A 141808-nucleotide genomic window follows, 5' to 3' on the forward strand; every position below is an offset into this window, starting at 1 on the left:
CGCTGTTGGTTTTATTTTAGTGCTGCACATCAAAAAAGAAAAAAAGAAAACCACATATAGCCACATCACATAAAAGCGCTGAATGTGATCCAGGCTGGATGTAACTCCAGCTGAGGTCATAACAAGGTCACGAGGCGTGTGTGTAGCTTTTGTTTTAACAGACATGTACATGTGGAAGTGTGCAAACCTGACTGTGCACACGTGGATGCAGTGGCACGTCTTTGAAGTTTGAAGTTTAGGTACTAAATATATTCATGTGTCTTTCACCAGCTCACCACCACCACCATCGCTTTGTGCTTTAAACTCTGCTCCTTTGAAATGCCCGACAGACAGCAAAGCTCCGTCCTGCCACAGACAATAAAGCAGCTGGATTTCTGCACATGTGCCTTTGTGTTGCTCTGAGGCCTTGTCATAACTCCATCGGAGGGGTCTAGACATTTATCACACGCGCACACACGCACACAGACACACACAGGGGCGCAAGAATGCATGCACTTCCACAGAAAGCTACTCGCTCAGGGAGATGGATGGCAGCACTGGCACAAAAGAATATTTGATTTGGTTATAAGTACCGCGACATGAAAGAGAAGCACGGCGGGGGGGCGGTGAGGGCAGAGGGCACAACCAGCAGAGGTGGCTAGATCTTCATCACCATCATATATGTGTGAAAATGGGGGCAGCGTTATTGAACTACTCTGCACGTCTGCCCTTTTGCCCTGTTTGAACTGATATTTACTTCTATAATAGTAGGTGTTACATATTGGCTGCACATTTAGAGGTCTTTGAAGTGGGCCAGGGCAGGGTTGAACTACAATATAAATCAGAGCACTGAAAAGCTTTTAGTAGACAAATATACTTAATTATAACTTTGAATAAACATGTTCTGTGTTTGCTTAAATCTTACAACCATGGCTTCACCACAAAGTGGGATTTTTCTTTCTTTTTTTTTGCACAAAACCAAGCTTTTCAACTCGTTCACAAAGTAGTCGTTATTTCTATGTTTCTTTTAGCCAAGTTTTTATCCCGCCTCGTTTAAATATTTGACCTTAACGTCAGTGCTGTGCCAAGTAAAAACAGGGCCAGTATACCGATACTTCTAATCTATAAATCATCATTAATTTTCAAATTCAAACACATTTTAATGACCCCTGTGATTTTTTTAAATTTACAATAATTAGTTAACACAACAAAACACACCTTTCAGCTTTCCGTGCAGTTTGAAACTGGGTTTTGTGTAAATACGCATGTCGCTAAAGATTTGGGGTCACTTCTTCTTCTGCTGTTTAAATGTGCTATAAGCTATAAATAAAATAGGCACTGCAGTCAACACAAAAGGTTAATGGTGCATGTTTGAGGTATAGTTTTTCTTTTCCAAAAAAGAAAATTTAACACAAAACCAGCTTTGGTATGATCGATATTTGTATCCATCCGCCGACTTTTACTTCGCATGAGTTGTGTCTGTTCTTCGGCCGAGAAATAAAACTGCAGAGCTTTCTTTAAAAGTAAGAGCATTGTTCTGAGCTACACATACACTAAAAACTTACTTTATTCATATGTATATATATATATTTAGAATATTAAATATTAAATGAAGTACAAGCAGAAGTGACGATGTAGGATGAAGTGAAACTAATGGAGGTCATAAAACTTCTCAGTCGTGTGTGGAGGAGGAGGGGTGGGGTGTTTTTAAACTGCAGTACTTTCTGTACACTCACTCCTCACTCAGGCCAGTTCGTTTGTATCTTGTATGCAGACACAATAGTGAATTGTTACTCGGTTCCATCCTTGCATACAGTTACTCACTCTCAGGGTCAGACCTCCCTCCCTGCCCCCTCTGCTGGGCGAGTGGTTTAAAGTTTCTGTCGCTGCATTCTGATTGGTCCGTGAAGTTTTCCTGAGGGGGGATAAGTTCAGAGCTCCGCACCTCCACGCTCACATCGGCCCCGGAGAGTGCAGAAGCTGTATTCTCTTATCATACGCATCAGGATAAGAGGGTACAAAGTTATGGAGGTTATCAGAGGTAGATTATTATTTGTTTTATAGACTTTTTTTTACTCACTGAGATTTAGGACATCGGCAGTTTGGAATAATCCTTTTTTCCCCCTCCACCTTACTTTGCATCATCCATCCAACATGCCCGGCTTTGGGGTTTGGATTTACGCAGTGTGGATTTTACTTTTTTGCCTTTTCCACGTGAGCCTTTCAAACTATTCCGAAGACCAATGCAGCTGGAGAGGCAGGCAAGTATTTCACATTTGATCTGTGGTGTGTGTGAGTGTGTGTTCACTGGGCATGATGGAAAAGAGGATTTAAAAATGACCGCTCAGAGACGCTTACAGGTGCCTCCTGTTCGTGTGGTCGGTGTTTGAGTGAATGCGACAAGTCGAGACTTGTCACTGCGGTGCAGTTTAAATGTTTGCGGGGCTCTGCTGCGATTGCGCCTCTGGGGTGTCTGCGGGAGGCACGCAGGGTCAGACGGGCAGGAGACTGAAAGATTAAATCACATGCATGGAGAAAATATACACATGTGCAGCTGTTGGAGGCTGCTCTTTACTACAGACATGTTTTCAGTATTCAATATATATATATAATTTTTTTTACATATATTTATAAATTCTAAACACTACAGTTGAGTGTAGATGCCACTCAGGGTCATCATCTCTGCAGATCTGCCAGTAGGCAGCGCCTTGTCTGAAACTAAAGTTGACTTTTAATGACATTTATTCACCAGACATCAAACTTTTATTGCTGATGTGCAGTGATCACATTTAATCCCCTCTCCCTCCATCCTGCAGCTGTGTGCAGATGTTTCAGGAAAGTTTGGCCTGAACAAACTTCATAAAAAAACTTTATTTAACCTTGTCTCCTCTCCCTTTTCCTCCTGCTCACAGCGGTTTGTCCCAGCAGCAGGGCAGCGTGGAGCAGATCTCTCTCCACTGCTCCGAGGGCACACTGGACTGGCTTTATCCCAAAGGAGCCCTGCGCCTCACCCTGTCTCCGCGCCTGCCCTCCATGGTGGTGGGCCCCAGCGGCAGCAGCTCTGGGCTCATCACTGCCTGCGTCAAGCCCTCTGAGGAGTTCCACGGAGCCCAGCTCTACCTGGAGAGAGATGGGGTCCTCGAGCTCCTGGTAGGAGACCGCCTGGAATCCTCCCCCCCGCCGAGGGTGCGCTGCTTCAGCCGCCTGCCTGGGGAGAGGGTGGCCCTCTTCCTGCAGGCTACACCGCATCAGGACATCAGCAGGAGGATCGCCTCATTTCGCTATGAGCTGAGAGGGGACTGGACAGCTCGCCTGTCCCTGGACTCCCACCCTATTAGCACTGAAGGTGAGTAGGTGAGAGCAGGTTGCACGAGGTCTGCCGTGTTGGTGCTGAAGAGGGTCTTGCTTAAGCTTGAACCTTTCTTCATATTATTTGTGTTTATGAATCAACATTTCCTCCATGAGTGGCTGCGTAACACCTTAAAGTTCACAGGTTTGTCCAAAATAGTACTTTAGCTGCATGCAGTTCTTAAATCTGTAAAAGGTCTTTTGTTTCCTTTCTGTAAAATTGGCAGATGCGAGTTTGTGATTCACCACTGACGATATTATTACCCCATAAAATCCTCTTTGAGGATGATTCATAACTGGGAACAGGCCTCTGTGGTCTGCATGGACTTTCCACGGCCGTGCAGAGAGAAGGAAGTGGCCAAACTTTTCCCCCAAAGGGTTTGAAGTAGGAGAAGGGGAGCGGTGAAGTGGGGAGGAGGGGTACAAAAGCCCAGTATGTGGGGCTTTCTCCAGAGTCCAGAGCCCTTTGAATGGCTGGCGCATGAGTATTCTGGGATTACTGCCGTTGTCTAGGCAACAGGGAGGCCTCTGCCCAGCTGAGATGCTCCCCTCTTTTGTTGAGTTGCCTCTTGTCTGTAGGAGTTTACCCCCCCCCCCCCCCCCCCCCCCCCCCTCCACACACACACTCACACGGGCACACACTGATTAGGTTTGGAAGTGGGGGGTGCTGTGGACTGGAGAGGAAGGAATCTCATTTATCAAGAGGTTTTCCAAAGAACCACAAGGAGAACTTTTAAAAAAATGCCAGAACTTTTTTTTTTTCCACAGTTGAATCAGTGCAAACAGTTTTGGTCTGAAGCTTTTCTGGGCCTGATCAGTAAATCCCGCTATGAATCTTAGTGTCTTAGTAAGGCGCCAAACTATTTTTTAAAGTATTTTTTAGTTCTCAATAAAAGCTGTCAAGCCTCCACAGAAAAGTACAGGATTTTCTAAGAAGTTGGATCGGGCTTCTTTGAAGTCCTCCCCCCTCTCCCTGGCCTCTGTCTAGGCTTTGATGAGATGTGACTGCAGACACCCTGAAAGGCTTTACGGGGGGAAGTTTCATTTGGCCTGGGGTAGGAGAGCCTCACACCTTACAGCTCCTCTGGACCTCCGCTGCCAACTGGAAAAGTAGCAGCTGTTTGTTACAGGTTTTTCTCCCCTTTGTTGCTGGGGGGTTTTTTGGGTTTTTTTTTTGCACAGTTAATGGTTTGGATCACATTCCTCTGCATGTGATCTGCAAATGCACTGCCTGATTTCAAGCACATTAGCCTACAGGTTTCTTTCAGGAGTTGAGAGTCTTGTCTAAGGTCACCAAATGACTCCAGCTTTCTTTTCTTTATTTTGTCCCTCCAGACGCCTGCAGACCCTGCAACAACACTGAGATTCTGATGGCTGTTTGCACCAGTGATTTTGGTAAGTCACTACATATACATCAAACCAGACCTCTGCATCTTAATGACGTGAGATTGGCTCAAAGATGTTGCCTCCAAATGTTCCCTTAAAAAAAGGAAAGGTTAAAGGTGAAATAGCAAATCCCCCCCCCCCACAGGCACCATAGTGGACTAACCCCAGCATCACCCCCCTAGAGAAGGAGTAGTGGACTAATCTGCAGGCCTCTGATTGAGCTGTAAAGGGCTGAGGAGAAGTAGAGCTGACTGAACAAAAGTTCATTGATTAGTACGCAGGTCAGGGACTTCTTAAGGATTTTTATCTGTTGGTAGCTCGCAGACTCTGAACCAAGGCTTAAAACATGCATTGGATAATTATTCTGGAAATGAGCTTTAATGTTAACCTGAATATCCTCCTAATTTGCAGTGGTGCGAGGCAACATCAAGTCAGTGGAGGAGGACGAGAACTTAAGAGCGGCCGTGATCAAGGTCAGCGCCACCCGCGTGTTTCGCCAGAAGTACACACTGTTCACCGGGAACAGCCGCCTGAGCAGCCGGGGCGAGATCAGGACTCTGCTCCAGTGTGGCGTCAAACCCGGACCCGGGAGCTTCCTTTTCACCGGCCGAGTCCACTTCGGCGAGGCCTGGCTGGGCTGCGCTCCGCGCTACAAGGACTTCCAGAGGGCTTACACCATAGCCAAAGCAGCCCAGCAGATACCATGCGAGCTGCCCGTAGACTGAGACAAAAACTCAGCTCGTCTGCTACGCAAAATTGGAAGCTGTGCTGAGCGCCAGGCCAAACTCAGCCCTGTTCCACGTTCGGGAAGAAGCCGAGACGGGCGACTGTCGGCTCGCGTAGCCTTCCCAAAGGCCTGAGGAGTGAAATGGACTTTTCAGACACCATTTCAGTGCAATACGCGGTCACTTGTTGCAAAGAGCCCAGTGGTTTTCGTGACACTGAGGGGGGACACGGCTGAAACGAAGCTTAAGCAGTGATGCCATAAAGATGGTCAAAGTAAAATGATGTAATGATGAAAAAGCTTTCCATTAATTCAGGCCTACTGAGAGTCATCGCATTGAAACTTAGGGAAAAAAAGAAAAGCTCTATAAAAAGCTCAAGGCTATCAGCTGACATCCTGTGGAGCGTACGCCACACAGGTGTTGCTGCGGTCTATTCATAATGTCTTTTATCAGATAATAACAGGACAATGTGATACTTGTCTTCAGTGTTAGTTTTATGAAGGAGATTATATAAGTCCACGCTAAGAGAAACATTAAAAACAACTTGCACTGAATGAAAGGGAATGATCTAGAAAGTGTGATGCTGCAAGCACTGAAAACCAAATAAATGTTTAAAAAAAAAGCAACTATATGTAGCATAGTGAAACAACTGAGAATTTAATATATGTTCAGATAAATGCGAGCACGTACAACAGTAACAAAGCTATGGCTACCCAAGCAGGTTTCACAGCTCGATATAGTGCTGAGAGCACCTTCCTATTGTAGCCTGTCTGAGATTCGTTTCTGCTTCCGTGAGGAGACGCAAACTTTATAAGTCATGTAAGATAAGACGTGTTTAATTTGCATGCAATATTTCTGCAAAACTACAGCTGACTGGACTGCCTTTGATTTTGAAGAGTATTTAAACGTAAAGAGCAAAGCTGCTTGAGTCTTGCCAAAGCAGATGTAAATCTGACTGTTGTCCTATCGCGTTCTGCTTTCTGCTCTCACATACTGATGGAAAGTAAATGCTACTCGACTCTTTATAATCAGCAAACTTCATACACTGATGATAAAAGTAAAAAACCTCATTGGAAGGACATTACTCTGGTTGGACGAGGTTAGCTCAAGAAAACAATAAAATATGCATTTAATGTGTGAAATGAGTTCTGTAAAGAATGATCTGATGTGCACTATATCACCAAGGAGGAGGGGTTTGTACCAAATGACCATAATCTGCTGACACGGTATGCCTTTAATGCGTACACTGCCATTTTTGTGTGTAAATGTGAATATAATGTGATTGTAAATATGTTCATAAGAAAGTCTAGAAACAAAAGCATGAAAAAAGTATTGTCTCAGTATTGTGGATTATTTTTATGTTTGTCTGTGTTATTAAAATATTCTGTTAAAAAAACAGATTTCAGATGTGTGTGTTTGAGTGTTTTTCTTTAACTTTTTAAGGTTTTCTTACTCTACTGAGCTTTTCGTGCTCCCTAATCCTCTTAGAACCAAATCATTAAAACTGGTCAGCCTCCATTAGAGCATGTAAGGCTTCTTCCGTGGCTACCTTTTCTCAGAACATAAGTCACTCCAAGTGCTCATGAATCAGATTCCTGAAAGCGCAGAACAAATGGTGTGGCCGAAGAGAGCGAGAGGGCCTGAAAGGGTGGAGAGATTTAGGGACTGTTTGGGACCCTGAGGGTATTTGGACAGGGAAGGGAAGGGAAGGTCGAAAAACAGCGAGAAGAATTCTGTTGTCTTCGGCCTCCCGTTTTTAGGACAGGAAGCAATAAATTGCCATTAAGGGAGTGGCACGGCAGGCCCGGCTGAGCTGAGGTGCCACACAGTCGCCTGCTTTATCCTGACCGCGTGTGCACGAGGAGACAGTCGAATCAATGTGTTTTCCACTCTGCTCAGAGGTCGAGTTGCTTGGAACATGGATAGATGAGGAATCACTGTGATCACTGCTGCATAAACACCTCCAGAAAACTCTCAGATTTACTGTGAGCCATTTACTGCCTCAGTGCCCCTTTATAACATCCTTTGGCTGGGTGGCCTCGAGCTGCCAGGCTCTTCACACACACACACACATAAAAATACTCAGCCCCCTCCCCTTCAGTCCATCTGAGCTTACTGCTGCAGAGCTGATAAGCCAAAACAAAGAGCACTCAAATTATATTCCCTACCTATACATCATGTGACATTTTGACAAAGCTCAATTTCCTGCATTGTTGTCACTTGTCTGTGACCCCAGGTTGAACCCCTTAAAAGGACACAGTTACACAACACAGTTACACTGCTCAGTTTAAATGCACACAAACAGAAAAAAAATCCCAATAAGACTTTGGGGATTGTCGTCAAATATCCTCTTTTGATGGCAGCGACTCCTTCAATGCTCAGCTTAGCAAAGCAGGAAGCACTCAAGAAAGGAGAATCCAAAGCAGTGGGAGAGTGTTCCAGGGTGCGGACTTTAGAGGGAAGTGGCCGGAGACAAAGCTCCAGAGATGAGAGTGCAGACGGGGGGAAAGGTGCGCCCAAACACGGCACAGCAGAACACCCCACCCACTGCTGAGGCTCAGCACAAGCTCTTCCTGTTATCCAGCTTTAAAAAAAAAATCTGAGGATGAATCAAACTTAATAATAAACCCGGAGGTAGTTTTGCAGTTTTCCTAATGTGAAATGATTCTGGGGATTTTTGACACAATCGCAACATAAGGCCTAAATATATGCAACAGCACTGCTTTCGGCGTTATAACGTAGTTTTTTCTTGTTTCTTTGTTTTGTTTTTGGCTATTTATTAGAGCTGAAACCAGCTTTGCTTCTCTCTCTGTGGTTGTGTAACTGCCAGATCATCAGCTGCGTTTCTTACACAAACTTTCGGTACGCTCGCTGCCAGATCTCTAAGTGCGGCTTCTCACACTAATCCTTCATCTGGATCCTTTTTCCCTCGCTGGAGCTGTCTTTTCACGGGTTCGTCATCTAATCTTTTCCATAACTTGGGTCCACAGCTGCTGGTTGTTGTGCTGTCGTAGATCTAAAACAGTGGTTGCGATGCTCTGACACACACTTGACAGCGATCTCAAACCTCAGTCTCTTTGTGCCAAACGGCGCTGAAGGCTCTTAAATGACCTCTGAAGCTCTTCGGCCTCTATCCCAAAGGCTGTTACATTTTTTATCTGGTGTATAAGCTGAGGTGATGAGTTACACTGTTGCACACGTTAGGTGGTCAAAGAAGTGATGAAGACACAGCCAGGGATTTCAATGTGCTTTATTTTCCCACAGATGCAAATGGTTGTTCCATAGTTCACGGTAACTGAACATTAGCTCGTACAAAACTTGGTCCATCCACCTCTTTGTTTGACTCGGTGGTTGTGATTCCTGCTGCCTCTCCATCAGCTCGGCACCAGCTGAGGATGAGTCCTTGTAGACTTCTATGACCACATTTTGGCTTCCCAGATTCCCAGCTGACAATTTCTTGTTCCCATAACACCCCGTAACAGCTGGAAGAGGTGATTTCCAAAAGGAAACTTCACTTCATGCCATGCTGATATACGCATGGAAAAACCTCTACAGCAACATGCAACAGTGTTTTTTAAATCACGATCTTTCTGCACTGAGCACTTTGGAAAAACTGGTAAGTCCACAGAGCGGAGCGACATTTGGGAGACAAAACGTAGAGTAGGCAGTTTGGGTGGGTTGAGAGGTCAAAGCAAAATAGAGAACAAGTGTATAGCAGTGCAAGAGCATGTTTTTCTGCCCATGTTATCCCTCTGAAGTGCTAAAGGGTGGAGAGCGAGTAGCACCCTTTGTTCCTCGAGAGGCTGCAGATGGCTTTAATCCCTTCCAAAATGTGCACTGAAAATCAATCAAGACAGGGTGGACATGGTGTATGAGGATGGAGGCGGGCCCTGCCGCAAAGAAACACAAGTTGGGTCAAAGAAGCGTCTTTGGTGCTTTCCCGCCAAAAAAGAAAGTATTGTAAGAAAAGACAGAGGGAATGAATTGCAACCCCCTCCAGCGAAGGCTCGCTAGCACCGCGTCGAGCTGAACACAGCTGGGGCTGACATCGCCGGCAGGGGGTACAACCACAAAAACCTCCACACACTGACATCACACCTTAATAATGCCACTTAGGGTCACTCAGTGCTCAAGGAAGACGAGAAACATGGCAGATGGACTGATTAGGATTCATCCTCTGCTGCACTTGAACAAAATTCACATCTGAATTCAAATCACTATAGCGCCGGAGCTAATAGCTGCAGTTCCTCAAATGGCCACTTGAGGCTTATTCTGAGACTGGTGTCCTATGGCACGAAGTCTATACAGGAAGACAGCCTTACAGCTTCAAACCAAGAGCGCGCCAAGCAGCAGATGACATCACAGTGTCCTTTTTTGAAATATTCTCACTATGATGCGATCATGCTTGAGGTGTGACTTGCATTTCTGCACAGTTGTTTCCTGGAATAACCTCACATAGCAGCAGAATTCGGTGTTAGGCGAGGACGACTGATGTCTTTGTCTCGCCTCCTCGTGCAGCTGACGTCAGCCTTCTTCATAACAAACTCCAGACAGAGGGTCGACCCACCAAAGACAAATACACCTGTTTTCAGCCGGGCCTTTAAACGCTCCCAATTAACCAACAGGATTATGGTTTTCTGACAAAAACCTCTCTGATTGTCAACACAAAAGGGAGAAACTTCCCCAGAAGATTAGCTGAATTCTTCTCTCACAAAGTGCCCACCCACTCTATCTTTCTCCCATCTAATCTTGCAGCGCAGCACTGCCTGCCTCTCCTTTTGCTCTTTATTTTGTTTTGGGCTTTTTTCGCCTGTTATCTTGCTCTGTGGAGTAGCTGTCTTGGGTTACCTCCTCAGAGACGTATTGCACTATACCTATTGTTCGAACTGTTTATTAAGGAAAGAGGTAGGCAGGAGCGAAACTGCAGTTTTGTTGTGTTACTAGTATCTCCTTGCAATGTTCTCTTGCCCAACACAGCTTCGAGGCAGGATTTGTCAGCAGATACATTTGGTGCACAGGGCTGTAAAACCTGTCTATTTTCACTGAGGAAAAACAAGTAGCTTGACACAGAAATTTAGTCGATATCAGTCAAAAAATAATGAAAAATTGTCGTTTTGTCTTGCTTCTCGAGGTTCTCTAGCTTTGGTGTAAGGTTTTGATTTCCAACCTCTGTCCTGCATGTCACAGAAAATAGCCAGCTTTTAACATAAGGGCATATTAATACATAATGTTACATCTTCTATGTTTTAGTATTTGGAAAGCTAAAAGTCAGAAGGTCGTCTCTTTAAGTTGAATGGTGTTTATAGTTGTTCAGAACAGCCTTCCTCGAGGGAAGGGTGAAGCCGGCCATCACGTGAGAGGCAGTAGACAAAATAATCCAAAAAATGAGAATAGTGGTGCACACCCTCAGACGCTTTCATGTTAGGGGTCGATTGTGTTCCACAAGCAGAAACAGCTGAGTATTGATTAAAATGAGGGAAAAAAATTAAATCAAAGCTTGACAGAGAAGTTCAAAGCCTCCTTACACTAATACCTTTGCACCATCAGCCAGACACGATGCAAGGTAGGTGTGAATGTAAACGTCATGCTTTAAAAACTAAACCTGCAGAAAGCACAGGTTCTTCAGCAGAAAGGCGTGTGTGTGTGCGTGTGTGGTGGGGGTTCATTATAAAACACTGAGTCTAGTACCAAGTGATCATTTTTTCATACGTACAATCCTTCACTAAAATCTAGTCTTACCATCTTATACTAGTCTTACTATGAGCACTTCTAGCATTTCGCTAGTTGAAAGCTAGCTGAAAAACCCATGATACTTTCTAACAATAGATTTTTAAAGAAGTTAATTACTGTGATATTTTAAAAAAGAAGCAGAGACCTCATTTATTTACTGTAATTAATCTAATGTACAAAAAAAATACTATTCAGCAAAACTAGAACAAATATTTCGATTTATTTAGATTGTTATTTAGTCAGACCACCTGTCAGTTAGTTGCTTTAAGAATGCTCCAACCACAGGTACCAACATCACAAACCCAGTCGGGAGGTCTGGTTATCAGTTTAGCTGAGGTGAGGCATCGCAGACAGACATCGCTTACAGCTGCCTGTATTGGCCTCCACCTGTATAATCATTAGCCTTAATACAGTCAGTCACCCATTATTTTGGTCACTCCACGGTCTCCAACCACTGTTTCTCTTATTGTAACAAAATGAAGACTAATTTGCAAATAAATGTATTTGAAATCTGATATTGAGACATAATCACTTCTCATACCTCTGCTGCTATAGCAATAATTCAATTCAGTTTTAACTATTTTATTTATTTGGCTCAAGGTGCTTTATACTGTATGGTAAAGACCCTACAATAATACAGAGAAAAGCCCAACATTGGGAAGACCCCCTATGAGCAAGCGCTTTAGGGGACAGTAGGAAGGAAAAACTCAATTTTAACAGGAAGAAACCTCCAGCAGAAACAAGGCTCAGAGAGACCAGTTGGGGGTGAGACACACTGTGGAGAAGAACCAGAGATGAGTAATAACTAACGATTAAATGCAGAGTGGTGTATAAACACATGCTGAGAAAAAACGGTTGAATGAAAAAGAAACATTCATCACTGTATCATGGGAAGCAGCCTAGACCTATTGCATTGTCTAGCTCCCGAGTCCAAACTGGAGCTTCAGTGTATTCCTTTCAACAATATCACCAGCAGCCAAACATCCTTAAACTCAGAGACGTAACACAGAAACTTGTCGTGACTAAAAATTGCTCCTGGAATTCAGTGAAACCCAAACATTTGAAAGCGTGAAAGTCTTGAAGTACCAACGCCTGCTTTTAACATTCATAAAATCACAATTTTAACTCTTGGAATGTGGTTAAAGCGATGCTAAGTGGCTGCCGAGAACACTTCTCGCGCTGGACGGAGTGAAAAGGGTGGGGAGGGGGAAAAAAAGTGTAACTTGTGAAAGCATTTATGCATCAGATGTGCTGACAGTCGGGCGGTGTGTTTATATTCCAACAGAGTGCACTGGCACACTGTGCATCAGCTCAGCCGCTGCAGCTTGTCTGATGTGTCAGATGCTCCCTGAGTTTCCCTGCTCATTCCAGGGGAACATGTGCGCTGGAATTCTCCCCCAATTAAGACAGGGATTAGCTGGGTCTACTGTGGGAACCTGCTGAGTGTGGGAACGCAGAGGGTCTGCCCTTCTCTCCTTCCCTCACCGACACTCAGCCTCATTCTCACTCACTCCTGTTCATTGAGCCGCCTCCCTCCCGTCTTTCTCACCAGTACTGTAACCGTTCCTCCTCTCCAGTCTTCCACACTCACTCTATCATCATTTAGCACGGCTGTTTGAAGCACACCCAGCTTAAGCTCAATTTATGAAATCTTGCTTTCCCTCTCATCTTTATAGTTATGCAACCAGGACCCGTTTACAATTTTTTTTAACCCCCTTTTCTTGCAGCCACCCAGACTCTCCAAAGCCTTCAGTCCTAATTCTTCAAGGTTTCTAAAGTGCACGGCTCGTCTCTTCTGTGCACCCCTCTCCTGCCCCCTTCCCTCCTCCCTCTTAATGCCTCTCCAGCCTTCATACTGAAAGCTTGTCTGGAGGGAAGCTGAGGACTCTTGCGTGAATAGTCTCAGACTGTCAGACTGAAAGAGGGGGTGAAAAGACAGCTCATCAGAAACGACAGGTGTCTCAGAGAACGGTTACAGTTGATGTTGGTAGGTCTGCAGTTGTTGTATCGTACACTGCACGAACCCGATTTATGGGAAGCTCGTAAAACAATAAAGTTCCATTAGAACTAAACATCCATGAGAACAGCGAGTCGTCCCCCCCCCCATCGTCACTACATTTCTTTCTCATGATCTCGCGATGCTCTCACTATCACACCAGATTTTTCTCCCACATTCCTCGCACTCATTGTCACTTTTTCTTCCTCATTCCCACTCTTCCTCAACTTTCCTTGCGTTCCCAGAAATCCATTCCCCGTACGCCCCTCGACCACACAAGGCTTGTCCGTTCCAATTACGGCAGGGCCGTGCAGCACCCCCACCACCACCACCAACCCCCTCCACCCCAGGCTCACACACAGCCCACTCTCATTAAGCTTGTATCAATTAGGCATTAACCTCCTAAAACAAAGGGGCTCTTGACGAGCGGCCCATCGCGAGCCATGTGAGGTACTTCCTCCGCATCGCTACACCCCACTTCCCATCCCCAGAACGACACAGTCGTGCAACCTTTTCACCACTTTCCCACCACCAAAACAAATGCGCGCCCAAAGTATCATCGACAAAACAGAAGAGTGTAGGGAACGTAAATAAGCATCATATGTTTCCATGTAGTTGCTAATGTTGATTAGGTCATGGTCCTGCATTGCAATGATTCCATGTAAAGCTCAGTGATAATGGTCCATGCGCTCCTATAGTTGCTGCGTGAATGTGACGCAACCTTCTGTCGACAATATAAATGATATTGTTGCGTGGGTAACTTTAAACAGAACTTTTTTTAAATTATTGAAACACAGCATTTTCTTCATTCACAATTCACCAAGAAACCCAGACACAGAAACAAAATAAATATGTCATGAACATAAAAAAGATAAAAATTTGAAATAAATTTGAAATGATAAATTATTGTGTATATGATTGTGTGTGCCTAAAAAGACAGAAAAGGGGAGATAAAGTGTTAAATGAGCTCGGATGTGTTAATCACAGTTTTAATTTGGTATCAGTAAAGTAGAAATATTAAAGAATGTATCATAATTTAACTGAAATAAATTTCGTCTTTGTGGCGTTTAAACTGTTCACCCTTGATCAGAAATAACAGAGTTCGTTCAGTTTGGATTTTGATGCTGAAATCTAAAATGCTGCAGTCTAACCCATTACACCCATCAACCTTGGTCATGCAGGCCTAGAGACCAGTCAGTGACCTCTAGTTGCTAGGGAAAAATATGCATTTCCCAAACCATTGGCAAGTGTTTGCTGGCAGATGCTAGCAGTCCATCCATCCACTTCTACTTATCCAGTTCAGGGTTGTGAGGGGGCTGGAGCCTATCCCAGCTACCATGAGGCAAGAGGCAGGGCACACGCTGGACAAGTCACCTAACCCCTACACCTTACACCAAACACTTAACCTACTAACCCCACTAACTGCATGTCATTGGACTGTGAGAGGAAGAGAGAACATGCAAACTCCACCCACAGAGAAAGGCCCCGACCAGAGGGTGGATTCAAACCCAAGACCTTCTTGCTGTGAGGCAAAAGTGCCATCTTCCAGTCTGCTAGCAAACAAAGCACCATATAACTCTCTACCAGTTTCACCTTGTGAAACCTTCAGGAACTTTTCACCAACCACTTGTACATTTTTCCTTAGCAACCTGTTGTTTCCAGGGGGTCACAGACTGGTCTCTAGCACAGTGTGACAGAGGCCTTAGCAATCAATTTCACAGCGACTGGCATCAACTTCCATCAGTCACTTGCCAGCCAGTCGAGGAATACATTTTTTCCCTCGCGACCGGTGGTTGCCAGATGGTCACTGACTGCTTTCGTGGGCGACTGGGGCCTTTCATAGCCTCTGCAGGCAGCAGCCTTGGACTGGCACCCACGTCTAAAAAGGAACCCAAAGTACAATTGCCTTCAAACAACATTGTTTCCAATGGCCACCAGGGGGTGACTCCTCGGGTTGCACGCTCGTACACATTTGTGTTATATCAATAAGAAAATGACTCTGTTGCTCACTTCTTTTTAAGGGTCTGAAAATTGCTATAAATAGAAGTTTTTATAATCCTTCTAAGAGAAATATCACTATAACTGAAAAGACAAAAGGCCCATCACACTGATGGTGGATTCATTTGAATGATTGCTTCTCCCCATGAGCTCATATTAACCTCACAAAGAGCTTTCTCATCAACTGAGCACCGGATTCACATAAACTCATTTGTGTTTAGTTTACAGTTTGTCTAACTGCTCGTATTTTTGGAGGTTTTGCAGGAAGCAGGCACTTTGCCTCCACTTCAACTGGAAAAAAGTCATTAACATTTTTTTCTGTATTTTACTGTCAGCCAGACTCTTCACTAAGCCATTAACGGGATTTCTGTGTGGTTTAATGCAGCTGTTACATTAAAATAACTACCAACCAATCCTTCTTGTGACACTCATTTATACTATTTAATCAAAGCCTTTGCCATATTTTACTTGTTAGTTCCCATGAATGAAATTTTCCATTTAGATGTCTACAATCTAAATCTAATCTAATAACGGTTATGGCCAGATTTTACTTCATAATAGCGGTCACATATGTGGCAGCAGATAAATGGCAGCTCACATACTATGGAGTCAAAATTTCCCATCTTAAGGGGGGGGGTCCTGGCACATTGCCTCGGGGACCAGCACTCTGCACTTGCTATGTTACAATCTCCACTGCGTGCTCTTTATTTATTTACTAAGAGCAAATTAATTTTGTGCAAGTTTGCGGAGGTATCCGCGCTTACGCATTACGACCGGTGGCCAAGCGGCAAACCTGGATTTGATTTTCCCACAGACGGCTCTCCCACAGATAGAGAGGAGTGGTCTCCAGCACCCAGCGTTTTGGCACAGTGACTATGTTGGCACAGACCCAAAGCTGAACACCCCCTACCCCTTTTCCCAGGGCCCTGGGAGTGTAATACATTACTAACAAAATCCCACTTCCCATTCCTCTCAAACTTTCACACCCCTGCCCCCCCTCTTTCTCTCCCATGGCTGGCATGCCCCCAGAAATGGGAATTGGGGTGACATGCGTATGACTCCTTCAATCTCTTCTTTTCTCATCATTTCCTCTACAGTACGGTAGCATGAACATTAAAAAAAAAAATTTTTTTCAACGTAAAGTTTGACATTGTTTTTTTTTCTTATTTCAAAAAAACGCTAAAGAGACTTTTATAATTTTAAAGTTCTGCCTGTGAACTGTGGCAGGACACCCAGCCACCAATCTCACAAGAAAAGAAAAGCAGACCCTTTCACTGTTAAAGGGATTTAAAGGGAATAGCTGCCCATTCACACCATCACTGAGGTTATAAATATGAACCCTCATTCTGGAAAAAGCCTGGCTTGTCTGCCTGACAGTTCTCAACGCTGTATTGAGGGGAAAGCATTCACAGGCGTGCATGTGTCTGGGTAACATGTAATGACATTATTCTCACCACGGTGACCCCTCATTGTCACAACGCTTTCTTCTCCCGAGCTCGTGAAATTGACATAAGCTCTACAAACATTCCAGGCATTTTTTTCTCAAGGCCAGATTCTTTGAGAGGACGGGTGCTTTCATAGCGGGGACCATCAGTGCTCGCAGCACCACCTACTGATGGGACAGGTTTAAATGCTTAAAATGAGCTATTTAAATACACTTATACTGAGTATATTGAGATCTGAGAAAAAAAAAGAGAATTTTACAAATTCATAATGTTATATATTTAATTTTATTTTGATGTTTTAATTTTATTACTTGTTTCCTTAGCATTGAGCTGATTTGGCGCTTTGGGAACGCCCCGCCTCCTCTACTGTCCCGTGTAATCCGCGCAGATGTGCGATCTCTTGTTCATACCTGCAATCAGTAGTCAAGACCAATGTAGCATGCGTCTGAGAGCCGACGTTTTATAACCTACACATCAAGCTACTTCCTGACCTGCTCAGGTGCTTTTCAATATAGTCCTGCAACTCCAGCACCTGAGCCTCTGCAACTGTCACTCTGGTCATGAGAAGGGCACGCTCCTTCTCAAAGGACACCTGTTTGAAGGAATGAAATCTTCAAATAACCTTTTATTAGCATTTTGTTTCATATTAAGTATGTAATCAGACAGTATAAAAAGCTGAAAATAGTGATTTGTTTACCGGTGTGGAGTCAGTGGGCTCCTTCAGCTGTTTTCTTATGTCACCACAGGATTCTTCGAATCGCTGCTCCGGTTTGTCCAGCCTGGTAAAGTCACATTTTTCAAACATTTATTTGACAAAATGCACAGCTGACCACATTTGTTATCTGATAAAAATAAGAGCAAGAAAAAAAAACAGTGACACTCACTGCTGACGGTTTATATTTTGCATGGGTATTTTGAACGTAGCCACCTAAAACGGAAAAGTCAGGCTTAAGATCAGGAATGATCCTCTCTGTATGAAAATATATCCCTCACACCATTATACCACCACTACCAGTCTGAACAGCTGATACAAGGCAGAATGGATCCATGCTTTCACCTTGTTTTTATGCAAGGTTCAGAGACAGGCTCAAGACTTCTCAAACCAGGAAATGTTTTTCTGTTGTCCAGTTTTCGGGGATCTTATGTGAATTGCAGCCCCAGTTTCCTGTTCTTTGCTCACTGTGGTCTTCTGCTGGTGCAGCCCATCGTTTTTAAGTTTATCCTGAGTTTAAACTTCTTGTCTTGACTATGACTCTATACTTAAATGCATTAAATTGCTGCCCTATGATTGGCTAATTGATTTTTGTGTTAACAAGTAGTTGAACAATAATAAAGGTGTCAGTAAGTGTAATCTTTCCTTAAACTGGAAACAAGTCTAAACTTCTCATTTTAGAGAAGTCAGTGAGTATTTCTCTGATTTACACTCATGTTCTCAAATAGTTATTTTTTCTGAAAGCGTATTTAAGTAAAATCGGCTCTGCATGGCACCAAGTCAGAAAAAAAACTGATTCAGAGCAGCGACTTTTATATATGAGTGCTGTTACATGATCCGAATCCACCTCTGCAGCAGTGAAACAGCAGTACAAACTTTAAAGTCAATATTTTCAGTATCACCACTCCCAACAAAAGAAAGTCTCTTAATACGGGAAGTATGGAAACAAAGACGACTCCCTACAGACCGAAAATAAGCACTCACGAGACAAAACAAAAGCAAATCATTCCACTTCAAAGCAGACTTTTGCTTTGTGCTACCTGCTCCCAGGCCGCCTGCAGCTGACCTTCCAGCCTTGCTTTGTCCTGGTGCAGTTGTTGGAGCTCCTTCTCCATTGCATCTTTCAGTTCAGTTGGCTCCAAGTTGAAGTGGGCTTCTGGAGGTCCGGGATCAAGACCATTCTCTGGTTTGGCCAAGATCTGCTCCCTCTGAAGCCTAAAGACCATCATGTAGGAACAAACCAGGTATTATTACACCGCTGATGGCAGTGCTTGAGTTCAGCCCCGCCCACAGACTTCAAACAAAGATCGGACATTGCCGGGTTAGAATAACTTTGCAACAAAATAATCCAAAGTAGTCGTGTTATATTATGCTCTATGTGCAAGATTTAGCATGTCCTACATGCTGTCTCTAATTATGGGAACGTTTTCATACACACTACAATAAATTTTAGTAAATGGATCAGACCATTGTTAAACTGCAGCTCATAAACAATCACGTCTAAACAAATAGGAATGAAACAAAGAAAGCATCACCTGTATGCAATCAGGAGGGCATGATGAGTTTGGGTGATCCTCTGTAGTCTCTTCTTATACGAGCGAGCAGCAGTGGCGAGCTGCTCCTCCCTCGCCCTGTAGGATAAACGAACATCCTGCAGCATGCTGTCGATGAATCCTCTCATCTTACTCGGCTCTGACGGCCTTTTACTTTCTTCAAGCCCATCGATGTAGTCCTGGATTACACAGAGCAGAGGTCTTATCAATACTGCCACGTCTTACTATCAAACCTGCTTTGTGTGTGCCGTTACTCACAGCTATGTCCTGTAAGTAGCACACGAGCCTTGTGCGATATTCCTCAATCAGCTCTTTCACCTGCAGCTGCAGCTTGGAGTTCTCCTCCTCTGCCTCCTTTAATTGTCTCTGAGAGCACATCAGGGCCTTCAAAGGAAACAGCACATACAGAACATCATTACCCCCCACCTATAAAGTTTAAAGTTTAAACAGAGCAAGGGATGGATATACAAAGTTATCACAGCATTACAAATCAGCATATAAACAGTGGTAATAACCAGGAATGCTCACCGCACTCTGCTCAGAGACTTTCTGCTGGCTAACGTGCATCGCTCTGTGGATCTGCTGGTGCTCTTTACCCATCGCCACCCTGGTGACCAAACACAGGCCACGACCACAAGAGAGCACAAATCCACAGAGAAGAAGCAAAGAGACCACATCACACATGCACAGAGCAAGTAAAGCCACAGCTTAGCAGAAAAAAATCAAAGAGGCAACCACAAAGCAGATGCATGTGGGGCAAACACTGGGACGCACTACATCCTGACTGGAAATGCAAAGATAATGATCTTTTATTTTCATTGAGCTTTTGCACAAGTAAATGACAAACACTCGCACACTTTCTCCTCCAGTTTCTTCTGCTGCTCCTTGTAGCTGCTCTTCATTTCCTCCAGCTTGTCTTTGATCTCATCTTGGTTTTCAAGCAGCTACGTGAGGAAGATGAATGAAAAAGCTGAGGGAGGCAGTCAGAGACTTATAAACTTCGACGGTTACTATTTTGAAACTTAAGGACTCACAGTTTTCTGCATGCTTTTTTGCTCCTTCTCCATCTCTGCTTGTTCCTCAGGCTGTCAATACAACATACAAGCATTTCAAATGAACAACATAACAAAACATGAGAATCTGTATTCTAATTCTAACAACTTAAAGTTGCTCCTTATGGTGGAGCTCGATATTTACTGCCTCACCTTGACTGTGTCATGTGACATGCGGGTGATCAAAACCCGCACCCTGTCTAGCTCCCCATGAAGACCTTCGGTGCTGGTCTTCACACATTGATGCTGCTCCTCCAGCTGCCTGCGGAGGGCGTCCTGGGCCTGGGCCAGCACCAGCAGCTCTGCTGTGAGCGCTCCACTCTTGGCTAATTCTTTATCGTGGACCTCAGCCAGAATCTGGTAGTTCTTCTTTAGTGTGGCATATTCCTCAGTCAAGTCCTGGCCACTAGTCTCTTTCCCTTTCAGGCATGTCTCAGTGGACTGCAGTTCCCTGAGCAACCTGTCTCGCTCTATTTCCAGCTCTGTTATCACACCTTCTTGGTTAAGTACCTAACCAGAGTGAGAAGGAAAAAAAAGTGTAGAAAAGGTGATTCAGGATGATCCTGCCAGCAGTCTTGTTGTGGAAGGATTTGTAGAAAAACCCTCACCTTGGTTTTCAGCTCAAATGTCTCTTCTTCATACTGTTCTCTTATCTTATTAGCCTTAAGTTTCTCCTCTACAAGCTCCTTATAGATCTAAACAGACATTGGGAGAGAAAATAAAAAGGTTAGTTCTGTAGTATACACTCACAATTAAATTATGACTCATGTTTGTTTAACGCACCTTCAGTCTTTCCTCTTCACTCTGGACCAGCCTGCAGGACAGGTCTGTGTTGGAGCTGGCCAGGTGGCTCAGTCTGGTCTCCAGGTAGCCCACTTTGGTGAGGACACGCTCGTATTTGCCACGCCACTGCAACTATACACGCACACATTTTATACAGAGGGGGAAATAATTCTTTGATCCCCTGAAAAACAGCGCCAAAGTATAATGCCTCCACCTCTCTGTGCTCGACTGTGGGGACGGTGTCCTTTAAGTTATACTCAGCATTTCCCTCCCTCCAAACATGACGGGTCAATTTTGGTTTCATCTGACCACACAACTTTTCTGCCAAGACTTCTCTGAATCAAACAGATAAGTTTGCCTACACATGTGCATAGGGACCCTTACAAGATCCCACAAGCAGTTGTCACCTTCACACCAAGCTTCTTTGCTGATGGTCTTGTAGCTCATTCCAGCCTTGTGCAGGTGTAAAATCCTGTCCCTGACGTTCTTTGGAAAGGTTAGAATTCTGTGGACAGGTGTGCTCTATAAATATAACAGTTACGATCAGGAGTATCATTAATTGATCAATTGGTTGGTTGGCTGTGCACCACATGGGCACACAGCCAGTTGTGGCTGGGTTAAAGGAGATCAGGTATCTCACTCAATAACATGCAAATACATTTAGAACTTTATTTAATCAGTTATTTTTTTCTAGGTTGTTTTTTCTTCTTTGTCCATTAAAATGAACCCATTATAAAACTTCAAAACTGTTAATTTCTTTGGAAGAAAGCAAACATAAAAAGCACTAGTCTCAAGGCCTCCAGTTTTGCTGCTGTGTGATCATTTCACCCTTTTTGGTAAAGCTACCTTGCCAAAAGCGAGAATACTTAGTAAGAAGACAAATGGGAAAGGTCTTACTCACATTTTCTCCTGTCAGAGCTTGAACTCGTTCCTGAAGCTGATTTGAATTTTGGTCCTGGCCGTCCATCTTTTCTTCCCCTCCACTGTCAGCTGTTGCTTGTATCCACCAACAACCTCTCCATGACTCCACAACACAAACAAAACTCATGTGTGGAAACTCTTTCTTCAGATTTCACTTAATACCAATCGTGAATAAATGTGTATTATCACCACCACATGTCACAGTAAATGTATTCTGGTGCATATTTGACCGCTCTTAGCCTGCTAACCTGTTAGTATCTAAAGTTAGCTTGGTAAAACATGAAGTACGGGTAACAGTAACAGTTTTATAAGCGACTCCGCTGTTTCTATTTATCCTTTATACTGTATTAATTCAGTCCCTTATCAAAGAACTATGGTACAATTCTATGGACAACGGCGCCCTCTTGAGCACACAGTTGGAATAGCTGCTCTTCTATAATACTTCAACAATCTAGCTTAACAACCCAAGATAGTACCATACGCTCATTATATTACATCATAACTAATGACAGGGGGTTATGCTAACTCAGCCAAACATAACAATCTTATCTCTCATACACAAAAGGTGATCATGATAATTGAAAAAAATAGAAGCACAGTCGAGGTTTCTGCTACACCTTGATACTTAAAAAAGTCTGAAAAGGTTAGAACTCCAGCAGCACTTGCAACACAAAAAACAGCTTTACACCTCAGTCAGTGTGCAGTGAGCTTTTTTGCATATCTAGCTAAAACAAAAACTATGATTTCCATCTCATTTTATTTGATGTTTTAATGGGAACTTTACAATGTATAAGAACAATGCAATTAATTCACAGTCTATGGTACTGCTAGACGTGGCCTCGTGTTATCAAAAATAGCTCCAAAAGGCTTTACAGAGATGAGTCAAGACACTGAGAAGATATTTACATTTAATACATCAGCTGAATATGAAAATAAATTGTACCAAATGTGTGTAAACCACAGTCAGACATGAGGAATAAATCAATCCCTGTAAAAACAGTCGTTCATAAAGCCACAGAGATAAATCTATAACATCATTCAGAGCCAAGTTTAGCTCAAAGGCGTTCTGCGTTCACAAAAGCTGCTGGAAAAAGGTTAAACCTAGGATTTAAATTTAAGAATAAAACAGCTGCATTACATGATTTCCCTTTGCAGAGGATAGAGGTTCAATGTTCATTATATTCAGCATTTTGGAGAATGTTGCAACCTCGGCCAAGTTTGTCATATACATTAACTCCATATTGCAGTATCTTGTGTAGGTTTTTGATGTTTTGCAGCTCACACACACACAAACGTTTTAGTTTTCGTGTTTTCCACAGTACTCATTCAATATCTGATAGTCGAGTGCCTTTGAATGCAAACAGATGCTGTGCTCAGTCCACATAATGTGACTTTGGCAACCCTCATATCTCCCATGTAAGTTGTTTCGGACAAAACTAACTCCACAGTTATTTCCGGTCTGAAAAAGTGCAGATATATTTGATATAGTTTTACTGGGTTAAAACATGTTTAAATCCTCCTCCACTTCATCTTCCTCCTTTGAGATGTGTATCTTGTCACTGCGATCCATAGGTATACCAAGCTCTTTCTGCAGGGCCACTAGGCTGGCCTGGCTGATGTAGTAGCTAACATTCTGGGATGGCAACAGCTTTTGGAGCTGCTCCAGTTTACGATTGGCCTGGAAAAGAATTACAAAGGACACAAATAGAAAAATTTAGAAAGTAGCACCAAGGATTTGTTTTTTTAAATTGAGTTACATGATGAATCATTACAGCCCTACATTAATGTGATTAGTGTAATCTGACCTATTGAAAAATCTAGAAAAAGAAGACAGTCACCAATTGGAAGTTGCCTTGCTGACAGTGGTGCTCGATAAGGAAACCAAACACATCTCCAATCCTCACAGCAGGGTCCAGCTCTGGCTCCTCCAGCAGGGTTTCACACAGCTGCACCGCCTCGCTGGCATCCTCGATGTACAAACTGTAGACAAATGTGATGAGCTCAAAGCTTCGCAGACAGGTTGACCCGCGCAATAACGAAACATCCATCAAAAACGACCCGTTCTATGATGAAAACTAAAACTTACGGTAAAACTGAAATAATGAAAATGAGTTCATATTCGTACCTGCGTATGTGGACAAACTTCCTGATTAAGGTGATCTTGTGCTGCAGATCAGCCAGTCGCACTTCCTGTTGTCCGCTTGAAGCGTCCTTTGCTTTTGAGAGACACTTTGATGCCTCAGTCAGAGCATCCAGAGCCTTTTCATAGTTCTGGTAATCATCAATCTCCACCTTTTAAATGATAACAAAATAACTTTTTATTGAATCATCAAGATTTATCTATAAATTGTATTTTGCTTGATGTGCTCTGATACTGAGGCAAGCTTTTTTGTTTTTTTTGTTCCAATTATATAATTCAATATAAACATCAAAACAAACCGGCCAAATGAACTGATATTTTGCTCACCTGAGCACAAGCTTCATAGAAGCCAGCAAGCAGGTCCGGTGCCCTGCCTTTAGTGTAGAAACCAATAATTGTTTTTAAGATATCTGGATCTTTACGCCAGTCTAGAGATTGGAGATAGTTGGCGGCCAAGATGAAAAGCTCTTTCTGACGACTAACATTGGCAAAGAAAACAATTTTCTCTGTGTCGCCTGACTTCAGGAGCGCCCTCATTGCCTGTTAAGAAGAAACAAAATAATTTAAGTTTTTAGAGTCACAATTATTTCGTTTCCAGTGTAACAGCATGACGCATACTTTTTTTTTCCCTCAAGGAGACACATTAGGTGTTGCATATGTATCAGGCAAGATACATCCTATGCACAGAATTCCTAATGAGTGTATAGCACATCTGATAATTACCTTGAGTTTGTTGCCAGCCTGTGTGTATTTCTTAGTGGCCAGATGGTAATTGCCCTGCCGCATGCAACAGTCAGCGATCCTCTCCAGCAGCTCCTTGCGGGCCTCTTCGGACATATCCTTCGAATCAGGTACAGTCATTCTCTCGGCCAAATCCTCTGTGATCGTTAGGTTCTGCGTCACGCACAGTTCCAGGGCTTGGTGGTACTGGGTACACAAATGTGGAGACACAAAAGCAGGAGTTAGCACATATGAATGGATTTACGAGCAGACAGGTGATGCTGTGTCGCAGCGGTACCTTCTTGGCTGCTACCAGTAACTCCACTGACTTCTCATACTTGGAATGTGTGCTGAAGAAGTCAGAGCAGCGAGCCAGGAGGGCTGGGTCTGAGCTCTCATTGAGATCCTCTGCGATCATCTCAAGAGCACCAAACTGCTCGGTGGCAAAGGCCAGCTCTAGAGCTCTGGACACATAGCCAGCCTATAAGAAAGAAATGAATAAATATAGCCACAGTTGAAAATCTACTTCACATTGCTTACTTTAAATGTATTTAACAATACCACCACCCCCCCTTGTGGAACGATTTATAATGCATCAATCCATTCACTGGAAAGGAAAAAAAACACACCTTGTGGTAAAGCGCAACAGCACGATCCAAATGGGAGCCTTTCTCCTCGTAGTAACACGCAGCCTCCATCATGTCCTCTGGGTTACTGAGCAGGGCCAGGTTCATCAGCTGGTCATCCAGGCCGTTCTCCTGATCAGAGAAACACAAGAAAACAACGATGGGAAAAAAGAAAGCAAACAAAAAAAAGAAAAAAAGTCTTGCTTTATATATAGATATATATTTCTAACTGAGGCTGCTGAAAAACCCTTACTTTACAAAGTCGTATAGCATTATTGTAGGCCTGGGCTCGTGTGTAGAAGTGAACAGCTTGTTTAATATCATGTCCCTCGTAATGCCTGGCCAGGTGGTAAGAAGCTGCTCTGTCTCCCGTATTGTTGGCTATCTCTGACGCCTAGGAAATTTCAAAAATGTTATCATATAAAAGAAGAATGTAAATTAGTCAGAATAACAATACTGTTTACAGTGGCTTACAGTGGTACAAGCCTATACATGTTTCCTAAGTACACAAGACACTATATATAAATCAGTAAACTCAACTCTTCAAGATCAAATTCTTTAAAATTACAAGTTTAAAAACTGAGTCACCTTCTGAATGTCCCCCCTGTAGCAGAAGATTCGAACGAGGGAAAGATAATCCTGAGCACACTCGTAGAAATGCAGTGCAGAATCCAGGTCTGCCTGGCTCTCCAGGTACTGGGCCCACCACTTATAGATGCTCCTGAGTTATACATATGGAAGGCCTGGTGTTTAAAAGCATTTCAGATGTTTTTAACCATAAAGGGAGAGCCGGGACTTACTTGTCTTTCATTTTGTTAACATAAATCTCTAGAGATGACGTGTCGTCCTGGAGCATTCTGGGCACTTCAACTCTGTGTGTGTCTGATTTCTCATAGCTGTAACAAAAAGGATAACAATCAGTCACACTTTGTTCCTATTGTATAGTTGTTCTGACACACACGACTACATTACTGACCAAATAATAAATAAGCTTTTGTTTTCCTTACTAAGTGAGGGCCAGTGTCTTGTCGCCCATGGATTCCAGGTATTTGGCATAACTGTAGTACGTGGCGCGCAGGTGGATGCGATCATGAACTTCAGCTGTCTCCAAAGCCTGCTGCCATTTACCAGAAGCCTGATAGAAATTGTTCAGCAGGTCGTAGCGCTGACAGCTTTTGTACAAATTTTCTGCATCCTCCTGTTGGAAGACAGGAAAAGATGATGGAAAGATAAATGCTTTTGGCCCGGAAAGTCCCTTAGTCTGTGCGTGGTACAACTTAAAGGAAGGATGTGTTATTTGTAGCCAAAGCATGTGGCATTTCTGTGAGCTGGATCGCAGGTTTTTTTGTTTTAAAAATGACTAAAATTATCTTCTAGAATGATTTTATAAACTCAAGTTCCTTTTTTTAAAGTTATCTTGTCTTTTTAAATGAAATGTAATCTTTTCTCTTATGGAGTTTTCACATTAAGTTGCAACCTGAACCCAAATACAGAGGAATAACCCTTTTTGCAATTCTTTCTTATAGTCTGGGGCGAAAATAAAAAGATTCTTTAATATCTCACCAGCATGCCCAGCTGAATGGCCAACATCGCAACTTGGGTTTCTGGTTCAGGCTCAGCCTCCGCCTCCTTTAGTGCTTTTGCTGCCCTGGCATTTCCCATATTCCCAAGGCACACGCGTGCCACATCCAGCCGGCGGGTTTTCACACACATCCGTGCCATGTTTTCCCACACCGCTTTACTACAAGAGAAAGGAGAAATGGCTTGTTTGCAAGGATGATGTGTGTGTGGCTCACTGCCTTGGCATTTTAGTATTCAACAGTAAGATCAGTTATACACACATACACAAATAAGTAAATATATACATAGAAAAAAATTAAAAGTTGGTAGGTATTTAATATTTTCCACTTATGTCTGGTTCCATTTAAGCTTATATTTGATAGTTAGACTGAATGCATGTGAATATGGGGACAAACCTGACTTAAGGCTTTAAATGCTTTTATGTCACTAGGGTCAGACTTTTAGTGGTGTAGTATCATTCCAATATCAAACAATGATAATGAATGTCCATCAAACAATCCTGTTTACTGATAAAAGCATAACCTAGAAATTATTACATTTTAAGATGGAGAAGAGGATTTTAAACTCAAAACAGAGGTCATTCTTTATCTTTCCTTTTCTTTTTTCCTTTTCTCTGACGTAAATCAAGTCTTTTACACACACCCCATCCCCCAGTTCAGTTTCAATTCCAAATATAAGATTCCACAGCCATCTGGTCTCTATTTCCATCCCCTCCCTCCTCCTTGCTTTAGCTGATACAGATGTGGGCTGTTTATTAAAGTTAGGCAACAGGAAATACCCCAAATCTTTAGGGGCCTTGCTATAAGAAGTGAGACAAAGTGAAAAAAAGCAATAGTAATAGGTGGCAGCCAAAGTCTTACTGTTTATGGTAATAGAAAACAAAACAGAGGGAGGGAAAAATCTGGGTTATTTAAAAATGTTGATTAAAAAATCATGTTCACATTACTCTGAGTGGCCAGATTTAGAGAGCCAGAAAAGGAAAGACAAGAGAAGAAACAGGTCTACATTTGGCCTCTCTTCCCATCCTCTTTTCCTCTCAGGAAACACATCCTGTTGCTGGCCGACTGTGGCAGTCACTATGTTTGTTGTACATGAGAGTGGAGACTTTAGCAAACGCCCCCTGGTCTCCAGACAAAAGAATATACCGAACAGTGACGTCTAAGAGGGGGTCTTTTGGACATTCTGTCACATGAACGCACTGGCACAAACACAGGCTCATATTTAAAGTGATCATGAAGGAGGGAGCTGTTTGTTCAGTGCTTGCTACAGCTGCTAAGTGATTCCTCGGATTATGATGAACTGCAACTCCCCTGCATTTCAACTCTGACCGCAAACATTTGCAGAGAAACCGTGTGTGCGCGAGTGAGCAACAGAGAAAAAGAGAGAGTGAGAGGGGGGAAAGATAGAAGGAGGTAAAAGGGGGTGGGCTAGAGGACTTCTTGTTCCAGGCAGGCAGCAGGGGCTCTTCAAGTTGAGAGACAGTCTTGGGTAGTCAAAGCAAAGCCACCTACGAGTCAGCTCCTAGCAACGCTCTCCGAAGAATCTACTTTTGTCATCTGTACTTTTCTGGAAGAAATGTGGCATTTCTGAGAAGAAGAAAAGGAAAGTCGATCTACTGCACACCTAAATAAACCAACTGCAAACCCAGAAGTCTGAAAAGTGCATTAAACAGAGCACTGGAGGGTGGAAAAGCAGAAGATAAAAGTACAAGCAAGGACTGAGATCCAAGAGTCAAGCTGCAGTCAGCCGGAGCCAGTGGAATGGACCTAGGTGCCAGTTGGATCAATCCCGACGTACCCACACTGCTGTCTGAGGAGGAGGGCTGAGGATCTGCTGCAACGACAACCGACTCCTGAATGAGGATGAATGGAGATGTCCTTTAGCTAAGCCCTAAAACAAAACTCTTGCCGAATTCATCCCTGGGTGAGCTGGGACGACACTAGCTAATAGCTGAAAGAAGAAGGTGGTGGTGGAGGAGGTGGAGAGTAGCCAGGGGGCCCAGAGCACTGCTAGTGCTCCTGGCCCAGAGGAGAGGCGAGGGAGCTGGCAGCCCACTGAGCTCGAACAGGACTCGGAGCAGGGGCACGACGGAGGGGGAGAGGTGGCAGGTGCCGGGCATCACATGGCCTTGCAGAGGCTGGTGGTAGCAGCGGTGGCCGTAGCCCTGCTGTCCCTGGTCCTAAATAATGTGGCAGCCGTCACACCCAGCTGGGTTCTGCAGGCTCTGGAGGACGGCCGAAAGCGCAGTGTGGGACTATGGAAGATGTGCCCCAACGGCGGGGAGAGGGGCCGTGACGACCTCCAGGCTGACAGAAGGGGGCAAGGCACACAGAAGCAATGTGAAAGCATTGGTTGGGGCTCTGAGTATGCAGGCTACCAAGAATCCCGTAGCACTGTCAAATGTAAGTTTTAACTTTACTTTAGATTTTACATTCGACATCACAGCATGCTTATGTCTGCTTTAAAAAAAGTGTCTAACCTTTGTCTTGTTAAACTTGCTGACTGATACATTGGTACATCCTTATAAATAAAAGAAATACACTTAATGCTGCAGATATCGCTGTACTGCAGAGTTTTATATAGTAGTCAGTTTTGTTTGTTTTCATATGAAAACACACCTCTGAAGAATTTCACTGTTGGGGTAAAATTGACATCCATGAATTAAATCCAAGCTCCTAACTTCCAAGTTTATCCAATGTATTCAACCATCCAAAAATCTGTAGCATGTACTCCATAAAACAGCTACATTTTTCAGTCAAAGTCAATGCTACAATGGATTTATATGCTTCTAATAATAAGCTCCAAACTGTCATTCAAGAACAAGTCTGGGAAATGCTGGAAATCCATTGGCCAGCTTTACTGGTCACTGGGCAGCGCTGCCAACTAATGGCAGAAGTGACTTACCATTCATGAAAAAATAGTAATCGTGTCAATGCTCCTGTGCTGGAAGTGTATTTTATAACCCTGTTTCCAAAAAAAACAAAAAAACTGGAATATAGGTCACAAAAGAACAGAACTCCTCCCCCCACAAAACTTCAAAAAACATAACATAACATAGAAACCTCGACAATTTCAGAAAATCTCAGCCAATATAGGAGTTTTATCCTTGCATGATTTCATCATCTGCGGTATAAACTGCCATAAATAAAAGACTCAGATAATCTGGAGAAATCTACATACTTCTAAAATCAAAGTGAACAGTTTTTGCATCCACAAATAAAAGTTCAAGCTCTAACACGCAAACATAAATTGAACATGAACTGGTATTCATGTAGAGGTTTTACACTCTAACTGACCACTTAATGTATCTACTGGACTGTATGAATACATGAATGTCTTCAAGGGAAATCTGTAGATGGATGTTTCAGGGGTTGTTGTGGCTCAGGAGGTAGAGCAGGTCATCTACTAATTGAAAGGATGATGGTTCATAAGTATGGATGCTTTGCTATCCTTGGCGTGATCACAGTGTGCGTGTGTGTGTAAATCTTAGATAGAAAGCAGTTAGATGAAGAAAAAGGTACTGTGTGAATGGGTGAATGAGACATGCTGTACAAAGCACTTTTAGTGCTCAAATAGAGTAGAAAAGCACTATCTAAGAACAGGTTTATTTACCTTCAGATCAGGGAATGATCAGCTGTATCCCCTGAGTCACATCAACCAGTAAAACAAACACACAAAAAATATATTAATATGTATAAACAAGACTGAGAAACACAGCTGCCTTTTCTGGGAATGATCTTATATGAGATAGATAGAGTCATGGACAGTCTGTCCAGCAGGCTATAGACAAGATCCATCCAGCTCAGTTCCAAAGCATCTGTGATGGTATAGGGATGGAGTAGTACACAAGGCACTGGCAAAGTGCAGAATGTCTGGATACTTGCGTATGCTGCCATCAGGGCAGCGTTTGCTTCTGGGAAGGTTTTGTCTTTTTCAGCAAGACAATGCCAAACCACATTCTGCACGTAATTACAATTCTGCAAGTATAACTGCAGTTCTCCAGAGGAAAAGAGTCCTGAGCATTCCTGCCTTCACACACACACACACACACACACACACACACAAAAAAAACTGAAACAAGACAAACCAGCTCTGAACCACTGTGAAGCTGAAATCCTATATTTACTTTCAAAAGTAGATGAGTTATACTCCACAGTTCAAAAATCCTTCAGTGTTTCAGAAGAAGAGGTGGCCTCTATGTTCTGTGTTGTTTTTGCACTAGATTTTTTTTTTTTAGAAACCGTGGGTACATTTTAAATAAATTAGTAAATTGGTTTTATGGTGCCTTCAAAAATTCAGACATATAATAAAGCTATCCTTTAAAAACTATTATTGCCATTTAGTTTTTCATGTGTATATTTGACCCTTTTACATCACAGTGCCAGAAATATGACACAACTTTTTCTTCTTGTCCTTCAAGTGCAGTTTAACATGATGCGAGCATGTAACCTGATAGCGACAGTGGCCCTGACTGCAGGTCAGCTGATCTTCCTTCTAGGCCTGATGAAGTTGCCCTTCATCTCACACGAATCCCAGTGGTGGGAAGAAGCCATCGCTGCACTTTTCCAACTAACCAGTAAGTACCAGCATCCCCTCTTTTTAAGTGTTTTGCCATTTGCAAAGATTTAACCAAATCCAAAATTTAGTGCCATAAAATTGGGCTGTAATCACAGCTGGACCTGCACTGGGCAACTTTCCAATACTGAAGATCGACTTCTAAGCCTCAAATGCTGCAGGAAGTTACTGTGAAAAACTTAAGACACTAGCAAATCTCATCCTTTAGGTCTACCTAAGAAAAAGTAAACCCTAATTTAAAAAAAAATAATGCATCATAGACCATATTTTTACTAAATGTGGATACTCATCCATATTTAAATGAAAAGTGGTCACAATAGCGGAAACAAAATCTGACTTGATAAGACTCTCCATCAATTCAGTCAAAATTTCGAAAACGAGAGGAAGATAGAACCTGTACTATCCTCAGGATTAACTGCAATTGGAATTAACTAGCATCTATCCATTGTCGATCCCTCCATCCATCCATCCATCCTCTACTATCGACATTAAGTGTCCCCTAGTATTGACTTGTCCCGGTGCCCCTGCTGAGGAAGTGTGTTGTGCGCTGCGGTCACTCAGCTGCTTGGTTTCTGAGCAGCATGAAGGGGGTCTGCTGTGGGTTTAAATTTAGTCCTAGTCCAAAATCCATGGACCAAAGCTGCAGTGAGCCAGGGAGCGACTGTCGGGCGCCAGGATATCCCTGCTCAGGACGAGGAAATGTCTGTAACTACCTGTTATGCAAACCCCTGAGCTGAAGAAGGAAAAAGAGGGGAGGGGGGAATTAACGGGAAAGACAGTTTTCGACGGGGACTGTGTGTTTGTGTGTGCACTGACAGGAGGGAATATGTGCATATATGCTTGTGTATGTTAAGAGTGTGTTGTGGCGTGATTGTCTGTTTATAGTGAGCTTCGGTGAAGAAATGTCCTTTGGTACTCATGACAGCAGGGTGGGACTTGCCTCACTCTAGATACACTGGCCTAGCTTTTATGTCTGTTTACAAAGTGTCTAAGAGTAGTTGCAAGTAAAGAATCTCCTCTTTATCTTTAGTCTATTCAGGACAAATTCCAGCAGGGCTGATGGCTTTTATCTAAAGACCTTGGTGAGAGGATTGAGGCCCACCCAGTATTACTGCATTTTCCTATATTAGACAACAACACGAGGAACACCTCAGTGGCCAAGAGCTCATCTCACAAAAGAACGATTACCAAAGGCAGCAGCATAATAGATTTGGCATTCTAAAAAGAAATTTACAGCACACACCTACTTCCCTGACATTAAAAAAAATAACACTCTCTGGAAAAATCTGATCTTCCAATTTTACTCTTCTGACACAAAAAGGTTATTATCAAAATGTAATCTTGACCTTAGAAGTTTATCAGTTCATAGTCGTTCATAGGACACGACACAAGAAAAAAAAATCAGATGACAAGTGTCGCTTGTATATACTGAGCTCCTTTGTTTTCTTAAAGACAGATTGCTCCAGAGAACATCTTTAACACATGGACAGCAGATAAAACTACCAAAACTAAGAAAAAAAACAGACTAAACATTCGAATTTTGACGACTGGAGCTGAAGTTAACTTGCTACTTCCAGCTGATAGAAATCTTCTGTTTATTTTTATGTATGTAATAAACTCAAACTCAACAACTGCTACACTTATATTATTTTCTTCATCATTTCATATTATTCACTTCATATTATTTTCTGATGTTTTTAAAATACACTCCCATATCCACATACACGTAACACGTGTATCAAAGCAACTATCCACTAATATTTGCTACGTGAAAACTCTGTGACATGCAATAAATATGTCTTAAAGGCAGAACAGCATTATTTTAACAGATCAATCCAGACCAAACAGACCTATCTGTTCTAGGCTCGGCAGATGTTTTCACATATTAGAAAATGATATGACTTCCAAATATTATCCTATGAAATATAAATTCAAAATAAAAAAAGGCACATTTCTTTAAGCCTTTTTTTGTATGGATAACAGCAAGATGTTTCTCAAGGTCACAAACAAGGCTTGTTCTTTAGACAAACTAGAAGTCTAAAGCTCCAGTCACACCGGCCTAAAGACTTGTCAGCAACCTCCAAGTACCCACCAGTCACTTGGGAAAAATGTGTATTTCCTGAATACTGCATAGATGTGTCACTAGATGAGAGTAAACTTTGATCTAATGGGTGGGGTAGTTGCACATGTAAGTCAAGAGTCATTAGATATAAGTCAGCAACATTAATCCTACACCATCCTAAGCTTGGCCGTCTCAACCAAATTTCTTGAAAATACATCCAATGTTTATTGTATTAAAGCACTATGAAAAAAAAACTTGGGCCACCTCTTATTTCAAGCCAGGCTTTCTGGTCATTTATTAAAGTGGTCTTCAGCAAAAGTTCTCCATGCTTTCTGAAGCTGAAGTTTTTCTTCAGACATTGTCTGCCTTCCACTCATTTTTACTTCAGTCCTTGCACCAGACCATTTTGTTTGATTGTTTAACGGGCATAAAATAATACTTTTGCACTAATAGGGCTAAAGGTTTAAAACTTGGCGTATTTTAGCATGGTGAGTCTTTAAAGATTTGTGAAAACTGGACAAACAGAAGACAAAAGAAGAAGTGGCCCATCGACAGCAGATGAACAGCATCTGGAAATCATGGTCTGAACAGATAAAAGAAAAACTTTCAGAAAAGACCTGAAACAGGACCATGAGAATTGCATCTGGCCCTTCAGATGATCCATCTACTGTTTACTGAAGCCTCATGAACAGCAGTGACACCTCAATGGTGCCAGTGGAAGGGAAGGAAGGGAAAGGAATAAATTGATGGCTTTTGCCAAAATACACAAGAACTGAGCTGGAAATCAGTAGAAACAGGTCTGATAGAGTGATGTATCCAAAATTTAAATTTTGGGTCGTTAGAATAGGCTCCAGCCCCCCACAACTCTAATAAGGATAAGCAGGAGAGAATGATGATGGATGGATGGATGGATGGATGGGTTTATATTTCCATCTGCTAAACACGGTGGAGGATCTCTCATGGTTTGAAATGCACACAGAAAAGTCCCATTTTGATCCATCATACAATACCATCTGGAAAGCAAATTCTGTTTTTACCTTATATACTGCATTTCCATGTATATTGGTACGTGGTTCAATAAATAACTGCACCTATTTCCATCGGAAAATATAAAGAAATGATGGTGGCTCAACACTTTTGCACAGCACGTTAATCTGGGCCACAGCGGTAGCCCAACTAAACGAACAACAGACTAACAGTGCCATCCCTAAAACCACAAGAGTAACATGAATAATAAAAATGCCATCCAGTTTGGAGCATTTTTGGAGGTTTGGACAGTTGGACAAATAAACAATTAATCAATTCTAAAAATAACCATCAGATTCAATAATAATGAAGTGACTGAGCCATAATTCCTGGAAATAAAGGCTGAAAAATCCCAAAGAAGACCAAATCATCTGAGTGTAGATAGTTATGCAGGCCTCTACCATTCATTCATTCCCCACTCCCATTTCAGCCCTCCCCCACTGAGTCACTGAATGGGGCTCGCTTCTGAATGAATGGAGGTATTTTTGCCCATCGCTCCCTTTCACTGGAATGTTTTCATTTTCGGACGTGCCAAAATGCTTTACAACTGCAAGTAGAGTGTGAGTGTGTGGAATAACAATATTAAGCTGCATAGAGCCATATCTCAGCAACACTGGCTGGTCCAGACTGAAAGCACAATAGTGGTCTTTTCACCCCGTGAGACAACTCTGGAATGTGTTTTCTGAATGGACACGGCTCTAACGTGACAAATGTCAACACTGCAGATCACATCCCACTAAGAAGCAGGTGATTAGTGAATTTGTACGATCCGTTCACTGATTTTAAACCTGGCTCCAAAATAAGTCACATTTGTGTCTTAAAGTCTGTGGCTCAATAGATTCCTGGTGAGAAGCAAGACATCATGACAACTTCAGTAGGTCACTACTAGCTAAAAGGAAAATGCAGGGCCAAAGGAATTTCCAAGAACCAGTCACATAGCAGCAAGACTCATTAAGATTTTCTCTGTGACACATTGTGTCAGATGTCCAGTAAATGTATTAACCTCGGAGCTCAGGGTGTGGCAAGGAGGCGAGGAAGGAAGGATGGAAAGAGGAAGCAGGGGAAGGAAGCTTGAGAGATAAGTCCCTGCCAGAAAAGAGGTTCACACAGCCCACCCTGGCTGGAAGCTGGAGAGGAGATTATTCATTTTCTTGGATAAGGAGCCAGACAGGTTAAACATGAACAGACATGAGCAAACAGTTACATTCTTACATACACAGTGTAGTGGACACATATTGATATACAGACACAATTATCCACATCCTCATTTAAAACAATGACAACCATCTTACAGTGGAGGTAGAGAAAGAAATATAAATGAACTTCCCTCATTGGTGCCACTGACTGCTTCAGGAAACCGAATGATTCATATCCTAATGCACTAACATCCCTATTTCCAGTGATTATTTTTGGTCCCTGTATTTATACCACTGTGGATGAGGCAGGTTTTTTAGACATGTAGCATTGTTGAACTATATAATGGCTCCAGAGCACACTTGAAGGCATTGAATGAGGAAAACCCCAAGAAGTGTTGCTTTAAGACACACTGTACCTAACTGTAAAGAAGTAGGACAACAGCGGCCATGGAGACAGTGAAAAATGTTGATACAACCAAATAAAGATCAAAGGAACAGCATGAAACTAAAGACTAAGGCTTTATAACTTCGCATGCAAGCAGGAATTCCTCTTTGCTTCAGTCAAGCTCCTGTGAATCAAAGACAGCAGGAGATAAAACATCTCAAAGGCTTTTCCAAGCCTGTATTCATGCTCTGATATTTTTCTGCTATTGAGAACTTTAATCTTGAGATTTCTGAAGTTCTTCCTCAGAGGAAACAGATTTCCCAAATCAAAGGCTGCGCACATAGCTCTGGCCTTCCTGAGCAATACAGTGACTACAGTGATGGGGTCTAAGTGTCAGTATGTGGGATTTTAAAAGCCACAGAGAGACTTCAGTTGTACATTAGGCCAAGCAGTCTCTTTCACTTGGGCTTCTAAATATCAAAGGTAAAAAACAAAAATCGTAACTGTTGTTTTTCTTGGGTTGGCCAGTTCCAGTGAAAGGAAATCTTAATGCTTCAACTTACCAATACATTTCCAAATTTGAGAGAATGGGATTCTTCTACCACTGCAGGTTTCATTTTATTAACTGTTGTAACTAAAATGTCTTAAAACGATCCCAGAGACTCTGTCTCAACCTTACAATTAATTGTCAAAAGTCTCATCTGGTACAACACAACATTGCCAGCTCATGGTCATGCTGACCTCGATCACCTGGTTTGAATGTGCACAGGAGTTGCTAGCATTCCTGTAAACGCTTCATTTCACCAACACAGTGTTTGCACTCTGAGTCTCTCAGTAATTATGTCAAGATGAAACATGACCTTGTCTGTTTTTCCAGTGTGAAACAAGATGCAGCTTGAATAGAAGAGCACCTCATAATTTAAAATAAGAAAAAGCACAAATTGTATTTCACTGGATCCTGATATTGGTAAATAACAGCTGACTGATTTTTCTCTCTCTGCTCCGTTGCAGGTTTTGTTCTGGTTATTGGACTTGTGACCTTCTATAAGATCGGGCCCAACACCCACCTTTCCTACTCCTGCTATATGGACATAGCAGCTTGCCTGCTGGCCACTATGGCTGCGGCTATGCTCATCTGGAACATTTTACACCGCCGTGATGACTGCCTTGCACCTCGAGTTATAATCATCAGTCCCTCACTAGCGTCACCTTTTCACCCACGTCTGGACAATGACTATGTGGAGTCGCCTTGTTGAACTCAGGAGATCTCACATGACACGCCAGTGACAGGACCCTTCATGTTTAACTCCAGCTACGTGACAGTAATGGGACTCTCAAAAGAAGACGACGCTCCTGTGCTCCCACAACAGCTGGACTAACATACGCTTGCAATCGTATTCTATTTCTCCCATTCCAACAATAGAGATATGATAAATATTTTGCTATTTAGTGCACAGGTTTCACATTTTTAACTAAAGTTAATGTATAAAGCAGCCCTAACGTTCCAGGGAAATTCAAATCCTGCATGATTCAATCATGTATTCAAGCCAGAGTAATCTGTTAAGTAAAGAATTTGGATTAGGACTGTCTTTCATAAAACATAATTCATATGAAAAGATCAAGCTGGAACTTGACATATTTTATTAATGGTGCATTTATGAAATGGTCTCCTGCACAATCATAAATTTGAGAAAATGAAAGATGTTGAAATTATAATACTAGAATACCTCATATTTGTGTTCACTAGTTTAAAGTTTATTAAAAAATGTTATGCACATAATAATTATATATGTTACATGTAGGGAACATGCCAGGATAAAAGCTGAAGAGTCTTCAGTTAGCTTTTGGGCCGTGCTTTGCCAAATCAGTGACAATATTTAATTTTTTTTTATAGCCAGTGAGAGATGGCATTTTGAACAAATGAAAGAAGAACACGAGGATATATTATAATGTTCCAAGAATACTTTGAAGCAAGAAAATTTAAAAAAGATAAAAGACAAATAACCCACTAAACAATGTGTATGGATAATTGTGGAATAGTTTTTTTTCAATTGTTAGTAGCTATTTTGCCGATGTACTGCAACTTGTTCAGTTAAGTTCATTTTTCATGATGCTTCCTTTATGATTCTCTCCTTGCTTTGGTACATACTCGATACCTAAATTAATATAATATATATAAAAAATAATACCATAGCGCTATCATAAGTAGTAGTAATGACCATATCATATTTCTGCAAAAAAACCCAGGTTATTTGTGGGACTTCCACATTAAAATAATAATATACCATGTATATCATGTAAATTCAATAAATTTATTGGTAAGTATAATCAAGCAGTGGTTGTTGTCTTTGCTGCTTGGTGCCCAACATCATGACAAAGGCTCATTCATTAAAAGTTTATTTTAATGAATTACCATTTTTCTAGTGACTTTAACCATTTATCAACTGGAAATTCTTTATCAGCAGTTGTCTTCTCATAACATTTAACCAGAAATTACATTAAGAGGAGAAGTGGGACAGAAATGTGTTGAAGAAAAACTAAAGATGACAGTTGTCCTGCCCATGCTCCCAAAGAGCTGATTAATTATCTTAATGTGAAACACATTAGCCAATCATGTCACTGTGTTGAGAGAAAAAAAAAACAATTTTGGGGCAAAGTCAACAAACTTTATTTCTTTTTTAAATTGGATTTGCCTGCTGATTCTTTACAGGATTTTTATTTTTATTCCTCTGTATTCCTCAATATTTGATCCAAGATGGCTGCTTCCAAAACAGATTTGATTTAAAGAGGACATGAAACGCTACACATTTAAAGGCTAATTTACATCACTGAGCCCTGCTCTCAAAAACTGACATAGAACACTGTCTGTGAAGCTGGATTTAAGAAATAAGTGTTTAAAGTCAAAGTTTTAAAAACATGTTTAGCGTCATCTTCTGTTAGTAAGGAATGTGGTTGGTTGGTTGCAGCAAATAGCCCTATATTAGTTTATGTTAGCTAACTAGTGACAGAATCGATAACTCGGAGGAAAATAAGGACACTAAAACTAAAAACCAGTTTAAGGGATCACTTTTGTGCTGCTCCTGGCAGAAAAAATGTGTTTTATGTTAAGAAACTGTCTCTTTAGTAGTAAGTGGCTGTTTGCTGTTTGGCTAACTGCACTCAAAAGGGAAAATCCAGCAGTGAGCTGTAATGTTTGATTTTGTAAAGTAGCGGTCCCCAACCTTTTTTGCGCCACGGACCGGTTTATGCCCGACAATATTTTCACGGACCGGCCTTTAAGGTGTCGCGGATAAATACAACAAAATAAAACCAGTACCGGTATCACAAAAAAATAAGATTTATTCATAACACACGTGAAAAGACCCAGGAAAAAAAGTTAACGATAAAAACAATAACAAAATAACGCTGAAAACCGATAAAAACCCTGAAAACCATACATTTCACACCTGAGCCTCAACTCTCGCGGCCCGGTACCAAACGACTCACGGACCAGTACCGGTCCGAGGCCCGGGGGTTGGGGACCGCTGTTGTAAAGCACTTTATGAATAAGGACTGTGTGGAGGAGAGCTTGTTTGAGTCATCAGACCAACATGCTGTGAAAAAGTGTGGGTTTTTATTTTTGCACAGTTGTGACACCTACATGTTTCAGGTCCATCCATCCATCCATTCACTTCCGCTTATCCTTTTCAGGGTCGCGGGGGGCGCTGGAGCCTATCCCAGCTGTCATAGGGCGAGAGGCGGGGTACACCCTGGACAGGTCGCCAGTCTGTCGCAAGGCTAACACATAGGGACAAACAAACAACCATTCGCACTCACATTCATTTGCACATTCACATGTTTCAGGTCATCAAACAAATTTTAAATCTAGAAAAAGATTTCAGTGATGGTTTCATTTATTAAGGTAAAAAAAATATCCAAACCCTCCTGGCTCTGTGTGCCTTCCTTGTTAATCATGAATGAACTATTTCACTACCCACACCCAGACCTGATTACTGCCAGGCCTGCTGGATCAAGAAATCACTTAAACAGAGCATGTCTGACAAAGTCAAATATGTTAATAAATCTAAAAGCAACACATCATGTCACAATCTAAGGAAACAGCTGAGAAACAAAGTACTTGACATCTATCTTTCTGGAACAGGTTACAAAGACATTTTATAAGGCTCTTGCACTCCAGTGAACCACAGTGAGAGCCATTATCCTGTCGTCCTTCTCTCACCCCAACCGGTCGCAGCAGATGGCCGCCCCTCCCTGTGCCTGGTTCTGCCGGAGGTTTCTTCCTGTTAAAAGGGAGTTTTTCCTTCCCACTGTCGCCAAAGTGCTTGCTCATAGGGGGTCATATGATTGTTGGGTTTTTCTCTGTATCTATGAAGCGCCTTGAGGCGACTTTTGTTGTGATTTGGTGCTATATAAATAAAATAAAATTGAATTGAATTATCCACAAATGGAGAAAAGTTGAAACAGAGGTGAACCTTCCCAGTAGCGGCCGGTATGCCAAAATTACGACTCATCCAGGAGGTCACAAAGGAACCCAGAACAACATCTAAAAAACTGCGAGGGTCACTTGCTTTGGTTAAGGTGAGAGTTCATTATTCAACAATAAGAAAGAGACTGCTGACGTAAAACTAACACAAAGAATCTCATACTAATAGTCAAATATGGAGGTGGTAGTGTGACGATAGTACCATGCTCTCGACCAGATAATCCAGAAGGAGAATGTCCGTCATCAGTTCATCACACAAAAATCAAGCTCACTCTGGTAATGCAGCAGGACAATGATCCAAAACACACCAGCAAGTCCTGGTGCGTCACTCCTCTAAACAGCTCACAAAAATCAAAATGAAGGTTTTGGCCTAATCAAACTTAAATCTAATTGAGATGCTTTAGCCTGACCTTAAACAGGCTGTTCATGGTTAAAAAGCCTCCAATATGAATTAAAAATAGTTTTGCAAAGAGTGGGCCAAAATTCCTCCCCAGCGATGTGAAGCACTTTTTGCCAGTTTCTCCAAATGCCCGATTGCAGTTCTTGCTGCCAAGGGTGGCACAGTTATTAGGTTTAGGGGGAAATTACCTCTTCACAGGTCATCGGGTAAGTTTGGAAAGTTTTTGTCCCTTAAAATATTAAACCACCATTTTAAAGCAGCATTTTATATTTACTCAGGTTATCTTTGTCTAATGAATGAACTAAAACATGTAATTGTGACAAATATAGAAAAAACTAAGATAAAGGGGGGGGGGGGCACTTTCTCATAGTACTATACGCGTACAGCTGCATCACAGCTGTTGAACCCCGAAACCATGTCCAGCAGTTATATCTCAGCAAATCCAAAACAACCTAGTCTCAGAGTAACTTCCAGTTGTACTATTATAATAAGGAACTTGACTCTAGCCTGAAGCATCAAAGGATGGTACAAAAAGTACTGAATGACGATATCAGTTCCTTGGAGAATGAAAACCTCACAGGGAAGAACAACTAAAATTAGCTCATTCTTTCCAGTGACAACTGGCTTAAATGGGGGTCATGAGGGTCAAATGTATCACACCAGTCTCAGCCTGAACACCTTCTTGAGTCATTTAATTCCAAGGAAAGTTTGGCTCTAAAGAATAAATTCAAAAGAAAAAGACTGTAACAGACTGCTTGCATAAGTGTGGGAAGATAATCTTGTAGCAGCATGTCACTTAAAAGTCAAGGACAATGTGAATGAGAGGAAGCAGCACAGTGTGCACTGAGTAAGACATCCCAACCTGGATGTGACACACTGCTTTTAACGGCAGGAGGAACTTTGATACTGACAACATCACCTTCAAAGTGTGTTACATGTTTTATATCTCATCCATGGATACTGTGGGTTTCATTATCAGAGGGAGGAAGGGCCTTTTATAGTGCACATTGATGCAGCTGTGACTCAGGTGATCTCACCTTTTAATGCACACATGTCAAACAGGCATATTGCCTCTAGTGTTTCCACCAGATATTTCCTCAAAATAAATCTACTACATCTGAATGAATTCTGGTTCACGAGCTAGAGTCAGATTTAAATATGAGACCCTTTGTTAATTCAGACCTGCATCATAGAGACAAGTCCCTGAAGATACAGGTTAGTACTGCAGGAAATGCATAATTCTGTGGGTGGAGATATGCGGGAATCATACACAATACAAATCTTCAAAAAAAAAATATGCGCAGCAGTAAAAATAGCCTTCAATGAGGAACCAAGTAAACCTGTCATCATGCCTATTAAACAGTTTGGAATATCCGGCCAATGGTGTAAGCTGTTTTCCCATTTGTTTGTTTTTATGCTATTTTCCCATTTGGGTAATGTTTGTACGTGCGAAAGCAACGCTACAGCAGAATTGTTCCCTGGATCACGTACTCCCCTAAAGATAATATCAGATCATCGCTGATATCACATAAATTTCTCAAAGACGCACACACACTTGCAGGAACTAACACACACATCCTTTTAGTGACCTGATTTAATGTTTGTAAGAATGGAAAAGGGGCACTCGCTTTGGACCAAACTGGCAGGGGGACCTCGAACGTGTGTGTGTGTGTGTGTGTGTGTGTGTGTGTGTGTGTGTGTGTGTGTGTGTGTGTGTGTGTGTGTGTGTGTGTGTGAGATTTAATGTTTAGAAAAGTACATCCCCTCAGAACACACCCGCACACTAACAGAAACAGTCACACATATACACACTGAAGAGTTCCTTCCCTCAACAGAGACACACAAAAAACCCTTAATCATGTCCTGTGTTTTTAATCTAATTTATGTACAGTGAGTTATTTTAAAGGATCCATATAGAGATTTCAAATTGAAAGATCATTGGTGTGTCATCACTTTTCGTTGCCAGGTGTTTAATTACAAAGGCTCTCATTGCTTAGGACTAACAGTATTAATGATGGACGTCGTTTCTGGGACTGAAAAATTAAGGCTAATGTACTTTAAACCTCTATTTATTGTAATTGTCAGCAAGGACCAACGATAGAAACCCAATTGAAAAAAACTTTTTTCAAGCCAAATTTCAGGTTAAGTATCTCAAAAGTAACTCAAACTTCTGAATAAATAAAGTAATTTTTAGTTACTGAGTCAGAATTTTCAAATAATTTTGATATGCTCCCGTGGTTTCTGTGGACATCAATAAATACTCTGCTTTTAGCAACTCAGGTCATACTGAATAAAACATTAAGCTCATTTTGTAAATTATACTTATCATTAGAGTCAGAAAGAAAGATTGACCTGTGCATGCTCATTGGCCAATGACTTGACGATCACAAGTTGTTAACGAATGAGAGTGCGGTGTGCTTGACAGTCAGATCCACCTCTCAACTGTCATGTAAGGTTATAAAACGCCAAAATGGTGACGATGAAAACTCTCAGCTCATAACCAGGCAGCACCTACCAACAGGTAATGACACAGACACCTACATCCATCCTTTATACCCTGTATGTTTTTAGAGGCAAGACAAATTTTGAAAATATTGAAAAAGCAGGGACAGTTTCTTCATGAGACTTTAAGAGAGCATAGCACACTAAAGGTTACAGAGCTATTGTAAGAGTTTGACCTTAACAGTCAAAGGTGCTGAGTAAAATGAGATTAAATGAAAATCAACAGTTTGTTGTAGCTCTCCCACTGCAGAGCATTGGAAAGCATTCCAAGAACTGTCAAGGTTGTGTTAACAATGCTACCCCCTGTGTGCTGTGTGCTTTGTCTTTGAACTAAAGCCCCTGTGGAAACAATTAGTGGATTGGTGGGGATGTGATGACGGTTATCAAACAGAAGCAAATACCATGCTCCATGCCTCCTCTATTAGCAAATACCACTGAGAAAGACACATGCATCTGTGATGTAAACATACCTCTTGATGAGCTTTATAGACTTAAAGGCTTCATCCATGTCACCGATAGTCAGGTAGAAGCTGAAGTTGAGCATGGCGTCACGAGTGGCCTTCTCACAGTTCTCCAGACCTACAAAGTCTCTAAGAGCTTTCCGGGACACCATATGAGGGACCTGGGAGGGCGTCCCTGTCGTTGGCTGGGTTCGGTATGACGATGCCGAAACCTCTATTAACCCTTGATCCTTCTCACCTGGCTGGTAAAAATATGTAGCAGTAAGATCAGCACCCACATGATTCAGACCCACTCGTAATAAGCATGTTGTGAAGTGAGAACTTAAAAATAAAATAAATGTGAAATACAAAGGGGAACAATGAGCACTAGAGACTGAGTAGGAGGGATCACAAAACATGTCTACCGTACTTATTAAGTGTTTTTTTAGCTGTGCACAATTAGAGTTGTAGATATTCCACAGATGCACTTGTGCTGGCTGGAGTTTTCATGTTTTCTTATATGGAACGCAAGGCACACACAATCACAGCACAACAAAGAAAACTGAGGCTTTCTGAACGAACCGTACAGAGCAGACACTTACTTCAGGCAGAAATACATCACCCCTCCGAAATAATAGCTGGGGGTGTATTGGACCAAACACAGAGTTGCACATAAGAATAATGACAAGCATAAATAAAAAGACACATGATACATGACACAAAAAAATTAAGCAACAGATTTATATGTGGATCACCCCAGCTAAATGGAGAACACACACAGGCTCAGTCCTCACCTTGCAGCTATAATAATAGTAGGGCACATCCAGAGCGAGGAGCGCCTGCATGCCTGGAGGTCTAGGGGAGCAGTCCTGCAGGAGGAGCCCATGCTCCTGTGTGCAGAAGAGGGTCACCACCAACACATCCACCTAAGTGAAAGGAAGCCATCATACTTTTTAACTACCCCTTAGTTATTACTATATTACAGTGTTTAGGAGTGGTCTTTACCATATCCAAGGAACTATTTAATATGGATTCAGAGCTGACTGGCACAGTCTCGCAGACAAAAAGACGAGGTTCACTCTCATCCCAAAAATGAGACACAGGAGAGTGACCGCTGAGCGACCACTGCTGCCTGGAAAACAGAACAGAGTGAGCACAGTATGTAATCAAAGGGGGAAAAAGGTAATATGCACGAACACAATAAAAACAGACGAAAGCTACTTTGGTTACTTTTCACTTTCTTCTTCCTGTGAGATACCACTAGAAGGTCTGCCAGTGAAGAAGTCAAAGTGTGTCACAGTGTCCATCTCAACATCATAAAAGTACACTTTGTGATCAGGTCGCCCATTCACCTGAGAGGAAATAATCTCGCACAGTTCATTTAAGTTAAATATGCACAGTTTGATATAAAGACATTACATTTCCAATATGAAATAGAAGCAAGGTTTGATGTGCTCACAGTACACTCACCTGAGAGATTAGGATGCTGACTTGGCTCCCATTAGCATTACATTTAACTGACCTTAGTGCTCCCAGATTGGGAATCTGGTCAGCTAGGTTCTTGGTGCTGCAGTGAGCTTTGGCATCTCTATAAGGACAAAGAACATGTTGATAAAGATTCAATAAAAAAAGCACAGAGGCTTCTTTTTAAATTGTTTTAACCAGGATAACATCCACGTGAATGCCAACCTTCTGGAGAGGTCGAACACTCTGATGTTTGCCGTGTCTGTGCCCACCACCAGATAAGACTGGCGCACATTGAGTAGTACAGGGTTTCCCTCTGCCTTGGAGAAGGTTAAAAGCTGCTTCACTGTGCCCTGAAAGCAATACCCAAGATCAAATATGTTTACATTCTTTAAAATCCACTCTGACTTAACGTCAGCTGATAAGCTGTCTCATATTTGTGTTTATATAAATATATGAGGCAAACAGACCTGAGGTGTGCGGATTTGTACCCGGTTTGGTTCTACAGTGTAAAGATTCTCGCCGTGTACAGCCACCACGTGCGAATCACAAGGAAATGATCCTGGGAATTAGAAAGACGTAAGGCAGAGAAAGCAGATGTGGTGAAATTAAAGGTGGAAACCGCGCTGTTTACTGTTTTTTCAGTGAGTGCTGTACCTGTATTGCGCAGACTTGTCCCTGAAAGCTCATACACAGTGACCTGCTTGCCATTCCAGACCGTCACTGAGTCCTGACAGTGTGACAAAAAGAAAGTTATGTTGACATGACAGCAGTTTAAACTTCTGCTTGTCACCAACAGGAATACTTTGTGAAAGCCTTCATCTCTACCCTTACCTTAGTAACACACACCCCTCTGACATGTATGTCAGACTGCAGAGAAAAGTGCAGACCTGTGTGGAACTGAGTGATGTTGAGCTGTGTTGGGGAAAGCTGCACTGCTGCCACCTGGTGGCTGAAGTGGGCTGACATCACATGCTCACAGAGGATCAGAACTGTGTTTGAATTGTTTGCCGCCAGGAGATTCAGGTTGGAGCCCCACTGAAGGATAGATCAAAGTGGAATTTCTAAACAGAACACTACAGATGGTTTGTGACATAATCATTAAAAAAATTATGTAATGTAATCGAAACACCCCTAACCCATGCATGTTTGGATTGTGGGAGGAAGCCAAAGTATCTGTTCAGAGTACTGTACTGGTTAGTTTAACTGATGACTCTTCATTGGCATGACATCTGGGATAGACCTGGAGTGGTAGAACATGGATGGAACGAAAGTAATGTACTAATGCTGGTCAAGACATTACCTGTAGCTGAGTGACATTTCCTCCAATTTCTGTTGGTGTCTGCAGTTTCCACTGGGGCTTAGTGTCACCTCTACTGCTACCCGACTGCACCACCATCCTCCACATTGCTATGCGTCCATTGGTGGTGCCAGCTGCTAGGATTTCTGAGTGTTGCAGAATTTTTAAAAAAGAGTTTTTTTTTAACCTATGCATTTGGAAACATTCAGGAATATGGTGATGGGAAAGAAAAAGCTTCTTTTCATTTACAATTCTGTGCAAACTTTTACCTTTGCCTGCACAGTATGAAACACAGTTGATCATCTCTCCCCTCTCATATCCCAGAGTCTCATCAAGAGACAAAACATAGTTGTCATCTCTTTCCAGATCCCACAGCCTAAAATATTCAACAGGGACATTATTACTCAAGTTTGAAATTTACATGTTTTTTTTCTCAGTGTGTATATACTGACCTGATGACCTGCTCCCCGGATGCAGTGATGAGGAGGCCATCTTCTGTCCACACAACGTCTACATTCTGCCCGGATTTGCTGCTCAACTTACCCTGTCACAAAAAAAGTCACGCATTACTCCACACTGATCTTTAGTCCTGGCACAGAATATAAAAAGGGCACACATATTCAAGTATATTAATAATTAAAGTAACTGAGATTGATCATTCATGTTGATATTACTGGTTAATATATATTTTTAAAAAAATCTTTCTGTATACCTTCATAATCTCCTGTGCTCCACCCTCAGTTCCGAGAGCATACTGTGACAGCATGAGGTTCTCTGTGATCACTGCGAGGGCCTCTGTCTTCTCAATGTAGAGAAGTTTCTTGATGGAGCCCTCCACACTGAGAAGGACACTCGTCTTACAATACTCATCCACACTATGGACTTTACCTATATGCATAAGACATGGGATTAAAGATGAAATAAGTGGAATATCTGACAGCTCAAACCACAAAGTGTTCATATTTATTAAAGATCAGACTGGATTCTGGATCAATAGCATTATAGCTTGTTGTATTTTCCCCTTTCTGGAGACTCCCACAGGATTACTGCTTCACAGAGGCAAAATACACTTTTGATATAATTTTCAACAAGTCTGCTGGATTAATCAGACTTTCTAAAACCATGAATACTTTTCTCATACTGTTCTTCGTAACTGTTCAAAAATAAAGCAAAGTATCATCAATGCAATTTACAGAACAAACAAATAAAATAAACAGCCTTTATACATTGAGGGCTGTGACTGCAGAAGACTGCTGGCCTCAGACAAAATTATACAAGGCAATGAAAAAACAAATTGTGTCTTAAAGAAAGTATGGTCAAATGCATTGAAAATAACAAATGATTTAATTTTCCAAACTCCAACAGGAATCACAAACTCCTACCATCTGCAGTGCAGATAAAGAATCCAAGTCCCTCCTGTGGCCCCATCTTCAGAGGTGCCCCCTTCCAGCTAAACTTGTCCAGCGCACGCTCATCTCCTCTCACAGATGCTCGAGCTAGCATTGCCACATCACTATAATAAAATACAAAAAATAGTATTTGATTAAAAAAATGTCATACTCTTCCACTTGATATGGGACTTCGAAGGCTGCTTACTCTCCAGGTGTGGACGGTCTGAAGATGCAGCAAGTTAAAGGTTTCTTGTATTCATGTTTTACAAGGTGGTTTCCATGAAGTCTCCCTCTCGCATCCACCTTCCATACTGCCAAAGCTCCAGACTGTCAATAACAATAATAACAGTAATAGTTAACAGTTAATTTGCCTAGCACTTTCAAAACAGTTACAAAGTGTGTTAAAGAACACAATAAAATCTTAGTTAAAAACACAAAAGAAAAGTTCAAAGAGTTAAAACACGAAACGGTTTGTTTTCTTTTTGCATTGAGCCAGGCTGCACAGACAGCTAAGAGTGTCTGATGTGCAGAATGCAGGCAGTGACTTGGTTCATAAAAAGTGACCAAATCTGTAACATGTAAGGCTTGTACCCATGTATCGTATACCCAAAAGGTTGTGAGGAGGAGAATGATGATTTATTTCTTTGAATTTGTTATAAGTCTGGCAGCTGAGATTTAAATGAGCTGGAGGTGAAAGATGGACTTCTGGCTGAGATCCCAGTAGAAGGAATTACAATTATTCAAACACAATGAGATAAAAGGATGTATGACTTTTTTCAATGTCCACTTCAGATTAAAAAAAACAAAACAATCTTCTGCGGTAAAAAAATGACACTAAAGGTATGCTGTACACACTTTGAAAAACAAAGGTTAGGTAGTTTCCAGTCTGTGTTCACGCCATGTCGGTAACAATCTCAGGGAAGCAATTGTTGCTTCGATCAATCTGGAAAGGGTTATCAGGCCATTTTTAAATAAGTCCATCATTTTACAGTGAGTGCATACCCAGAAAAAATAAGTGATTATATCTTATTAAAACTGATCCATCATTCATGAAAACATCAGCATGTAAAAGACAATAACGTCCTGGCATATATTATTATATTACATAATAATATATGCCAGGACGTTATTGCAAAAAACTCACCTCATCACCAGTTACCAAGCGGCTGCCAAAGCTGCTCCACTCCAGCAGTTTGATGGTGGTTGTATGTACACCGGGCAAGACTGTTTGATCTCCAGGGGGGTGTGTCAGCAGCACTACTTCTCCATTATCCCAGCCTACCGCTAAAACTGGCTTTGTTGGATGCCAGCGCAGCCCTGTGGGCTGGTGAGGACGAACTACATGGCAGCTCTCCACATACTCCCCCTGAACATGAACCAGATAGGTGTGACGATATTTGTGTGTGTCAATACGAGAGAAATGTTACATACTTTTATGTCCGAGGTTACCTGCTGCAGATACAGGTCTACTTTTCCACCGGTGGCAGGACTGCTTGAGGCCACAGCCAATATAGGAAGACTTGAGTGCCAGGTCAACTGAAAGGGTACATCACTGCTATCAGGAGCCTCAATGCGGTGATCAAAATAGACCGCCATATCTCCCGTGTACTTCTCTATATTAAAAAAAGAGAGACAAAAGACGGATTCCTCTGTTTGTTAAGCTTTGGAAAAAAAATTACAAGTTAGCCCTAAAATGTAGAGTCAAGTATCATTCTCTGCTTTAGGTTGCTGTGTGTTTGTTTTAGTTTTTTTTGGAGTTGACATGGCTAGTTCATTAATGGATACATGCAGACAGTAAACAATGCAGACCTAAGTGAAGCTATAAGTTCACCGTAATACTTGACAAAACCGGCTGATACTGTAGCATTACAGGAGATAGCAGCATCACTGGAAAGACGATAAATCCAAATTAGCTTCAACTAGCAGCTAACATTAGCTAAGCTAGTCAAAGTTAGCATTTATGGCTGGCCCTCGCTAACGTTCAACGAAGTCAGTCATCTTGTCGAAACCCACCTCAGCTCACTTTCTTCTAAAGTGACGCCAACTTATCTGTAGAGACTGAAAAGGGCTTCAGACATCGACAGTTACTTCCAGTGTTGTCGCGTAGCCTCTGGTGTGAGCGTAAAGCGTCTCTCCCAGTTGCCCCTGACAACCTTACAGACTGCACAGGAGGTGGAGCGAAGAGAAACGACGGAAAAACCCGACAGTTGTCGAAGTTAATTCTAAACTGAAAGAAGCCTAATCAGACACAAAGAGTATTAATTTCTGATGAAGCTGTCACAGGCTTTACTCATTCTAAATGAATATTGTCAGTTCTACGAAAATGTTTAGCCGAGATAACCTTGCAAAACCGAAAGTGCCTTGAACTGTGTGACATTTGCATGTTTACTGTTGTCTGTTGTCATTTCGCAAACATTTCATATTTTAAAAAGCTTTTTAAATTGATCAGTGAGGTGGCTTTCATTGGTTTTAAAGGTAGCCTATTATGCTATTTTCAACCTACACATTAATATTCTTCGATCCTACAAGTTGCATTGCATGATTCAACACACAAAATAGTCTATGAGGTTTTATCTATATTCTTCTTAATGCAGCCCATCAGCTCATCCAGCGTCTTTTGGCTGGCAAGGACTACCTGCAAGTGTGCTAATTTGAAGCTCTGTTAATGTTTAACGAGCATCAACCATTATAACAATAAACACAATTACACCTTTGCATTTTTGGATAATGTCCCATTTTATAGTAGTTTTGCCTCTGCACACGACCATAGTGGATTTTAGATCAAACAATGAAGACTTTAATTCAAGGGGTTTAACAAAAGTACTAGCCTACATTAACTGATTAGAAATTTTAAAAAATATTTTTTTTTTGCATAGTGCTCCTTTTTGAAAGACCTAAAAGTAATTTGTCATGGTCTACAGTCAAGATGTCTTCACGAATGGAAATACAGAGGGTTTACTACAAGGTGCAAACAATTAGCAAGGACAGATTAGAGTTTGCTGCTAATAGAACCAGTTCACTAGTGTTTATTGATGATGTGACTGTACAGGGCTATGCTCTCAGCTCGTATTCAGCCAAATGCTGCAAAACTGCTCGGCCAGCAGTTGACAGTGCAAATGGATAGCACCCCAAAGCAAACTGCAAATGCAAAGAGTTTCTCAAGGCAAAGAAATGGAATATTCTTCAACTGGCCGATCAGTCACATGATCTCAACCAGGGGCGATTTTAGCCCATTTTCGGGAGGTGCTTCGGCTGTTTGTGTGACACACTACTAAAAATATGAAAAGCATACAGTACTTGGTTGAGACGTAACACTTTAGCAACAATATGATAGATAACCTCTCCCCCTCCCAAAATGGTTTGTTCCAGCTCGCCTCTCCGCTGCTCTGGCTCTGGCGCCCTTTCTGCCAGCGCGATGGTGTCTGAGATGCAGCAGACCTTCTGTTGACTGCAGCTTGAATCATTTTGATGCATTTTTTGGTTTATGTATACTTATGCACTAAGTTATGCAATAGGCCAATGTTGAAATTTGGCATAGTAAATGTTGCAGTTATTTGTGCAGTCTGTGCATTTGTTTAATGGTTTGAGGCCGTGTGCCGATTTGTACAGTGGACAGTTGTATGTGGAATAAAAGTAGCAAATAGTACAGAGGTGTATCTCATGTGTATACTGTTGCACGTCATCTGTGTCCTCATGTTTAGCCTGCCGCGGCCGTTGGTTGGAGGAGCCGCAGTAGTTTGGAAAGGAAGGAAGCAGTAAGGTCAGTTTCCATTCTGGGTTTTCAGCATTAATAAAGAAACCTGCAACAAGGTGAGTAATGTTTGAGGTCCAAAAGAAATCAACACAGAGAAATTTTTACAGTGCTTTTCTACTCTACCTGAACATTCAAAGCGCTCTATACAGGTTGCCTCATTCACACCTGTTCATAGAAGCCCTTTTTCTGTGCTTTCTATCTAACATTCACACACATTCATACTCTGATGAATGCATCAGAGAGTGACTTGGGGTTAATGTCTTGCCCAAGGACAGTTAGCATGCAGTCTGGAGCAGCCAGGGATCGACCCAAAAACCATCTGATTAGTAGATGACCTGCTCCACCTCCTGAGCCACAGCCACCCCTTTCAGAGGTAAAGAATGATTTAGAAAGTAAGTACAGTAATTTTTTGAGGTGATTTGATTAAAAAAAAAATCATTTTTGCTTCTAATTACATAATTAAGGTGTAATTACATCTTCCAACAAATTGATACATAAACGTATCATTTATCTACTAAAAATACATAGGAGCTGGCGTCATGTTGTGGAAGCTGCCATCTTGCCCCACCATCATACACTGGCTGAGATGGGCATCGCTGCGCCGCCTTTTCATGTTTTATGTAAGTGGATTTATACATTACTTTGAATTTAAAGATGTCAAATAGCTCTTTCACACTACATATGACTATTTCACATTTGTACATGTATATTTTGGTGATCTCTTTCTCAGTATGTTTTTCTTCTTATGGAAATAAGCTAATTTTAAACCAGTTAATGTTAGGCTCCAGTGTCCTAAGAAATCACACCTTTCCCCTGATAAACAAATTGATTGGATTCTCACATTGTGTGGGAATTGATTATCAATTACAACTTCAATGAGCCACTTCAAAGAAAGTTTCACCCGCGTGGGCAGCAACAGAAAGTCCAGATGTGGAAACAGAAGGTTTCCACATTAAAATATCGATATTTGAATCATTTTGGGGTAAATTGTAGTTTTTCATTAACAGGAACACAGTGGAAAGAAACTATCATTCAGATTGTCTACATTGGAAAGAACTACTCCCTCTTCCGCCTTTTATAGTCATGTGTGAAATACGGCTGTATAAATGTGTGGCAGCCTGTGGCGTGCGCACTCACAACAATGGCTGAGCGTAACTGGAGTCATGTGCGCACGTATTTTACATCCACAAACAGCCCAGACGTGGTTTGCGATACATGTGGCAAGAAAGTGAGGTGTTGTGGCAACACCACTAACCTTGTCAAACACCTCAAAGTAAATCATATCACAGAATATGACGAGCTTATGTTGAGGCAAACTGAAGAGGAGGAGAAGGACGGGTGCTGCTAGGGTGAGACAGACGTCTCTCAGGGAGTCCTTTAGTGCTGCAGGCAGGCAAGGTGTTCACATAGTGCACAACTTCAGGTTTTTGATTTCTATATGATGAATTCTGCATTATTAAGTGATAAGAACAAGTAATCTGATGTCCTGTAATGATTATGACGCTATAATTTGAGATACAATAAAAGAGTAAAGTTTTTGTACAAAGTATCGGAGCAGTATCGTCGATACCACCCTGAATTTTACGTGGTATGGGATCGGAAAGGAAATCAGTGGTATCACACATCACTAGTGATCAAATGTCAGGCCAAGCTGGAACTGATTCCTGTCTTCTGTAACTTCTACAACACTGTCCAATAGAGACACATGAATGAACTGCAGCGTCATTAAAAACACTGATGATCTTTATTTAAAAATGTAATACATTTACATCTGAATAAACTTTTAGGCATTACGCTGACGGACGGATGGATGGACCATGAATGCTTTCTCATCCTTCTTGTCATGCACCATGGAAGTGTCTGAGGGGCTTTTCCACTTGGAATGGGGATACTGTGTCCACACTTCAGAGGTGGAGTTTCCAGCATCTCACCTGGGCCTCATCTGCAAACAATCAGCAGGAGGGCTTCTTAAACCAGCGCTGCCTGCTACTCCTCGCCAGTTTGTTCTGCCATCTCCAGTGGTAACTAGGCTTCCCCTCTGCTCCAGTTCTGGCGTGCTCCTTCCCTGTGTTTAACCTTGTTTTCCCTGTGTTTAGGTCTCCTCTGCCAACGTACTCATCCTACCCTCAAACTCCCTTACCCGTCCAGCAACTTCTTCTCCCTCTGTTGCAGAATTCCCGTTGGATTGTTCCCATCAGGAGCCAGGTGTTCAGTCTCTCGATAGCTTTTCCTCTGGTTCCTGCTGTCTGCTGACACTCCTAGCTCGAGCCACGTTCTCCATTCCCTCTCTAAAGTCTCATAAATAGTTTAACCATGTGCATTGAATCTGCATTTGGGTCTAAGCTTTCTATGCAGGGAAGAAATCATCACAGTGACATCTATTTAATTTTCAATTCAATTTTATTTAAAGAGCGCCAAATGACAGCAACAGTCACCTGAAGGCGCTTTATATTGTAAGATATACTTACAAAGAAAACCCCAACAATCATATGACCCCCTATGAGCAAGCACTTTGGCGACAGTGGGAAGGAAAAACTCCCTTTTAACAGGAAGAAACCTCCAGCAGAACCAGGCTCAGGGAGGGGCGGCCATCTGCTGCGACCGGTTGGGGAGGGGCAAGGAAAATAGTATAAAGACATGGAACAGAGACAGAGGTTAATAACAAGTACCATTCAGTGCAGAGGTCTATTAAACATAGTGGGTGAAGAAGAAACACCCAGTGCATCATGGGAATCCCCCGGCAGCCTAATGCTGGGCATACACTGTGCGATTTTTGGCCCATTTTGAGCCGATTTTTCAGTCGTGCGATCGTTTTGGGGATCGTCCCGAGTTTGGCCTTGATCAAACTTCTCACCCCTGCGAGTCAATCCTACAGTTTGATCAGGAGCCGAATAACGCGACTGAAAAATCGCAGCACAGTGTATGCCCAGCTTATTGCAGCATAGAGGATTCAGGATCACCTGAGTAGGCCATCAGATTACTGAAAGGATACTGAAAAAACCCGTCGAAGTAGTCTTAGTCTTCATTGCTGCTGGTCGACTCAATTGAACACCTCTGAAGTTTGCACACAGGCAAGTATTGCTCTTCTTGCTCAAAATCCTCTCGGGAACGCTTCCTCGAGCCTCCAGTTTCGTGTTCAAGCTCTTCGTGCGCATCTTCAAATACTTCAGAGTCATCATCGCTCCATCTCATTCTTTTGTTTGCTCCTAAATCTTCTTCATCCCTCTCTCTAGACCTCTTCCTGGAAACACCTGGCTGAGGGTCCTCTTCTGGGATGTACTGGCGAACATCCATGCGGCCTTCAAATGCCTCCTCATTTTCAATGCCACCAACATTGAAAATGATCACAACCACAGCATCCCCGTGCTGTTCATCGTTGTCACCATTGGCATTATTGTCCCTCACATGAATATTTTGAACATCGTCGTCGTCGTCATCGTCATCGTCATCGTTGCCGTCGCCGTCGCCGCCGTCATTTGCGTCATCGTTGTCGTCATCGTCGTTGTCGTTGTCGTTGTCGTTGTCGTCATCGTCGTCATCGTCGTTGTCGTCGTCGTCGTCATCGTCGTCGTCGTCATCGTCGTCGTCGTCATCGTCTTCGTCCCCGTAAAGGTAATTGTCATATTGTGCCAGTACTGAAGCTATTAGCTCATGTAGATAGCAACAATAATCACAGAGAGCGAGATACAGATCGTTCAGGAAGCCATTAGCAGGTTCCTGATCTCCATTTGCCAACATTTGTGGGTTAACCTGTTGGCCTGCAAGATCATTAAATCTTTTAATTAACATCCATAACTATCTGCTGAAAATCTGTTTTTCATCAATTTCAAGACTGAGTACATGTGCTTACCGTTTTGGTTATTTTGTGGTCCGTCTCCACTTGCACTCATTTTGACTACAAGGAACACAAAACAACAATGATCACTAAACCTCAACCCAGAATGTTCAGAGAATTTGCTTTTTTTGTGATGACTTTAGGCTGCGTCCAAACGTACACGGCTATGTTTGAAAACGGACGATTTTCCTTTTTCGTTTAAAAAAAAAAAAAAATCCAGTCCACATGTGCAGTTTTGAAAAAATATCTCCTTCCACATCTAAACACTAAAAACAAAGTGAAACGCTGTCAAGAACACGCCAAATCTTAACCGTGTAGAAATGTTGGCCAATCAGAAGTCTAGAAGCCTGGGTGGGAAAACCTCATAAAACCTTACGTACTTCTGAGAAGTTTTTGTCTTTTTCTGGAAAAGCAGCTAATTTTGTGTTACTTTCACGTGCCTTCATCGTTTCAAATGTTAATAACTAAAGACAGACTCACAACTTTGGAATGGACTAAATGCATACAGCATACATAAATGTCATTTTTTAAAATTACATTTCTTCCAAACCGACGTCAGGATTTGGGTTGGGAGAGCGTCTGTGTTGAATGTAGAATCCACGTCTGATGTAAGCGTGTAAAAACTGCAGATACTAAGATTAACAGACACAGTATGTTGTCTACATCTGCCATTGTAGAAATTGATCTCATGTAAACAATAACGTGGCCACAGCGTGACTTCAACAGCGGCGCACACTTTTGACATTGCCTGAGTAAATGTCCGTTTTCCTCGTCCACACCTAAACACAAAAACGTGCTTTTTAAAAATCTCACCTTTCAGTGACTCAATCTGCTGTTTAGGTGTGGACGAAAGGCCCAAATGCAGAGACAAAGCTGCGCTTTCAAAAATAGCCGTGTACATGTGCACGTAGGCTCAGTTTCTCAGAAATTCTAATAGTTTGTTTGAGAACAAAACTTACGTCTTCTCTATTTTCCTAAATGAACAAAATAATCTGAGAAATAATCGTGTTAAAAAGAGCTTCTGTCACTCTAAGATATGATTTAGAACATTTTCTAATTTATGTATCATTTGTCAAATATTACATCAGCTGACAAATAGTTAAGTCTTCATTTGTTTTCCTGAATAATAGATCCACATCATCCTCTCTATGATGGAAAATATAGTCTAGTCTTGCACAATGTAAAGTACATAAATACTGTCCTGGCAAGCAGGGAAATCAGGCTTTATATATTTAAGTAAATGATCTTGAGTTTATAAACTGAAATTTGAGCTTACTTTAGTTCTTGGTAGATTACACAGCAGTTAATCCTCAGGGAAACGTCCAAATGTCACTAAATAGTGGTCTGCTTTCATTCGGTTGCAGTGTCTCTTCAGTTTTGTGTTCATATGCTGATGTTTTCATTCAAACATGCTTAAATGCTGTGATGTCACTTTAGCAGCAAAGACTGCGGAATGTGCAGAGATTCTTTTGACATCAAGTTGTTTGCTCAGATTTTGATATCTTTTAAATGGAGACAAAACAAAACGCTATGGCAACAAAACAACAAGCTGTTTCCAGTGCTTAATATTTAACATGTCTTTGTTATAAATTTTATTTGTACAAATCTGTGATGTTGATGTGCACAACGTGGGATTTAGACCTCGGAGGGTTAATCAACAAATCACGAAAAATTAGGTTTAAATTTCTGTTCATGACGGTGCAGATTTCTGACATTTTGTGTACTTGAAGCATTTAACAATTTGATTGTTTTCTAATAAAAACTGTGTGAAACTCAAGTTAGAACTGTGTTTGTAAATGAACCGCCCCATGTTGTGTAGCTTTCTGGATTTTATACTTATTGGGCTACATATTAATTTACTATACAGGCTATACAGTAGATAAAATCTAACCTCACATGTTTTATGTAACTAAAGTGTTTAATCATGTGGGCTACAGACAGTAATCAAGTTATGGACTATATTGATATGAAAAACATGCATACTTAGTGCATTTGAATCATTTTAACCATATGTAACCACCTGCATGTCATGGTCCTGGGACTTCTACCTGGTTTTTTGTGTGTCTTGTATTGTTGTTGTTTGATGTCAGCTTTAGGGTCCCTCGGTTGTTCTGTTAAGATGTTGCTTATTTGATTTCCCCTCGTGACTTTACCCCCTGTGTGCCCCCTCTGTGTATCTGCCAGCCCCCATGCCTCGTTTCTCCTCCTTGTGTTTTATTCCATGTTTTCCCAGCCCGCTATGTCTGTGTTCTCTTCCAATCTGGTCTGCGTCTCTGTGTGCTTCCTGTTTTACTTTGATAGTCTCCCGTCAGTGTTGTGTTACTCCTGCCGTGTCTCGTTATGATTATCAGTGTCGCCTGTGTTCCCCGTGTGCTCCCACTTCCCTCGTTAACCCTCTGTGTATTTGTGTCCACGTCTCCTACATTACCTACATAATAGAGCTATAATAAATGTTTGTTTGGGGTTTTTTTAAGTACAGAAATCAGCTGCTAAAATAATTGTTTTGACTTTTTGAGAATGCTTTACGGTCTGTTCTGTAGGAACGCTGAATTAATATATTGACTGTCTGGCCCCTTCTGGCTATTTAATAGTTGCTGAAGGAGATTTTGTTCATCCCCAGCTAATCTCATCCATATTTATATAAAATCTAGCATACTCCACACCACACAAAGTCAGAAGCCAGTTAAAATCTGTATGTGGTACCTGAGGCGGTGCTGCACTGACCAGTTGTTTCTGGCTATTTGCTGGTTCAGCCTGCCTATCACTGCAACTCTTGGCTCTTATTGGTCAGGCTGGTGTGTGTGTGTGTGTGTGTGTGTGTGTGTGTGTGTGTGTGTGTGTGTGTGTGTGTGTGTGTGTGTGTGTGCGTATTGTAAAGACTTGATTCCCACAGTCCAAGTCAGGGTTTTAAAATGCGTTGCTGTCTCCATCCAGCATCAAAGCTGCATTGAAATTTCCTTCAATGAAATTTTGGCTCAAAGAAAAACAGTGTTGTTACTGTCAATCTCCAGTTAAAATAAAAGTGTAATTAAACCAAACGAAAGTAATGTACTAATGCTGGTCAAGACATTACCTGTAGCTGAGTGACATTTCCTCCAATTTCTGTTGGTGTCTGCAGTTTCCACTGGGGCTTAGTGTCTACTGCTACCCGACTGCACCACCATCCTCCACATTGCTATGCGTCCATTGGTGGTGCCAGCTGCTAGGATTTCTGAGTGTTGCAGAATTTTTAAAAAAGCAACGAGTTTTTTATTTTTAACCTATGCATTTGGAAACATTCAGGAATATGGTGATGGGAAAGAAAAAGGTGGTTTCCATGAAGTCTCCCTCTCGCATCCACCTTCCATACTGCCAAAGCTCCAGACTGTCAATAACAATAATAACAGTAATAGTTAACAGTTAATTTGCCTAGCACTTTCAAAACAGTTACAAAGTGTGTTAAAGAACACAATAAAATCTTAGTTAAAAACTCAAAAGAAAAGTTCAAAGAGTTAAAACACGAAACGGTTTGTTTTCTTTTTGCATTGAGCCAGGCTGCACGGACAGCTAAGAGTGTCTGATGTGCAGAATGCAGGCAGTGACTTGGTTCATAAAAAGTGACCAAATCTGTAACAAGGCTTGTACCCATGTATCGTATACCCAAAAGGTTGTGAGGAGGAGAATGATGATTTATTTCTTTGAATTTGTTATAAGTCTGGCAGCTGAGATTTAAATGAGCTGGAGGTGAAAGATGGACTTCTGGCTGAGATCCCAGTAGAAGGAATTACAATTATTCAAACACAATGAGATAAAAGGATTTAATGGGTGTGATAAATGTGGTTGCACTCACCTGTTCACGGCACCTGATGTTAATGAGCAGAAAGGTAGGGTGAGCATGAGGCGAAACCTTCTGTTGACTGCAGCTTGAGCGCAGCTTGAATCATTTTGATGCATCTTTTGGTTTATGTATACTTCTGCACTAAGTTATGCAATAGGCCAATGTTGAAATTTGGCATAGTAAATGGTGCAGTTATTTGTGCAGTCTGTGCATTTGTTTAATGGTTTGAGGCCGTGTGCCGATTTGTACAGTGGACAGTTGTATGTGGAATAAAAGTAGCAAATAGTACAGAGGTGTATCTCATGGGGCGATCGTGGCTCAAGAGTTGGGAGTTCGCCTTGTAATCGGAAGGTTGCCGGTTCGAGCCCCGGCTTGGACAGTCTCGGTCGTTGTGTCCTTGGGCAAGACACTTCACCCGTTGCCACCTGGTGGTGGTCAGGTGGCGCCAGTGTCCGGCAGCCTCGCCTCTGTCAGTGCGCCCCAGGGTGGCTGTGGCTACTGTTATATTTCCACTGTAGTGTCAATACACTATTAAGGATTATGCCGAGTCAGACTGCACATACAACATTTTGTTTACAAGTTGACTTCTTCTTTATTGGGATCACACAGAAGTAACATACACACATAACTGGGCGTGGTGCCCCCTACTGGCGATGGCTTGCATAGCACACAATAATTCTTGGTTCATACATAACAGCTACATTGTAGCTTGCCATCACCAGTGTGTGAATGTGTGTGTGAATGGGTGGATGACAGGTTGTGTAAAGCGCTTTGGGGTCCTTAGGGACTAGAAAAGCGCTATACAAATACAGGCCATTTACCATTTACTGTTGCACGTCATCTGTGTCCTCATGTTTAGCCTGCCGCGGCCGTTGGTTGGAGGAGCCGCAATAGTTTGGAAAGGAAGGAAGCAGTAAGGTCAGTTTCCATTCTGGGTTTTCAGCATTAATAAAGAAACCTGCAACAAGGTGAGTAATGTTTGAGGTCCAAAAGAAATCAACACAGAGAAATTTTTACAGTGCTTTTCTACTCTACCTGAACATTCAAAGCGCTCTATACAGGTTGCCTCATTCACACCTGTTCATAGAAGCCCTTTTTCTGTGCTTTCTACCTAACATTCACACACATTCATACTCTGATGAATGCATCAGAGAGTGACTTGGGGTTAATGTCTTGCCCAAGGACAGTTAGCATGCAGTCTGGAGCAGCCAGGGATCGATCCCAAAAACCATCTGATTAGTAGATGACCTGCTCCACCTCCTGAGCCACAGCCACCCCTTTCAGAGGTAAAGAATGATTTAGAAAGTAAGTACAGTAATTTTTTGAGGTGATTTGATTTTAAAAAAATCATTTTTGCTTCTAATTACATAATTAAGGTGTAATTACATCTTCCAACAAATTGATACATAAACGTATCATTTATCTACTAAAAATACATAGGAGCTGGCGTCATGTTGTGGAAGCTGCCATCTTGCCCCACCATCATACACTGGCTGAGATGGGCATCGCTGCGCCGCCTTTTCATGTTTTATGTAAGTGGATTTATACATTACTTTGAATTTAAAGATGTCAAATAGCTCTTTCACACTACATATGACTATTTCACATTTGTACATGTATATTTTGGTGATCTCTTTCTCAGTATGTTTTTCTTCTTATGGAAATAAGCTAATTTTAAACCAGTTAATGTTAGGCTCCAGTGTCCTAAGAAATCACACCTTTCCCCTGATAAACAAATTGATTGGATTCTCTCATTGTGTGGGAATTGATTATCAATTACAACTTCAATGAGCCACTTCAAAGAAAGTTTCACCCGCGTGGGCAGCAACAGAAAGTCCAGATGTGGAAACAGAAGGTTTCCACATTAAAATATCGATATTTGAATCATTTTGGGTGAAATTGTAGTTTTTCATTAACAGGAACACAGTGGAAAGAAACTATCATTCAGATTGTCTACATTGGAAAGAACTACTCCCTCTTCCGCCTTTTATAGTCATGTGTGAAATACGGCTGTATAAATGTGTGGCAGCCTGTGGCGTGCGCACTCACAACAATGGCTGAGCATAACTGGAGTCATGTGCGCACGTATTTTACATCCACAAACAGCCCAGACGTGGTTTGCGATACATGTGGCAAGAAAGTGAGGTGTTGTGGCAACACCACTAACCTTGTCAAACACCTCAAAGTAAATCATATCACAGAATATGACGAGCTTATGTTGAGGCAAACTGAAGAGGAGGAGAAGGACGGGTGCTGCTAGGGTGAGACAGACGTCTCTCAGGGAGTCCTTTAGTGCTGCAGGCAGGCAAGGTGTTCACATAGTGCACAACTTCAGGTTTTTGATTTCTATATGATGAATTCTGCATTATTAAGTGATAAGAACAAGTAATCTGATGTCCTGTAATGATTATGACGCTATAATTTGAGATACAATAAAAGAGTAAAGTTTTTGTACAAAGTATCGGAGCAGTATCGTCGATACCACCCTGAATTTTACTTGGTATGGGATCGGAAAGGAAATCAGTGGTATCACACATCACTAGTGATCAAATGTCAGGCCAAGCTGGAACTGATTCCTGTCTTCTGTAACTTCTACAACACTGTCCAATAGAGACACATGAATGAACTGCAGCGTCATTAAAAACACTGATGATCTTTATTTAAAAATGTAATACATTTACATCTGAATAAACTTTTAGGCATTACGCTGACGGAGGGATGGATGGACCATGAATGCTTTCTCATCCTTCTTGTCATGCACCATGGAAGTGTCTGAGGGGCTTTTCCACTTGGAATGGGGATACTGTGTCCACACTTCAGAGGTGGAGTTTCCAGCATCTCACCTGGGCCTCATCTGCAAACAATCAGCAGGAGGGCTTCTTAAACCAGCGCTGCCTGCTACTCCTCGCCAGTTTGTTCTGCCATCTCCAGTGGTAACTAGGCTTCCCCTCTGCTCCAGTTCTGGCGTGCTCCTTCCCTGTGTTTAACCTTGTTTTCCCTGTGTTTAGGTCTCCTCTGCCAACGTACTCATCCTACCCTCAAACTCCCTTACCCGTCCAGCAACTTCTTCTCCCTCTGTTGCAGAATTCCCGTTGGATTGTTCCCATCAGGAGCCAGGTGTTCAGTCTCTCGATAGCTTTTCCTCTGGTTCCTGCTGTCTGCTGACACTCCTAGCTCGAGCCACGTTCTCCATTCCCTCTCTAAAGTCTCATAAATAGTTTAACCATGTGCATTGAATCTGCATTTGGGTCTAAGCTTTCTATGCAGGGAAGAAATCATCACAGTGACATCTATTTAATTTTCAATTCAATTTTATTTAAAGAGCGCCAAATGACAGCAACAGTCACCTGAAGGCGCTTTATATTGTAAGATATACTTACAAAGAAAACCCCAACAATCATATGACCCCCTATGAGCAAGCACTTTGGCGACAGTGGGAAGGAAAAACTCCCTTTTAACAGGAAGAAACCTCCAGCAGAACCAGGCTCAGGGAGGGGCGGCCATCTGCTGCGACCGGTTGGGGAGGGGCAAGGAAAATAGTATAAAGACATGGAACAGAGACAGAGGTTAATAACAAGTACCATTCAGTGCAGAGGTCTATTAAACATAGTGGGTGAAGAAGAAACACCCAGTGCATCATGGGAATCCCCCGGCAGCCTAATGCTGGGCATACACTGTGCGATTTTTGGCCCATTTTGAGCCGATTTTTCAGTCGTGCGATCGTTTTGGGGATCGTCCCGAGTTTGGCCTTGATCAAACTTCTCACCCCTGCGAGTCAATCCTACAGTTTGATCAGGAGCCGAATAACGCGACTGAAAAATCGCAGCACAGTGTATGCCCAGCTTATTGCAGCATAGAGGATTCAGGATCACCTGAGTAGGCCATCAGATTACTGAAAGGATACTGAAAAAACCCGTCGAAGTAGTCTTAGTCTTCATTGCTGCTGGTCGACTCAATTGAACACCTCTGAAGTTTGCACACAGGCAAGTATTGCTCTTCTTGCTCAAAATCCTCTCGGGAACGCTTCCTCGAGCCTCCAGTTTCGTGTTCAAGCTCTTCGTGCGCATCTTCAAATACTTCAGAGTCATCATCGCTCCATCTCATTCTTTTGTTTGCTCCTAAATCTTCTTCATCCCTCTCTCTAGACCTCTTCCTGGAAACACCTGGCTGAGGGTCCTCTTCTGGGATGTACTGGCGAACATCCATGCGGCCTTCAAATGCCTCCTCATTTTCAATGCCACCAACATTGAAAATGATCACAACCACAGCATCCCCGTGCTGTTCATCGTTGTCACCATTGGCATTATTGTCCCTCACATGAATATTTTGAACATCGTCGTCGTCGTCATCGTCATCGTCATCGTTGCCGTCGCCGTCGCCGCCGTCATTTGCGTCATCGTTGTCGTCATCGTCGTTGTCGTCATCGTCGTCATCGTCGTTGTCGTTGTCGTCGTCGTCGTCATCGTCGTCGTCGTCATCATCGTCGTCGTCATCATCGTCGTCGTCATCGTCGTCGTCGTCATCGTCTTCGTCCCCGTAAAGGTAATTGTCATATTGTGCCAGTACTGAAGCTATTAGCTCATGTAGATAGCAACAATAATCACAGAGAGCGAGATACAGATCGTTCAGGAAGCCATTAGCAGGTTCCTGATCTCCATTTGCCAACATTTGTGGGTTAACCTGTTGGCCTGCAAGATCATTAAATCTTTTAATTAACATCCATAACTATCTGCTGAAAATCTGTTTTTCATCAATTTCAAGACTGAGTACATGTGCTTACCGTTTTGGTTATTTTGTGGTCCGTCTCCACTTGCACTCATTTTGACTACAAGGAACACAAAACAACAATGATCACTAAACCTCAACCCAGAATGTTCAGAGAATTTGCTTTTTTTGTGATGACTTTAGGCTGCGTCCAAACGTACACGGCTATGTTTGAAAACAGACGTTTTTCCTTTTTCGTTTAAAAAAAAAAAAATCCAGTCCACATGTGCAGTTTTGAAAAAATATCTCCTTCCACATCTAAACACTAAAAACAAAGTGAAACGCTGTCAAGAACACGCCAAATCTTAACCGTGTAGAAATGTTGGCCAATCAGAAGTCTAGAAGCCTGGGTGGGAAAACCTCATAAAACCTTACGTACTTCTGAGAAGTTTTTGTCTTTTTCTGGAAAAGCAGCTAATTTTGTGTTACTTTCACGTGCCTTCATCGTTTCAAATGTTAATAACTAAAGACAGACTCACAACTTTGGAATGGACTAAATGCATACAGCATACATAAATGTCATTTTTTTAAATTACATTTCTTCCAAACCGACGTCAGGATTTGGGTTGGGAGAGCGTCTGTGTTGAATGTAGAATCCACGTCTGATGTAAGCGTGTAAAAACTGCAGATACTAAGATTAACAGACACAGTATGTTGTCTACATCTGCCATTGTAGAAATTGATCTCATGTAAACAATAACGTGGCCACAGCGTGACTTCAACAGCGGCGCACACTTTTGACATTGCCTGAGTAAATGTCCGTTTTCCTCGTCCACACCTGAACACAAAAACGTGCTTTTTAAAAATCTCACCTTTCAGTGACTCAATCTGCTGTTTAGGTGTGGACGAAAGGCCCAAATGCAGAGACAAAGCTGCGCTTTCAAAAATAGCCGTGTACATGTGCACGTAGGCTCAGTTTCTCAGAAATTCTAATAGTTTGTTTGAGAACAAAACTTACGTCTTCTCTATTTTCCTAAATGAACAAAATAATCTGAGAAATAATCGTGTTAAAAAGAGCTTCTGTCACTCTAAGATATGATTAAGAACATTTTCTAATTTATGTATCATTTGTCAAATATTACATCAGCTGACAAATAGTTAAGTCTTCATTTGTTTTCCTGAATAATAGATCCACATCATCCTCTCTATGATGGAAAATATAGTCTAGTCTTGCACAATGTAAAGTACATAAATACTGTCCTGGCAAGCAGGGAAATCAGGCTTTATATATTTAAGTAAATGATCTTGAGTTTATAAACTGAAATTTGAGCTTACTTTAGTTCTTGGTAGATTACACAGCAGTTAATCCTCAGGGAAACGTCCAAATGTCACTAAATAGTGGTCTGCTTTCATTCGGTTGCAGTGTCTCTTCCGTTTTGTGTTCATATGCTGATGTTTTCATTCAAACATGCTTAAATGCTGTGATGTCACTTTAGCAGCAAAGACTGCGGAATGTGCAGAGATTCTTTTGACATCAAGTTGTTTGCTCAGATTTTGATATCTTTTAAATGGAGACAAAACAAAACGCTATGGCAACAAAACAACAAGCTGTTTCCAGTGCTTAATATTTAACATGTCTTTGTTATAAATTTGATTTGTACAAATCTGTGATGTTGATGTGCACAACGTGGGATTTAGACCTCGGAGGGTTAATCAACAAATCACGAAAAATTAGGTTTAAATTTCTGTTCATGACGGTGCAGATTTCTGACATTTTGTGTACTTGAAGCATTTAACAATTTGATTGTTTTCTAATAAAAACTGTGTGAAACTCAAGTTAGAACTGTGTTTGTAAATGAACCGCCCCATGTTGTGTAGCTTTCTGGATTTTATACTTATTGGGCTACATATTAATTTACTATACAGGCTATACAGTAGATAAAATCTAACCTCACATGTTTTATGTAACTAAAGTGTTTAATCATGTGGGCTACAGACAGTAATCAAGTTATGGACTATATTGATATGAAAAACATGCATACTTAGTGCATTTGAATCATTTTAACCATATGTAACCACCTGCATGTCATGGTCCTGGGACTTCTACCTGGTTTTTTGTGTGTCTTGTATTGTTGTTGTTTGATGTCAGCTTTAGGGTCCCTCGGTTGTTCTGTTAAGATGTTGCTTATTTGATTTCCCCTCGTGACTTTACCCCCTGTGTGCCCCCTCTGTGTATCTGCCAGCCCCCATGCCTCGTTTCTCCTCCTTGTGTTTTATTCCATGTTTTCCCAGCCCGCTATGTCTGTGTTCTCTTCCAATCTGGTCTGCGTCTCTGTGTGCTTCCTGTTTTACTTTGATAGTCTCCCGTCAGTGTTGTGTTACTCCTGCCGTGTCTCGTTATGATTATCAGTGTCGCCTGTGTTCCCCGTGTGCTCCCACTTCCCTCGTTAACCCTCTGTGTATTTGTGTCCACGTCTCCTACATTACCTACATAATAGAGCTATAATAAATGTTTGTTTGGGGTTTTTTTAAGTACAGAAATCAGCTGCTAAAATAATTGTTTTGACTTTTTGGGAATGCTTTACGGTCTGTTCTGTAGGAACGCTGAATTAATATATTGACTGTCTGGCCCCTTCTGGCTATTTAATAGTTGCTGAAGGAGATTTTGTTCATCCCCAGCTAATCTCATCCATATTTATATAAAATCTAGCATACTCCACACCACACAAAGTCAGAAGCCAGTTAAAATCTGTATGTGGTACCTGAGGCGGTGCTGCACTGACCAGTTGTTTCTGGCTATTTGCTGGTTCAGCCTGCCTATCACTGCAACTCTTGGCTCTTATTGGTCAGGCTGGTGTGTGTGTGTGTGTGTGTGTGTGTGTGTGTGTGTGTGTGTGTGTGTGTGTGTGTGTGTGTGTGTGTGTGTGTGTGTGTGTGTGTGTGCGTATTGTAAAGACTTGATTCCCACAGTCCAAGTCAGGGTTTTAAAATGCGTTGCTGTCTCCATCCAGCATCAAAGCTGCATTGAAATTTCCTTCAATGAAATTTTGGCTCAAAGAAAAACAGTGTTGTTACTGTCAATCTCCAGTTAAAATAAAAGTGTAATTAAACCAAACGAAAGTAATGTACTAATGCTGGTCAAGACATTACCTGTAGCTGAGTGACATTTCCTCCAATTTCTGTTGGTGTCTGCAGTTTCCACTGGGGCTTAGTGTCTACTGCTACCCGACTGCACCACCATCCTCCACATTGCTATGCGTCCATTGGTGGTGCCAGCTGCTAGGATTTCTGAGTGTTGCAGAATTTTTAAAAAAGCAACGAGTTTTTTATTTTTAACCTATGCATTTGGAAACATTCAGGAATATGGTGATGGGAAAGAAAAAGGTGGTTTCCATGAAGTCTCCCTCTCGCATCCACCTTCCATACTGCCAAAGCTCCAGACTGTCAATAACAATAATAACAGTAATAGTTAACAGTTAATTTGCCTAGCACTTTCAAAACAGTTACAAAGTGTGTTAAAGAACACAATAAAATCTTAGTTAAAAACTCAAAAGAAAAGTTCAAAGAGTTAAAACACGAAACGGTTTGTTTTCTTTTTGCATTGAGCCAGGCTGCACGGACAGCTAAGAGTGTCTGATGTGCAGAATGCAGGCAGTGACTTGGTTCATAAAAAGTGACCAAATCTGTAACAAGGCTTGTACCCATGTATCGTATACCCAAAAGGTTGTGAGGAGGAGAATGATGATTTATTTCTTTGAATTTGTTATAAGTCTGGCAGCTGAGATTTAAATGAGCTGGAGGTGAAAGATGGACTTCTGGCTGAGATCCCAGTAGAAGGAATTACAATTATTCAAACACAATGAGATAAAAGGATTTAATGGGTGTGATAAATGTGGTTGCACTCACCTGTTCACGGCACCTGATGTTAATGAGCAGAAAGGTAGGGTGAGCATGAGGCGAAACCTTCTGTTGACTGCAGCTTGAGCGCAGCTTGAATCATTTTGATGCATCTTTTGGTTTATGTATACTTCTGCACTAAGTTATGCAATAGGCCAATGTTGAAATTTGGCATAGTAAATGGTGCAGTTATTTGTGCAGTCTGTGCATTTGTTTAATGGTTTGAGGCCGTGTGCCGATTTGTACAGTGGACAGTTGTATGTGGAATAAAAGTAGCAAATAGTACAGAGGTGTATCTCATGGGGCGATCGTGGCTCAAGAGTTGGGAGTTCGCCTTGTAATCGGAAGGTTGCCGGTTCGAGCCCCGGCTTGGACAGTCTCGGTCGTTGTGTCCTTGGGCAAGACACTTCACCCGTTGCCGCCTGGTGGTGGTCAGGTGGCGCCAGTGTCCGGCAGCCTCGCCTCTGTCAGTGCGCCCCAGGGTGGCTGTGGCTACTGTTATATTTCCACTGTAGTGTCAATACACTATTAAGGATTATGCCGAGTCAGACTGCACATACAACATTTTGTTTACAAGTTGACTTCTTCTTTATTGGGATCACACAGAAGTAACATACACACATAACTGGGCGTGGTGCCCCCTACTGGCGATGGCTTGCATAGCACACAATAATTCTTGGTTCATACATAACAGCTACATTGTAGCTTGCCATCACCAGTGTGTGAATGTGTGTGTGAATGGGTGGATGACAGGTTGTGTAAAGCGCTTTGGGGTCCTTAGGGACTAGAAAAGCGCTATACAAATACAGGCCATTTACCATTTACTGTTGCACGTCATCTGTGTCCTCATGTTTAGCCTGCCGCGGCCGTTGGTTGGAGGAGCCGCAGTAGTTTGGAAAGGAAGGAAGCAGTAAGGTCAGTTTCCATTCTGGGTTTTCAGCATTAATAAAGAAACCTGCAACAAGGTGAGTAATGTTTGAGGTCCAAAAGAAATCAACACAGAGAAATTTTTACAGTGCTTTTCTACTCTACCTGAACATTCAAAGCACTCTATACAGGTTGCCTCATTCACACCTGTTCATAGAAGCCCTTTTTCTGTGCTTTCTATCTAACATTCACACACATTCATACTCTGATGAATGCATCAGAGAGTGACTTGGGGTTAATGTCTTGCCCAAGGACAGTTAGCATGCAGTCTGGAGCAGCCAGGGATCGATCCCAAAAACCATCTGATTAGTAGATGACCTGCTCCACCTCCTGAGCCACAGCCACCCCTTTCAGAGGTAAAGAATGATTTAGAAAGTAAGTACAGTAATTTTTTGAGGTGATTTGATTTTAAAAAAATCATTTTTGCTTCTAATTACATAATTAAGGTGTAATTACATCTTCCAACAAATTGATACATAAACGTATCATTTATCTACTAAAAATACATAGGAGCTGGCGTCATGTTGTGGAAGCTGCCATCTTGCCCCACCATCATACACTGGCTGAGATGGGCATCGCTGCGCCGCCTTTTCATGTTTTATGTAAGTGGATTTATACATTACTTTGAATTTAAAGATGTCAAATAGCTCTTTCACACTACATATGACTATTTCACATTTGTACATGTATATTTTGGTGATCTCTTTCTCAGTATGTTTTTCTTCTTATGGAAATAAGCTAATTTTAAACCAGTTAATGTTAGGCTCCAGTGTCCTAAGAAATCACACCTTTCCCCTGATAAACAAATTGATTGGATTCTCTCATTGTGTGGGAATTGATTATCAATTACAACTTCAATGAGCCACTTCAAAGAAAGTTTCACCCGCGTGGGCAGCAACAGAAAGTCCAGATGTGGAAACAGAAGGTTTCCACATTAAAATATCGATATTTGAATCATTTTGGGTGAAATTGTAGTTTTTCATTAACAGGAACACAGTGGAAAGAAACTATCATTCAGATTGTCTACATTGGAAAGAACTACTCCCTCTTCCGCCTTTTATAGTCATGTGTGAAATACGGCTGTATAAATGTGTGGCAGCCTGTGGCGTGCGCACTCACAACAATGGCTGAGCGTAACTGGAGTCATGTGCGCATGTATTTTACATCCACAAACAGCCCAGACGTGGTTTGCGATACATGTGGCAAGAAAGTGAGGTGTTGTGGCAACACCACTAACCTTGTCAAACACCTCAAAGTAAATCATATCACAGAATATGACGAGCTTATGTTGAGGCAAACTGAAGAGGAGGAGAAGGACGGGTGCTGCTAGGGTGAGACAGACGTCTCTCAGGGAGTCCTTTAGTGCTGCAGGCAGGCAAGGTGTTCACATAGTGCACAACTTCAGGTTTTTGATTTCTATATGATGAATTCTGCATTATTAAGTGATAAGAACAAGTAATCTGATGTCCTGTAATGATTATGACGCTATAATTTGAGATACAATAAAAGAGTAAAGTTTTTGTACAAAGTATCGGAGCAGTATCGTCGATACCACCCTGAATTTTACGTGGTATGGGATCGGAAAGGAAATCAGTGGTATCACACATCACTAGTGATCAAATGTCAGGCCAAGCTGGAACTGATTCCTGTCTTCTGTAACTTCTACAACACTGTCCAATAGAGACACATGAATGAACTGCAGCGTCATTAAAAACACTGATGATCTTTATTTAAAAATGTAATACATTTACATCTGAATAAACTTTTAGGCATTACGCTGACGGAGGGATGGATGGACCATGAATGCTTTCTCATCCTTCTTGTCATGCACCATGGAAGTGTCTGAGGGGCTTTTCCACTTGGAATGGGGATACTGTGTCCACACTTCAGAGGTGGAGTTTCCAGCATCTCACCTGGGCCTCATCTGCAAACAATCAGCAGGAGGGCTTCTTAAACCAGCGCTGCCTGCTACTCCTCGCCAGTTTGTTCTGCCATCTCCAGTGGTAACTAGGCTTCCCCTCTGCTCCAGTTCTGGCGTGCTCCTTCCCTGTGTTTAACCTTGTTTTCCCTGTGTTTAGGTCTCCTCTGCCAACGTACTCATCCTACCCTCAAACTCCCTTACCCGTCCAGCAACTTCTTCTCCCTCTGTTGCAGAATTCCCGTTGGATTGTTCCCATCAGGAGCCAGGTGTTCAGTCTCTCGATAGCTTTTCCTCTGGTTCCTGCTGTCTGCTGACACTCCTAGCTCGAGCCACGTTCTCCATTCCCTCTCTTTAAACAAAGTCTTATAAATAGTTTAACCATGTGCATTGAATCTGCATTTGGGTCTAAGCTTTCTATGCAGGGAAGAAATCATCACAGTGACATCTATTTAATTTTCAATTCAATTTTATTTAAAGAGCGCCAAATGACAGCAACAGTCACCTGAAGGCGCTTTATATTGTAAGATATACTTACAAAGAAAACCCCAACAATCATATGACCCCCTATGAGCAAGCACTTTGGCGACAGTGGGAAGGAAAAACTCCCTTTTAACAGGAAGAAACCTCCAGCAGAACCAGGCTCAGGGAGGGGCGGCCATCTGCTGCGACCGGTTGGGGAGGGGCAAGGAAAATAGTATAAAGACATGGAACAGAGACAGAGGTTAATAACAAGTACCATTCAGTGCAGAGGTCTATTAAACATAGTGGGTGAAGAAGAAACACCCAGTGCATCATGGGAATCCCCCGGCAGCCTAATGCTGGGCATACACTGTGCGATTTTTGGCCCATTTTGAGCCGATTTTTCAGTCGTGCGATCGTTTTGGGGATCGTCCCGAGTTTGGCCTTGATCAAACTTCTCACCCCTGCGAGTCAATCCTACAGTTTGATCAGGAGCCGAATAACGCGACTGAAAAATCGCAGCACAGTGTATGCCCAGCTTATTGCAGCATAGAGGATTCAGGATCACCTGAGTAGGCCATCAGATTACTGAAAGGATACTGAAAAAACCCGTCGAAGTAGTCTTAGTCTTCATTGCTGCTGGTCGACTCAATTGAACACCTCTGAAGTTTGCACACAGGCAAGTATTCCTCTTCTTGCTCAAAATCCTCTCGGGAACGCTTCCTCGAGCCTCCAGTTTCGTGTTCAAGCTCTTCGTGCGCATCTTCAAATACTTCAGAGTCATCATCGCTCCATCTCATTCTTTTGTTTGCTCCTAAATCTTCTTCATCCCTCTCTCTAGACCTCTTCCTGGAAACACCTGGCTGAGGGTCCTCTTCTGGGATGTACTGGCGAACATCCATGCGGCCTTCAAATGCCTCCTCATTTTCAATGCCACCAACATCGTCGTCGTCATCGTCATCGTTGCCGTCGCCGTCGACGCCGTCATCGGCGTCATCGTTGTCGTCATCGTCGTCGTCGTCATCGTCGTTGTCGTTGTCGTCGTCGTCGTCGTCGTCGTCATCGTCGTCGTCGTCATCGTCGTCATCGTCATCGTCATCGTCTTCGTCCCCGTAAAGGTAATTGTCATATTGTGCCAGTACTGAAGCTATTAGCTCATCTAGATAGCAACAATATTCATGGAGAGCGAGATACAGATCGTTCAGGAAGCCATTAGCAGGTTCCTGATCTCCATTTGCCAACATTTGTGGGTTAACCTGTTGGCCTGCAAGATCATTAAATCTTTTAATTAACATCCATAACTATCTGCTGAAAATCTGTTTTTCATCAATTTCAAGACTGAGTACATGTGCTTACCGTTTTGGTTATTTTGTGGTCCGTCTCCACTTGCACTCATTTTGACTACAAGGAACACAAAGCAACAATGATCACTAAACCTCAACCCAGAATGTTCAGAGAATTTGCTTTTTTTGTGATGACTTTAGGCTGCGTCCAAACGTACACGGCTATGTTTGAAAACGGACGTTTTTCCTTTTTCGTTTAAAAAAAAAAAAAAATCCAGTCCACATGTGCAGTTTTGAAAAAATATCTCCTTCCACATCTAAACACTAAAAACAAAGTGAAACGCTGTCAAGAACACGCCAAATCTTAACCGTGTAGAAATGTTGGCCAATCAGAAGTCTAGAAGCCTGGGTGGGAAAACCTCATAAAACCTTACGTACTTCTGAGAAGTTTTTGTCTTTTTCTGGAAAAGCAGCTAATTTTGTGTTACTTTCACGTGCCTTCATCGTTTCAAATGTTAATAACTAAAGACAGACTCACAACTTTGGAATGGACTAAATGCATACAGCATACATAAATGTCATTTTTTAAAATTACATTTCTTCCAAACCGACGTCAGGATTTGGGTTGGGAGAGCGTCTGTGTTGAATGTAGAATCCACGTCTGATGTAAGCGTGTAAAAACTGCAGATACTAAGATTAACAGACACAGTATGTTGTCTACATCTGCCATTGTAGAAATTGATCTCACGTAAACAATAACGTGGCCACAGCGTGACTTCAACAGCGGCGCACACTTTTGACATTGCCTGAGTAAATGTCCGTTTTCCTTGTCCACACCTAAACACAAAAACGTGCTTTTTAAAAATCTCACCTTTCAGTGACTCAATCTGCTGTTTAGGTGTGGACGAAAGGCCCAAATGCAGAGACAAAGCTGCGCTTTCAAAAATAGCCGTGTACATGTGCACGTAGGCTCAGTTTCTCAGAAATTCTAATAGTTTGTTTGAGAACAAAACTTACGTCTTCTCTATTTTCCTAAATGAACAAAATAATCTCAGAAATAATCGTGTTAAAAAGAGCTTCTGTCACTCTAAGATATGATTAAGAACATTTTCTAATTTATGTATCATTTGTCAAATATTACATCAGCTGACAAATAGTTAAGTCTTCATTTGTTTTCCTGAATAATAGATCCACATCATCCTCTCTATGATGGAAAATATAGTCTAGTCTTGCACAATGTAAAGTACATAAATACTGTCCTGGCAAGCAGGGAAATCAGGCTTTATATATTTAAGTAAATGATCTTGAGTTTATAAACTGAAATTTGAGCTTACTTTAGTTCTTGGTAGATTACACAGCAGTTAATCCTCAGGGAAACGTCCAAATGTCACTAAATAGTGGTCTGCTTTCATTCGGTTGCAGTGTCTCTTCCGTTTTGTGTTCATATGCTGATGTTTTCATTCAAACATGCTTAAATGCTGTGATGTCACTTTAGCAGCAAAGACTGCGGAATGTGCAGAGATTCTTTTGACATCAAGTTGTTTGCTCAGATTTTGATATCTTTTAAATGGAGACAAAACAAAACGCTATGGCAACAAAACAACAAGCTGTTTCCAGTGCTTAATATTTAACATGTCTTTGTTATAAATTTGATTTGTACAAATCTGTGATGTTGATGTGCACAACGTGGGATTTAGACCTCGGAGGGTTAATCAACAAATCACGAAAAATTAGGTTTAAATTTCTGTTCATGACGGTGCAGATTTCTGACATTTTGTGTACTTGAAGCATTTAACAATTTGATTGTTTTCTAATAAAAACTGTGTGAAACTCAAGTTAGAACTGTGTTTGTAAATGAACCGTCCCATGTTGTGTAGCTTTCTGGATTTTATACTTATTGGGCTACATATTAATTTACTATACAGGCTATACAGTAGATAAAATCTAAACTCACATGTTTTATGTAACTAAAGTGTTTAATCATGTGGGCTACAGACAGTAATCAAGTTATGGACTATATTGATATGAAAAACATGCATACTTAGTGCATTTGAATCATTTTAACCATATGTAACCACCTGCATGTCATGGTCCTGGGACTTCTACCTGGTTTTTTGTGTGTCTTGTATTGTTCTTGTTTGATGTCAGCTTTAGGGTCCCTCGGTTGTTCTGTTAAGATGTTGCTTATTTGATTTCCCCTCGTGACTTTACCCCCTGTGTGCCCCCTCTGTGTATCTGCCAGCCCCCATGCCTCGTTTCTCCTCCTTGTGTTTTATTCCATGTTTTCCCAGCCCGCTATGTCTGTGTTCTCTTCCAATCTGGTCTGCGTCTCTGTGTGCTTCCTGTTTTACTTTGATAGTCTCCCGTCAGTGTTGTGTTACTCCTGCCGTGTCTCGTTATGATTATCAGTGTCACCTGTGTTCCCCGTGTGCTCCCACTTCCCTCGTTAACCCTCTGTGTATTTGTGTCCACGTCTCCTACATTACCTACATAATAGAGCTATAATAAATGTTTGTTTGGGGTTTTTTTAAGTACAGAAATCAGCTGCTAAAATAATTGTTTTGACTTTTTGGGAATGCTTTACGGTCTGTTCTGTAGGAACGCTGAATTAATATATTGACTGTCTGGCCCCTTCTGGCTATTTAATAGTTGCTGAAGGAGATTTTGTTCATCCCCAGCTAATCTCATCCATATTTATATAAAATCTAGCATACTCCACACCACACAAAGTCAGAAGCCAGTTAAAATCTGTATGTGGTACCTGAGGCGGTGCTGCACTGACCAGTTGTTTCTGGCTATTTGCTGGTTCAGCCTGCCTATCACTGCAACTCTTGGCTCTTATTGGTCAGGCTGGGGTGTGTGTGTGTGTGTGTGTGTGTGTGTGTGTGTGTGTGTGTGTGTGTGTGTGTGTGTGTGTGTGTGTGCGTATTGTAAAGACTTGATTCCCACAGTCCAAGTCAGGGTTTTAAAATGCGTTGCTGTCTCCATCCAGCATCAAAGCTGCATTGAAATTTCCTTCAATGAAATTTTGGCTCAAAGAAAAACAGTGTTGTTACTGTCAATCTCCAGTTAAAATAAAAGTGTAATTAAACCAAACGAAAGTAATGTACTAATGCTGGTCAAGACATTACCTGTAGCTGAGTGACATTTCCTCCAATTTCTGTTGGTGTCTGCAGTTTCCACTGGGGCTTAGTGTCTACTGCTACCCGACTGCACCACCATCCTCCACAATGCTATGCGTCCATTGGTGGTGCCAGCTGCTAGGATTTCTGAGTGTTGCAGAATTTTTAAAAAAGCAACGAGTTTTTTATTTTTAACCTATGCATTTGGAAACATTCAGGAATATGGTGATGGGAAAGAAAAAGGTGGTTTCCATGAAGTCTCCCTCTCGCATCCACCTTCCATACTGCCAAAGCTCCAGACTGTCAATAACAATAATAACAGTAATAGTTAACAGTTAATTTGCCTAGCACTTTCAAAACAGTTACAAAGTGTGTTAAAGAACACAATAAAATCTTAGTTAAAAACTCAAAAGAAAAGTTCAAAGAGTTAAAACACGAAACGGTTTGTTTTCTTTTTGCATTGAGCCAGGCTGCACGGACAGCTAAGAGTGTCTGATGTGCAGAATGCAGGCAGTGACTTGGTTCATAAAAAGTGACCAAATCTGAAACAAGGCTTGTACCCATGTATCGTATACCCAAAAGGTTGTGAGGAGGAGAATGATGATTTATTTCTTTGAATTTGTTATAAGTCTGGCAGCTGAGATTTAAATGAGCTGGAGGTGAAAGATGGACTTCTGGCTGAGATCCCAGTAGAAGGAATTACAATTATTCAAACACAATGAGATAAAAGGATTTAATGGGTGTGATAAATGTGGTTGCACTCACCTGTTCACGGCACCTGATGTTAATGAGCAGAAAGGTAGGGTGAGCATGAGGCGAAACCTTCTGTTGACTGCAGCTTGAGCGCAGCTTGAATCATTTTGATGCATCTTTTGGTTTATGTATACTTCTGCACTAAGTTATGCAATAGGCCAATGTTGAAATTTGGCATAGTAAATGGTGCAGTTATTTGTGCAGTCTGTGCATTTGTTTAATGGTTTGAGGCCGTGTGCCGATTTGTACAGTGGACAGTTGTATGTGGAATAAAAGTAGCAAATAGTACAGAGGTGTATCTCATGGGGCGATCGTGGGGCGATAGTTGGGAGTTCGCCTTGTAATCGGAAGGTTGCCGGTTCGAGCCCCGGCTTGGACAGTCTCGGTCGTTGTGTCCTTGGGCAAGACACTTCACCCGTTGCCTACTGGTGGTGGTCAGAGGGCCCGGTGGCGCCAGTGTCCGGCAGCCTCGCCTCTGTCCAGGGTGGCTGTGGCTACTGTTATATTTCCACTGTAGTGTCAATACACTATTAAGGATTATGCCGAGTCAGACTGCACATACAACAGTTTGTTTACAAGTTGACTTCTTCTTTATTGGGATCACACAGAATTAACATACACACATAACTGGGCGTGGTGCCCCCTACTGGCGATGGCTTGCATAGCACACAATAATTCTTGGTTCATACATAACATCTCCTCCCCACTAAGCTATGCGACCGTGGCACCACCCGCAGAAACATTTCCCATAACCAAAGTAGCACCTTTTTTCTTTTTCTTTTTTTTATATTACAACATTCATGAAAACTGGAACTAATGTTGCTTTCTGTATGAATTTCTTTTTAGTTGAGAATAATGTCTCTGAACGCCAACACTCTCACTGAACTACTTAATACGCTCACCCATCACAATAACGAGCGGGTGGCTTGGTGACTCTCACTGGGTAACGTCTTACAGGCTCTGTAACCTGTGTACAGTCAGTCGGTGATGATTTAAGAGACTGGGGTGTATCTGGAGGTACGGTGGTCCCCATAACTTGTTCAACAGTCTCTTCCTGCAGAATTGTACAAGGGTAAAGCATGGTGTCACTACCACTCTGGGCTGGTGACATCTGAGAGCTTGTCGGAGGATCCACTGTGACCTGCTGAGATACTGACTCAGGTCGTGTCAGCATCTGATCCACATGACGTTTCCACACCCCTTGGGCTCCCACATTCACCTTGTATGACACTGGCCCAGTCTTCTCCAGTACGACACCGTGCGTCCACTTGTCCTCTCCCTTCCTATAATCGCGCACCAGGACAGGCTCGCCAACAGTGAACCGTCTGTCCCTGGAGTGTTGCTGTCGGCATTGTTGTTGCGCATCCTGTGACCGACGCACAGCTCCGGCCACACTGGGCTTCAAAAAATCCAGTCGAGAGCGCAGCTTGCGTCCAATGAACAATATAGCTGGCGTTTCTCTAGTTGTTGCATGCGGAGTGTTGCGATATGTCAAGAGGAACGTGTCAAGGCGTTGTTGCACAGGTGCTGTACCCCTGGAGGCTTTCAGTGCATGCTTGAATGTCTGCACAAAACGCTCAGCCAAACCATTAGTGGCAGGATGGTACGGCGCAGAGCGGATGTGTTTGACTCCATTAGCTTTCAGGAACACCCTGAATTCCTCAGAACAGAACTGCGGTCCGTTATCACTCACCAGGACGTGGGGAATGCCATGGCGACTAAAGAGACCCCGTAGCACTTGTATGGTTTTACCAGCTGTGGTGCTATCCATAATATGCACTTCAGGCCACTTGGAATGTGCATCTACCACCACCAGGTACATGTGACTTTCAAATGGACCCGCAAAATCCACATGGATCCGTTCCCATGGACAGGAAGGCCACAGCCAAGGGTGTAAAGGCGCTAACCCAGGCTCTTTTTGCACACGCTGACAAGAGTGGCAGGCTTTAGCTTGAAGCTCAATTTGAGAATCAATGCCAGGCCACCAAACATAGCTGCGAGCTAAGCTCTTCATCCTCACCATCCCTGGATGTGCAGTGTGGAGCTCTTTCAGTACATGAGAGCGCAGCTTAGGTGGCACAACCACCCTCAAGCCCCACATGAGGCATCCCTGCTGTATTGTGAGTTCATGTCTGCGCATCAGATAGGGTGACAGCTCTTGATCTGTGTCCTTTGTTGCTGGAAAACGTCCAGTTATTACCATTTCCAGCACACGAGACAAAGTGACATCAGACAAAGTGTCACGTCTGATCTCGGCGACACTGACTGGTAATGTGTCCAGCTGAGATGCGTAGAATACCTCAACTGCTCCCTGTTTCTCTTTCTGTGCAAGGGGCAGAGGTAAACGTGACAGACCGTCAGCATTGGCGTGATGTGCCCCCTTCCGATACTGTAAGGTGTAATTATGTGCTGACAGAAGGAGCGCCCAACGCTGCATTCGCGCAGCTGCCATTGATGGTGTACCTTTTACTGGACTCAGAATTGAGGTCAGTGGGCGATGATCAGTGAGCAAGGTGAACTTGTTACCATGGAGATACTGGTGAAACTTGCGCACTCCAAAAACAATTGCCAACGCCTCCCTCTCGATCTGAGCATAGTTTCGTTCTGCTTTGCTGAGGGTTCGTGAAGCATAAGCAATTGGCCGTTCTTGGCCATCAGGCATGACATGTGAGAGCACGGCTCCAACGCCATATGGTGAAGCGTCACATGCCAAATGGAGAGGCAGTTCAGGATTGTAGTGGGTGAGTATTTTTGGTGAGGCCAGACGTTCTTTAGCATTCTGGAAAGCTGACTCGCAGGCTGATGTCCACTGCCATTTCTTCTCTTTACTGAGTAGCTCATTCAGCGGCTTCAGGACTGTAGCTAAATCAGGTATGAAACGTCCATAATAGTTGAGCATTCCCAGAAAAGAACGTAACTGGCTGACATCAGCTGGTGCTGGAGCTTCCATAACGGCACGCACCTTTTCTGGTGATTTGTGTAACCCTGCCGCATCAATTATGTGGCCCAGGTATTCCACCGATTCTTGGAAAAACAGGCACTTCTCCTGTTTGAGACGCAGGCCATAGTCCTCCAGCCTGCCCAAAACTGCCTTAAGGGATCTCAGGTGTGTCTCTTTATCTGGACCACTGACGAGGATGTCATCCAGATAACAATGGGTGTATGGTAGGCCGAGAAGCACTTGATCCATAGCCTTCTGAAACAATGCAGGTGAAGACGCCACTCCAAAAGGCAAGCGATTGAAACGGAACAGCCCTTTTTGTGTCGAAATAGTCAGCAGCTTCTTAGACTCCTCTTCTACCTCCATCTGTAAGTAGGCATTTGCTAAGTCTAGCTTACTGAAATGCTGACCTCCTGCTAGAGAAGCAAACAGGTCCTCAATGCGTGGAAGTGGGTACTTATCCACACAGAGCTGCGAATTAAGAGTGACCTTGAAATCACCACAGAGTCTCACTGAGCCATCCTTCTTGTTGACAGGGACCACGGGCGTAGCCCAATCACTATGCTCCACTGGTGTGATCACCCCAAGCTCAGTCAGGCGTTTCAGTTCTGCCTCCACCCGAGGGCGGAGAGCATAAGGCACGTTACGTGGTGGACAGAATTTGGGGACACTATCAGGCCTAAGAGTCAATCTGGCTTTAATTCCTTTCATTGTGCCCAGCTCCTTAGAGAAAACGGCAGAGTGTTTCTTTAGCACAGCCTCCAGATTGTCATTTCCGCTTTGCTCTCTGGCATGGACCATCTTTAAGTCTTTCCAGTTCAGCTTAATCACTCTCAGCCACTCCCTACCAAACAGTGGTGGAGCATCCACCTTTACCACGTACAAGGGTAGAGTTGCACGCTGCTTATTCAGTTCAACTTGCACCTTGATGACCCCTTCTGGTGCCAGCGGCTCCCCAGTGTACGTTTTCAGCATGATGTCAGTGGGTTGCAGCGGCAACTGACTCAGCATACTTTTATATTGTTCCCATGGAATCAAAGACACAGCAGCCCCTGTATCCAGCTCCATCTCCATTTTCTTCCCGTTAACTACAGGCATTAGGGAGATACGTGAATATTTCTCTTTTCGTGACAAAGAATACAGCTCCAACTCACTATCAGTGTCGGGTCTGGTTCCTTCACTTTCACTCTCCTCAGCGGCAACATGATGAATTCTCCTCTTTTTGTCCTTTGCTCTGTTTTTAACTGCATTGCCTTTCAGCTCATGTTTCCCCTCTTTCTCTTTCCTGTTCCAATCTTGGCTGCTTCTGGCTCTACCTTTGCACATGCGTTTCGTGTGGCCCTTCCTTCCACACTGGTGACAGTCACGGTCTTTGTACCAGCAGTCATCATCAGTATGATTCATTTTCCCGCAGCGGCGGCATTTTTCACCTCTTTGTGACAGCACTGCATTCACTTTAAGGGAACCACTCAACTGCTGCACTTCACGTGTTGCTGTCTCTGCCGACACAGCATAATCAACTGCTTTGCGAAACGTGAGATCCTTCTCAGTCAAAAGACGCTTCTGCACAGTTTCACACTTTAATCCACACACAAATCTGTCTCGTAGAGCATCTTCCAGATACGCACCAAACTCGCAATGTTCTGACAGTCTTTTCAGCACCGCCACATACTGTGCGACCGTTTCTTCTTCCCCCTGATTCCTCTTGTGGAACCGGAACCTTTCAGCTATTACCAGCGGTTTGGGAGCAAAATGAGCTTGCAAAACACCCACAATATTGTCATACTGCATTGTCCCAGGCTTGCTTGGCGCCACTAGATTACGCAGCAGACTGTACGTCTTGGGACCCATCACACTCAGCAGCACCGGGACCCGTTTCTCAGGCTGAATGTCATTAGCAAGGGTGTAATGCTCAAAACGTTCAATATACGTCGCCCATTGCTCACCAGCATCATCAAAAGGGTCCATCTGTCCAATCATTCCAGCCATGATGTATCCGCTGTCCACAGCCAACACTGTCGTTTTTGACTCGTCGGCGAAAAGCAGCTAGCAGCTAGCTCCGATGCTAATTCACCACGCGATCGTCCGTTTTCCGTCCGAACTCGGCCACGCAGTCAGTTCATGCTCAGTAGACAGCCAAGTCTTCCAGACGTCACAACTCGTCGCCAATTTATGTTATATTTCCACTGTAGTGTCAATACACTATTAAGGATTATGCCGAGTCAGACTGCACATACAACAGTTTGTTTACAAGTTGACTTCTTCTTTATTGGGATCACACAGAAGTAACATACACACATAACTGGGCGTGGTGCCCCCTACTGGCGATGGCTTGCATAGCACACAATAATTCTTGGTTCATACATAACAGCTACATTGTAGCTTGCCATCACCAGTGTGTGAATGTGTGTGTGAATGGGTGGATGACAGGTTGTGTAAAGCGCTTTGGGGTCCTTAGGGACTAGAAAAGCGCTATACAAATACAGGCCATTTACCATTTACTGTTGCACGTCATCTGTGTCCTCATGTTTAGCCTGCCGCGGCCGTTGGTTGGAGGAGCCGCAATAGTTTGGAAAGGAAGGAAGCAGTAAGGTCAGTTTCCATTCTGGGTTTTCAGCATTAATAAAGAAACCTGCAACAAGGTGAGTAATGTTTGAGGTCCAAAAGAAATCAACACAGAGAAATTTTTACAGTGCTTTTCTACTCTACCTGAACATTCAAAGCGCTCTATACAGGTTGCCTCATTCACACCTGTTCATAGAAGCCCTTTTTCTGTGCTTTCTACCTAACATTCACACACATTCATACTCTGATGAATGCATCAGAGAGTGACTTGGGGTTAATGTCTTGCCCAAGGACAGTTAGCATGCAGTCTGGAGCAGCCAGGGATCGACCCAAAAACCATCTGCTTAGTAGATGACCTGCTCCACCTCCTGAGCCACAGCCACCCCTTTCAGAGGTAAAGAATGATTTAGAAAGTAAGTACAGTAATTTTTTGAGGTGATTTGATTAAAAAAAAATCATTTTTGCTTCTAATTACATAATTAAGGTGTAATTACATCTTCCAACAAATTGATACATAAACGTATCATTTATCTACTAAAAATACATAGGAGCTGGCGTCATGTTGTGGAAGCTGCCATCTTGCCCCACCATCATACACTGGCTGAGATGGGCATCGCTGCGCCGCCTTTTCATGTTTTATGTAAGTGGATTTATACATTACTTTGAATTTAAAGATGTCAAATAGCTCTTTCACACTACATATGACTATTTCACATTTGTACATGTATATTTTGGTGATCTCTTTCTCAGTATGTTTTTCTTCTTATGGAAATAAGCTAATTTTAAACCAGTTAATGTTAGGCTCCAGTGTCCTAAGAAATCACACCTTTCCCCTGATAAACAAATTGATTGGATTCTCTCATTGTGTGGGAATTGATTATCAATTACAACTTCAATGAGCCACTTCAAAGAAAGTTTCACCCGCGTGGGCAGCAACAGAAAGTCCAGATGTGGAAACAGAAGGTTTCCACATTAAAATATCGATATTTGAATCATTTTGGGGTAAATTGTAGTTTTTCATTAACAGGAACACAGTGGAAAGAAACTATCATTCAGATTGTCTACATTGGAAAGAACTACTCCCTCTTCCGCCTTTTATAGTCATGTGTGAAATACGGCTGTATAAATGTGTGGCAGCCTGTGGCGTGCGCACTCACAACAATGGCTGAGCGTAACTGGAGTCATGTGCGCACGTATTTTACATCCACAAACAGCCCAGACGTGGTTTGCGATACATGTGGCAAGAAAGTGAGGTGTTGTGGCAACACCACTAACCTTGTCAAACACCTCAAAGTAAATCATATCACAGAATATGACGAGCTTATGTTGAGGCAAACTGAAGAGGAGGAGAAGGACGGGTGCTGCTAGGGTGAGACAGACGTCTCTCAGGGAGTCCTTTAGTGCTGCAGGCAGGCAAGGTGTTCACATAGTGCACAACTTCAGGTTTTTGATTTCTATATGATGAATTCTGCATTATTAAGTGATAAGAACAAGTAATCTGATGTCCTGTAATGATTATGACGCTATAATTTGAGATACAATAAAAGAGTAAAGTTTTTGTACAAAGTATCGGAGCAGTATCGTCGATACCACCCTGAATTTTACGTGGTATGGGATCGGAAAGGAAATCAGTGGTATCACACATCACTAGTGATCAAATGTCAGGCCAAGCTGGAACTGATTCCTGTCTTCTGTAACTTCTACAACACTGTCCAATAGAGACACATGAATGAACTGCAGCGTCATTAAAAACACTGATGATCTTTATTTAAAAATGTAATACATTTACATCTGAATAAACTTTTAGGCATTACGCTGACGGAGGGATGGATGGACCATGAATGCTTTCTCATCCTTCTTGTCATGCACCATGGAAGTGTCTGAGGGGCTTTTCCACTTGGAATGGGGATACTGTGTCCACACTTCAGAGGTGGAGTTTCCAGCATCTCACCTGGGCCTCATCTGCAAACAATCAGCAGGAGGGCTTCTTAAACCAGCGCTGCCTGCTACTCCTCGCCAGTTTGTTCTGCCATCTCCAGTGGTAACTAGGCTTCCCCTCTGCTCCAGTTCTGGCGTGCTCCTTCCCTGTGTTTAACCTTGTTTTCCCTGTGTTTAGGTCTCCTCTGCCAACGTACTCATCCTACCCTCAAACTCCCTTACCCGTCCAGCAACTTCTTCTCCCTCTGTTGCAGAATTCCCGTTGGATTGTTCCCATCAGGAGCCAGGTGTTCAGTCTCTCGATAGCTTTTCCTCTGGTTCCTGCTGTCTGCTGACACTCCTAGCTCGAGCCACGTTCTCCATTCCCTCTCTAAAGTCTCATAAATAGTTTAACCATGTGCATTGAATCTGCATTTGGGTCTAAGCTTTCTATGCAGGGAAGAAATCATCACAGTGACATCTATTTAATTTTCAATTCAATTTTATTTAAAGAGCGCCAAATGACAGCAACAGTCACCTGAAGGCGCTTTATATTGTAAGATATACTTACAAAGAAAACCCCAACAATCATATGACCCCCTATGAGCAAGCACTTTGGCGACAGTGGGAAGGAAAAACTCCCTTTTAACAGGAAGAAACCTCCAGCAGAACCAGGCTCAGGGAGGGGCGGCCATCTGCTGCGACCGGTTGGGGAGGGGCAAGGAAAATAGTATAAAGACATGGAACAGAGACAGAGGTTAATAACAAGTACCATTCAGTGCAGAGGTCTATTAAACATAGTGGGTGAAGAAGAAACACCCAGTGCATCATGGGAATCCCCCGGCAGCCTAATGCTGGGCATACACTGTGCGATTTTTGGCCCATTTTGAGCCGATTTTTCAGTCGTGCGATCGTTTTGGGGATCGTCCCGAGTTTGGCCTTGATCAAACTTCTCACCCCTGCGAGTCAATCCTACAGTTTGATCAGGAGCCGAATAACGCGACTGAAAAATCGCAGCACAGTGTATGCCCAGCTTATTGCAGCATAGAGGATTCAGGATCACCTGAGTAGGCCATCAGATTACTGAAAGGATACTGAAAAAACCCGTCGAAGTAGTCTTAGTCTTCATTGCTGCTGGTCGACTCAATTGAACACCTCTGAAGTTTGCACACAGGCAAGTATTCCTCTTCTTGCTCAAAATCCTCTCGGGAACGCTTCCTCGAGCCTCCAGTTTCGTGTTCAAGCTCTTCGTGCGCATCTTCAAATACTTCAGAGTCATCATCGCTCCATCTCATTCTTTTGTTTGCTCCTAAATCTTCTTCATCCCTCTCTCTAGACCTCTTCCTGGAAACACCTGGCTGAGGGTCCTCTTCTGGGATGTACTGGCGAACATCCATGCGGCCTTCAAATGCCTCCTCATTTTCAATGCCACCAACATTGAAAATGATCACAACCACAGCATCCCCGTGCTGTTCATCGTTGTCACCATTGGCATTATTGTCCCTCACATGAATATTTTGAACATCGTCGTCGTCGTCATCGTCATCGTCATCGTTGCCGTCGCCGTCGCCGCCGTCATTGGCGTCATCGTTGTCGTCATCGTCGTTGTCGTTGTCGTTGTCGTCATCGTCGTCATCGTCGTTGTCGTCGTCGTCGTCATCGTCGTCGTCGTCATCGTCGTCGTCGTCGTCGTCATCGTTGTCGTCGTCATCGTCTTCGTCCCCGTAAAGGTAATTGTCATATTGTGCCAGTACTGAAGCTATTAGCTCATGTAGATAGCAACAATAATCACAGAGAGCGAGATACAGATCGTTCAGGAAGCCATTAGCAGGTTCCTGATCTCCATTTGCCAACATTCGTGGGTTAACCTGTTGGCCTGCAAGATCATTAAATCTTTTAATTAACATCCATAACTATCTGCTGAAAATCTGTTTTTCATCAATTTCAAGACTGAGTACATGTGCTTACCGTTTTGGTTATTTTGTGGTCCGTCTCCACTTGCACTCATTTTGACTACAAGGAACACAAAACAACAATGATCACTAAACCTCAACCCAGAATGTTCAGAGAATTTGCTTTTTTTGTGATGACTTTAGGCTGCGTCCAAACGTACACGGCTATGTTTGAAAACGGACGTTTTTCCTTTTTCGTTTAAAAAAAAATAATAATCCAGTCCACATGTGCAGTTTTGAAAAAATATCTCCTTCCACATCTAAACACTAAAAACAAAGTGAAACGCTGTCAAGAACACGCCAAATCTTAACCGTGTAGAAATGTTGGCCAATCAGAAGTCTAGAAGCCTGGGTGGGAAAACCTCATAAAACCTTACGTACTTCTGAGAAGTTTTTGTCTTTTTCTGGAAAAGCAGCTAATTTTGTGTTACTTTCACGTGCCTTCATCGTTTCAAATGTTAATAACTAAAGACAGACTCACAACTTTGGAATGGACTAAATGCATACAGCATACATAAATGTCATTTTTTAAAATTACATTTCTTCCAAACCGACGTCAGGATTTGGGTTGGGAGAGCGTCTGTGTTGAATGTAGAATCCACGTCTGATGTAAGCGTGTAAAAACTGCAGATACTAAGATTAACAGACACAGTATGTTGTCTACATCTGCCATTGTAGAAATTGATCTCACGTAAACAATAACGTGGCCACAGCGTGACTTCAACAGCGGCGCACACTTTTGACATTGCCTGAGTAAATGTCCGTTTTCCTCGTCCACACCTAAACACAAAAACGTCCTTTTTAAAAATCTCACCTTTCAGTGACTCAATCTGCTGTTTAGGTGTGGACGAAAGGCCCAAATGCAGAGACAAAGCTGCGCTTTCAAAAATAGCCGTGTACATGTGCACGTAGGCTCAATTTCTCAGAAATTCTAATAGTTTGTTTGAGAACAAAACTTACGTCTTCTCTATTTTCCTAAATGAACAAAATAATCTGAGAAATAATCGTGTTAAAAAGAGCTTCTGTCACTCTAAGATATGATTAAGAACATTTTCTAATTTATGTATCATTTGTCAAATATTACATCAGCTGACAAATAGTTAAGTCTTCATTTGTTTTCCTGAATAATAGATCCACATCATCCTCTCTATGATGGAAAATATAGTCTAGTCTTGCACAATGTAAAGTACATAAATACTGTCCTGGCAAGCAGGGAAATCAGGCTTTATATATTTAAGTAAATGATCTTGAGTTTATAAACTGAAATTTGAGCTTACTTTAGTTCTTGGTAGATTACACAGCAGTTAATCCTCAGGGAAACGTCCAAATGTCACTAAATAGTGGTCTGCTTTCATTCGGTTGCAGTGTCTCTTCAGTTTTGTGTTCATATGCTGATGTTTTCATTCAAACATGCTTAAATGCTGTGATGTCACTTTAGCAGCAAAGACTGCGGAATGTGCAGAGATTCTTTTGACATCAAGTTGTTTGCTCAGATTTTGATATCTTTTAAATGGAGACAAAACAAAACGCTATGGCAACAAAACAACAAGCTGTTTCCAGTGCTTAATATTTAACATGTCTTTGTTATAAATTTTATTTGTACAAATCTGTGATGTTGATGTGCACAACGTGGGATTTAGACCTCGGAGGGTTAATCAACAAATCACGAAAAATTAGGTTTAAATTTCTGTTCATGACGGTGCAGATTTCTGACATTTTGTGTACTTGAAGCATTTAACAATTTGATTGTTTTCTAATAAAAACTGTGTGAAACTCAAGTTAGAACTGTGTTTGTAAATGAACCACCCCATGTTGTGTAGCTTTCTGGATTTTATACTTATTGGGCTACATATTAATTTACTATACAGGCTATACAGTAGATAAAATCTAAACTCACATGTTTTATGTAACTAAAGTGTTTAATCATGTGGGCTACAGACAGTAATCAAGTTATGGACTATATTGATATGAAAAACATGCATACTTAGTGCATTTGAATCATTTTAACCATATGTAACCACCTGCATGTCATGGTCCTGGGACTTCTACCTGGTTTTTTGTGTGTCTTGTATTGTTCTTGTTTGATGTCAGCTTTAGGGTCCCTCGGTTGTTCTGTTAAGATGTTGCTTATTTGATTTCCCCTCGTGACTTTACCCCCTGTGTGCCCCCTCTGTGTATCTGCCAGCCCCCATGCCTCGTTTCTCCTCCTTGTGTTTTATTCCATGTTTTCCCAGCCCGCTATGTCTGTGTTCTCTTCCAATCTGGTCTGCGTCTCTGTGTGCTTCCTGTTTTACTTTGATAGTCTCCCGTCAGTGTTGTGTTACTCCTGCCGTGTCTCGTTATGATTATCAGTGTCGCCTGTGTTCCCCGTGTGCTCCCACTTCCCTCGTTAACCCTCTGTGTATTTGTGTCCACGTCTCCTACATTACCTACATAATAGAGCTATAATAAATGTTTGTTTGGGGTTTTTTTAAGTACAGAAATCAGCTGCTAAAATAATTGTTTTGACTTTTTGGGAATGCTTTACGGTCTGTTCTGTAGGAACGCTGAATTAATATATTGACTGTCTGGCCCCTTCTGGCTATTTAATAGTTGCTGAAGGAGATTTTGTTCATCCCCAGCTAATCTCATCCATATTTATATAAAATCTAGCATACTCCACACCACACAAAGTCAGAAGCCAGTTAAAATCTGTATGTGGTACCTGAGGCGGTGCTGCACTGACCAGTTGTTTCTGGCTATTTGCTGGTTCAGCCTGCCTATCACTGCAACTCTTGGCTCTTATTGGTCAGGCTGGTGTGTGTGTGTGTGTGTGTGTGTGTGTGTGTGTGTGTGTGTGTGTGTGTGTGTGTGTGTGTGTGTGTGTGTGTGTGTGTGTGTGTGTGTGCGTATTGTAAAGACTTGATTCCCACAGTCCAAGTCAGGGTTTTAAAATGCGTTGCTGTCTCCATCCAGCATCAAAGCTGCATTGAAATTTCCTTCAATGAAATTTTGGCTCAAAGAAAAACAGTGTTGTTACTGTCAATCTCCAGTTAAAATAAAAGTGTAATTAAACCAAACGAAAGTAATGTACTAATGCTGGTCAAGACATTACCTGTAGCTGAGTGACATTTCCTCCAATTTCTGTTGGTGTCTGCAGTTTCCACTGGGGCTTAGTGTCTACTGCTACCCGACTGCACCACCATCCTCCACATTGCTATGCGTCCATTGGTGGTGCCAGCTGCTAGGATTTCTGAGTGTTGCAGAATTTTTAAAAAAGCAACGAGTTTTGTTTTTTTTAACCTATGCATTTGGAAACATTCAGGAATATGGTGATGGGAAAGAAAAAGGTGGTTTCCATGAAGTCTCCCTCTCGCATCCACCTTCCATACTGCCAAAGCTCCAGACTGTCAATAACAATAATAACAGTAATAGTTAACAGTTAATTTGCCTAGCACTTTCAAAACAGTTACAAAGTGTGTTAAAGAACACAATAAAATCTTAGTTAAAAACACAAAAGAAAAGTTCAAAGAGTTAAAACACGAAACGGTTTGTTTTCTTTTTGCATTGAGCCAGGCTGCACGGACAGCTAAGAGTGTCTGATGTGCAGAATGCAGGCAGTGACTTGGTTCATAAGAAGTGACCAAATCTGTAACAAGGCTTGTACCCATGTATCGTATACCCAAAAGGTTGTGAGGAGGAGAATGATGATTTATTTCTTTGAATTTGTTATAAGTCTGGCAGCTGAGATTTAAATGAGCTGGAGGTGAAAGATGGACTTCTGGCTGAGATCCCAGTAGAAGGAATTACAATTATTCAAACACAATGAGATAAAAGGATTTAATGGGTGTGATAAATGTGGTTGCACTCACCTGTTCACGGCACCTGATGTTAATGAGCAGAAAGGTAGGGTGAGCATGAGGCGAAACCTTCTGTTGACTGCAGCTTGAGCGCAGCTTGAATCATTTTGATGCATCTTTTGGTTTATGTATACTTCTGCACTAAGTTATGCAATAGGCCAATGTTGAAATTTGGCATAGTAAATGGTGCAGTTATTTGTGCAGTCTGTGCATTTGTTTAATGGTTTGAGGCCGTGTGCCGATTTGTACAGTGGACAGTTGTATGTGGAATAAAAGTAGCAAATAGTAGAGAGGTGTATCTCATGTGTTTACTGTTGCACGTCATCTGTGTCCTCATGTTTAGCCTGCCGCGGCCGTTGGTTGGAGGAGCCGCAGTAGTTTGGAAAGGAAGGAAGCAGTAAGGTCAGTTTCCATTCTGGGTTTTCAGCATTAATAAAGAAACCTGCAACAAGGTGAGTAATGTTTGAGGTCCAAAAGAAATCAACACAGAGAAATTTTTACAGTGCTTTTCTACTCTACCTGAACATTCAAAGCGCTCTATACAGGTTGCCTCATTCACACCTGTTCATAGAAGCCCTTTTTCTGTGCTTTCTACCTAACATTCACACACATTCATACTCTGATGAATGCATCAGAGAGTGACTTGGGGTTAATGTCTTGCCCAAGGACAGTTAGCATGCACTCTGGAGCAGCCAGGGATCGATCCAAAAACCATCTGATTAGTAGATGACCTGCTCCACCTCCTGAGCCACAGCCACCCCTTTCAGAGGTAAAGAATGATTTAGAAAGTAAGTACAGTAATTTTTTGAGGTGATTTGATTTTAAAAAAATCATTTTTGCTTCTAATTACATAATTAAGGTGTAATTACATCTTCCAACAAATTGATACATAAACGTATCATTTATCTACTAAAAATACATAGGAGCTGGCGTCATGTTGTGGAAGCTGCCATCTTGCCCCACCATCATACACTGGCTGAGATGGGCATCGCTGCGCCGCCTTTTCATGTTTTATGTAAGTGGATTTATACATTACTTTGAATTTAAAGATGTCAAATAGCTCTTTCACACTACATATGACTATTTCACATTTGTACATGTATATTTTGGTGATCTCTTTCTCAGTATGTTTTTCTTCTTATGGAAATAAGCTAATTTTAAACCAGTTAATGTTAGGCTCCAGTGTCCTAAGAAATCACACCTTTCCCCTGATAAACAAATTGATTGGATTCTCACATTGTGTGGGAATTGATTATCAATTACAACTTCAATGAGCCACTTCAAAGAAAGTTTCACCCGCGTGGGCAGCAACAGAAAGTCCAGATGTGGAAACAGAAGGTTTCCACATTAAAATATCGATATTTGAATCATTTTGGGGTAAATTGTAGTTTTTCATTAACAGGAACACAGTGGAAAGAAACTATCATTCAGATTGTCTACATTGGAAAGAACTACTCCCTCTTCCGCCTTTTATAGTCATGTGTGAAATACGGCTGTATAAATGTGTGGCAGCCTGTGGCGTGCGCACTCACAACAATGGCTGAGCGTAACTGGAGTCATGTGCGCACGTATTTTACATCCACAAACAGCCCAGACGTGGTTTGCGATACATGTGGCAAGAAAGTGAGGTGTTGTGGCAACACCACTAACCTTGTCAAACACCTCAAAGTAAATCATATCACAGAATATGACGAGCTTATGTTGAGGCAAACTGAAGAGGAGGAGAAGGACGGGTGCTGCTAGGGTGAGACAGACGTCTCTCAGGGAGTCCTTTAGTGCTGCAGGCAGGCAAGGTGTTCACATAGTGCACAACTTCAGGTTTTTGATTTCTATATGATGAATTCTGCATTATTAAGTGATAAGAACAAGTAATCTGATGTCCTGTAATGATTATGACGCTATAATTTGAGATACAATAAAAGAGTAAAGTTTTTGTACAAAGTATCGGAGCAGTATCGTCGATACCACCCTGAATTTTACGTGGTATGGGATCGGAAAGGAAATCAGTGGTATCACACATCACTAGTGATCAAATGTCAGGCCAAGCTGGAACTGATTCCTGTCTTCTGTAACTTCTACAACACTGTCCAATAGAGACACATGAATGAACTGCAGCGTCATTAAAAACACTGATGATCTTTATTTAAAAATGTAATACATTTACATCTGAATAAACTTTTAGGCATTACGCTGACGGACGGATGGATGGACCATGAATGCTTTCTCATCCTTCTTGTCATGCACCATGGAAGTGTCTGAGGGGCTTTTCCACTTGGAATGGGGATACTGTGTCCACACTTCAGAGGTGGAGTTTCCAGCATCTCACCTGGGCCTCATCTGCAAACAATCAGCAGGAGGGCTTCTTAAACCAGCGCTGCCTGCTACTCCTCGCCAGTTTGTTCTGCCATCTCCAGTGGTAACTAGGCTTCCCCTCTGCTCCAGTTCTGGCGTGCTCCTTCCCTGTGTTTAACCTTGTTTTCCCTGTGTTTAGGTCTCCTCTGCCAACGTACTCATCCTACCCTCAAACTCCCTTACCCGTCCAGCAACTTCTTCTCCCTCTGTTGCAGAATTCCCGTTGGATTGTTCCCATCAGGAGCCAGGTGTTCAGTCTCTCGATAGCTTTTCCTCTGGTTCCTGCTGTCTGCTGACACTCCTAGCTCGAGCCACGTTCTCCATTCCCTCTCTAAAGTCTCATAAATAGTTTAACCATGTGCATTGAATCTGCATTTGGGTCTAAGCTTTCTATGCAGGGAAGAAATCATCACAGTGACATCTATTTAATTTTCAATTCAATTTTATTTAAAGAGCGCCAAATGACAGCAACAGTCACCTGAAGGCGCTTTATATTGTAAGATATACTTACAAAGAAAACCCCAACAATCATATGACCCCCTATGAGCAAGCACTTTGGCGACAGTGGGAAGGAAAAACTCCCTTTTAACAGGAAGAAACCTCCAGCAGAACCAGGCTCAGGGAGGGGCGGCCATCTGCTGCGACCGGTTGGGGAGGGGCAAGGAAAATAGTATAAAGACATGGAACAGAGACAGAGGTTAATAACAAGTACCATTCAGTGCAGAGGTCTATTAAACATAGTGGGTGAAGAAGAAACACCCAGTGCATCATGGGAATCCCCCGGCAGCCTAATGCTGGGCATACACTGTGCGATTTTTGGCCCATTTTGAGCCGATTTTTCAGTCGTGCGATCGTTTTGGGGATCGTCCCGAGTTTGGCCTTGATCAAACTTCTCACCCCTGCGAGTCAATCCTACAGTTTGATCAGGAGCCGAATAACGCGACTGAAAAATCGCAGCACAGTGTATGCCCAGCTTATTGCAGCATAGAGGATTCAGGATCACCTGAGTAGGCCATCAGATTACTGAAAGGATACTGAAAAAACCCGTCGAAGTAGTCTTAGTCTTCATTGCTGCTGGTCGACTCAATTGAACACCTCTGAAGTTTGCACACAGGCAAGTATTGCTCTTCTTGCTCAAAATCCTCTCGGGAACGCTTCCTCGAGCCTCCAGTTTCGTGTTCAAGCTCTTCGTGCGCATCTTCAAATACTTCAGAGTCATCATCGCTCCATCTCATTCTTTTGTTTGCTCCTAAATCTTCTTCATCCCTCTCTCTAGACCTCTTCCTGGAAACACCTGGCTGAGGGTCCTCTTCTGGGATGTACTGGCGAACATCCATGCGGCCTTCAAATGCCTCCTCATTTTCAATGCCACCAACATTGAAAATGATCACAACCACAGCATCCCCGTGCTGTTCATCGTTGTCACCATTGGCATTATTGTCCCTCACATGAATATTTTGAACATCGTCGTCGTCGTCATCGTCATCGTCATCGTTGTCGTCGCCGTCGCCGCCGTCATTTGCGTCATCGTTGTCGTCATCGTCGTTGTCGTCATCGTCGTCATCGTCGTTGTCGTTGTCGTCGTCGTCGTCATCGTCGTCGTCGTCATCATCGTCGTCGTCATCATCGTCGTCGTCATCGTCGTCGTCGTCATCGTCTTCGTCCCCGTAAAGGTAATTGTCATATTGTGCCAGTACTGAAGCTATTAGCTCATGTAGATAGCAACAATAATCACAGAGAGCGAGATACAGATCGTTCAGGAAGCCATTAGCAGGTTCCTGATCTCCATTTGCCAACATTTGTGGGTTAACCTGTTGGCCTGCAAGATCATTAAATCTTTTAATTAACATCCATAACTATCTGCTGAAAATCTGTTTTTCATCAATTTCAAGACTGAGTACATGTGCTTACCGTTTTGGTTATTTTGTGGTCCGTCTCCACTTGCACTCATTTTGACTACAAGGAACACAAAACAACAATGATCACTAAACCTCAACCCAGAATGTTCAGAGAATTTGCTTTTTTTGTGATGACTTTAGGCTGCGTCCAAACGTACACGGCTATGTTTGAAAACAGACGTTTTTCCTTTTTCGTTTAAAAAAAAAAAAATCCAGTCCACATGTGCAGTTTTGAAAAAATATCTCCTTCCACATCTAAACACTAAAAACAAAGTGAAACGCTGTCAAGAACACGCCAAATCTTAACCGTGTAGAAATGTTGGCCAATCAGAAGTCTAGAAGCCTGGGTGGGAAAACCTCATAAAACCTTACGTACTTCTGAGAAGTTTTTGTCTTTTTCTGGAAAAGCAGCTAATTTTGTGTTACTTTCACGTGCCTTCATCGTTTCAAATGTTAATAACTAAAGACAGACTCACAACTTTGGAATGGACTAAATGCATACAGCATACATAAATGTCATTTTTTTAAATTACATTTCTTCCAAACCGACGTCAGGATTTGGGTTGGGAGAGCGTCTGTGTTGAATGTAGAATCCACGTCTGATGTAAGCGTGTAAAAACTGCAGATACTAAGATTAACAGACACAGTATGTTGTCTACATCTGCCATTGTAGAAATTGATCTCACGTAAACAATAACGTGGCCACAGCGTGACTTCAACAGCGGCGCACACTTTTGACATTGCCTGAGTAAATGTCCGTTTTCCTCGTCCACACCTGAACACAAAAACGTCCTTTTTAAAAATCTCACCTTTCAGTGACTCAATCTGCTGTTTAGGTGTGGACGAAAGGCCCAAATGCAGAGACAAAGCTGCGCTTTCAAAAATAGCCGTGTACATGTGCACGTAGGCTCAGTTTCTCAGAAATTCTAATAGTTTGTTTGAGAACAAAACTTACGTCTTCTCTATTTTCCTAAATGAACAAAATAATCTGAGAAATAATCGTGTTAAAAAGAGCTTCTGTCACTCTAAGATATGATTAAGAACATTTTCTAATTTATGTATCATTTGTCAAATATTACATCAGCTGACAAATAGTTAAGTCTTCATTTGTTTTCCTGAATAATAGATCCACATCATCCTCTCTATGATGGAAAATATAGTCTAGTCTTGCACAATGTAAAGTACATAAATACTGTCCTGGCAAGCAGGGAAATCAGGCTTTATATATTTAAGTAAATGATCTTGAGTTTATAAACTGAAATTTGAGCTTACTTTAGTTCTTGGTAGATTACACAGCAGTTAATCCTCAGGGAAACGTCCAAATGTCACTAAATAGTGGTCTGCTTTCATTCGGTTGCAGTGTCTCTTCCGTTTTGTGTTCATATGCTGATGTTTTCATTCAAACATGCTTAAATGCTGTGATGTCACTTTAGCAGCAAAGACTGCGGAATGTGCAGAGATTCTTTTGACATCAAGTTGTTTGCTCAGATTTTGATATCTTTTAAATGGAGACAAAACAAAACGCTATGGCAACAAAACAACAAGCTGTTTCCAGTGCTTAATATTTAACATGTCTTTGTTATAAATTTGATTTGTACAAATCTGTGATGTTGATGTGCACAACGTGGGATTTAGACCTCGGAGGGTTAATCAACAAATCACGAAAAATTAGGTTTAAATTTCTGTTCATGACGGTGCAGATTTCTGACATTTTGTGTACTTGAAGCATTTAACAATTTGATTGTTTTCTAATAAAAACTGTGTGAAACTCAAGTTAGAACTGTGTTTGTAAATGAACCACCCCATGTTGTGTAGCTTTCTGGATTTTATACTTATTGGGCTACATATTAATTTACTATACAGGCTATACAGTAGATAAAATCTAAACTCACATGTTTTATGTAACTAAAGTGTTTAATCATGTGGGCTACAGACAGTAATCAAGTTATGGACTATATTGATATGAAAAACATGCATACTTAGTGCATTTGAATCATTTTAACCATATGTAACCACCTGCATGTCATGGTCCTGGGACTTCTACCTGGTTTTTTGTGTGTCTTGTATTGTTGTTGTTTGATGTCAGCTTTAGGGTCCCTCGGTTGTTCTGTTAAGATGTTGCTTATTTGATTTCCCCTCGTGACTTTACCCCCTGTGTGCCCCCTCTGTGTATCTGCCAGCCCCCATGCCTCGTTTCTCCTCCTTGTGTTTTATTCCATGTTTTCCCAGCCCGCTATGTCTGTGTTCTCTTCCAATCTGGTCTGCGTCTCTGTGTGCTTCCTGTTTTACTTTGATAGTCTCCCGTCAGTGTTGTGTTACTCCTGCCGTGTCTCGTTATGATTATCAGTGTCGCCTGTGTTCCCCGTGTGCTCCCACTTCCCTCGTTAACCCTCTGTGTATTTGTGTCCACGTCTCCTACATTACCTACATAATAGAGCTATAATAAATGTTTGTTTGGGGTTTTTTTAAGTACAGAAATCAGCTGCTAAAATAATTGTTTTGACTTTTTGGGAATGCTTTACGGTCTGTTCTGTAGGAACGCTGAATTAATATATTGACTGTCTGGCCCCTTCTGGCTATTTAATAGTTGCTGAAGGAGATTTTGTTCATCCCCAGCTAATCTCATCCATATTTATATAAAATCTAGCATACTCCACACCACACAAAGTCAGAAGCCAGTTAAAATCTGTATGTGGTACCTGAGGCGGTGCTGCACTGACCAGTTGTTTCTGGCTATTTGCTGGTTCAGCCTGCCTATCACTGCAACTCTTGGCTCTTATTGGTCAGGCTGGTGTGTGTGTGTGTGTGTGTGTGTGTGTGTGTGTGTGTGTGTGTGTGTGTGTGTGTGTGTGTGTGTGTGTGTGTGTGTGTGTGTGTGTGCGTATTGTAAAGACTTGATTCCCACAGTCCAAGTCAGGGTTTTAAAATGCGTTGCTGTCTCCATCCAGCATCAAAGCTGCATTGAAATTTCCTTCAATGAAATTTTGGCTCAAAGAAAAACAGTGTTGTTACTGTCAATCTCCAGTTAAAATAAAAGTGTAATTAAACCAAACGAAAGTAATGTACTAATGCTGGTCAAGACATTACCTGTAGCTGAGTGACATTTCCTCCAATTTCTGTTGGTGTCTGCAGTTTCCACTGGGGCTTAGTGTCTACTGCTACCCGACTGCACCACCATCCTCCACATTGCTATGCGTCCATTGGTGGTGCCAGCTGCTAGGATTTCTGAGTGTTGCAGAATTTTTAAAAAAGCAACGAGTTTTGTTTTTTTTAACCTATGCATTTGGAAACATTCAGGAATATGGTGATGGGAAAGAAAAAGGTGGTTTCCATGAAGTCTCCCTCTCGCATCCACCTTCCATACTGCCAAAGCTCCAGACTGTCAATAACAATAATAACAGTAATAGTTAACAGTTAATTTGCCTAGCACTTTCAAAACAGTTACAAAGTGTGTTAAAGAACACAATAAAATCTTAGTTAAAAACACAAAAGAAAAGTTCAAAGAGTTAAAACACGAAACGGTTTGTTTTCTTTTTGCATTGAGCCAGGCTGCACGGACAGCTAAGAGTGTCTGATGTGCAGAATGCAGGCAGTGACTTGGTTCATAAAAAGTGACCAAATCTGAAACAAGGCTTGTACCCATGTATCGTATACCCAAAAGGTTGTGAGGAGGAGAATGATGATTTATTTCTTTGAATTTGTTATAAGTCTGGCAGCTGAGATTTAAATGAGCTGGAGGTGAAAGATGGACTTCTGGCTGAGATCCCAGTAGAAGGAATTACAATTATTCAAACACAATGAGATAAAAGGATTTAATGGGTGTGATAAATGTGGTTGCACTCACCTGTTCACGGCACCTGATGTTAATGAGCAGAAAGGTAGGGTGAGCATGAGGCGAAACCTTCTATTGACTGCAGCTTGAGCGCAGCTTGAATCATTTTGATGCATCTTTTGGTTTATGTATACTTCTGCACTAAGTTATGCAATAGGCCAATGTTGAAATTTGGCATAGTAAATGGTGCAGTTATTTGTGCAGTCTGTGCATTTGTTTAATGGTTTGAGGCCGTGTGCCGATTTGTACAGTGGACAGTTGTATGTGGAATAAAAGTAGCAAATAGTACAGAGGTGTATCTCATGGGGCGATCGTGGCTCAAGAGTTGGGCGTTCGCCTTGTAATCGGAAGGTTGCCGGTTCGAGCCCCGGCTTGGACAGTCTCGGTCGTTGTGTCCTTGGGCAAGACACTTCACCCGTTGCCGCCTGGTGGTGGTCAGAGGGCCCGGTGGTGCCAGTGTCCGGCAGCCTCGCCTCTGTCAGTGCGCCCCAGGGTGGCTGTGGCTACATTGTAGCTTGCCATCACCAGTGTGTGAATGTGTGTGTGAATGGGTGGATGACAGGTTGTGTAAAGCGCTTTGGGGTCCTTAGGGACTAGAAAAGCGCTATACAAATACAGGCCATTTACCATTTACTGTTGCACGTCATCTGTGTCCTCATGTTTAGCCTGCCGCGGCCGTTGGTTGGAGGAGCCGCAATAGTTTGGAAAGGAAGGAAGCAGTAAGGTCAGTTTCCATTCTGGGTTTTCAGCATTAATAAAGAAACCTGCAACAAGGTGAGTAATGTTTGAGGTCCAAAAGAAATCAACACAGAGAAATTTTTACAGTGCTTTTCTACTCTACCTGAACATTCAAAGCGCTCTATACAGGTTGCCTCATTCACACCTGTTCATAGAAGCCCTTTTTCTGTGCTTTCTACCTAACATTCACACACATTCATACTCTGATGAATGCATCAGAGAGTGACTTGGGGTTAATGTCTTGCCCAAGGACAGTTAGCATGCAGTCTGGAGCAGCCAGGGATCGACCCAAAAACCATCTGATTAGTAGATGACCTGCTCCACCTCCTGAGCCACAGCCACCCCTTTCAGAGGTAAAGAATGATTTAGAAAGTAAGTACAGTAATTTTTTGAGGTGATTTGATTTAAAAAAAAAATCATTTTTGCTTCTAATTACATAATTAAGGTGTAATTACATCTTCCAACAAATTGATACATAAACGTATCATTTATCTACTAAAAATACATAGGAGCTGGCGTCATGTTGTGGAAGCTGCCATCTTGCCCCACCATCATACACTGGCTGAGATGGGCATCGCTGCGCCGCCTTTTCATGTTTTATGTAAGTGGATTTATACATTACTTTGAATTTAAAGATGTCAAATAGCTCTTTCACACTACATATGACTATTTCACATTTGTACATGTATATTTTGGTGATCTCTTTCTCAGTATGTTTTTCTTCTTATGGAAATAAGCTAATTTTAAACCAGCTAATGTTAGGCTCCAGTGTCCTAAGAAATCACACCTTTCCCCTGATAAACAAATTGATTGGATTCTCACATTGTGTGGGAATTGATTATCAATTACAACTTCAATGAGCCACTTCAAAGAAAGTTTCACCCGCGTGGGCAGCAACAGAAAGTCCAGATGTGGAAACAGAAGGTTTCCACATTAAAATATCGATATTTGAATCATTTTGGGGGAAATTGTAGTTTTTCATTAACAGGAACACAGTGGAAAGAAACTATCATTCAGATTGTCTACATTGGAAAGAACTACTCCCTCTTCCGCCTTTTATAGTCATGTGTGAAATACGGCTGTATAAATGTGTGGCAGCCTGTGGCGTGCGCACTCACAACAATGGCTGAGCGTAACTGGAGTCATGTGCGCACGTATTTTACATCCACAAACAGCCCAGACGTGGTTTGCGATACATGTGGCAAGAAAGTGAGGTGTTGTGGCAACACCACTAACCTTGTCAAACACCTCAAAGTAAATCATATCACAGAATATGACGAGCTTATGTTGAGGCAAACTGAAGAGGAGGAGAAGGACGGGTGCTGCTAGGGTGAGACAGACGTCTCTCAGGGAGTCCTTTAGTGCTGCAGGCAGGCAAGGTGTTCACATAGTGCACAACTTCAGGTTTTTGATTTCTATATGATGAATTCTGCATTATTAAGTGATAAGAACAAGTAATCTGATGTCCTGTAATGATTATGACGCTATAATTTGAGATACAATAAAAGAGTAAAGTTTTTGTACAAAGTATCGGAGCAGTATCGTCGATACCACCCTGAATTTTACTTGGTATGGGATCGGAAAGGAAATCAGTGGTATCACACATCACTAGTGATCAAATGTCAGGCCAAGCTGGAACTGATTCCTGTCTTCTGTAACTTCTACAACACTGTCCAATAGAGACACATGAATGAAATGCAGCGTCATTAAAAACACTGATGATCTTTATTTAAAAATGTAATACATTTACATCTGAATAAACTTTTAGGCATTACGCTGACGGAGGGATGGATGGACCATGAATGCTTTCTCATCCTTCTTGTCATGCACCATGGAAGTGTCTGAGGGGCTTTTCCACTTGGAATGGGGATACTGTGTCCACACTTCAGAGGTGGAGTTTCCAGCATCTCACCTGGGCCTCATCTGCAAACAATCAGCAGGAGGGCTTCTTAAACCAGCGCTGCCTGCTACTCCTCGCCAGTTTGTTCTGCCATCTCCAGTGGTAACTAGGCTTCCCCTCTGCTCCAGTTCTGGCGTGCTCCTTCCCTGTGTTTAACCTTGTTTTCCCTGTGTTTAGGTCTCCTCTGCCAACGTACTCATCCTACCCTCAAACTCCCTTACCCGTCCAGCAACTTCTTCTCCCTCTGTTGCAGAATTCCCGTTGGATTGTTCCCATCAGGAGCCAGGTGTTCAGTCTCTCGATAGCTTTTCCTCTGGTTCCTGCTGTCTGCTGACACTCCTAGCTCGAGCCACGTTCTCCATTCCCTCTCTTTAAACAAAGTCTTATAAATAGTTTAACCATGTGCATTGAATCTGCATTTGGGTCTAAGCTTTCTATGCAGGGAAGAAATCATCACAGTGACATCTATTTAATTTTCAATTCAATTTTATTTAAAGAGCGCCAAATGACAGCAACAGTCACCTGAAGGCGCTTTATATTGTAAGATATACTTACAAAGAAAACCCCAACAATCATATGACCCCCTATGAGCAAGCACTTTGGCGACAGTGGGAAGGAAAAACTCCCTTTTAACAGGAAGAAACCTCCAGCAGAACCAGGCTCAGGGAGGGGCGGCCATCTGCTGCGACCGGTTGGGGAGGGGCAAGGAAAATAGTATAAAGACATGGAACAGAGACAGAGGTTAATAACAAGTACCATTCAGTGCAGAGAGGTCTATTAAACATAGTGGGTGAAGAAGAAACACCCAGTGCATCATGGGAATCCCCCGGCAGCCTAATGCTGGGCATACACTGTGCGATTTTTGGCCCATTTTGAGCCGATTTTTCAGTCGTGCGATCGTTTTGGGGATCGTCCCGAGTTTGGCCTTGATCAAACTTCTCACCCCTGCGAGTCAATCCTACAGTTTGATCAGGAGCCGAATAACGCGACTGAAAAATCGCAGCACAGTGTATGCCCAGCTTATTGCAGCATAGAGGATTCAGGATCACCTGAGTAGGCCATCAGATTACTGAAAGGATACTGAAAAAACCCGTCGAAGTAGTCTTAGTCTTCATTGCTGCTGGTCGACTCAATTGAACACCTCTGAAGTTTGCACACAGGCAAGTATTGCTCTTCTTGCTCAAAATCCTCTCGGGAACGCTTCCTCGAGCCTCCAGTTTCGTGTTCAAGCTCTTCGTGCGCATCTTCAAATACTTCAGAGTCATCATCGCTCCATCTCATTCTTTTGTTTGCTCCTAAATCTTCTTCATCCCTCTCTCTAGACCTCTTCCTGGAAACACCTGGCTGAGGGTCCTCTTCTGGGATGTACTGGCGAACATCCATGCGGCCTTCAAATGCCTCCTCATTTTCAATGCCACCAACATTGAAAATGATCACAACCACAGCATCCCCGTGCTGTTCATCGTTGTCACCATTGGCATTATTGTCCCTCACATGAATATTTTGAACATCGTCGTCGTCGTCATCGTCATCGTCATCGTTGCCGTCGCCGTCGCCGCCGTCATTTGCGTCATCGTTGTCGTCATCGTCATCGTCGTTGTCGTTGTCGTCGTCGTCGTCATCGTCGTCGTCGTCATCATCGTCGTCGTCATCATCGTCGTCGTCATCGTCGTCGTCGTCATCGTCTTCGTCCCCGTAAAGGTAATTGTCATATTGTGCCAGTACTGAAGCTATTAGCTCATGTAGATAGCAACAATAATCACAGAGAGCGAGATACAGATCGTTCAGGAAGCCATTAGCAGGTTCCTGATCTCCATTTGCCAACATTCGTGGGTTAACCTGTTGGCCTGCAAGATCATTAAATCTTTTAATTAACATCCATAACTATCTGCTGAAAATCTGTTTTTCATCAATTTCAAGACTGAGTACATGTGCTTACCGTTTTGGTTATTTTGTGGTCCGTCTCCACTTGCACTCATTTTGACTACAAGGAACACAAAACAACAATGATCACTAAACCTCAACCCAGAATGTTCAGAGAATTTGCTTTTTTTGTGATGACTTTAGGCTGCGTCCAAACGTACACGGCTATGTTTGAAAACAGACGTTTTTCCTTTTTCGTTTAAAAAAAAAAAAATCCAGTCCACATGTGCAGTTTTGAAAAAATATCTCCTTCCACATCTAAACACTAAAAACAAAGTGAAACGCTGTCAAGAACACGCCAAATCTTAACCGTGTAGAAATGTTGGCCAATCAGAAGTCTAGAAGCCTGGGTGGGAAAACCTCATAAAACCTTACGTACTTCTGAGAAGTTTTTGTCTTTTTCTGGAAAAGCAGCTAATTTTGTGTTACTTTCACGTGCCTTCATCGTTTCAAATGTTAATAACTAAAGACAGACTCACAACTTTGGAATGGACTAAATGCATACAGCATACATAAATGTCATTTTTTTAAATTACATTTCTTCCAAACCGACGTCAGGATTTGGGTTGGGAGAGCGTCTGTGTTGAATGTAGAATCCACGTCTGATGTAAGCGTGTAAAAACTGCAGATACTAAGATTAACAGACACAGTATGTTGTCTACATCTGCCATTGTAGAAATTGATCTCATGTAAACAATAACGTGGCCACAGCGTGACTTCAACAGCGGCGCACACTTTTGACATTGCCTGAGTAAATGTCCGTTTTCCTCGTCCACACCTGAACACAAAAACGTCCTTTTTAAAAATCTCACCTTTCAGTGACTCAATCTGCTGTTTAGGTGTGGACGAAAGGCCCAAATGCAGAGACAAAGCTGCGCTTTCAAAAATAGCCGTGTACATGTGCACGTAGGCTCAATTTCTCAGAAATTCTAATAGTTTGTTTGAGAACAAAACTTACGTCTTCTCTATTTTCCTAAATGAACAAAATAATCTGAGAAATAATCGTGTTAAAAAGAGCTTCTGTCACTCTAAGATATGATTAAGAACATTTTCTAATTTATGTATCATTTGTCAAATATTACATCAGCTGACAAATAGTTAAGTCTTCATTTGTTTTCCTGAATAATAGATCCACATCATCCTCTCTATGATGGAAAATATAGTCTAGTCTTGCACAATGTAAAGTACATAAATACTGTCCTGGCAAGCAGGGAAATCAGGCTTTATATATTTAAGTAAATGATCTTGAGTTTATAAACTGAAATTTGAGCTTACTTTAGTTCTTGGTAGATTACACAGCAGTTAATCCTCAGGGAAACGTCCAAATGTCACTAAATAGTGGTCTGCTTTCATTCGGTTGCAGTGTCTCTTCAGTTTTGTGTTCATATGCTGATGTTTTCATTCAAACATGCTTAAATGCTGTGATGTCACTTTAGCAGCAAAGACTGCGGAATGTGCAGAGATTCTTTTGACATCAAGTTGTTTGCTCAGATTTTGATATCTTTTAAATGGAGACAAAACAAAACGCTATGGCAACAAAACAACAAGCTGTTTCCAGTGCTTAATATTTAACATGTCTTTGTTATAAATTTGATTTGTACAAATCTGTGATGTTGATGTGCACAACGTGGGATTTAGACCTCGGAGGGTTAATCAACAAATCACGAAAAATTAGGTTTAAATTTCTGTTCATGACGGTGCAGATTTCTGACATTTTGTGTACTTGAAGCATTTAACAATTTGATTGTTTTCTAATAAAAACTGTGTGAAACTCAAGTTAGAACTGTGTTTGTAAATGAACCACCCCATGTTGTGTAGCTTTCTGGATTTTATACTTATTGGGCTACATATTAATTTACTATACAGGCTATACAGTAGATAAAATCTAAACTCACATGTTTTATGTAACTAAAGTGTTTAATCATGTGGGCTACAGACAGTAATCAAGTTATGGACTATATTGATATGAAAAACATGCATACTTAGTGCATTTGAATCATTTTAACCATATGTAACCACCTGCATGTCATGGTCCTGGGACTTCTACCTGGTTTTTTGTGTGTCTTGTATTGTTGTTGTTTGATGTCAGCTTTAGGGTCCCTCGGTTGTTCTGTTAAGATGTTGCTTATTTGATTTCCCCTCGTGACTTTACCCCCTGTGTGCCCCCTCTGTGTATCTGCCAGCCCCCATGCCTCGTTTCTCCTCCTTGTGTTTTATTCCATGTTTTCCCAGCCCGCTATGTCTGTGTTCTCTTCCAATCTGGTCTGCGTCTCTGTGTGCTTCCTGTTTTACTTTGATAGTCTCCCGTCAGTGTTGTGTTACTCCTGCCGTGTCTCGTTATGATTATCAGTGTCGCCTGTGTTCCCCGTGTGCTCCCACTTCCCTCGTTAACCCTCTGTGTATTTGTGTCCACGTCTCCTACATTACCTACATAATAGAGCTATAATAAATGTTTGTTTGGGGTTTTTTTAAGTACAGAAATCAGCTGCTAAAATAATTGTTTTGACTTTTTGGGAATGCTTTACGGTCTGTTCTGTAGGAACGCTGAATTAATATATTGACTGTCTGGCCCCTTCTGGCTATTTAATAGTTGCTGAAGGAGATTTTGTTCATCCCCAGCTAATCTCATCCATATTTATATAAAATCTAGCATACTCCACACCACACAAAGTCAGAAGCCAGTTAAAATCTGTATGTGGTACCTGAGGCGGTGCTGCACTGACCAGTTGTTTCTGGCTATTTGCTGGTTCAGCCTGCCTATCACTGCAACTCTTGGCTCTTATTGGTCAGGCTGGTGTGTGTGTGTGTGTGTGTGTGTGTGTGTGTGTGTGTGTGTGTGTGTGTGTGTGTGTGTGTGTGTGTGTGTGTGCGTATTGTAAAGACTTGATTCCCACAGTCCAAGTCAGGGTTTTAAAATGCGTTGCTGTCTCCATCCAGCATCAAAGCTGCATTGAAATTTCCTTCAATGAAATTTTGGCTCAAAGAAAAACAGTGTTGTTACTGTCAATCTCCAGTTAAAATAAAAGTGTAATTAAACCAAACGAAAGTAATGTACTAATGCTGGTCAAGACATTACCTGTAGCTGAGTGACATTTCCTCCAATTTCTGTTGGTGTCTGCAGTTTCCACTGGGGCTTAGTGTCTACTGCTACCCGACTGCACCACCATCCTCCACATTGCTATGCGTCCATTGGTGGTGCCAGCTGCTAGGATTTCTGAGTGTTGCAGAATTTTTAAAAAAGCAACGAGTTTTGTTTTTTTTAACCTATGCATTTGGAAACATTCAGGAATATGGTGATGGGAAAGAAAAAGGTGGTTTCCATGAAGTCTCCCTCTCGCATCCACCTTCCATACTGCCAAAGCTCCAGACTGTCAATAACAATAATAACAGTAATAGTTAACAGTTAATTTGCCTAGCACTTTCAAAACAGTTACAAAGTGTGTTAAAGAACACAATAAAATCTTAGTTAAAAACACAAAAGAAAAGTTCAAAGAGTTAAAACACGAAACGGTTTGTTTTCTTTTTGCATTGAGCCAGGCTGCACGGACAGCTAAGAGTGTCTGATGTGCAGAATGCAGGCAGTGACTTGGTTCATAAAAAGTGACCAAATCTGAAACAAGGCTTGTACCCATGTATCGTATACCCAAAAGGTTGTGAGGAGGAGAATGATGATTTATTTCTTTGAATTTGTTATAAGTCTGGCAGCTGAGATTTAAATGAGCTGGAGGTGAAAGATGGACTTCTGGCTGAGATCCCAGTAGAAGGAATTACAATTATTCAAACACAATGAGATAAAAGGATTTAATGGGTGTGATAAATGTGGTTGCACTCACCTGTTCACGGCACCTGATGTTAATGAGCAGAAAGGTAGGGTGAGCATGAGGCGAAACCTTCTATTGACTGCAGCTTGAGCGCAGCTTGAATCATTTTGATGCATCTTTTGGTTTATGTATACTTCTGCACTAAGTTATGCAATAGGCCAATGTTGAAATTTGGCATAGTAAATGGTGCAGTTATTTGTGCAGTCTGTGCATTTGTTTAATGGTTTGAGGCCGTGTGCCGATTTGTACAGTGGACAGTTGTATGTGGAATAAAAGTAGCAAATAGTACAGAGGTGTATCTCATGGGGCGATCGTGGCTCAAGAGTTGGGCGTTCGCCTTGTAATCGGAAGGTTGCCGGTTCGAGCCCCGGCTTGGACAGTCTCGGTCGTTGTGTCCTTGGGCAAGACACTTCACCCGTTGCCGCCTGGTGGTGGTCAGAGGGCCCGGTGGTGCCAGTGTCCGGCAGCCTCGCCTCTGTCAGTGCGCCCCAGGGTGGCTGTGGCTACATTGTAGCTTGCCATCACCAGTGTGTGAATGGGTGGATGACAGGTTGTGTAAAGCGCTTTGGGGTCCTTAGGGACTAGAAAAGCGCTATACAAATACAGGCCATTTACCATTTACTGTTGCACGTCATCTGTGTCCTCATGTTTAGCCTGCCGCGGCCGTTGGTTGGAGGAGCCGCAATAGTTTGGAAAGGAAGGAAGCAGTAAGGTCAGTTTCCATTCTGGGTTTTCAGCATTAATAAAGAAACCTGCAACAAGGTGAGTAATGTTTGAGGTCCAAAAGAAATCAACACAGAGAAATTTTTACAGTGCTTTTCTACTCTACCTGAACATTCAAAGCGCTCTATACAGGTTGCCTCATTCACACCTGTTCATAGAAGCCCTTTTTCTGTGCTTTCTACCTAACATTCACACACATTCATACTCTGATGAATGCATCAGAGAGTGACTTGGGGTTAATGTCTTGCCCAAGGACAGTTAGCATGCAGTCTGGAGCAGCCAGGGATCGACCCAAAAACCATCTGATTAGTAGATGACCTGCTCCACCTCCTGAGCCACAGCCACCCCTTTCAGAGGTAAAGAATGATTTAGAAAGTAAGTACAGTAATTTTTTGAGGTGATTTGATTTAAAAAAAAAATCATTTTTGCTTCTAATTACATAATTAAGGTGTAATTACATCTTCCAACAAATTGATACATAAACGTATCATTTATCTACTAAAAATACATAGGAGCTGGCGTCATGTTGTGGAAGCTGCCATCTTGCCCCACCATCATACACTGGCTGAGATGGGCATCGCTGCGCCGCCTTTTCATGTTTTATGTAAGTGGATTTATACATTACTTTGAATTTAAAGATGTCAAATAGCTCTTTCACACTACATATGACTATTTCACATTTGTACATGTATATTTTGGTGATCTCTTTCTCAGTATGTTTTTCTTCTTATGGAAATAAGCTAATTTTAAACCAGTTAATGTTAGGCTCCAGTGTCCTAAAAAATCACACCTTTCCCCTGATAAACAAATTGATTGGATTCTCTCATTGTGTGGGAATTGATTATCAATTACAACTTCAATGAGCCACTTCAAAGAAAGTTTCACCCGCGTGGGCAGCAACAGAAAGTCCAGATGTGGAAACAGAAGGTTTCCACATTAAAATATCGATATTTGAATCATTTTGGGGTAAATTGTAGTTTTTCATTAACAGGAACACAGTGGAAAGAAACTATCATTCAGATTGTCTACATTGGAAAGAACTACTCCCTCTTCCGCCTTTTATAGTCATGTGTGAAATACGGCTGTATAAATGTGTGGCAGCCTGTGGCGTGCGCACTCACAACAATGGCTGAGCGTAACTGGAGTCATGTTTTACATCCACAAACAGCCCAGACGTGGTTTGCGATACATGTGGCAAGAAAGTGAGGTGTTGTGGCAACACCACTAACCTTGTCAAACACCTCAAAGTAAATCATATCACAGAATATGACGAGCTTATGTTGAGGCAAACTGAAGAGGAGGAGAAGGACGGGTGCTGCTAGGGTGAGACAGACGTCTCTCAGGGAGTCCTTTAGTGCTGCAGGCAGGCAAGGTGTTCACATAGTGCACAACTTCAGGTTTTTGATTTCTATATGATGAATTCTGCATTATTAAGTGATAAGAACAAGTAATCTGATGTCCTGTAATGATTATGACGCTATAATTTGAGATACAATAAAAGAGTAAAGTTTTTGTACAAAGTATCGGAGCAGTATCGTCGATACCACCCTGAATTTTACTTGGTATGGGATCGGAAAGGAAATCAGTGGTATCACACATCACTAGTGATCAAATGTCAGGCCAAGCTGGAACTGATTCCTGTCTTCTGTAACTTCTACAACACTGTCCAATAGAGACACATGAATGAAATGCAGCGTCATTAAAAACACTGATGATCTTTATTTAAAAATGTAATACATTTACATCTGAATAAACTTTTAGGCATTACGCTGACGGAGGGATGGATGGACCATGAATGCTTTCTCATCCTTCTTGTCATGCACCATGGAAGTGTCTGAGGGGCTTTTCCACTTGGAATGGGGATACTGTGTCCACACTTCAGAGGTGGAGTTTCCAGCATCTCACCTGGGCCTCATCTGCAAACAATCAGCAGGAGGGCTTCTTAAACCAGCGCTGCCTGCTACTCCTCGCCAGTTTGTTCTGCCATCTCCAGTGGTAACTAGGCTTCCCCTCTGCTCCAGTTCTGGCGTGCTCCTTCCCTGTGTTTAACCTTGTTTTCCCTGTGTTTAGGTCTCCTCTGCCAACGTACTCATCCTACCCTCAAACTCCCTTACCCGTCCAGCAACTTCTTCTCCCTCTGTTGCAGAATTCCCGTTGGATTGTTCCCATCAGGAGCCAGGTGTTCAGTCTCTCGATAGCTTTTCCTCTGGTTCCTGCTGTCTGCTGACACTCCTAGCTCGAGCCACGTTCTCCATTCCCTCTCTAAAGTCTCATAAATAGTTTAACCATGTGCATTGAATCTGCATTTGGGTCTAAGCTTTCTATGCAGGGAAGAAATCATCACAGTGACATCTATTTAATTTTCAATTCAATTTTATTTAAAGAGCGCCAAATGACAGCAACAGTCACCTGAAGGCGCTTTATATTGTAAGATATACTTACAAAGAAAACCCCAACAATCATATGACCCCCTATGAGCAAGCACTTTGGCGACAGTGGGAAGGAAAAACTCCCTTTTAACAGGAAGAAACCTCCAGCAGAACCAGGCTCAGGGAGGGGCGGCCATCTGCTGCGACCGGTTGGGGAGGGGCAAGGAAAATAGTATAAAGACATGGAACAGAGACAGAGGTTAATAACAAGTACCATTCAGTGCAGAGAGGTCTATTAAACATAGTGGGTGAAGAAGAAACACCCAGTGCATCATGGGAATCCCCCGGCAGCCTAATGCTGGGCATACACTGTGCGATTTTTGGCCCATTTTGAGCCGATTTTTCAGTCGTGCGATCGTTTTGGGGATCGTCCCGAGTTTGGCCTTGATCAAACTTCTCACCCCTGCGAGTCAATCCTACAGTTTGATCAGGAGCCGAATAACGCGACTGAAAAATCGCAGCACAGTGTATGCCCAGCTTATTGCAGCATAGAGGATTCAGGATCACCTGAGTAGGCCATCAGATTACTGAAAGGATACTGAAAAAACCCGTCGAAGTAGTCTTAGTCTTCATTGCTGCTGGTCGACTCAATTGAACACCTCTGAAGTTTGCACACAGGCAAGTATTGCTCTTCTTGCTCAAAATCCTCTCGGGAACGCTTCCTCGAGCCTCCAGTTTCGTGTTCAAGCTCTTCGTGCGCATCTTCAAATACTTCAGAGTCATCATCGCTCCATCTCATTCTTTTGTTTGCTCCTAAATCTTCTTCAGCCATCTCTCTAGACCTCTTCCTGGAAACACCTGGCTGAGGGTCCTCTTCTGGGATGTACTGGCGAACATCCATGCGGCCTTCAAATGCCTCCTCATTTTCAATGCCACCAACATTGAAAATGATCACAACCACAGCATCCCCGTGCTGTTCATCGTTGTCACCATTGGCATTATTGTCCCTCACATGAATATTTTGAACATCGTCGTCGTCGTCATCGTCATCGTTGCCGTCGCCGCCGTCATCGTCGTCGTCATCGTCATCGTCGTCGTCGTCGTCATCGTCTTCGTCCCCGTAAAGGTAATTGTCATATTGTGCCAGTACTGAAGCTATTAGCTCATGTAGATAGCAACAATAATCACAGAGAGCGAGATACAGATCGTTCAGGAAGCCATTAGCAGGTTCCTGATCTCCATTTGCCAACATTTGTGGGTTAACCTGTTGGCCTGCAAGATCATTAAATCTTTTAATTAACATCCATAACTATCTGCTGAAAATCTGTTTTTCATCAATTTCAAGACTGAGTACATGTGCTTACCGTTTTGGTTATTTTGTGGTCCGTCTCCACTTGCACTCATTTTGACTACAAGGAACACAAAACAACAATGATCACTAAACCTCAACCCAGAATGTTCAGAGAATTTGCTTTTTTTGTGATGACTTTAGGCTGCGTCCAAACGTACACGGCTATGTTTGAAAACGGACGTTTTTCCTTTTTCGTTTAAAAAAAAATAAAAATCCAGTCCACATGTGCAGTTTTGAAAAAATATCTCCTTCCACATCTAAACACTAAAAACAAAGTGAAACGCTGTCAAGAACACGCCAAATCTTAACCGTGTAGAAATGTTGGCCAATCAGAAGTCTAGAAGCCTGGGTGGGAAAACCTCATAAAACCTTACGTACTTCTGAGAAGTTTTTGTCTTTTTCTGGAAAAGCAGCTAATTTTGTGTTACTTTCACGTGCCTTCATCGTTTCAAATGTTAATAACTAAAGACAGACTCACAACTTTGGAATGGACTAAATGTATACAGCATACATAAATGTCATTTTTTTAAATTACATTTCTTCCAAACCGACGTCAGGATTTGGGTTGGGAGAGCGTCTGTGTTGAATGTAGAATCCACGTCTGATGTAAGCGTGTAAAAACTGCAGATACTAAGATTAACAGACACAGTATGTTGTCTACATCTGCCATTGTAGAAATTGATCTCATGTAAACAATAACGTGGCCACAGCGTGACTTCAACAGCGGCGCACACTTTTGACATTGCCTGAGTAAATGTCCGTTTTCCTCGTCCACACCTAAACACAAAAATGTGCTTTTTAAAAATCTCACCTTTCAGTGACTCAATCTGCTGTTTAGGTGTGGACGAAAGGCCCAAATGCAGAGACAAAGCTGCGCTTTCAAAATTAGCCGTGTACATGTGCACGTAGGCTCAGTTTCTCAGAAATTCTAATAGTTTGTTTGAGAACAAAACTTACGTCTTCTCTATTTTCCTAAATGAACAAAATAATCTGAGAAATAATCGTGTTAAAAAGAGCTTCTGTCACTCTAAGATATGATTAAGAACATTTTCTAATTTATGTATCATTTGTCAAATATTACATCAGCTGACAAATAGTTAAGTCTTCATTTGTTTTCCTGAATAATAGATCCACATCATCCTCTCTATGATGGCAGGATGGTACGGCGCAGAGCGGATGTGTTTGACTCCATTAGCTTTCAGGAACACCCTGAATTCCTCAGAACAGAACTGCGGTCCGTTATCACTCACCAGGACGTGGGGAATGCCATGGCGACTAAAGAGACCCCGTAGCACTTGTATGGTTTTACCAGCTGTGGTGCTATCCATAATATGCACTTCAGGCCACTTGGAATGTGCATCTACCACCACCAGGTACATGTGACTTTCAAATGGACCCGCAAAATCCACATGGATCCGTTCCCATGGACAGGAAGGCCACAGCCAAGGGTGTAAAGGCGCTAACCCAGGCTCTTTTTGCACACGCTGACAAGAGTGGCAGGCTTTAGCTTGAAGCTCAATTTGAGAATCAATGCCAGGCCACCAAACATAGCTGCGAGCTAAGCTCTTCATCCTCACCATCCCTGGATGTGCAGCGTGGAGCTCTTTCAGTACATGAGAGCGCAGCTTAGGTGGCACAACCACCCTCAAGCCCCACATGAGGCATCCCTGCTGTATTGTGAGTTCATGTCTGCGCATCAGATAGGGTGACAGCTCTTGATCTGTGTCCTTTGTTGCTGGAAAACGTCCAGTTATTACCATTTCCAGCACACGAGACAAAGTGACATCAGACAAAGTGTCACGTCTGATCTCGGCGACACTGACTGGTAATGTGTCCAGCTGAGATGCGTAGAATACCTCAACTGCTCCCTGTTTCTCTTTCTGTGCAAGGGGCAGAGGTAAACGTGACAGACCGTCAGCATTGGCGTGATGTGCCCCCTTCCGATACTGTAAGGTGTAATTATGTGCTGACAGAAGGAGCGCCCAACGCTGCATTCGCGCAGCTGCCATTGATGGTGTACCTTTTACTGGACTCAGAATTGAGGTCAGTGGGCGATGATCAGTGAGCAAGGTGAACTTGTTACCATGGAGATACTGGTGAAACTTGCGCACTCCAAAAACAATTGCCAACGCCTCCCTCTCGATCTGAGCATAGTTTCGTTCTGCTTTGCTGAGGGTTCGTGAAGCATAAGCAATTGGCCGTTCTTGGCCATCAGGCATGACATGTGAGAGCACGGCTCCAACGCCATATGGTGAAGCGTCACATGCCAAATGGAGAGGCAGTTCAGGATTGTAGTGGGTGAGTATTTTTGGTGAGGCCAGACGTTCTTTAGCATTCTGGAAAGCTGACTCGCAGGCTGATGTCCACTGCCATTTCTTCTCTTTACTGAGTAGCTCATTCAGCGGCTTCAGGACTGTAGCTAAATCAGGTATGAAACGTCCATAATAGTTGAGCATTCCCAGAAAAGAACGTAACTGGCTGACATCAGCTGGTGCTGGAGCTTCCATAACGGCACGCACCTTTTCTGGTGATTTGTGTAACCCTGCCGCATCAATTATGTGGCCCAGGTATTCCACCGATTCTTGGAAAAACAGGCACTTCTCCTGTTTGAGACGCAGGCCATAGTCCTCCAGCCTGCCCAAAACTGCCTTAAGGGATCTCAGGTGTGTCTCTTTATCTGGACCACTGACGAGGATGTCATCCAGATAACAATGGGTGTATGGTAGGCCGAGAAGCACTTGATCCATAGCCTTCTGAAACAATGCAGGTGAAGACGCCACTCCAAAAGGCAAGCGATTGAAACGGAACAGCCCTTTTTGTGTCGAAATAGTCAGCAGCTTCTTAGACTCCTCTTCTACCTCCATCTGTAAGTAGGCATTTGCTAAGTCTAGCTTACTGAAATGCTGACCTCCTGCTAGAGAAGCAAACAGGTCCTCAATGCGTGGAAGTGGGTACTTATCCACACAGAGCTGCGAATTAAGAGTGACCTTGAAATCACCACAGAGTCTCACTGAGCCATCCTTCTTGTTGACAGGGACCACGGGCGTAGCCCAATCACTATGCTCCACTGGTGTGATCACCCCAAGCTCAGTCAGGCGTTTCAGTTCTGCCTCCACCCGAGGGCGGGGAGCATAAGGCACGTTACGTGGTGGACAGAATTTGGGGACACTATCAGGCCTAAGAGTCAATCTGGCTTTAATTCCTTTCATTGTGCCCAGCTCCTTAGAGAAAACGGCAGAGTGTTTCTTTAGCACAGCCTCCAGATTGTCATTTCCGCTTTGCTCTCTGGCATGGACCATCTTTAAGTCTTTCCAGTTCAGCTTAATCACTCTCAGCCACTCCCTACCAAACAGTGGTGGAGCATCCACCTTTACCACGTACAAGGGTAGAGTTGCACGCTGCTTATTCAGTTCAACTTGCACCTTGATGACCCCTTCTGGTGCCAGCGGCTCCCCAGTGTACGTTTTCAGCATGATGTCAGTGGGTTGCAGCGGCAACTGACTCAGCATACTTTTATATTGTTCCCATGGAATCAAAGACACAGCAGCCCCTGTATCCAGCTCCATCTCCATTTTCTTCCCGTTAACTACAGGCATTAGGGAGATACGTGAATATTTCTCTTTTCGTGACAAAGAATACAGCTCCAACTCACTATCAGTGTCGGGTCTGGTTCCTTCACTTTCACTCTCCTCAGCGGCAACATGATGAATTCTCCTCTTTTTGTCCTTTGCTCTGTTTTTAACTGCATTGCCTTTCAGCTCATGTTTCCCCTCTTTCTCTTTCCTGTTCCAATCTTGGCTGCTTCTGGCTCTACCTTTGCACATGCGTTTCGTGTGGCCCTTCCTTCCACACTGGTGACAGTCACGGTCTTTGTACCAGCAGTCATCATCAGTATGATTCATTTTCCCGCAGCGGCGGCATTTTTCACCTCTTTGTGACAGCACTGCATTCACTTTAAGGGAACCACTCAACTGCTGCACTTCACGTGTTGCTGTCTCTGCCGACACAGCATAATCAACTGCTTTGCGAAACGTGAGATCCTTCTCAGTCAAAAGACGCTTCTGCACAGTTTCACACTTTAATCCACACACAAATCTGTCTCGTAGAGCATCTTCCAGATACGCACCAAACTCGCAATGTTCTGACAGTCTTTTCAGCACCGCCACATACTGTGCGACCGTTTCTTCTTCCCCCTGATTCCTCTTGTGGAACCGGAACCTTTCAGCTATTACCAGCGGTTTGGGAGCAAAATGAGCTTGCAAAACACCCACAATATTGTCATACTGCATTATCCCAGGCTTGCTTGGCGCCACTAGATTACGCAGCAGACTGTACGTCTTGGGACCCATCACACTCAGCAGCACCGGGACCCGTTTCTCAGGCTGAATGTCATTAGCAAGGGTGTAATGCTCAAAACGTTCAATATACGTCGCCCATTGCTCACCAGCATCATCAAAAGGGTCCATCTGTCCAATCATTCCAGCCATGATGTATCCGCTGTCCACAGCCAACACTGTCGTTTTTGACTCGTCGGCGAAAAGCAGCTAGCAGCTAGCTCCGATGCTAATTCACCACGCGATCGTCCGTTTTCCGTCCGAACTCGGCCACGCAGTCAGTTCATGCTCAGTAGACAGCCAAGTCTTCCAGACGTCACAACTCGTCGCCAATTTATGTTATATTTCCACTGTAGTGTCAATACACTATTAAGGATTATGCCGAGTCAGACTGCACATACAACAGTTTGTTTACAAGTTGACTTCTTCTTTATTGGGATCACACAGAAGTAACATACACACATAACTGGGCGTGGTGCCCCCTACTGGCGATGGCTTGCATAGCACACAATAATTCTTGGTTCATACATAACAGCTACATTGTAGCTTGCCATCACCAGTGTGTGAATGTGTGTGTGAATGGGTGGATGACAGGTTGTGTAAAGCGCTTTGGGGTCCTTAGGGACTAGAAAAGCGCTATACAAATACAGGCCATTTACCATTTACTGTTGCACGTCATCTGTGTCCTCATGTTTAGCCTGCCGCGGCCGTTGGTTGGAGGAGCCGCAATAGTTTGGAAAGGAAGGAAGCAGTAAGGTCAGTTTCCATTCTGGGTTTTCAGCATTAATAAAGAAACCTGCAACAAGGTGAGTAATGTTTGAGGTCCAAAAGAAATCAACACAGAGAAATTTTTACAGTGCTTTTCTACTCTACCTGAACATTCAAAGCGCTCTATACAGGTTGCCTCATTCACACCTGTTCATAGAAGCCCCTTTTTCTGTGCTTTCTATCTAACATTCACACACATTCATACTCTGATGAATGCATCAGAGAGTGACTTGGGGTTAATGTCTTGCCCAAGGACAGTTAGCATGCAGTCTGGAGCAGCCAGGGATCGACCCAAAAACCATCTGATTAGTAGATGACCTGCTCCACCTCCTGAGCCACAGCCACCCCTTTCAGAGGTAAAGAATGATTTAGAAAGTAAGTACAGTAATTTTTTGAGGTGATTTGATTAAAAAAAAATCATTTTTGCTTCTAATTACATAATTAAGGTGTAATTACATCTTCCAACAAATTGATACATAAACATATCATTTATCTACTAAAAATACATAGGAGCTGGCGTCATGTTGTGGAAGCTGCCATCTTGCCCCACCATCATACACTGGCTGAGATGGGTATCGCTGCGCCGCCTTTTCATGTTTTATGTAAGTGGATTTATACATTACTTTGAATTTAAAGATGTCAAATAGCTCTTTCACACTACATATGACTATTTCACATTTGTACATGTATATTTTGGTGATCTCTTTCTCAGTATGTTTTTCTTCTTATGGAAATAAGCTAATTTTAAACCAGTTAATGTTAGGCTCCAGTGTCCTAAGAAATCACACCTTTCCCCTGATAAACAAATTGATTGGATTCTCTCATTGTGTGGGAATTGATTATCAATTACAACTTCAATGAGCCACTTCAAAGAAAGTTTCACCCGCGTGGGCAGCAACAGAAAGTCCAGATGTGGAAACAGAAGGTTTCCACATTAAAATATCGATATTTGAATCATTTTGGGGTAAATTGTAGTTTTTCATTAACAGGAACACAGTGGAAAGAAACTATCATTCAGATTGTCTACATTGGAAAGAACTACTCCCTCTTCCGCCTTTTATAGTCATGTGTGAAATACGGCTGTATAAATGTGTGGCAGCCTGTGGCGTGCGCACTCACAACAATGGCTGAGCGTAACTGGAGTCATGTGCGCACGTATTTTACATCCACAAACAGCCCAGACGTGGTTTGCGATACATGTGGCAAGAAAGTGAGGTGTTGTGGCAACACCACTAACCTTGTCAAACACCTCAAAGTAAATCATATCACAGAATATGACGAGCTTATGTTGAGGCAAACTGAAGAGGAGGAGAAGGACGGGTGCTGCTAGGGTGAGACAGACGTCTCTCAGGGAGTCCTTTAGTGCTGCAGGCAGGCAAGGTGTTCACATAGTGCACAACTTCAGGTTTTTGATTTCTATATGATGAATTCTGCATTATTAAGTGATAAGAACAAGTAATCTGATGTCCTGTAATGATTATGACGCTATAATTTGAGATACAATAAAAGAGTAAAGTTTTTGTACAAAGTATCGGAGCAGTATCGTCGATACCACCCTGAATTTTACGTGGTATGGGATCGGAAAGGAAATCAGTGGTATCACACATCACTAGTGATCAAATGTCAGGCCAAGCTGGAACTGATTCCTGTCTTCTGTAACTTCTACAACACTGTCCAATAGAGACACATGAATGAACTGCAGCGTCATTAAAAACACTGATGATCTTTATTTAAAAATGTAATACATTTACATCTGAATAAACTTTTAGGCATTACGCTGACGGAGGGATGGATGGACCATGAATGCTTTCTCATCCTTCTTGTCATGCACCATGGAAGTGTCTGAGGGGCTTTTCCACTTGGAATGGGGATACTGTGTCCACACTTCAGAGGTGGAGTTTCCAGCATCTCACCTGGGCCTCATCTGCAAACAATCAGCAGGAGGGCTTCTTAAACCAGCGCTGCCTGCTACTCCTCGCCAGTTTGTTCTGCCATCTCCAGTGGTAACTAGGCTTCCCCTCTGCTCCAGTTCTGGCGTGCTCCTTCCCTGTGTTTAACCTTGTTTTCCCTGTGTTTAGGTCTCCTCTGCCAACGTACTCATCCTACCCTCAAACTCCCTTACCCGTCCAGCAACTTCTTCTCCCTCTGTTGCAGAATTCCCGTTGGATTGTTCCCATCAGGAGCCAGGTGTTCAGTCTCTCGATAGCTTTTCCTCTGGTTCCTGCTGTCTGCTGACACTCCTAGCTCGAGCCACGTTCTCCATTCCCTCTCTAAAGTCTCATAAATAGTTTAACCATGTGCATTGAATCTGCATTTGGGTCTAAGCTTTCTATGCAGGGAAGAAATCATCACAGTGACATCTATTTAATTTTCAATTCAATTTTATTTAAAGAGCGCCAAATGACAGCAACAGTCACCTGAAGGCGCTTTATATTGTAAGATATACTTACAAAGAAAACCCCAACAATCATATGACCCCCTATGAGCAAGCACTTTGGCGACAGTGGGAAGGAAAAACTCCCTTTTAACAGGAAGAAACCTCCAGCAGAACCAGGCTCAGGGAGGGGCGGCCATCTGCTGCGACCGGTTGGGGAGGGGCAAGGAAAATAGTATAAAGACATGGAACAGAGACAGAGGTTAATAACAAGTACCATTCAGTGCAGAGAGGTCTATTAAACATAGTGGGTGAAGAAGAAACACCCAGTGCATCATGGGAATCCCCCGGCAGCCTAATGCTGGGCATACACTGTGCGATTTTTGGCCCATTTTGAGCCGATTTTTCAGTCGTGCGATCGTTTTGGGGATCGTCCCGAGTTTGGCCTTGATCAAACTTCTCACCCCTGCGAGTCAATCCTACAGTTTGATCAGGAGCCGAATAACGCGACTGAAAAATCGCAGCACAGTGTATGCCCAGCTTATTGCAGCATAGAGGATTCAGGATCACCTGAGTAGGCCATCAGATTACTGAAAGGATACTGAAAAAACCCGTCGAAGTAGTCTTAGTCTTCATTGCTGCTGGTCGACTCAATTGAACACCTCTGAAGTTTGCACACAGGCAAGTATTCCTCTTCTTGCTCAAAATCCTCTCGGGAACGCTTCCTCGAGCCTCCAGTTTCGTGTTCAAGCTCTTCGTGCGCATCTTCAAATACTTCAGAGTCATCATCGCTCCATCTCATTCTTTTGTTTGCTCCTAAATCTTCTTCATCCCTCTCTCTAGACCTCTTCCTGGAAACACCTGGCTGAGGGTCCTCTTCTGGGATGTACTGGCGAACATCCATGCGGCCTTCAAATGCCTCCTCATTTTCAATGCCACCAACATTGAAAATGATCACAACCACAGCATCCCCGTGCTGTTCATCGTTGTCACCATTGGCATTATTGTCCCTCACATGAATATTTTGAACATCGTCGTCGTCGTCATCGTCATCGTCATCGTTGCCGTCGCCGTCGCCGCCGTCATTTGCGTCATCGTTGTCGTCATCGTCGTTGTCGTTGTCGTCATCGTCGTCATCGTCGTTGTCGTTGTCGTCGTCATCGTCGTCGTCGTCATCGTCGTCGTCGTCATCGTCTTCGTCCCCGTAAAGGTAATTGTCATATTGTGCCAGTACTGAAGCTATTAGCTCATGTAGATAGCAACAATAATCACAGAGAGCGAGATACAGATCGTTCAGGAAGCCATTAGCAGGTTCCTGATCTCCATTTGCCAACATTTGTGGGTTAACCTGTTGGCCTGCAAGATCATTAAATCTTTTAATTAACATCCATAACTATCTGCTGAAAATCTGTTTTTCATCAGTTTCAAGACTGAGTACATGTGCTTACCGTTTTGGTTATTTTGTGGTCCGTCTCCACTTGCACTCATTTTGACTACAAGGAACACAAAACAACAATGATCACTAAACCTCAACCCAGAATGTTCAGAGAATTTGCTTTTTTTGTGATGACTTTAGGCTGCGTCCAAACGTACACGGCTATGTTTGAAAACGGACGTTTTTCCTTTTTCGTTTAAAAAAAAATAAAAATCCAGTCCACATGTGCAGTTTTGAAAAAATATCTCCTTCCACATCTAAACACTAAAAACAAAGTGAAACGCTGTCAAGAACACGCCAAATCTTAACCGTGTAGAAATGTTGGCCAATCAGAAGTCTAGAAGCCTGGGTGGGAAAACCTCATAAAACCTTACGTACTTCTGAGAAGTTTTTGTCTTTTTCTGGAAAAGCAGCTAATTTTGTGTTACTTTCACGTGCCTTCATCGTTTCAAATGTTAATAACTAAAGACAGACTCACAACTTTGGAATGGACTAAATGCATACAGCATACATAAATGTCATTTTTTAAAATTACATTTCTTCCAAACCGACGTCAGGATTTGGGTTGGGAGAGCGTCTGTGTTGAATGTAGAATCCACGTCTGATGTAAGCGTGTAAAAACTGCAGATACTAAGATTAACAGACACAGTATGTTGTCTACATCTGCCATTGTAGAAATTGATCTCACGTAAACAATAACGTGGCCACAGCGTGACTTCAACAGCGGCGCACACTTTTGACATTGCCTGAGTAAATGTCCGTTTTCCTCGTCCACACCTGAACACAAAAACGTCCTTTTTAAAAATCTCACCTTTCAGTGACTCAATCTGCTGTTTAGGTGTGGACGAAAGGCCCAAATGCAGAGACAAAGCTGCGCTTTCAAAAATAGCCGTGTACATGTGCACGTAGGCTCAGTTTCTCAGAAATTCTAATAGTTTGTTTGAGAACAAAACTTACGTCTTCTCTATTTTCCTAAATGAACAAAATAATCTGAGAAATAATCGTGTTAAAAAGAGCTTCTGTCACTCTAAGATATGATTAAGAACATTTTCTAATTTATGTATCATTTGTCAAATATTACATCAGCTGACAAATAGTTAAGTCTTCATTTGTTTTCCTGAATAATAGATCCACATCATCCTCTCTATGATGGAAAATATAGTCTAGTCTTGCACAATGTAAAGTACATAAATACTGTCCTGGCAAGCAGGGAAATCAGGCTTTATATATTTAAGTAAATGATCTTGAGTTTATAAACTGAAATTTGAGCTTACTTTAGTTCTTGGTAGATTACACAGCAGTTAATCCTCAGGGAAACGTCCAAATGTCACTAAATAGTGGTCTGCTTTCATTCGGTTGCAGTGTCTCTTCCGTTTTGTGTTCATATGCTGATGTTTTCATTCAAACATGCTTAAATGCTGTGATGTCACTTTAGCAGCAAAGACTGCGGAATGTGCAGAGATTCTTTTGACATCAAGTTGTTTGCTCAGATTTTGATATCTTTTAAATGGAGACAAAACAAAACGCTATGGCAACAAAACAACAAGCTGTTTCCAGTGCTTAATATTTAACATGTCTTTGTTATAAATTTTATTTGTACAAATCTGTGATGTTGATGTGCACAACGTGGGATTTAGACCTCGGAGGGTTAATCAACAAATCACGAAAAATTAGGTTTAAATTTCTGTTCATGACGGTGCAGATTTCTGACATTTTGTGTACTTGAAGCATTTAACAATTTGATTGTTTTCTAATAAAAACTGTGTGAAACTCAAGTTAGAACTGTGTTTGTAAATGAACCGCCCCATGTTGTGTAGCTTTCTGGATTTTATACTTATTGGGCTACATATTAATTTACTATACAGGCTATACAGTAGATAAAATCTAAACTCACATGTTTTATGTAACTAAAGTGTTTAATCATGTGGGCTACAGACAGTAATCAAGTTATGGACTATATTGATATGAAAAACATGCATACTTAGTGCATTTGAATCATTTTAACCATATGTAACCACCTGCATGTCATGGTCCTGGGACTTCTACCTGGTTTTTTGTGTGTCTTGTATTGTTGTTGTTTGATGTCAGCTTTAGGGTCCCTCGGTTGTTCTGTTAAGATGTTGCTTATTTGATTTCCCCTCGTGACTTTACCCCCTGTGTGCCCCCTCTGTGTATCTGCCAGCCCCCATGCCTCGTTTCTCCTCCTTGTGTTTTATTCCATGTTTTCCCAGCCCGCTATGTCTGTGTTCTCTTCCAATCTGGTCTGCGTCTCTGTGTGCTTCCTGTTTTACTTTGATAGTCTCCCGTCAGTGTTGTGTTACTCCTGCCGTGTCTCGTTATGATTATCAGTGTCGCCTGTGTTCCCCGTGTGCTCCCACTTCCCTCGTTAACCCTCTGTGTATTTGTGTCCACGTCTCCTACATTACCTACATAATAGAGCTATAATAAATGTTTGTTTGGGGTTTTTTTAAGTACAGAAATCAGCTGCTAAAATAATTGTTTTGACTTTTTGGGAATGCTTTACGGTCTGTTCTGTAGGAACGCTGAATTAATATATTGACTGTCTGGCCCCTTCTGGCTATTTAATAGTTGCTGAAGGAGATTTTGTTCATCCCCAGCTAATCTCATCCATATTTATATAAAATCTAGCATACTCCACACCACACAAAGTCAGAAGCCAGTTAAAATCTGTATGTGGTACCTGAGGCGGTGCTGCACTGACCAGTTGTTTCTGGCTATTTGCTGGTTCAGCCTGCCTATCACTGCAACTCTTGGCTCTTATTGGTCAGGCTGGTGTGTGTGTGTGTGTGTGTGTGTGTGTGTGTGTGTGTGTGTGTGTGTGTGTGTGCGTGCGTATTGTAAAGACTTGATTCCCACAGTCCAAGTCAGGGTTTTAAAATGCGTTGCTGTCTCCATCCAGCATCAAAGCTGCATTGAAATTTCCTTCAATGAAATTTTGGCTCAAAGAAAAACAGTGTTGTTACTGTCAATCTCCAGTTAAAATAAAAGTGTAATTAAACCAAACGAAAGTAATGTACTAATGCTGGTCAAGACATTACCTGTAGCTGAGTGACATTTCCTCCAATTTCTGTTGGTGTCTGCAGTTTCCACTGGGGCTTAGTGTCTACTGCTACCCGACTGCACCACCATCCTCCACATTGCTATGCGTCCATTGGTGGTGCCAGCTGCTAGGATTTCTGAGTGTTGCAGAATTTTTAAAAAAGCAACGAGTTTTGTTTTTTTTAACCTATGCATTTGGAAACATTCAGGAATATGGTGATGGGAAAGAAAAAGGTGGTTTCCATGAAGTCTCCCTCTCGCATCCACCTTCCATACTGCCAAAGCTCCAGACTGTCAATAACAATAATAACAGTAATAGTTAACAGTTAATTTGCCTAGCACTTTCAAAACAGTTACAAAGTGTGTTAAAGAACACAATAAAATCTTAGTTAAAAACACAAAAGAAAAGTTCAAAGAGTTAAAACACGAAACGGTTTGTTTTCTTTTTGCATTGAGCCAGGCTGCACGGACAGCTAAGAGTGTCTGATGTGCAGAATGCAGGCAGTGACTTGGTTCATAAAAAGTGACCAAATCTGAAACAAGGCTTGTACCCATGTATCGTATACCCAAAAGGTTGTGAGGAGGAGAATGATGATTTATTTCTTTGAATTTGTTATAAGTCTGGCAGCTGAGATTTAAATGAGCTGGAGGTGAAAGATGGACTTCTGGCTGAGATCCCAGTAGAAGGAATTACAATTATTCAAACACAATGAGATAAAAGGATTTAATGGGTGTGATAAATGTGGTTGCACTCACCTGTTCACGGCACCTGATGTTAATGAGCAGAAAGGTAGGGTGAGCATGAGGCGAAACCTTCTATTGACTGCAGCTTGAGCGCAGCTTGAATCATTTTGATGCATCTTTTGGTTTATGTATACTTCTGCACTAAGTTATGCAATAGGCCAATGTTGAAATTTGGCATAGTAAATGGTGCAGTTATTTGTGCAGTCTGTGCATTTGTTTAATGGTTTGAGGCCGTGTGCCGATTTGTACAGTGGACAGTTGTATGTGGAATAAAAGTAGCAAATAGTACAGAGGTGTATCTCATGGGGCGATCGTGGCTCAAGAGTTGGGCGTTCGCCTTGTAATCGGAAGGTTGCCGGTTCGAGCCCCGGCTTGGACAGTCTCGGTCGTTGTGTCCTTGGGCAAGACACTTCACCCGTTGCCGCCTGGTGGTGGTCAGAGGGCCCGGTGGTGCCAGTGTCCGGCAGCCTCGCCTCTGTCAGTGCGCCCCAGGGTGGCTGTGGCTACATTGTAGCTTGCCATCACCAGTGTGTGAATGTGTGTGTGAATGGGTGGATGACAGGTTGTGTAAAGCGCTTTGGGGTCCTTAGGGACTAGAAAAGCGCTATACAAATACAGGCCATTTACCATTTACTGTTGCACGTCATCTGTGTCCTCATGTTTAGCCTGCCGCGGCCGTTGGTTGGAGGAGCCGCAATAGTTTGGAAAGGAAGGAAGCAGTAAGGTCAGTTTCCATTCTGGGTTTTCAGCATTAATAAAGAAACCTGCAACAAGGTGAGTAATGTTTGAGGTCCAAAAGAAATCAACACAGAGAAATTTTTACAGTGCTTTTCTACTCTACCTGAACATTCAAAGCGCTCTATACAGGTTGCCTCATTCACACCTGTTCATAGAAGCCCTTTTTCTGTGCTTTCTACCTAACATTCACACACATTCATACTCTGATGAATGCATCAGAGAGTGACTTGGGGTTAATGTCTTGCCCAAGGACAGTTAGCATGCAGTCTGGAGCAGCCAGGGATCGACCCAAAAACCATCTGATTAGTAGATGACCTGCTCCACCTCCTGAGCCACAGCCACCCCTTTCAGAGGTAAAGAATGATTTAGAAAGTAAGTACAGTAATTTTTTGAGGTGATTTGATTTAAAAAAAAAATCATTTTTGCTTCTAATTACATAATTAAGGTGTAATTACATCTTCCAACAAATTGATACATAAACGTATCATTTATCTACTAAAAATACATAGGAGCTGGCGTCATGTTGTGGAAGCTGCCATCTTGCCCCACCATCATACACTGGCTGAGATGGGCATCGCTGCGCCGCCTTTTCATGTTTTATGTAAGTGGATTTATACATTACTTTGAATTTAAAGATGTCAAATAGCTCTTTCACACTACATATGACTATTTCACATTTGTACATGTATATTTTGGTGATCTCTTTCTCAGTATGTTTTTCTTCTTATGGAAATAAGCTAATTTTAAACCAGTTAATGTTAGGCTCCAGTGTCCTAAAAAATCACACCTTTCCCCTGATAAACAAATTGATTGGATTCTCTCATTGTGTGGGAATTGATTATCAATTACAACTTCAATGAGCCACTTCAAAGAAAGTTTCACCCGCGTGGGCAGCAACAGAAAGTCCAGATGTGGAAACAGAAGGTTTCCACATTAAAATATCGATATTTGAATCATTTTGGGGTAAATTGTAGTTTTTCATTAACAGGAACACAGTGGAAAGAAACTATCATTCAGATTGTCTACATTGGAAAGAACTACTCCCTCTTCCGCCTTTTATAGTCATGTGTGAAATACGGCTGTATAAATGTGTGGCAGCCTGTGGCGTGCGCACTCACAACAATGGCTGAGCGTAACTGGAGTCATGTGCGCACGTATTTTACATCCACAAACAGCCCAGACGTGGTTTGCGATACATGTGGCAAGAAAGTGAGGTGTTGTGGCAACACCACTAACCTTGTCAAACACCTCAAAGTAAATCATATCACAGAATATGACGAGCTTATGTTGAGGCAAACTGAAGAGGAGGAGAAGGACGGGTGCTGCTAGGGTGAGACAGACGTCTCTCAGGGAGTCCTTTAGTGCTGCAGGCAGGCAAGGTGTTCACATAGTGCACAACTTCAGGTTTTTGATTTCTATATGATGAATTCTGCATTATTAAGTGATAAGAACAAGTAATCTGATGTCCTGTAATGATTATGACGCTATAATTTGAGATACAATAAAAGAGTAAAGTTTTTGTACAAAGTATCGGAGCAGTATCGTCGATACCACCCTGAATTTTACTTGGTATGGGATCGGAAAGGAAATCAGTGGTATCACACATCACTAGTGATCAAATGTCAGGCCAAGCTGGAACTGATTCCTGTCTTCTGTAACTTCTACAACACTGTCCAATAGAGACACATGAATGAAATGCAGCGTCATTAAAAACACTGATGATCTTTATTTAAAAATGTAATACATTTACATCTGAATAAACTTTTAGGCATTACGCTGACGGAGGGATGGATGGACCATGAATGCTTTCTCATCCTTCTTGTCATGCACCATGGAAGTGTCTGAGGGGCTTTTCCACTTGGAATGGGGATACTGTGTCCACACTTCAGAGGTGGAGTTTCCAGCATCTCACCTGGGCCTCATCTGCAAACAATCAGCAGGAGGGCTTCTTAAACCAGCGCTGCCTGCTACTCCTCGCCAGTTTGTTCTGCCATCTCCAGTGGTAACTAGGCTTCCCCTCTGCTCCAGTTCTGGCGTGCTCCTTCCCTGTGTTTAACCTTGTTTTCCCTGTGTTTAGGTCTCCTCTGCCAACGTACTCATCCTACCCTCAAACTCCCTTACCCGTCCAGCAACTTCTTCTCCCTCTGTTGCAGAATTCCCGTTGGATTGTTCCCATCAGGAGCCAGGTGTTCAGTCTCTCGATAGCTTTTCCTCTGGTTCCTGCTGTCTGCTGACACTCCTAGCTCGAGCCACGTTCTCCATTCCCTCTCTAAAGTCTCATAAATAGTTTAACCATGTGCATTGAATCTGCATTTGGGTCTAAGCTTTCTATGCAGGGAAGAAATCATCACAGTGACATCTATTTAATTTTCAATTCAATTTTATTTAAAGAGCGCCAAATGACAGCAACAGTCACCTGAAGGCGCTTTATATTGTAAGATATACTTACAAAGAAAACCCCAACAATCATATGACCCCCTATGAGCAAGCACTTTGGCGACAGTGGGAAGGAAAAACTCCCTTTTAACAGGAAGAAACCTCCAGCAGAACCAGGCTCAGGGAGGGGCGGCCATCTGCTGCGACCGGTTGGGGAGGGGCAAGGAAAATAGTATAAAGACATGGAACAGAGACAGAGGTTAATAACAAGTACCATTCAGTGCAGAGAGGTCTATTAAACATAGTGGGTGAAGAAGAAACACCCAGTGCATCATGGGAATCCCCCGGCAGCCTAATGCTGGGCATACACTGTGCGATTTTTGGCCCATTTTGAGCCGATTTTTCAGTCGTGCGATCGTTTTGGGGATCGTCCCGAGTTTGGCCTTGATCAAACTTCTCACCCCTGCGAGTCAATCCTACAGTTTGATCAGGAGCCGAATAACGCGACTGAAAAATCGCAGCACAGTGTATGCCCAGCTTATTGCAGCATAGAGGATTCAGGATCACCTGAGTAGGCCATCAGATTACTGAAAGGATACTGAAAAAACCCGTCGAAGTAGTCTTAGTCTTCATTGCTGCTGGTCGACTCAATTGAACACCTCTGAAGTTTGCACACAGGCAAGTATTCCTCTTCTTGCTCAAAATCCTCTCGGGAACGCTTCCTCGAGCCTCCAGTTTCATGTTCAAGCTCTTCGTGCGCATCTTCAAAGACTTCAGAGTCATCATCGCTCCATCTCATTCTTTTGTTTGCTCCTAAATCTTCTTCAGCCATCTCTCTAGACCTCTTCCTGGAAACACCTGGCTGAGGGTCCTCTTCTGGGATGTACTGGCGAACATCCATGCGGCCTTCAAATGCCTCCTCATTTTCAATGCCACCAACATTGAAAATGATCACAACCACAGCATCCCCGTGCTGTTCATCGTTGTCACCATTGGCATTATTGTCCCTCACATGAATATTTTGAACATCGTCGTCGTCGTCGTCGTCATCGTCATCGTTGCCGTCGCCGCCGTCATCGTCGTCGTCGTCGTCATCGTCATCGTCGTCATCGTCTTCGTCCCCGTAAAGGTAATTGTCATATTGTGCCAGTACTGAAGCTATTAGCTCATGTAGATAGCAACAATAATCACAGAGAGCGAGATACAGATCGTTCAGGAAGCCATTAGCAGGTTCCTGATCTCCATTTGCCAACATTTGTGGGTTAACCTGTTGGCCTGCAAGATCATTAAATCTTTTAATTAACATCCATAACTATCTGCTGAAAATCTGTTTTTCATCAGTTTCAAGACTGAGTACATGTGCTTACCGTTTTGGTTATTTTGTGGTCCGTCTCCACTTGCACTCATTTTGACTACAAGGAACACAAAACAACAATGATCACTAAACCTCAACCCAGAATGTTCAGAGAATTTGCTTTTTTTGTGATGACTTTAGGCTGCGTCCAAACGTACACGGCTATGTTTGAAAACGGACGTTTTTCCTTTTTCGTTTAAAAAAAAATAAAAATCCAGTCCACATGTGCAGTTTTGAAAAAATATCTCCTTCCACATCTAAACACTAAAAACAAAGTGAAACGCTGTCAAGAACACGCCAAATCTTAACCGTGTAGAAATGTTGGCCAATCAGAAGTCTAGAAGCCTGGGTGGGAAAACCTCATAAAACCTTACGTACTTCTGAGAAGTTTTTGTCTTTTTCTGGAAAAGCAGCTAATTTTGTGTTACTTTCACGTGCCTTCATCGTTTCAAATGTTAATAACTAAAGACAGACTCACAACTTTGGAATGGACTAAATGTATACAGCATACATAAATGTCATTTTTTTAAATTACATTTCTTCCAAACCGACGTCAGGATTTGGGTTGGGAGAGCGTCTGTGTTGAATGTAGAATCCACGTCTGATGTAAGCGTGTAAAAACTGCAGATACTAAGATTAACAGACACAGTATGTTGTCTACATCTGCCATTGTAGAAATTGATCTCATGTAAACAATAACGTGGCCACAGCGTGACTTCAACAGCGGCGCACACTTTTGACATTGCCTGAGTAAATGTCCGTTTTCCTCGTCCACACCTAAACACAAAAATGTGCTTTTTAAAAATCTCACCTTTCAGTGACTCAATCTGCTGTTTAGGTGTGGACGAAAGGCCCAAATGCAGAGACAAAGCTGCGCTTTCAAAATTAGCCGTGTACATGTGCACGTAGGCTCAGTTTCTCAGAAATTCTAATAGTTTGTTTGAGAACAAAACTTACGTCTTCTCTATTTTCCTAAATGAACAAAATAATCTGAGAAATAATCGTGTTAAAAAGAGCTTCTGTCACTCTAAGATATGATTAAGAACATTTTCTAATTTATGTATCATTTGTCAAATATTACATCAGCTGACAAATAGTTAAGTCTTCATTTGTTTTCCTGAATAATAGATCCACATCATCCTCTCTATGATGGCAGGATGGTACGGCGCAGAGCGGATGTGTTTGACTCCATTAGCTTTCAGGAACACCCTGAATTCCTCAGAACAGAACTGCGGTCCGTTATCACTCACCAGGACGTGGGGAATGCCATGGCGACTAAAGAGACCCCGTAGCACTTGTATGGTTTTACCAGCTGTGGTGCTATCCATAATATGCACTTCAGGCCACTTGGAATGTGCATCTACCACCACCAGGTACATGTGACTTTCAAATGGACCCGCAAAATCCACATGGATCCGTTCCCATGGACAGGAAGGCCACAGCCAAGGGTGTAAAGGCGCTAACCCAGGCTCTTTTTGCACACGCTGACAAGAGTGGCAGGCTTTAGCTTGAAGCTCAATTTGAGAATCAATGCCAGGCCACCAAACATAGCTGCGAGCTAAGCTCTTCATCCTCACCATCCCTGGATGTGCAGCGTGGAGCTCTTTCAGTACATGAGAGCGCAGCTTAGGTGGCACAACCACCCTCAAGCCCCACATGAGGCATCCCTGCTGTATTGTGAGTTCATGTCTGCGCATCAGATAGGGTGACAGCTCTTGATCTGTGTCCTTTGTTGCTGGAAAACGTCCAGTTATTACCATTTCCAGCACACGAGACAAAGTGACATCAGACAAAGTGTCACGTCTGATCTCGGCGACACTGACTGGTAATGTGTCCAGCTGAGATGCGTAGAATACCTCAACTGCTCCCTGTTTCTCTTTCTGTGCAAGGGGCAGAGGTAAACGTGACAGACCGTCAGCATTGGCGTGATGTGCCCCCTTCCGATACTGTAAGGTGTAATTATGTGCTGACAGAAGGAGCGCCCAACGCTGCATTCGCGCAGCTGCCATTGATGGTGTACCTTTTACTGGACTCAGAATTGAGGTCAGTGGGCGATGATCAGTGAGCAAGGTGAACTTGTTACCATGGAGATACTGGTGAAACTTGCGCACTCCAAAAACAATTGCCAACGCCTCCCTCTCGATCTGAGCATAGTTTCGTTCTGCTTTGCTGAGGGTTCGTGAAGCATAAGCAATTGGCCGTTCTTGGCCATCAGGCATGACATGTGAGAGCACGGCTCCAACGCCATATGGTGAAGCGTCACATGCCAAATGGAGAGGCAGTTCAGGATTGTAGTGGGTGAGTATTTTTGGTGAGGCCAGACGTTCTTTAGCATTCTGGAAAGCTGACTCGCAGGCTGATGTCCACTGCCATTTCTTCTCTTTACTGAGTAGCTCATTCAGCGGCTTCAGGACTGTAGCTAAATCAGGTATGAAACGTCCATAATAGTTGAGCATTCCCAGAAAAGAACGTAACTGGCTGACATCAGCTGGTGCTGGAGCTTCCATAACGGCACGCACCTTTTCTGGTGATTTGTGTAACCCTGCCGCATCAATTATGTGGCCCAGGTATTCCACCGATTCTTGGAAAAACAGGCACTTCTCCTGTTTGAGACGCAGGCCATAGTCCTCCAGCCTGCCCAAAACTGCCTTAAGGGATCTCAGGTGTGTCTCTTTATCTGGACCACTGACGAGGATGTCATCCAGATAACAATGGGTGTATGGTAGGCCGAGAAGCACTTGATCCATAGCCTTCTGAAACAATGCAGGTGAAGACGCCACTCCAAAAGGCAAGCGATTGAAACGGAACAGCCCTTTTTGTGTCGAAATAGTCAGCAGCTTCTTAGACTCCTCTTCTACCTCCATCTGTAAGTAGGCATTTGCTAAGTCTAGCTTACTGAAATGCTGACCTCCTGCTAGAGAAGCAAACAGGTCCTCAATGCGTGGAAGTGGGTACTTATCCACACAGAGCTGCGAATTAAGAGTGACCTTGAAATCACCACAGAGTCTCACTGAGCCATCCTTCTTGTTGACAGGGACCACGGGCGTAGCCCAATCACTATGCTCCACTGGTGTGATCACCCCAAGCTCAGTCAGGCGTTTCAGTTCTGCCTCCACCCGAGGGCGGGGAGCATAAGGCACGTTACGTGGTGGACAGAATTTGGGGACACTATCAGGCCTAAGAGTCAATCTGGCTTTAATTCCTTTCATTGTGCCCAGCTCCTTAGAGAAAACGGCAGAGTGTTTCTTTAGCACAGCCTCCAGATTGTCATTTCCGCTTTGCTCTCTGGCATGGACCATCTTTAAGTCTTTCCAGTTCAGCTTAATCACTCTCAGCCACTCCCTACCAAACAGTGGTGGAGCATCCACCTTTACCACGTACAAGGGTAGAGTTGCACGCTGCTTATTCAGTTCAACTTGCACCTTGATGACCCCTTCTGGTGCCAGCGGCTCCCCAGTGTACGTTTTCAGCATGATGTCAGTGGGTTGCAGCGGCAACTGACTCAGCATACTTTTATATTGTTCCCATGGAATCAAAGACACAGCAGCCCCTGTATCCAGCTCCATCTCCATTTTCTTCCCGTTAACTACAGGCATTAGGGAGATACGTGAATATTTCTCTTTTCGTGACAAAGAATACAGCTCCAACTCACTATCAGTGTCGGGTCTGGTTCCTTCACTTTCACTCTCCTCAGCGGCAACATGATGAATTCTCCTCTTTTTGTCCTTTGCTCTGTTTTTAACTGCATTGCCTTTCAGCTCATGTTTCCCCTCTTTCTCTTTCCTGTTCCAATCTTGGCTGCTTCTGGCTCTACCTTTGCACATGCGTTTCGTGTGGCCCTTCCTTCCACACTGGTGACAGTCACGGTCTTTGTACCAGCAGTCATCATCAGTATGATTCATTTTCCCGCAGCGGCGGCATTTTTCACCTCTTTGTGACAGCACTGCATTCACTTTAAGGGAACCACTCAACTGCTGCACTTCACGTGTTGCTGTCTCTGCCGACACAGCATAATCAACTGCTTTGCGAAACGTGAGATCCTTCTCAGTCAAAAGACGCTTCTGCACAGTTTCACACTTTAATCCACACACAAATCTGTCTCGTAGAGCATCTTCCAGATACGCACCAAACTCGCAATGTTCTGACAGTCTTTTCAGCACCGCCACATACTGTGCGACCGTTTCTTCTTCCCCCTGATTCCTCTTGTGGAACCGGAACCTTTCAGCTATTACCAGCGGTTTGGGAGCAAAATGAGCTTGCAAAACACCCACAATATTGTCATACTGCATTGTCCCAGGCTTGCTTGGCGCCACTAGATTACGCAGCAGACTGTACGTCTTGGGACCCATCACACTCAGCAGCACCGGGACCCGTTTCTCAGGCTGAATGTCATTAGCAAGGGTGTAATGCTCAAAACGTTCAATATACGTCGCCCATTGCTCACCAGCATTATCAAAAGGGTCCATCTGTCCAATCATTCCAGCCATGATGTATCCGCTGTCCACAGCCAACACTGTCGTTTTTGACTCGTCGGCGAAAAGCAGCTAGCAGCTAGCTCCGATGCTAATTCACCACGCGATCGTCCGTTTTCCGTCCGAACTCGGCCACGCAGTCAGTTCATGCTCAGTAGACAGCCAAGTCTTCCAGACGTCACAACTCGTCGCCAATTTATGTTATATTTCCACTGTAGTGTCAATACACTATTAAGGATTATGCCGAGTCAGACTGCACATACAACAGTTTGTTTACAAGTTGACTTCTTCTTTATTGGGATCACACAGAAGTAACATACACACATAACTGGGCGTGGTGCCCCCTACTGGCGATGGCTTGCATAGCACACAATAATTCTTGGTTCATACATAACAGCTACATTGTAGCTTGCCATCACCAGTGTGTGAATGTGTGTGTGAATGGGTGGATGACAGGTTGTGTAAAGCGCTTTGGGGTCCTTAGGGACTAGAAAAGCGCTATACAAATACAGGCCATTTACCATTTACTGTTGCACGTCATCTGTGTCCTCATGTTTAGCCTGCCGCGGCCGTTGGTTGGAGGAGCCGCAATAGTTTGGAAAGGAAGGAAGCAGTAAGGTCAGTTTCCATTCTGGGTTTTCAGCATTAATAAAGAAACCTGCAACAAGGTGAGTAATGTTTGAGGTCCAAAAGAAATCAACACAGAGAAATTTTTACAGTGCTTTTCTACTCTACCTGAACATTCAAAGCGCTCTATACAGGTTGCCTCATTCACACCTGTTCATAGAAGCCCTTTTTCTGTGCTTTCTACCTAACATTCACACACATTCATACTCTGATGAATGCATCAGAGAGTGACTTGGGGTTAATGTCTTGCCCAAGGACAGTTAGCATGCAGTCTGGAGCAGCCAGGGATCGACCCAAAAACCATCTGATTAGTAGATGACCTGCTCCACCTCCTGAGCCACAGCCACCCCTTTCAGAGGTAAAGAATGATTTAGAAAGTAAGTACAGTAATTTTTTGAGGTGATTTGATTAAAAAAAAATCATTTTTGCTTCTAATTACATAATTAAGGTGTAATTACATCTTCCAACAAATTGATACATAAACGTATCATTTATCTACTAAAAATACATAGGAGCTGGCGTCATGTTGTGGAAGCTGCCATCTTGCCCCACCATCATACACTGGCTGAGATGGGCATCGCTGCGCCGCCTTTTCATGTTTTATGTAAGTGGATTTATACATTACTTTGAATTTAAAGATGTCAAATAGCTCTTTCACACTACATATGACTATTTCACATTTGTACATGTATATTTTGGTGATCTCTTTCTCAGTATGTTTTTCTTCTTATGGAAATAAGCTAATTTTAAACCAGTTAATGTTAGGCTCCAGTGTCCTAAGAAATCACACCTTTCCCCTGATAAACAAATTGATTGGATTCTCTCATTGTAATTGATAATCAATTCCCACACAACTTCAATGAGCCACTTCAAAGAAAGTTTCACCCGCGTGGGCAGCAACAGAAAGTCCAGATGTGGAAACAGAAGGTTTCCACATTAAAATATCGATATTTGAATCATTTTGGGGTAAATTGTAGTTTTTCATTAACAGGAACACAGTGGAAAGAAACTATCATTCAGATTGTCTACATTGGAAAGAACTACTCCCTCTTCCGCCTTTTATAGTCATGTGTGAAATACGGCTGTATAAATGTGTGGCAGCCTGTGGCGTGCGCACTCACAACAATGGCTGAGCGTAACTGGAGTCATGTGCGCACGTATTTTACATCCACAAACAGCCCAGACGTGGTTTGCGATACATGTGGCAAGAAAGTGAGGTGTTGTGGCAACACCACTAACCTTGTCAAACACCTCAAAGTAAATCATATCACAGAATATGACGAGCTTATGTTGAGGCAAACTGAAGAGGAGGAGAAGGACGGGTGCTGCTAGGGTGAGACAGACGTCTCTCAGGGAGTCCTTTAGTGCTGCAGGCAGGCAAGGTGTTCACATAGTGCACAACTTCAGGTTTTTGATTTCTATATGATGAATTCTGCATTATTAAGTGATAAGAACAAGTAATCTGATGTCCTGTAATGATTATGACGCTATAATTTGAGATACAATAAAAGAGTAAAGTTTTTGTACAAAGTATCAGAGCAGTATCGTCGATACCACCCTGAATTTTACTTGGTATGGGATCGGAAAGGAAATCAGTGGTATCACACATCACTAGTGATCAAATGTCAGGCCAAGCTGGAACTGATTCCTGTCTTCTGTAACTTCTACAACACTGTCCAATAGAGACACATGAATGAACTGCAGCGTCATTAAAAACACTGATGATCTTTATTTAAAAATGTAATACATTTACATCTGAATAAACTTTTAGGCATTACGCTGACGGAGGGATGGATGGACCATGAATGCTTTCTCATCCTTCTTGTCATGCACCATGGAAGTGTCTGAGGGGCTTTTCCACTTGGAATGGGGATACTGTGTCCACACTTCAGAGGTGGAGTTTCCAGCATCTCACCTGGGCCTCATCTGCAAACAATCAGCAGGAGGGCTTCTTAAACCAGCGCTGCCTGCTACTCCTCGCCAGTTTGTTCTGCCATCTCCAGTGGTAACTAGGCTTCCCCTCTGCTCCAGTTCTGGCGTGCTCCTTCCCTGTGTTTAACCTTGTTTTCCCTGTGTTTAGGTCTCCTCTGCCAACATACTCATCCTACCCTCAAACTCCCTTACCCGTCCAGCAACTTCTTCTCCCTCTGTTGCAGAATTCCCGTTGGATTGTTCCCATCAGGAGCCAGGTGTTCAGTCTCTCGATAGCTTTTCCTCTGGTTCCTGCTGTCTGCTGACACTCCTAGCTCGAGCCACGTTCTCCATTCCCTCTCTAAAGTCTCATAAATAGTTTAACCATGTGCATTGAATCTGCATTTGGGTCTAAGCTTTCTATGCAGGGAAGAAATCATCACAGTGACATCTATTTAATTTTCAATTCAATTTTATTTAAAGAGCGCCAAATGACAGCAACAGTCACCTGAAGGCGCTTTATATTGTAAGATATACTTACAAAGAAAACCCCAACAATCATATGACCCCCTATGAGCAAGCACTTTGGCGACAGTGGGAAGGAAAAACTCCCTTTTAACAGGAAGAAACCTCCAGCAGAACCAGGCTCAGGGAGGGGCGGCCATCTGCTGCGACCGGTTGGGGAGGGGCAAGGAAAATAGTATAAAGACATGGAACAGAGACAGAGGTTAATAACAAGTACCATTCAGTGCAGAGAGGTCTATTAAACATAGTGGGTGAAGAAGAAACACCCAGTGCATCATGGGAATCCCCCGGCAGCCTAATGCTGGGCATACACTGTGCGATTTTTGGCCCATTTTGAGCCGATTTTTCAGTCGTGCGATCGTTTTGGGGATCGTCCCGAGTTTGGCCTTGATCAAACTTCTCACCCCTGCGAGTCAATCCTACAGTTTGATCAGGAGCCGAATAACGCGACTGAAAAATCGCAGCACAGTGTATGCCCAGCTTATTGCAGCATAGAGGATTCAGGATCACCTGAGTAGGCCATCAGATTACTGAAAGGATACTGAAAAAACCCGTCGAAGTAGTCTTAGTCTTCATTGCTGCTGGTCGACTCAATTGAACACCTCTGAAGTTTGCACACAGGCAAGTATTCCTCTTCTTGCTCAAAATCCTCTCGGGAACGCTTCCTCGAGCCTCCAGTTTCGTGTTCAAGCTCTTCGTGCGCATCTTCAAATACTTCAGAGTCATCATCGCTCCATCTCATTCTTTTGTTTGCTCCTAAATCTTCTTCATCCCTCTCTCTAGACCTCTTCCTGGAAACACCTGGCTGAGGGTCCTCTTCTGGGATGTACTGGCGAACATCCATGCGGCCTTCAAATGCCTCCTCATTTTCAATGCCACCAACATTGAAAATGATCACAACCACAGCATCCCCGTGCTGTTCATCGTTGTCACCATTGGCATTATTGTCCCTCACATGAATATTTTGAACATCGTCGTCGTCGTCATCGTCATCGTCATCGTTGCCGTCGCCGTCGCCGCCGTCATTGGCGTCATCGTTGTCGTCATCGTCGTTGTCGTTGTCGTCATCGTCGTCGTCGTCATCGTCGTTGTCGTTGTCGTTGTCGTCGTCGTCATCGTCATCGTCGTCATCGTCGTCATCGTCATCGTCATCGTCTTCGTCCCCGTAAAGGTAATTGTCATATTGTGCCAGTACTGAAGCTATTAGCTCATGTAGATAGCAACAATAATCACGGAGAGCGAGATACAGATCGTTCAGGAAGCCATTAGCAGGTTCCTGATCTCCATTTGCCAACATTTGTGGGTTAACCTGTTGGCCTGCAAGATCATTAAATCTTTTAATTAACATCCATAACTATCTGCTGAAAATCTGTTTTTCATCAATTTCAAGACTGAGTACATGTGCTTACCGTTTTGGTTATTTTGTGGTCCGTCTCCACTTGCACTCATTTTGACTACAAGGAACACAAAACAACAATGATCACTAAACCTCAACCCAGAATGTTCAGAGAATTTGCTTTTTTTGTGATGACTTTAGGCTGCGTCCAAACGTACACGGCTATGTTTGAAAACGGACAATTTTCCTTTTTCGTTTAAAAAAAAATAAAAATCCAGTCCACATGTGCAGTTTTGAAAAAATATCTCCTTCCACATCTAAACACTAAAAACAAAGTGAAACGCTGTCAAGAACACGCCAAATCTTAACCGTGTAGAAATGTTGGCCAATCAGAAGTCTAGAAGCCTGGGTGGGAAAACCTCATAAAACCTTACGTACTTCTGAGAAGTTTTTGTCTTTTTCTGGAAAAGCAGCTAATTTTGTGTTACTTTCACGTGCCTTCATCGTTTCAAATGTTAATAACTAAAGACAGACTCACAACTTTGGAATGGACTAAATGCATACAGCATACATAAATGTCATTTTTTAAAATTACATTTCTTCCAAACCGACGTCAGGATTTGGGTTGGGAGAGCGTCTGTGTTGAATGTAGAATCCACGTCTGATGTAAGCGTGTAAAAACTGCAGATACTAAGATTAACAGACACAGTATGTTGTCTACATCTGCCATTGTAGAAATTGATCTCACGTAAACAATAACGTGGCCACAGCGTGACTTCAACAGCGGCGCACACTTTTGACATTGCCTGAGTAAATGTCCGTTTTCCTCGTCCACACCTGAACACAAAAACGTCCTTTTTAAAAATCTCACCTTTCAGTGACTCAATCTGCTGTTTAGGTGTGGACGAAAGGCCCAAATGCAGAGACAAAGCTGCGCTTTCAAAAATAGCCGTGTACATGTGCACGTAGGCTCAGTTTCTCAGAAATTCTAATAGTTTGTTTGAGAACAAAACTTACGTCTTCTCTATTTTCCTAAATGAACAAAATAATCTGAGAAATAATCGTGTTAAAAAGAGCTTCCATCACTCTAAGATATGATTAAGAACATTTTCTAATTTATGTATCATTTGTCAAATATTACATCAGCTGACAAATAGTTAAGTCTTCATTTGTTTTCCTGAATAATAGATCCACATCATCCTCTCTATGATGGAAAATATAGTCTAGTCTTGCACAATGTAAAGTACATAAATACTGTCCTGGCAAGCAGGGAAATCAGGCTTTATATATTTAAGTAAATGATCTTGAGTTTATAAACTGAAATTTGAGCTTACTTTAGTTCTTGGTAGATTACACAGCAGTTAATCCTCAGGGAAACGTCCAAATGTCACTAAATAGTGGTCTGCTTTCATTCGGTTGCAGTGTCTCTTCAGTTTTGTGTTCATATGCTGATGTTTTCATTCAAACATGCTTAAATGCTGTGATGTCACTTTAGCAGCAAAGACTGCGGAATGTGCAGAGATTCTTTTGACATCAAGTTGTTTGCTCAGATTTTGATATCTTTTAAATGGAGACAAAACAAAACGCTATGGCAACAAAACAACAAGCTGTTTCCAGTGCTTAATATTTAACATGTCTTTGTTATAAATTTTATTTGTACAAATCTGTGATGTTGATGTGCACAACGTGGGATTTAGACCTCGGAGGGTTAATCAACAAATCACGAAAAATTAGGTTTAAATTTCTGTTCATGACGGTGCAGATTTCTGACATTTTGTGTACTTGAAGCATTTAACAATTTGATTGTTTTCTAATAAAAACTGTGTGAAACTCAAGTTAGAACTGTGTTTGTAAATGAACCGTCCCATGTTGTGTAGCTTTCTGGATTTTATACTTATTGGGCTACATATTAATTTACTATACAGGCTATACAGTAGATAAAATCTAAACTCACATGTTTTATGTAACTAAAGTGTTTAATCATGTGGGCTACAGACAGTAATCAAGTTATGGACTATATTGATATGAAAAACATGCATACTTAGTGCATTTGAATCATTTTAACCATATGTAACCACCTGCATGTCATGGTCCTGGGACTTCTACCTGGTTTTTTGTGTGTCTTGTATTGTTGTTGTTTGATGTCAGCTTTAGGGTCCCTCGGTTGTTCTGTTAAGATGTTGCTTATTTGATTTCCCCTCGTGACTTTACCCCCTGTGTGCCCCCTCTGTGTATCTGCCAGCCCCCATGCCTCGTTTCTCCTCCTTGTGTTTTATTCCATGTTTTCCCAGCCCGCTATGTCTGTGTTCTCTTCCAATCTGGTCTGCGTCTCTGTGTGCTTCCTGTTTTACTTTGATAGTCTCCCGTCAGTGTTGTGTTACTCCTGCCGTGTCTCGTTATGATTATCAGTGTCGCCTGTGTTCCCCGTGTGCTCCCACTTCCCTCGTTAACCCTCTGTGTATTTGTGTCCACGTCTCCTACATTACCTACATAATAGAGCTATAATAAATGTTTGTTTGGGGTTTTTTTAAGTACAGAAATCAGCTGCTAAAATAATTGTTTTGACTTTTTGGGAATGCTTTACGGTCTGTTCTGTAGGAACGCTGAATTAATATATTGACTGTCTGGCCCCTTCTGGCTATTTAATAGTTGCTGAAGGAGATTTTGTTCATCCCCAGCTAATCTCATCCATATTTATATAAAATCTAGCATACTCCACACCACACAAAGTCAGAAGCCAGTTAAAATCTGTATGTGGTACCTGAGGCGGTGCTGCACTGACCAGTTGTTTCTGGCTATTTGCTGGTTCAGCCTGCCTATCACTGCAACTCTTGGCTCTTATTGGTCAGGCTGGTGTGTGTGTGTGTGTGTGTGTGTGTGTGTGTGTGTGTGTGTGTGTGTGTGTATGTGTGTGTGCGTATTGTAAAGACTTGATTCCCACAGTCCAAGTCAGGGTTTTAAAATGCGTTGCTGTCTCCATCCAGCATCAAAGCTGCATTGAAATTTCCTTCAATGAAATTTTGGCTCAAAGAAAAACAGTGTTGTTACTGTCAATCTCCAGTTAAAATAAAAGTGTAATTAAACCAAACGAAAGTAATGTACTAATGCTGGTCAAGACATTACCTGTAGCTGAGTGACATTTCCTCCAATTTCTGTTGGTGTCTGCAGTTTCCACTGGGGCTTAGTGTCTACTGCTACCCGACTGCACCACCATCCTCCACATTGCTATGCGTCCATTGGTGGTGCCAGCTGCTAGGATTTCTGAGTGTTGCAGAATTTTTAAAAAAGCAACGAGTTTTGTTTTTTTTAACCTATGCATTTGGAAACATTCAGGAATATGGTGATGGGAAAGAAAAAGGTGGTTTCCATGAAGTCTCCCTCTCGCATCCACCTTCCATACTGCCAAAGCTCCAGACTGTCAATAACAATAATAACAGTAATAGTTAACAGTTAATTTGCCTAGCACTTTCAAAACAGTTACAAAGTGTGTTAAAGAACACAATAAAATCTTAGTTAAAAACACAAAAGAAAAGTTCAAAGAGTTAAAACACGAAACGGTTTGTTTTCTTTTTGCATTGAGCCAGGCTGCACGGACAGCTAAGAGTGTCTGATGTGCAGAATGCAGGCAGTGACTTGGTTCATAAGAAGTGACCAAATCTGTAACAAGGCTTGTACCCATGTATCGTATACCCAAAAGGTTGTGAGGAGGAGAATGATGATTTATTTCTTTGAATTTGTTATAAGTCTGGCAGCTGAGATTTAAATGAGCTGGAGGTGAAAGATGGACTTCTGGCTGGGATCCCAGTAGAAGGAATTACAATTATTCAAACACAATGAGATAAAAGGATTTAATGGGTGTGATAAATGTGGTTGCACTCACCTGTTCACGGCACCTGATGTTAATGAGCAGAAAGGTAGGGTGAGCATGAGGCGAAACCTTCTGTTGACTGCAGCTTGAGCGCAGCTTGAATCATTTTGATGCATCTTTTGGTTTATGTATACTTCTGCACTAAGTTATGCAATAGGCCAATGTTGAAATTTGGCATAGTAAATGGTGCAGTTATTTGTGCAGTCTGTGCATTTGTTTAATGGTTTGAGGCCGTGTGCCGATTTGTACAGTGGACAGTTGTATGTGGAATAAAAGTAGCAAATAGTAGAGAGGTGTATCTCATGTGTTTACTGTTGCACGTCATCTGTGTCCTCATGTTTAGCCTGCCGCGGCCGTTGGTTGGAGGAGCCGCAGTAGTTTGGAAAGGAAGGAAGCAGTAAGGTCAGTTTCCATTCTGGGTTTTCAGCATTAATAAAGAAACCTGCAACAAGGTGAGTAATGTTTGAGGTCCAAAAGAAATCAACACAGAGAAATTTTTACAGTGCTTTTCTACTCTACCTGAACATTCAAAGCGCTCTATACAGGTTGCCTCATTCACACCTGTTCATAGAAGCCCTTTTTCTGTGCTTTCTACCTAACATTCATACACATTCATACTCTGATGAATGCATCAGAGAGTGACTTGGGGTTAATGTCTTGCCCAAGGACAGTTAGCATGCAGTCTGGAGCAGCCAGGGATCGATCCAAAAACCATCTGATTAGTAGATGACCTGCTCCACCTCCTGAGCCACAGCCACCCCTTTCAGAGATAAAGAATGATTTAGAAAGTAAGTACAGTAATTTTTTGAGGTGATTTGATTTAAAAAAAATCATTTTTGCTTCTAATTACATAATTAAGGTGTAATTACATCTTCCAACAAATTGATACATAAACGTATCATTTATCTACTAAAAATACATAGGAGCTGGCGTCATGTTGTGGAAGCTGCCATCTTGCCCCACCATCATACACTGGCTGAGATGGGCATCGCTGCGCCGCCTTTTCATGTTTTATGTAAGTGGATTTATACATTACTTTGAATTTAAAGATGTCAAATAGCTCTTTCACACTACATATGACTATTTCACATTTGTACATGTATATTTTGGTGATCTCTTTCTCAGTATGTTTTTCTTCTTATGGAAATAAGCTAATTTTAAACCAGTTAATGTTAGGCTCCAGTGTCCTAAGAAATCACACCTTTCCCCTGATAAACAAATTGATTGGATTCTCTCATTGTGTGGGAATTGATTATCAATTACAACTTCAATGAGCCACTTCAAAGAAAGTTTCACCCGCGTGGGCAGCAACAGAAAGTCCAGATGTGGAAACAGAAGGTTTCCACATTAAAATATCGATATTTGAATCATTTTGGGGTAAATTGTAGTTTTTCATTAACAGGAACACAGTGGAAAGAAACTATCATTCAGATT

The 141808-nt window shown here is 42.4% G+C and overlaps 5 protein-coding genes and 10 long non-coding RNA genes across 26 annotated transcripts in view; 12 read left to right on the forward strand and 3 right to left on the reverse strand.

The window, feature by feature from the left end:
• The first annotated feature begins 1924 nt into the window (after positions 1 to 1924).
• On the forward strand, positions 1925 to 6843 carry metrn (meteorin, glial cell differentiation regulator). Its single transcript, XM_080873080.1, has 4 exons — positions 1925 to 2240; positions 2892 to 3325; positions 4663 to 4722; positions 5125 to 6843. Exons 1-4 carry the CDS (start codon positions 2134 to 2136, stop codon positions 5436 to 5438), a joined length of 915 nt encoding a protein of 304 aa, XP_080729206.1. The 5' UTR covers positions 1925 to 2133; the 3' UTR covers positions 5439 to 6843.
• Positions 6844 to 16926: 10083 nt separating this feature from the next.
• Positions 16927 to 21755, reverse strand: ccdc78 (coiled-coil domain containing 78; the record flags this gene model as incomplete). Its single annotated transcript, XM_080872915.1, has 14 exons — positions 16927 to 17017; positions 17099 to 17199; positions 17305 to 17386; positions 17492 to 17535; positions 18360 to 18534; positions 18855 to 19051; positions 19131 to 19256; positions 19401 to 19479; positions 19728 to 19816; positions 19907 to 19957; positions 20078 to 20434; positions 20533 to 20619; positions 20708 to 20839; positions 21609 to 21755. 14 exons carry the CDS (start codon positions 21753 to 21755, stop codon positions 16927 to 16929), a joined length of 1758 nt encoding a protein of 585 aa, XP_080729041.1.
• A 624-nt stretch (positions 21756 to 22379) lies between these two features.
• ift140 (intraflagellar transport 140 homolog (Chlamydomonas)) lies at positions 22380 to 50009 on the reverse strand. Of its 2 annotated transcripts, XM_080873809.1 has the most exons (30): positions 49873 to 50009; positions 49309 to 49472; positions 49004 to 49225; positions 48065 to 48186; positions 47851 to 47981; positions 47181 to 47356; positions 46921 to 47012; positions 46738 to 46844; positions 46472 to 46614; positions 46003 to 46206; positions 45826 to 45898; positions 45639 to 45730; positions 45394 to 45521; positions 45175 to 45292; positions 44935 to 45056; positions 44710 to 44836; positions 44499 to 44630; positions 43735 to 43967; positions 26678 to 26855; positions 26122 to 26312; positions 25915 to 26010; positions 25703 to 25835; positions 25368 to 25508; positions 25118 to 25246; positions 24787 to 24969; positions 24492 to 24695; positions 24096 to 24308; positions 23754 to 23920; positions 23467 to 23608; positions 22380 to 23306 (listed from the first exon to the last, which is right to left on the reverse strand). In XM_080873809.1, exons 2-30 carry the CDS (start codon positions 49453 to 49455, stop codon positions 23127 to 23129), a joined length of 4326 nt encoding a protein of 1441 aa, XP_080729935.1. In that variant the 5' UTR covers positions 49456 to 49472; positions 49873 to 50009; the 3' UTR covers positions 22380 to 23126. The 2 variants fall into 2 exon arrangements, with proteins under 2 accessions (XP_080729935.1, XP_080729936.1); XM_080873810.1 differs by lacking the exon at positions 46003 to 46206.
• Positions 26991 to 38207, forward strand: tmem204 (transmembrane protein 204). Its single transcript, XM_080873811.1, has 3 exons — positions 26991 to 29097; positions 31116 to 31271; positions 36891 to 38207. The coding sequence occupies exons 1-3, from the start codon at positions 28818 to 28820 to the stop codon at positions 37133 to 37135; spliced, it is 681 nt and encodes a 226-aa protein (XP_080729937.1). The 5' UTR covers positions 26991 to 28817; the 3' UTR covers positions 37136 to 38207.
• Positions 50010 to 51639: 1630 nt separating the features above from the next.
• LOC308390907 lies at positions 51640 to 53977 on the forward strand. Of its 2 annotated transcripts, none has more exons than XR_013970522.1 (3): positions 51640 to 52005; positions 52142 to 52233; positions 53401 to 53977. It is a non-coding gene; the product is annotated as an uncharacterized lncRNA (long non-coding RNA). The 2 variants fall into 2 exon arrangements; XR_013970523.1 differs by having other exon boundaries at positions 51646 to 51986.
• Positions 53978 to 60486: 6509 nt separating this feature from the next.
• LOC308391021 lies at positions 60487 to 62541 on the forward strand. 3 transcript variants are annotated; one of them, XR_013970544.1, is made up of 3 exons: positions 60487 to 60570; positions 60706 to 60797; positions 61965 to 62541. It is a non-coding gene; the product is annotated as an uncharacterized lncRNA (long non-coding RNA). The 3 variants fall into 3 exon arrangements; XR_013970545.1 differs by having other exon boundaries at positions 60487 to 60551; XR_013970546.1 differs by lacking the exon at positions 60487 to 60570 and having other exon boundaries at positions 60588 to 60797.
• Positions 62542 to 69084: 6543 nt separating this feature from the next.
• Positions 69085 to 72104, forward strand: LOC308390518. Of its 2 annotated transcripts, none has more exons than XR_013970451.1 (3): positions 69085 to 69168; positions 69304 to 69395; positions 70563 to 72104. It is a non-coding gene; the product is annotated as an uncharacterized lncRNA (long non-coding RNA). The 2 variants fall into 2 exon arrangements; XR_013970452.1 differs by having other exon boundaries at positions 69085 to 69149.
• Positions 72105 to 82181: 10077 nt separating this feature from the next.
• LOC308390475 lies at positions 82182 to 84221 on the forward strand. Of its 2 annotated transcripts, XR_013970447.1 has the most exons (3): positions 82182 to 82250; positions 82386 to 82477; positions 83645 to 84221. It is a non-coding gene; the product is annotated as an uncharacterized lncRNA (long non-coding RNA). The 2 variants fall into 2 exon arrangements; XR_013970448.1 differs by lacking the exon at positions 82182 to 82250 and having other exon boundaries at positions 82301 to 82477.
• A 6016-nt stretch (positions 84222 to 90237) lies between these two features.
• LOC308390942 lies at positions 90238 to 92304 on the forward strand. Of its 2 annotated transcripts, none has more exons than XR_013970533.1 (3): positions 90238 to 90314; positions 90469 to 90560; positions 91728 to 92304. It is a non-coding gene; the product is annotated as an uncharacterized lncRNA (long non-coding RNA). The 2 variants fall into 2 exon arrangements; XR_013970534.1 differs by having other exon boundaries at positions 90250 to 90333.
• Positions 92305 to 97980: 5676 nt separating this feature from the next.
• Positions 97981 to 101841, forward strand: LOC308390767. 2 transcript variants are annotated; one of them, XR_013970491.1, is made up of 3 exons: positions 97981 to 98737; positions 98875 to 98966; positions 100134 to 101841. It is a non-coding gene; the product is annotated as an uncharacterized lncRNA (long non-coding RNA). The 2 variants fall into 2 exon arrangements; XR_013970492.1 differs by having other exon boundaries at positions 97984 to 98718.
• A 2226-nt stretch (positions 101842 to 104067) lies between these two features.
• Positions 104068 to 109070, forward strand: LOC308390332. 2 transcript variants are annotated; one of them, XR_013970429.1, is made up of 3 exons: positions 104068 to 107107; positions 107245 to 107336; positions 108494 to 109070. It is a non-coding gene; the product is annotated as an uncharacterized lncRNA (long non-coding RNA). The 2 variants fall into 2 exon arrangements; XR_013970430.1 differs by having other exon boundaries at positions 104072 to 107088.
• Positions 109071 to 109087: 17 nt separating this feature from the next.
• Positions 109088 to 115682, reverse strand: LOC308390331 (uncharacterized protein). The gene is made up of 3 exons (XM_080872226.1): positions 114897 to 115682; positions 110466 to 110510; positions 109088 to 110373 (listed from the first exon to the last, which is right to left on the reverse strand). Exons 1-3 carry the CDS (start codon positions 114937 to 114939, stop codon positions 109724 to 109726), a joined length of 738 nt encoding a protein of 245 aa, XP_080728352.1. The 5' UTR covers positions 114940 to 115682; the 3' UTR covers positions 109088 to 109723.
• A 6546-nt stretch (positions 115683 to 122228) lies between these two features.
• Positions 122229 to 126250, forward strand: LOC308390844. 2 transcript variants are annotated; one of them, XR_013970502.1, is made up of 3 exons: positions 122229 to 124277; positions 124415 to 124506; positions 125674 to 126250. It is a non-coding gene; the product is annotated as an uncharacterized lncRNA (long non-coding RNA). The 2 variants fall into 2 exon arrangements; XR_013970503.1 differs by having other exon boundaries at positions 123496 to 124258.
• Positions 126251 to 132981: 6731 nt separating this feature from the next.
• Positions 132982 to 135082, forward strand: LOC308390845. Of its 2 annotated transcripts, none has more exons than XR_013970504.1 (3): positions 132982 to 133092; positions 133247 to 133338; positions 134506 to 135082. It is a non-coding gene; the product is annotated as an uncharacterized lncRNA (long non-coding RNA). The 2 variants fall into 2 exon arrangements; XR_013970505.1 differs by having other exon boundaries at positions 133015 to 133111.
• Positions 135083 to 141160: 6078 nt separating this feature from the next.
• The window catches only part of LOC308391369, a 1973-nt gene continuing 1325 nt past the window's right edge, over positions 141161 to 141808 (forward strand). Inside the window, exon 1 of the long non-coding RNA XR_013970598.1 lies at positions 141161 to 141389. This is a non-coding gene — a long non-coding RNA (uncharacterized lncRNA). The remainder of the gene's footprint in view (positions 141390 to 141808) is intronic.

The sequence above is a fragment of the Rhamphochromis sp. 'chilingali' genome (genome assembly GCF_963969265.1).
Source record: "Rhamphochromis sp. 'chilingali' genome assembly, chromosome: 22".
Classification (NCBI taxonomy): Eukaryota; Metazoa; Chordata; class Actinopteri; order Cichliformes; family Cichlidae; genus Rhamphochromis; species Rhamphochromis sp. 'chilingali'.

Bases quoted from the DNA above. Each gene is read 5' to 3' on its own strand.
- LOC308390331 (XM_080872226.1), bottom strand. From the start codon at position 114,939: ATGGCTGGAATGATTGGACAGATGGACCCTTTTGATGATGCTG. The intron at 110,511-114,896 runs GTGAGCAATGGG...TGTTCCTTGTAG, and splicing joins GGACCCTTTTGATGATGCTG to TCAAAATGAGTGCAAGTGGA. The intron at 110,374-110,465 runs GTAAGCACATGT...ATGATCTTGCAG, and splicing joins ACCACAAAATAACCAAAACG to GCCAACAGGTTAACCCACAA.
- metrn (XM_080873080.1), top strand. From the start codon at position 2,134: ATGCCCGGCTTTGGGGTTTGGATTTACGCAGTGTGGATTTTACTTTTT. The intron at 2,241-2,891 runs GCAAGTATTTCA...TCCTGCTCACAG, and splicing joins CAATGCAGCTGGAGAGGCAG to CGGTTTGTCCCAGCAGCAGG. The intron at 3,326-4,662 runs GTGAGTAGGTGA...TTGTCCCTCCAG, and splicing joins CCACCCTATTAGCACTGAAG to ACGCCTGCAGACCCTGCAAC.
- tmem204 (XM_080873811.1), top strand. From the start codon at position 28,818: ATGGCCTTGCAGAGGCTGGTGGTAGCAGCGGTGGCCGTAGCCCTGCTG. The intron at 29,098-31,115 runs GTAAGTTTTAAC...TTGTCCTTCAAG, and splicing joins ATCCCGTAGCACTGTCAAAT to TGCAGTTTAACATGATGCGA. The intron at 31,272-36,890 runs GTAAGTACCAGC...GCTCCGTTGCAG, and splicing joins TGCACTTTTCCAACTAACCA to GTTTTGTTCTGGTTATTGGA.
- ift140 (XM_080873809.1), bottom strand. From the start codon at position 49,455: ATGGCGGTCTATTTTGATCACCGCATTGAGGCTCCTGATAGCAGTGAT. The intron at 26,856-43,734 runs GTATGTTTACAT...TTTCTCTTGTAG, and splicing joins TCTATAAAGCTCATCAAGAG to TAAAGCGGTGTGGGAAAACA. The intron at 24,696-24,786 runs GTACCGCTGCGA...TTGTGTACCCAG, and splicing joins TACTGGTAGCAGCCAAGAAG to TACCACCAAGCCCTGGAACT.